Source organism: Chanodichthys erythropterus, chromosome 7, assembly GCF_024489055.1.
Source record: "Chanodichthys erythropterus isolate Z2021 chromosome 7, ASM2448905v1, whole genome shotgun sequence".
NCBI lineage: Eukaryota > Metazoa > Chordata > Actinopteri > Cypriniformes > Xenocyprididae > Chanodichthys > Chanodichthys erythropterus.
This window is the reverse complement of record NC_090227.1, coordinates 36748203-36875004: the sequence shown is the minus strand read 5'-3', so window position 1 is coordinate 36875004 and position 126802 is coordinate 36748203. Positions and strand designations below refer to the sequence as shown.

General features: G+C 37.4%; 1 protein-coding gene across 15 annotated transcripts; it reads right to left on the bottom strand.

Moving 5' to 3' along the window:
- Positions 1-5162: 5162 nt before the first annotated feature.
- mef2aa (myocyte enhancer factor 2aa) lies at positions 5163-109176 on the bottom strand. 15 transcript variants are annotated; one of them, XM_067390431.1, is made up of 11 exons: positions 108913-109176; positions 100909-101051; positions 72218-72436; positions 57714-57917; positions 30212-30346; positions 27894-28119; positions 15418-15605; positions 12241-12267; positions 9621-9747; positions 9223-9346; positions 5163-7826 (listed from the first exon to the last, which is right to left on the bottom strand). In XM_067390431.1, exons 3-11 carry the CDS (start codon positions 72269-72271, stop codon positions 7496-7498), a joined length of 1416 nt encoding a protein of 471 aa, XP_067246532.1. In that variant the 5' UTR covers positions 72272-72436; positions 100909-101051; positions 108913-109176; the 3' UTR covers positions 5163-7495. The 15 variants fall into 15 exon arrangements, with proteins under 15 accessions (XP_067246532.1, XP_067246531.1, XP_067246538.1 ...); XM_067390430.1 differs by lacking the exon at positions 108913-109176 and adding an exon at positions 104828-105129; XM_067390437.1 differs by lacking the exon at positions 108913-109176 and adding an exon at positions 104828-105129 and having other exon boundaries at positions 12241-12264.
- Positions 109177-126802: the final 17626 nt, after the last annotated feature.

The following is a 126802-nucleotide window of genomic DNA, read 5'->3' as shown; positions in this document are numbered from 1 at the left end:
CTTAACGAGTTTATAATGGCACAAGGGTGAGTAAATGATGATAGAATAATCATTTTTGTGTGAACTGTTCCTTTCCTGAAACACAGTTGGCCTACTGATGACTTCTAAGGACAGAAAACCTGAAGGAATCTGGTTTATTCAGTTGGCTTGAAGTTCATTATAAAGACATTTTTAAAAGCTGAAGTGATTCCCTTGTTTTATTTATTAGTTAGAATATGCGTAACTCAATATTTTAATTAATTAATCAAAGCCTACTGATTAATCAGTGAAATAATCGATGAGTAGTCAATTAATCGATTATCAAAATCATCGTTTGTTGCAGCCCTACTGTAAATACAGTACATAATGTGCACAGCATTCCATCTAGATGTATATCACTTAATTGTTAGTTTTTATTTTAATTCCACTTATATAACACATAAATCATGTCCATGTTTTTTCTTACAGTTGTTAACACCAATGTTATTAGGCACTGGTTGCAGGCCACCCACAGTCCTGTCAGCTTGCATTTTTGGTTACTTTTCGGCAAAGAATAGGTAGTGAACTACTTCTGTTTGTAAATGATCACATGATGTTGGACTAAAGGAGAAGAACTTCATTTTTAGCTTTCTTTTTGCATCCTTTTGTATTGAGCAGCTCTGTTTCTGAGCATAGAACATTTCTATAGTACCGAAGATCCACTCTGAAGCGTTCAAGCAGATGTTGTGCAGTACGTTACGGGTGTCCAGTTTTGCTCCTGGAGGGCCAAAAACATCCTGCAGTTTGGCTCCAACTTGCCCCAACAAACCTGTCTGGAAGTTTCGAGTAATCCTGAAGACCTTGAATAGCTGGCTCAGGTTTGTTTTGAGTAGGATTGAAGCTAAACTCTGCAGGACAATGGCCCTCCAGGAGCAGGATTAGACACTGTGATGCTTTTCAGATGAATATCAAGGGTTCACACTTTACACACGGAACAGCGTGTATGTAGAGAACAATGGCACATGTGTCAACTGCAAAGTATGCAGAAAAAGTGTTGGTTACATTGTCAGATTACAGACCACGAGGCCGTCTTTGTGGTGGAACTGTGATGTTTCTCAAAAAATAGTCACACATCTGAAGACTTTGACATGACAATCAAACACAGAAGTGTAAAAAGTAGTGAGAATGTTTAATTTAGTCATAGTATGGGTACTGAAAAGTAAAAAAGTTTCATTTCTGTTCATTGAATTATATTTACATACAATACTTCAACTCATTTTTTAGCTATATTAGTCTTTAAAAATCCAGTTGAACTCGTACTTGAAATTGAAATGAGTTAAATTGTTTAGATGAGATAAATGGGGAAAAATTTGTACCATGACTTCCTCATCATTTCATTTTTACAGTGAACCATTTTCCTTAGGAATGTAATTAAGTAAAAGAACAAGGGTTTTAGTTTTGCAAGTACTTCAGTAAAGAACAAATTTCCAAAAATACACCACAGCATACCAGACTTAAGCAACATGCATGTCTATAAAGTTCTTTTCTCAGCAACATTTAAAATGAGAAATAAGAATAAAGTACATACAAGTGAATATTCTTGCTCTGTACAATAGTTCACAATTGTGAATTTGATTGCACCATATAATGCTACTACAAATGAATGTTCAAAAGGTGTGCATTGTTTAAAGAGGTGTGTTGGGCTTGTTTCTATTTCTGTTGATGTAATTGGCAGCCTAAATGATTAGGACAATTCGACAACTTACAGCAAAAGAAAGTTTGAGATTGTATCATTACTGCAAATAGCTAAATATTCAAGTTGACACACTGAGGTAGATCAATACAGCTGTAGATTAGTCATTTGTTATGGGTTTACGCCAGTAACAACATCTGTAGCAGATGTATTTTGACAGAAACTAGGTTATCATGTATTAAAAAAAGGATTTTTGACAACAAGCGAAGAGGCCAGCAAGTTCTTACCTCTTTCCAGATAAATTAGTGGACGTGTTTTCTTGTGGAGGACATGACTGACAACAGCAGTAACCTTACACATCCATCTGGAAGTGGCAGTAGTGATGTCTGCGGAGAGACCTTTTCTGCTTGGACCGGTTTGTCTCTCCCGGGCGGGGTTATGACCAGTTTTGCAACAGTAACCGGAGTTTCAGGTAGTTAGAGTGCACTGTAGAGTAAAAAGCTTTGTGTTTAAATACTTTAAAATGTCGGTGAATACCCCTAACTATTCATCTCACTTTAGTGGTGTTCAGTGACATTTTATGCTTTGAATGTATGTATAATTTGGTTGTTTTTTTGTTTTTGTTTTTTTCTTTTGTTTTTTACTTATCATATCTGAAAGAAATATTTCCTTTCCAATGCTTCTCGGGATTGAACCTGCAACGCTTATATCGTTCAGATATTGTCCTCTATTTTTTTTGGTCTGCAGGCAAATTCAGTGCCACCTGCTGGATCATTTTCTTATTGCATGTATATGGTTTAATGACGATGATAGTCATTAAATGCAAAACAAAAATCAATAAAGTAGCTACACATCTTATGTTCAGCATGTTTGCAGTTTATGAGTTACTGCAATAATCATATTTTTTGGGCTTAGTCTTTTATTTATATTCCGTATTTTTATTAATAGGTTATTTCTTAAAGATGAGCAGTGAAGCATTTTTGTTAAAATAGTAATAGTTGAAGATTTTGCAAACTGTGGTGAAATGTAACCAGCATGTATAAAGCAACATGTGAAGCTATTTTCATATATATATATATATATATATATATATATATATATATATATATATATATATATATATATATAAAAATACGGAATATAAATAAAAGACTAAGCCCAATATATATATATATATATATATATTTATTTATTTTTTGGGCAGAGTCTCTTATTTTTAATCCGTATTTTTATTATTATATATATATTAATAAAAATACGGAATATAAATAAGAGACTCTGCTCAAAAAAAAAAAAAATTATATATATATATATATATATAGTATATATATATAGTCATTGAAATTGTTTCAAGAAATTCCCATAAACTTGTAGAGCAACTTCATGATTTCATACAGTCTGTGTCATATTAACAAATACATTTAATTTTTCTGGTCTTTATGTTTAATAAAACCCTAAACTAGATCATGGGCAAAATATCACCATTTTCTACGCTCTGAAGTTCCATGTGCGCTGACTGTGTGTTTTTCAGAGATGCAGTATGAAGGCACATAGAGTGAGTATTTGAGGGTACAATGAGGTTTTTAATAAAGCGGACAGATTCTAATGTTTGGGACTTCACATGTGGACAAAGTCTACTCAAATTCAAAGAATTGTTCACTTCAGTTTGCACAGAATAAGCGAGAGAACCTATGTTACACAATAAAAGCCAATATCTTTACTTTAGTGAATGCAGAATACAAATTTGTACAACAATCTCTAGCATAATATCTTAGTCATTCAATAAAAAGTTCACTAGAATATTTATTGTATAATGAAGATAAAACAACACATTCAAGGGAAATATAATGCAGATTAACTTAAAGTTCTCTCTCATGTTTAACTTTTTTTGTTGTTGTCCTTTTTTTCCTTTTTTTTTTTTTTTCTTTTTTCCTTTTTGAAACATCTTGTTTCAGTTATGGCAACAAAGTCCAGCTTGTGCCGCCAAACGGTTTGAGCGTCCAAACCGCAAACAGCTTCTTGATGTGAACTAGTAACTACAAACAATTACCAAATACATAATTCTGATTTAGAAAAGCCATAAAGCAAAGCAGTGTACTCTTGCACAGCAAAGTGAAGAAAGTAAGCAACAAACAATTGTTTTCTCTTTATCCCTTCCTTTCACATTCAACAGTTTGTGACGCAGCACTCCGCACCAAAGGATCGGCCTCCTCCCTTCAGATCTCTCATGTATTTCTCATGTGCATTTATAGGGACCCCTGATGTGAGGGTGATTTTGTTTTCGATGAAGTCAGAATGCAATGAGTGATATCAGATTTGATTCCGAACACCAGCAACTCTTTGGAATAAGGCTCTAATTGTGCATGTAGCAGAGAAACTCCCTGATTCCTAATCAAGCACTAATGTTGAGTGTTTGTGTGTGCATTCACTGCAGTATGAAAATCCTGCATGTTTTTAATCCTCAGTGCTTTCACAACACTGGGCTGGCATTATTGCTTGTCTACCCTGAAAAGCTTTGATTGCGATCAACTTTAAATGATTTTGACAGACATCGTAAAACTTTCTAACAGTGTTGGGGATAACGCATTGCAAGAAACTTGAGTTACGTAATCAGATTACTTTTTCAAGTAACTAGTAAAGTAACGCATTACTTTTTCAATTTACAACAAAATATCTAAATTACTTTTTAAAATTTATTGACTGACAACTCTCCTGTCATGTTGAGAGAAATAAAGTGCAGAGGTGTTGTGTGAACATGATGGTTATTGTAGTTCAAGACTAAATGTGAACATGCATTTACTCATCTCACTTGCCCGAAAATATTTGGTATTCCTCAAAACAAATAAAAACTGTGAAATGCAATCCAGAATTGTATGCAAACCTGTAATAATCAAGCATTATTAATTACACAAATATACTTTATGCATTTAATCTCACTTTATTAAACAATGTCTTTGCTGCTGACCTTCAGTGATCTCTTTTAACCATACTAATTATTCATTTCACTATTGGTGTGAAAGGGCCTTAACATTTGCCAAAAATACAACTTTTTGTTGTCGTTACAAAAATCCCAGGTGAGAAAAAGTAACGCAAAAGTAATGTAACACTTTACTTTTCATTAAAAGTAACTAAGTTAGTTACTTTTTAGGGAGTAACGCAATATTGTAACGCATTACTTTGAAAAGTAAGTTTCCCCAACACTGCTTTCTAATGGGTTTCCAAGTGTGACAACAAAGCTCGTACATCTGAGATTAAATCTAAAGCTATACCTAAAGCATTTGCATGGCTCTTGTGGTTGTCATATTTAGTGGGTGTGCCTTTATACGCAATGTTAAAGGGATAGTTTACCCAAAAATGAGAATTCGGTCATCGACATCTTCGCTTTTATGTCTCATTTAATGAATATCAATGGATTCCAACATTGTTTTGAAAAAAAAAAAAAAAAAGTTTCTTTTGTGTTAAAAGTCATACAAATTTGGAATGACTTGAGAATGAGTAAAGGATGACAGAATTTTTAGGTGAACTATCTCTTTAATATGCAAGCACTTAAGGACAGAGGGTTAACAGTCATTTTCTCATTCATGAACTAGGCAACATTGTATGATTAATGGGCGTGTGATAGTATAATATGCATGGTTTTTAATTTTTTTCTTCTCTCAATTTATTTTCTTTTTCTTTTTTATTAAGAATTCCACTTTCGATGTGAATGCTTTGTGCTCCTGACTATGTGTGGGTTGGGGACTGCATAGATTAATATCAGCTTATTGCCAGTTGCTGTGGTGCTCAAGAGGGCAGGGAGGATGTGCACACTGACCGAATACATAACAAATCTGAAGAGGAAAGCCTCCGATGGCAAACTTGAACATACAAACTTTTTGTGCAATCCAGTAGAGATATCATGTCCAAGTTTGTTTGCATTGTCTAGTATTTCCAACTTTAGCTGCTGAATCCCCTGACGCTTTGCCACCTGAGGGGCAGTAAGGTGTGATGCAAGCCGGAGGCCACTGTTACCAGACGCTTGTGCCGCACAAACAAACAGCCACACGTGAAGAGCCCCGTGATGGGGAGATATGCACACATACAGCAAGAAACGCGACGCCAGAGAAAGCTACAGCACCCCCTCTTGTCCAGCAATACAGAACATTGCGACTGATGCCTCCTTAAGGTGTCTCCTTTACATTAGGGAATCTGTAGATGAGCCAATTCACAAAATAACTTGAAAGGTGTTCTGTACATAGTATGCATGTATGTATGAATGAATTAGGGTTACTTAAAGATATGGTATTTACAATTTCTGAGGAATTTGGTTGAAATGAATTGAATAGGGTTTCAACAAAATGAGCTGTGGGAACGTCTGCAAAGAGAAATGTGTCTTGTACTGGATATCAATGAATAGTGCATCTAAGCCGTGATGGGTTAAAGTAGGCAGTGTATTCAGCAGCTTCAGGCTAATCCCTCACACAACAGTTGTAAGAAATGCAATCATATTTTTTTTTTTTTTTAGCATGACGAGTATCGCTTTACAAAACAAAATAGACAGTTGAGCCTGAATCATACAGCTCTGTTGTTACAATTTCTTATGGACAGACATTCACCACCATTAAAGGGTAAACGACCCAAAAATGACCTTCTTGGAAAAAAACAAAACAAAAAAAAAACACTTTGATTATTACCAGTAATAGTCAGATTTGAAGAAAGTACAGTATAGTTAACAAAATAGTAAATATTAACCAGTGAATACTCTACTTAATAAGGATCTCGCCTTGTAAACTTGGCAGTAATCCACAAAAATATACTTTTTCTTGAATCTGGTGAAGGTACAATACATACGTACTTACACCAAAAGTGATATATATTAAAGTTGCTATGTACATAACAAAGGAAAAAAAAAAAAAAAAAAAAAAAAAAGGTTTGGCTCAAATCTTTAATTTACAAACAGAACAGCAAGTGTTCATGGCTTTAGATATCGTTTCAAGATCTGCTTTGCATGTTAATCGTTTTCCAAGGTTTGTAACAACGCACACTATGACAGAACTAATATGAAACAAACATCGAGAGAGAAATGCTGAAAATTCCCAACCTACAGTACGACAAAATTACATAGAGGCTTTGGCTTGCGTTACCATTGAGCTGTTGGAGCTGCATGAATGTACAATGACCAATGACGGCTACCTTTTCTCTTCCTATTTGTTAAAAACGGCAATAAAAGAATTTAAAATTGAATTTAGAGACATTTTCATTTCTTTAACTTAATGTCTTAACTGAGGTGAAATGTGATCTCTTTTTAGATACAAGCCTTCCCTCGTAAAACCGATCCGAATCTATCATCAAATACCTTTAAATAAATTAATAAGTGACATACTTCATATGAGGGCGAGTGCAGATACAGATTGTTTAATACATGAGCCCAGCAGGCAGGAGCCTTCGGGCAGAAAGCCGCCCCTAAACTTTCTTTGATTGTATGCAAATTCAACAGCGAAAACAGCTACAAGTGTCAAACTGCACCAGTGACGACAATTATCGAAAATGTTTTCTTCATTCATTGGACTCTCGCACAATGCAATTTGCATCAAGTACCTGATAACACCTGTTTTTTGAGTACACCATTCATTCTGACTGCTCGACTTGAGAATTTCTCTCTCTCGCTCTCTCCACTCATCTGTTTAATTTCGATATGTCAGGACATTTTCGATTACTTTCCCCGTCTTACAAAAAAAGTGAAATGACATTAAATTATAACAATAGAATAATAACAATAATGACCCTCCCTGCTGTCACTCCTCTCTCCCTTTCCCCCTGCCCAGCCCTGCGTGTGACCGACTGGCTGTCGAGCTCCGGACAGCTTTATGTCACCCAGGTGTCCATGCGCATGCGCTTGACCGTGGGGCTCTCCCTCTCTTCGGCACCAGAGGCCGGGGGTCGACCCAGGCCGAGCGGAGAGTGGAAATCGGGCCGGTGATCCTCTCGGTCGCTTCCATCGTAGGAGGAGCAGGAGGAGCTGAGGCTGTCGACGGGCGAGCGACCCATGTCTGGACGGCCAGAGGGAGGCTGCTGCTGCTGCGGGAAGCCGGACGGGGTGACGCGCTCACGTGGAGGAGAGATGGGCTCGGATTTAATGTTGACATTCTGGCTGGTGTTGATGGAGAGATTTGAGCCCTGAGGTAAGTGGCCACCTCTGAACAAAGAGTGGAAATTACAAAAAGACAAGTTAGTGTCAAAAATGACAAAAAGTTAGTGTCAAAAATGACAAAAAGTGCATAAAACTACATATATATATAGTATATATATATATTGAGTAATTTTTGCAGTATATATATATATATATATATATATATATATATATATATATATATATATATATATATATATATATATATATATATATATATATACTGCAAAAATTCCCAAACTCAACAGCAACTATGTGACGCTAAAAGAGAGACCCAGATAGCCCAATAATGATATCCCACCCTCCATCTGTTTACTCAATGGCGCAAACAGCACCTGAATCATTTTAGAGGGTGGTATCTAATTAGAGCATGCCAGGCAGAATGTGTCAAAAACAGTCCACTAATGTTTTGATGGCACGACCACTGCGTTTAAATGAAAGCTTTCATTCACAGGTCCTGGAAACATTTTAGATTTTTTTTTAGATATTTTTTTTTTCTGTCTCTGAGTCATGCACTCTGCTGTTACAGTGAAAGTATACAGACATTTAATTATATAAATGTATAGCACTCTATAACTCAGTTTGTTTGTCTATCTATCTATCTAAAAAAATAAAAAAAAGAAATTGCATTTTGCACAAAGAAAAATAAAGCCTATGTTAGGACCATTAAGATTTATTAGATGGTGACGACATTACTTTCATAACAATTTTCATAATTCAAAAGCATATTGTCCCTGTCATTATGTGTGTTGATGTCTTACATTTTTTAAATGTAATTACCATTTTTATTATTATTATCTAAATTAGCATAAATACCATCATCACATAAGTATTTATTAAATTTGTTTTAAATCATTAAAAAAAAAATCAAAGTCTGAAAAATTTATTTAATTTTCTCTAAAAGTAAAGTGTGTAATTTGTGGGCCTTTATTCTGCAAAAATAACAAAATAAAATAAAAATGAAATAAAATAAAATTTGGGCTCAGTATTTTCCATTAAAAATCTGAACATCTTTAAAACAAGATAAATTAGAGAAGCACAATGACACAAGATATGACCTTTTTTTTTTTTTTAGGAAAACATAACAAAAATCTAACCTCTTGCCACTGGTTAGTCTCCAGTATTATAACATAAAAATACATAAAAGATAAAAATACTTCAGTTTTAAAAAAATATATATATGTTATTTTATTTTATTTTATTTTTTATATTTATGTTTATTTTTTAGAGTGAAATATGACCTAGACATCTATCCATCCTTCCATTCTGCTTTCTACAAAATAAAAAACGAAACAGTATGGCAACAAAGAATGCATTTGACCTCATGCCCTGGCACATTAGTTATTGTTCTGCTAACCTGTGTATGTGTGTGCTTGTGTGTGACTGCACATGTGTTACTCACACCAGCGAGCTGAGAGCTGCCTGGCCCAGTTGATGTTGTTGCCATGCCGACATTGAGCCTATAGAGAGCCCTGGAGAGCCAAAGCCTTGCAGAGAGGAGAGCTCAGCACTGCTCAGGGAGTATTCTAGAGCAAAATAACACAACAACAATCAACAACAGAGTTTATGAGTCACTCAAACACCTCTGCACTCACACAGTAGAGCGTTTCAAGTATTTGTGTTATGTTTATTATTTAGCTCAGAGCTGGATGGTGTCATGAAATGTAGGGTCTCCCTCTTTTTTATCAAACCACTCATAGAAGAATTAAAATTAAATCAAACCATGAATGAATGCACACATTACAAAGCAAAGAATTATTGTGTGTGTGTGTGTGTGTGTGTGTGTGTGTGTGTACTCACCAGAGTTGTAGGCAGTGGGCATGCCTGAGTAGACCAGGCCTTGTGGTGGCAGACTCGGGGTGGTGACGGAGACCACCGGTGTGGCCAGAGGCTGGGTCGACTGGGAACTACTTATCCTCTGAGTGTTCTGCACACAGGACCAAATACACAAAGTTAATGAGATAGAAATCCCATTACAGACATGCATGCATACTCTATCCAATCATGTGAATCAATGTTGTTAGAACAGTGTGATTTGGTGGAAATTATGTAGTAATACCATTTTGCACCAATAAGAGGCGCTGCAGATTCATTCTAGAAAGAAATCAGATTGTTTTGCAGGATGCTGTCAGTTAAACAACTTTAATTAAGAAGCCCCTGGACAATATAAGAAAATATCATAGAAAATATCATAGTAAGACACTTCAGAATGCCTTCTAAACATGTGGCATATCTGTATACAAATTCACTGCTAAGTTTTGCTAAGGAATATACAGTGACCTGTGCTGATTTAAAGGGATATTTCTCCCAAAAAAATTAACTTTGGTTATCATTTACTCACTTTGCATTGTTCCAAACCTATATGAGTTTCCTTCTTCTAGAAGATATTTTAAAGATAATGTTGGTAACCAGGCAGTTGATGGTAGCCATTGACTTCATGACGTTTATTTTTATTTATTTTATTATTATTATTAATATTATTATTTTTATTTCTTACTATGGAACTACAGTCAACTGTTTGATCAACATTCTTTAAAATATCTTCTTCTGTGTTCAACAGAACAAAGAAACTCATACAGGTTTGGGACAACTTAAGGGTGAGTAAGTGATGACAAAATTTTCATTTTGGTTGAACTATCACTTTAAGCACAAGAATATATAGAAAATCCACACATCAACAAGAAAAAACAAACACCTATGTAACTCTCTTAGAGCCTCAAAAACATTCAGATCAGTAACTTTCTTCTGTGTAAACAGTTTTGAGATGAAAAAAAAAAATGCTTAGAGGGTGCTCATTTAAAGCTCTGGAGACTTACTGGAAATGTCAGTTTAGAAATCAAGTTTGTCTAAGGCGTTTCTACTAAAATACTTTAAAACTAAAAACAATTGTTGACAGTAAGAGTATAATTCTAAAATTATGTGGAAATGGTAGAATTTGCTGAGCAATATTTGAGTTCATTATGAAAAGTCTGACTGAAGACGTTATCTTGATAAAGCAGTTTGAGACATTGTTGTGGTCTTTTCTGAAACTCTGGAGAGACGCATGAGATGAATGTGGTCTTTTTCTCAAGAGAAAGATGAGAGGCAGTAGACTTAAGGTCTTAAATTGCTCTCCATTTAATGTCTCTGCTGTCAAGGATACACAACTGATATTAATATTACTGATATTAAAGAGAGTTTATTTACTGGATCCGAAAATGTGATGCAATGAATAAGATCAATCTCTTATCTGAGCAGCATCCAGCATGCAGTGAAATTAAATAGTCACCCCAAGCCAAAAGTGTGGACATGCAGTGCGCAAACACACAAACACACCCATGCATACTGTATGGGGATATTTCCTAGACATAATGATTTTTATACTGTACAAACTGTATATTCTATCCTCTAACCCTACTCATCATCACAGAAAACTTTCTGCATTTTTAGATTTTCAAAAAACATCACTTTGTATGATTTAAGTTGTTTTCCTCGTGGGGACAAAACATGGTTGATTTTGGATATTGGCATCTTTGTGGGGACATTTTATCCCCATGACATTAGGGTATACCTGAACCACACACACGTACACACATAAATGTACACACTCAGAGAAAAATAATAACTTGAAAATGCATATTCAATTCCAAGCAATTATGCTCAGTTTTACATTAGCTGAGGCAGATGAATATTCAATCTACATACAGAGTCTGAGAGGGAAATTATGTACAGTCTCTCAACTAATGTGGAATATAGATGCTACAGAACAGTGCTCTTTCAACTGTAAAATGCATTCACATTAGTTCTTTTGCCAGTGAAAATATGTTCTCTGACAGCATTTGGCGTTCTCCTCTACTGATGTCATCATTTTGGACTCAACTCCATTTTAACAACATCATCATAAGTAAAACAATAACTGCCCAGGCCAAAAAAAAAAAACACCAGAGAATAAGAATTCGGGTAATACTTAAATATGTGGATTGGGTTTCTTAACATTGATTGATCCAAGCTTTTATGTTGCTTTAATAATAAAACTAATACCAGGCTCATTGGTGAGGTCTTAGGGGATTATTAAATAATTACTAATGATTACATCTTTGGGGTTTTTGTGAATTCATCATTTTCCTTTTCTTCTTCAAATACACCCACAACAATCTTCTTTTAGCACAAAAACACACACACACATTTCGGAACATACTGTGGATCTTTTAAACTTCCTTAAAAAGGCTCAGTACATGCAGTGTGAGTCACACACAAGGCAGACCAGACATCCACACAACACTCATGAGTTCATCCAGTTCATGTTGGGTTTAGTCGATCTTCATCGCAAGCAGTGGAATCATCTCACTAAGCTGAGTGTGGCTCTGCTAGTTAAAGCAGTGTGATTTTAAAACCAAACTGAAGCTGTATCAGTCTTCCCAAGGCATTCTATGAAACTCACCAACTCCATCTCTTCCTCCTCCGACTGCTTCCAACAGAAAAGAGCAGACGATGCTGTCAGTAAAGAGTCAGGTGGCACACCTAAGCTGAACAGGATCAACCCCCCGTTCTCACCAGGACATGCCTTTAAACTAACTTATTCAAATTCAGAGACTAATGCGTGAACCGAATGCTGCCTCGGGTTACTTGCAATAAAACTGGAAATTCAAATTCGGAGTCAAATTCAAATGAAAAGTCAAATTTGTTGGCACTAAATACACAACATTTTCATTCCTCCTGGCCATGTGGTTTGTACAACACAGCAATTAGGTGGAAAATGCTAAACAAATGGAGAGTATTAGTGGAGTAAGGGAGAAAAGTAGTGGGGTTTTTAAGTCCTAAGGGGGAAAACAAATCATTGAGAAGCTTGACCTCACAGCTAGGATGTGCTTAACCCTTCACCTCAGACGCTCATCCATACATGAGCTTGTGTGTCCAATAGCTCCATCAATCATTTTGCTTCCATTGGCACAGTCCTCCACTTGATTTAATTGATTATTTGCAAGAGTGGAATAGTAAACACTAGATTACATGAGAGGTAGAAAGTGTAGCTAAGAACTTGTGAGAATATAAGAACTAAGGAATATATATTTTACATCATATATATATAAGTTACATTTTAACCATGGGTGTACAGTAGCTTGTGGTGGGTGGGGGATTTATTTTGTGAATAAATTAATAAATTAAATCAAACTTCCTAAACAGCGACTTTTTTTTTTTTTTTTTTTCAGTGTGTATATATACACACTGCCCGGCCAAAAAAAGGTTGCTGTTTGGATTTTAATAGGCAAATACTTAAGAGCCTATGGATGGATCACTTTTACAGTGATTATTATTTTTCTAGCTTGTTATATGTTTGGCAACGGTTCTTTTAACCCTAAAAGATGTAGTGTGTAGCTTTTCATTTCTAAAACAACCATGTATTAAAGGGATAGTTCACAAAAAAGTGAAAATTTGACGTTTATCTGCTTACCCCCAGGGCATCCAAGATGTAAGTGACTTTGTTTCTTCAGTAGAACACAATAGATGATTTTTAACTCCAACAGTTACGATCTGTCAGTCGTATAATGCATGTCAATGGGAACTTTGTCTATAAGAGTCAAAAAAACATGTACAGACAAATCCAAATTAAACCCTGTGGCTCGTGACGACACATTGATGTTCTAAAACACAAACCGATCTGTTTGTGTGAGAAACCGAACAGTATTTATATCATTTTTTACCTCTAAAACACCACTATGTCCAACTATCCTCCACATCCGGTTGGTGAGGTCAAAAAAACATATTCTGATGACGAAAGTGATCTCTCGCGCTTTGCTTCAATGAGTGCGAGAGATCACTTCCGTTGTCAGAGCGCATTCTGACCTCACCAACCGGATGTGGAGGGCAGTTGGACAAAGTGGTGTTTTAGAGGTAAAAATAATACTGTTCCGTTTCTCGCACAAACATATTGTTTCATGTCTTAGGACAATAATGTGTCATCACGAGCCACAGGGTTTAATTTGGATTTGTCTGTGCATGTTTATTTTTACTCTTATAGATGAAGTTTCCATTGACACACATTATAAGACTGACAGACCGCAACGGTTGGAGTTAATCATCATTTGTGTTCTACTGAAGAAACAAAGTCACCTACATCTTGGATGCCCAGGGGGTAAGCAGATAAACATCAAATTTTCATTTTTGGGTGATCTACCTTTAAGATGTATCATGGCCATATTCCAGGATGACAATGTCAAAATTCATCAGGCTCAAATTGTGAAAGAATTGTTGGGAGGGAGCATGAAGAATCATTTTCACACATGAATTGGCACTGACCTTAACCTCAGTGTAAGTTTTTGGGATGTGCTGGAGGAGATTTTACAGAGTGCTCATCTCTTGCATTGTCAATACAAGATCTTGACCAAAAAATGATGCACCTCTCGATAAAATGTTGTGATGTTGTTTTGTTTTTTGGAACAAATATAACTTATTTCCAGCTACAACTTTTGGCCCAAATGTAACCCGATTCTTTTTTTCAAAGATTCCACTTTCAAAAGTAAAAGAAAAAAAAAAACTTTATGCAATTAGGGTGTCTCTATTTGCATAAGTATATGCATATATCCCTTTGTTTGAAGCCAGCTGACAGCATGGAGTTGTACAGTATTGAGGATGCTGAGCTTTCTTCTCAGTAGTACCAGGCCAGTGCTGTCTTAATACCAGCACTCAATCAATAACAGTGGGGAGACACGACAAGGGCGACAAGATATTATCTGGCTCACACTCTGGGCTTCTGATTAAGCCTTCATCCCCACTCTGTCACACTGCGATGTGATTAATTTAATACCATTATGTTCTAATGACAGCCTGTCTGCAGGCACATTCACAGGCTCTGCCTTAGTCTGTCTGTCTGAGGCAGTTCATTCACACACACACACACACACACACACACACAAAAGGACACTCAACATAAACGCAAATAGTATACACAAATGAATAATTCTCTGGGCTTCTTACTACTGATGACTTCAGATGCCACGAGCTTGGCATGTGGGATTTGTTTTGATTCATGGTGGGTAAGAAACTGTACCACTTCCAGATGCTGGCGTGGTATTCCATACACTCGCATTTGTATGTATATTTACACTGAGCTCCCTACGTAAACCCCCCCCCTCCCCCCCCTCTCCCCCACTCCCCTCTATTTACCAAACAAAACTCTGTACACTCGCAGTACTGTGGAAGAAACCCAAGCAGCTTCTACAGTTGAAACGAACAGATTATTGACCATATTTAAATATAATAATAATATTCTTTTTTTCTGCTTCCCATTTTATATTGTAGTGATTAATGAGGCTGACAGCCGGGTGTAGCCTCAGGTGCTGAATGTGGCCAGAGCTCTCTGCACCTTAATTATAATCATTTGAGAGGCCCTCTAATTTCTAGATGAATAATAGAAGGAGTGAGGGTACCTGGATCTCAGATATTTCACTCTGTTGCTCTGCTTGTTGTGTAGCTGACACTGTTTCAGTTTAATTTTACTGTCAGCGAACTGATCTAAAGACTATAATTTCACTCAATCGCTTGCTTGTGCTGATCAACACTGATTTGGAGCAACAATCTTGTGGATGTGTGAATGTAGAATCAATAATTTTATACTCACCAGGGGTGGCATCATGCCCTTGCTGGATGGGGGGATGACGACTCTCAAGTCTGGTTTGCGGCTACCGATGCCCATGTTGCCCCCCGGTGGCGGCGGTGACTTCGCAGGCATAACTTTACCCAGTCCGTTCCCGCTGGGTGTACCCAGAAGCCCCGGCGAGCCCCTCGGGTTAACAAAGCCGTTTCCTGCTGAGACACACATATGGGCGAAAAGCATCATGGGATTGTTCTCTAATCGACCAATCCCCAACAGCTAACAGCCGATCAGACGACATGCCATTTCCCAGCTGCAGTCGTAGAATCTCATAGCACGCAACGTTAAGTGTTCCCGACCCTCTGGGAAAGTTCTAGTAATTATCCCAGACATTAACAAAAATAAAACATAAATTTTGAAATTGATGAGCCTTTGGGTTTGTTGGTGTACAATGCCGTCAAAGCTGTCTTTGTGTGTCCCAGGATGAGGAAAGCAATTCAGTTTAACAAATGTAGTGTGACTTGAGCTCTTTAAGAAGGAATGGCTAAAGTCATTACAACTGAGTGCAGCCATTCACTGCTATCAAAGGCAATTAAAGTGCCATTTTGGAGAACAAATCTAAAAACTTTGGTGGAGTGTCAATGGTATGTTTACATCTGCTGTACTTTGCCATTCCTAGTTCGAAACTGAAGTACAGATACTTTTATTTGGAACTTTCTCCTGCTGAACTAGAGCAAATGGGATGCATTCAAAATGTGCATGCTAAATATTAGCACATGCTGCAATGACCCCAAAAAAGCACAATGAGAGGAACCCAGTGCAATTGAACCGCAAGTCTGTAGAACATCAACAACAAATACTGAAAAGTTTGTGTGTGAATGATGTCATCACATGAGAACGAACAGGCTAATCCATCAAGTCTGCACCTGACTGACCTCACACCCGTATACTATATATATTGTGGGTTTCTGGTTTCATGTGAACGTCAGAGCTTTACAAAGATGTCTTTCTACCATCTGCTGGCTCACATTGTTAGCAAGTTCCTTCACACAACCATCTGAAATATTCTCTAACAATCACGGGTCATTTACCCACACAATGTGTAACCTCCAAAGACAAACACAGGAATTACAATTGGCCGACATTCAAACCCAAAAACAATCGCCCCTAAGGTCTCTGTTTCAATGTTTTCTCTCGTCAGTATGAAAAATGCTGAGCAACTAAACAACAACCATCAGGCAAACAAGTGCAATGTCTTCTGGTTTCGAGAAATGTCCATTTTGTTTCCATTTGCTTTTCAGCAAAGTGCATTGTCATTTCCGTGTGTTTTCGCCATAACAGCAGCTTGATTAAATGTTAGTCATGGGGCTTTTTCTGCCCCCCACCCAATGCTCATTTCCTGTGGGGGCTTGCTGTGGGACAGCGAGAGAGAAGGCCATCATCAAAGAGACAGAGAGCAGAGACCTGCACTTACTCTGTCTGTTAAAACACGCCTCTGCTGAGAGGGACGCGTACACTTAATGCTCACATCTCATCTTTTAATATACACCTTTCATTTTTTGGCTATTTCTATGGACAGAAATACTCAAAAACAGACAGGAAACAATTGAGAGAAGTGTGTTTGGAAAATTATCTAAGCGAGATTTGAACCAGGGTCACCTGCACATAACATGTCGGTGCAAGTGCACTACTCACCAGGTCACGTCTCAGACAACTTACAAAATTTAAATCTCAGATAGTAAGAGAATCTCAGCTGAAATAAATCTAAATGTAAATCTACACTAACTTACAAAACTCAATGAATTTCACCCATCTAACTTGGATTAGCAAACAAAAGCAAACTTTTTGCAGGTTGTAATTAAAAACTTGAGCACGGCATCATCTGTTTCATCAATTGTGTTGGAACAATAAATACCTTTCATGAAACTTGGCAAGTAGCACATTAACATTTATTCATTTTGCAGATGCTCTTATCCAAAGTGACATAAAATGAGGAATAATTCAACACAAGTGGAAGCAGTAATACATAATGCATACAGGACAAACACAAATAATAATAACTTTCAATGCACTTACGTACATGTGTGTGTGCATATATTATATATATATATATATATATATATATATATATATATATATATATATATATATATATATATATATATATATATATATATATATATATATATATATATATCCTAGTGAAAAAAAAAAATACTAAAATATATTTGAAGTACATTTATTTTATGCTAAGTATACTACAAATACATTTACATATTTAAGTGCTCAATAAAACTACCCTTCAATTGAACTTTTGTATAATAAACTGGTATACTTAAAGTCTGGAACAACTAATTTTGTGCTTAATGCACTTTAATTGTGCGGAAGTAGTGCTGAGGTCCAACTAAAAATATACTTAAGTATATCTGATTGTGCTAAAGTGGACATATTGCAAGTACTGTATACTTTAGGTACACTTTAAATATCTTGCATTTAAAGACTGATATTATACAAAGATCATACAATCCTTATTAATAGTGATATTAAAACACATTTTAGGAATAATATTAAGAAATATGCATTGTGCAATAAAGAAATATTCCAAATAAAGTTTAATTATAATTTTATATCAGTAAGTCTTAAGTGATATGACAATAAATTTGTTAACGGTTTTCAAGAATACTTAATATGAAATAAATGTATTTTCAATTGATTTTGGTATAGTTTTTTGTACTAGGGATATATTATATATATACATTATATATATATATATATATATATATATATATATATATATATATATAAAATATTTGCATAAATATAATCTGTGCTATGTAATACTTTGATGACTTGTGCTTTTATTCTAAATGCGGAAAAAAGTACCAATAAAGAATGAGTAGGTCTCAACTTTTGGATAGTACTGTAAATGTTTATTCAATTGACAGGAAATATAAGATGAATGTGTGAAATTGAAGTGAGGGAGGAAAATATCTTGTAATTACTGTAAAAAAGCTCAGCGGCAGCGCATTACTCTGATAATGATCAAAAGGAGGGAGGATGATATCATTACATTGAAATGCTCCCAATTTCTGAAAAAGGCGCCTGTTCTCAAAAAGGCGGAATGTGTAACTGAGGCCCTACTGAGACATAAGCTGCTCTCATTCTGAGCTGTAAGCAGCGTCCCCACCCCTCTTGCTCTTGAAACACCATGTCTATGTAAGTCCTACATTGAATCCTCTCATACCCAACAGAGTGAACCCAGTGTCACAATTCCGAAATGAACACAGAATACAGAAGAGTAATGCCTTATTAAATCGCTGTCTTGAACAATGCTGCTTACCCTCATAAAATAAGTCTCTCGCTCAGTTCTGAGTAATGCATGATCCTATGGGAGCATGGTTACATAATGACCCGCTTTTACAAAACAAATAATTTGTTTCTTTTCAGAGCAAGGCTGTTTTGATAAAAAGCACCAGATAAATCCTAACCATTTATAAGTCATCATTACCTTGAGCAACATGGTGTCGTCAAAGGGGCAAAGTATGCATGAATGAGAAAAGACTAATGGATTTCAGAATCAAAGCTTCGTCTCCCTAATAGATTATGAGGAACAGAGTCCAAATTCTAATTATAGTCTTAATTAATGAGGCTGAACAGTACCTCTTTAACGGGTGCAGCCATATTGTTTTGGCACCGGAAATCATGCACAGGAACAATGTGAGCTGGGAAGAGAGTTCCAACTGCTGGTGCCAAAAAAAAAATCCAATTCATATTTTACTTGGAGAACCCTTTCGTACAAAAAATAAATATCATTTGTAATGCCTCCATGAGGAATCTAAAAAAAAAAAAAAAGACTGGAAGCTCTGGAACGGGATGGCGTGGACCTCAAAATATAGTGAAGTAACTGGCAAAAAAACACTCTTTCAAGAAACCAGCCTATAATTCTTCAGTATTAATGAAGGAAGCTGTGCAGCACATTGCATAACAGAGATACAACTCCAAACAAACCCTCACTTTTAACAGTGAATGTCCCGAACAGCCCAAAAGCACATCTGTATACGCTGCATTGTACTCGAAACTGAATTCAAGATCGCCTCAAAGATCAACTCATCAGATTACTAATTGGTGCTCATCAAAACACAAATTATGTATTTCTGGAACCATTACGTTTGCATCACTTCCTCTTTGTGCACGATCACGCATTGTGAACTTTGGCGTAATCTGCAAAGCTGAGAGTTTGCTCTTGACAGCTTGAACAAGGTGTCTTTAACACATCAACTTGTAGTGCCAAATTTTTTGCAATGCACTAATTGAATGTGTGGGATCTGCTCTTCTAATGTATCAGCCACACTTCTGTAATCCCATGACGAAAGCACATCTATCTTTACAAGACTTCATATACCGTTTCACTTTTAATTAAATTAAGGTAGTTGCCAAACCAGCAACTTCGCTGCTTGAACACAGTGAATATATGGCAATTTAGCACTTTAATACTTAACACTCTACTATTATTAGAAAACACAAAGTCTTAACATGTTTGGTACTCGCAGTTATCCAATTCTGAAACACAAACTCTTTGACAAACCTAAAAAGTGGTGCTATTAAGATGGAGATGATCGAAAGATATCGCGGATCAAAGGAGACTGAGCACAAGGCATCAAGGACTTGTTCACCTTCTGGAGTTGTGGGTTCTTCAGCAATAAGTGGTTTGTGTCTGGGCTGTCTCCATTCTTCCTTTACATACACACAAATAAACACTCTGAACATGTGCCTAAGGACAAGACAGATGCTGAAATATGCTGGGAAAACTGACAAAAAAATTTAAATCTTGAGGGTACTGCCTGTAGGACTGACAATGCCAAGCTAGAGCCGTCAGTTGCTTCGTTCAGGCTAAACTTCATGTACTAAACATGATCTTTTGCATTCAGATTTCTGTCATCCAACTGTACAGCAAATAAACAGAATTAATGATTAATTTATAATGATACTTACCATTATTATTAAACAATAATAAATAATATATAATAAATAAAAGTAAATAACAAATATATACAGATATATGCAATTAAATGTAATAAAATAAAATAAAATAATCAATCAACAAAATTTTGTTATACTTTGTATAAGGACTGCTAAAGCCCGCGTCTGGTTCGACTTGAAAAATTCACCATGTGGGAAGAGATATTTTTCTATTGCATCAATAGAAAAACAGTGCCAATGATTTGTTAGTCAACACTGAGATCTGGGTGATTTGACAGAAACTAGGCCTTCTGTTCCCCGCACAAGTCAACAACAAAATAAAATCTGAAACGAAGATGATCCGAAACCAAATATTATGCTGGAAGCGTGCTGAGCTTCCATATCAGAGAACTCTGTGAGGAAACTAAGCCATTTTGTTTCACAGTGCTGATGATTCATCCTGACCTCCAGCAACTGTACATAGTTAGGTAACACCGAATTGCTTCAAAAGAGAAAGATTCGTGCTACGACACGAGCCTGATATTTCACGAACAAAAAGATTCATTTGCACCCCAGCTGGGCATGTCAACATGATGAAAAAGATTTTTTCCCTTAAGAGGAGAGCCGATGTATGTGCTTGGATTAACGTTTAGATCCTCTTCACCATTCCTTTGGCTTAACTGGTGATCAGAGCATTTCGCTGAACTCATTCAGGCAATATGAGGTCGCTCTACACAGGGGAAAGAGCAGAGGAAGTGTGCTGTGAGCTGCATTCCTGCAGGCTCTGCCTCTAAGATGTCCCTGCTCTCCCTGTGCCTTCTGCTTGTGAAAAATCAGAAGTATGCAAGGAATGGCCATCTGACAGGAGCACTAAAGTGGTTCTTCTCCAAAGCAGCCACGCTGATCGAGGCTGTTTGGAACAAACAACAGCTGCGCTATGTGATCAGAGAGCCAAAGGCTGCGCTATGTGACCACAGAGCCAAAGGCCTGAGACCTCTGGGCACACGCTCCTTGCCACACCCCATAATGCCACTGTCAACTAAGCACTGTACGTCCAGTACCATAAATACACCCCAGATACTTTGGGCTGGGCTGTCACTAAACCTGTAGCCTCCAAATCTTTTAGCCCTGGATGCTTTAGAAGTGCACTAATAAAGAAAGTAATTTAATTTAATTGCATTATTAATGGGTAATTAATAAACAAACTATACAATACATACGTATATTAATTAATAACAGGCCTAAACATAATATTTCTCATAGCATTTCTCTCACAAAGTCCAAACTATTGGCGGAGTCTGGCATTAGAGATGACGGCAAAGAAGACAGTATTCTCATGGGCGGGACAGGGCGCCGTCCCTGCACAAATTCACACACTCCATTTCTCTATCGCTCATCTGTGACAGTTTCACGGGACTGCACCCGCTCTCTCTGAGCTATACTTCACTTCCCCCTCTAACTTCTTCTGTTATCTGTGTACCTATGGGAAAAGTCTTTGCACCCACTCCAAGTAAAAAATTGAGGTTATATTTGCACTGTAAAGTACAGGTCAATAAAATAATTGTCAATTAAAATAATAAAATATTTAAAATGTATTATATATTTAAACTGATTTATATTTAAACCTTTGTCACCTCATAATAAAATAATACATCTGTCCCAATGAGCCATGTGACAATTATATATATTAAATTTTTTATTATATATGCAAACTTTTTAATGCATATAATTGTATATTTTATAAGATTTGATAATAAAATCTTATTAATTTATTAATTACAATTATTCTCTCAGAATGTATAACATTATGCTTTAATATACTGAATTATTTAATAAATAATAATTAATTAAAATGTATACAAATATAATTTTATATAGATGCAAACATACAAACATATAATACATTTGTTTATATTTATAAAAAAAAGTTTTTGATTTATACATTTAAAATATATAATTTTCACAATTCTTTTAGAATTTATTACATGTTTAATTATTTCATAATATTTTTTATTAAAATGTTTATGAATATAATTATTTAAAACAAAGTGTAAATTTTTTGTTCAAGTCGTTTTCTACCATACCTTGATGACAACATTAAAAGCCATGTTAAAATTCATTTTAAAAATATATAATTTAAAAAGGTCTAGGTATTTTTGCATCATGATATAACACTAATAGGGTATGCTCTGGGTGTCATTTATATGTATGGACATCCTTGTTTCAGATCTGTAAATATTGATTCTAAAGAGATACTCTGCACTACTGTCGCAAAGGGACTATGCTAGTGGGGACTGGCTCAGTAATGTCTGACAATTATTCAAAGACTGATGAGAGGCATCGGGTGTGTAATAGCAATGAATTCTGCTCCATGTTACTGAAAAAGTACTCTGAGGTATTCATTACCAAAAGGATCCAAGTGTTATACTGTACATGATCTCATAGGAGACTTAAAAGCCAATATTATCTCCCACTGTGTACATTCAATCAAGAGAGTCTGTGACACTTAGCACTCAGTAAGCGCATATCTATGTGTATGTGTGTGTGTATTTGGCAAAAAAGATGGTTAAATACCACCTGTCTCTGCCTCTCACTGCCACAGAATGCTTATGACAGGTTGCCTGGTCATTGTGCACAACAGTCTTAGAGGGATGTCATGGTCCGAATGCTTGCAGGGTTCTGCTGGGTCAGGCATTTAGCAGGCTTACGCCTGCCGTATAAGGACTGCCACAGTACCAGGAAAACAGATGCACCTGTCAATAGGGGGAAGGAAACTCAAGGGGGCCGGGAGGGATGGAGGCAGGGGGTCGAGGACTTAAAGGAAATGCTGAGTTTATTTACCTGCCTGTCTGAATCAGCTGCTGGGAACAGTTAACCCTTTCATACACACAGACACAAAGACAAAAAGGAACTTCGTACTGAGATGCACCTACACTACATCTAATGCTTCTGGTTGACTTTTAAAGCCCAAAGTATACTTCATTTTTTTTTTTTTTTTTTTTTTTAAGCGTATGTGAGTCGAATGTACATCCTTGCAAAGTACGTGTACACAGGCGTTCATCGCGATGCACAGTTTTGAGCAATCTCTTGCCAGATTTACAACCCATTAGGGTACTTTCTAACCTTTTTGCACAATCTCTTGTTTATGTAGGCCTCCATTGTCGTTGTAACTTGCATGCGTTCTGGTGTGTTGAGAAATCGAGTCCCCCCAGAAATTGGGTCTCCTTTAGGACCCCGAGTGATTCCATTGGTTCAATGGGCTTTTAATGGGTAGTATTTTTAGCGCCTGGTTATAATTCCTGCAAAATTACATTAAAATTTATAGAATTTAAAATGCATTATAATGACCATTAATGTCTTTTCAATTACATGGTTGATTTACTAGTATATAACTGAATCTATAAGTTGTGAAATCAAGCATTTTTTAGTTCTTACTGTTTTTTAAATTAGCTTATGTACTAATATAGCATACATCTACCTGATTAGCCTGCTAGCTTAGCGTATACTATATTAGGTATTTTTTGCTTCCAATATCTGTTTTCAGTTTGTTTTATTATGCAATACATTGGCATTAACTTTATATTTCAAGCATATTGTTTGTGTACTTAATGTAATAAACATCATACAATATAGTGAAATAGGTTATAATTAGTCAAGACATCACGATAACAACTTAGGATCAGGCATTACCGCCTGGGTCCTTAAGGAGACCCAATTCCTGAGGAGGATTCGATTTCTCGTGACATCGGTCTGTTCTGTTTATGCATTTTTTCTTTGACTTCCTTGTGAATCAACACCCCCAGGGCACAACTGCCACCTTGTGGATAAACTAATTACTGCCAAAAACATTAAATGAGCATGTGCAACCTGTAACCCGGTTACAAAAATCTGGTGGTACACATACAGTACATGCATACTCTTCTGATGATGAAATTCGTGTCACACGCACTATACACGGTCCCTCGTGTACACGTAAAAAAGTGAAGTATACTTTTGGCTTAAGTCCCTGATAGACTCACAACTAAATTCCTTTTTGGTCTTCGATTAGGGGTCAAAAGAAGTTTGAAATACTTGAGCATCGTTATGAGGTATACAGTTAGCAAACATACCAACTGCTAGAAAGCGGTGTATCTCCTCGCAATAACAAAATAAACGCAACCAAAAATGCCTGGTGAGAAAACGGCAGTTAAGAAAGCATCTGATCATAGCAATGTGGATATGTTTGTAAGTTAAGTCACGTTTGTTTATATAGCATTTTATAAAATAGATTGCTATAAAACAAGCAAACCTCTATGGACTGAACAGAAGAAATAACCCAGAGAAGATTTCTATGTCTAAGAAGGCAGCGCCCCATAACACACTTATCGATTCAATCGCCACTGCTGTTTAGCAATCTGTTTCGGACTCCCAACACAAACTCCAAATGAACTTCGTTTTGGCCTGATTTTGTTTTAAATGACGTCACACCAATTCATTCTTTGATTTTTCTTGAAGTATTTCAGTGCCTTTAGTTTTCCCAGAAAAAAACCCCAGCAAATTAGGGCAGGAGGAATCTTCAAGATCATGTGAGAGAGCATGAATCTTACAGCTTGTTGTTCCAGCAGTCATGCTCTTGTGCTCGGATGCTTTGTAATGTTGAAAAAGTAGCCCTGGTCTACAGCTGACATAGACAGAGCGGCCCACTAGAGAACGGAGGCAACCCTTGTATTTGTAACTGTCAGGGAGAAACAGTTGGACACATGACCTTGTGTGCGTCCTTGGTGACTTGACACTGTGTGTATACACAAGCAGCAGGGCAGAGACTCTCGCAGCTGCCGCCATTTTCCATCATCACATGACTGTTTACACCCGCTTTATCAAACGCCCGAACCCACAAGTCCGCACTGGCACAACTTAATGCTCTTCCATCTGGATGTGAAAATGCAGCTCAGAGGCCTTTGACACAACCTCTGAGGTTTTCTGTGAATGATAATTGTTATATTCTTTTTTTTTTTTTTTTTTTTTTAATGAGAAGCCATACAAAAAAAACCCTTGATAATATCCTTCTGATGTCCTCATAAAGGGCAGAGTCACTTCAACATCCATCACTGGCTCATAACGGTTTGGCCTAGATTTCCAAATATCAAGAGAGAGAAAAGGGGGTGGTGTGCTACTGTAACATGCCAGTTATACTCTAAGCAGAGGAGAAGCGAATGAAGAAGAACCGCTTATCTGATCACAGGGGTAAAGATGGTGCTACTCCGTTAGGACGAAGAAAGAGGGCGACATGCTTCCTGAAAAAAGATATCCTCCCTTACAGATCAACCATATCAATCATAAAAACAGAAACCGGATTCAGAAACCCCTGCAAAGCGAAACATCTATTGACACAGGAGCTGGTGCAGTCACCCCAGAGGACTAACCCGCAGGGCTGGAGCCGACACCGCTTGGCACTGTGAGCTCTGTGAGGGTACCCAGCATGTCACCTAATGAGATGCACAAAATGAGATGATTAACCATCTGCATCTTTTATCTCCAAGTGTGTGGGTACATGTGTGTGACAGGCCAGCCTTCACACACAGCGTTCTGCTCCCTTTAGTGTGTCAAACACATTTCAATGCTGCAGAATTTTAAGGATTGAAACTGCCTGCTAAAGCAAGAATAACTATTGCTCATACTTTGGGATTTGAACAAACCCTGAATACAATAAAGTATAAAACTTTGGTGTATATCATACCCTGTTTGTGGTATCAGACATGAATGTTCTCTAAAATTGTGGCTTGTTGAGCAGAAGTGCAATATTACTTATTCAAGTCAGCTGACAACTTTTGCCAGGCAGAAAATAAAATTTACTAGTTATTCTTAGCACCTAACATTTTCTAAACTGTATACATAAGTTACATTACAGACAATACTGTTCAAAAGTTTGGGGTCAGTAAGGTTTGTTTTTTGAAAGAAATTAACAGCTTTATTTAGCAAAGATGCATTAAATTGATCAAAAGTGACAGTAAAGACTTTTATACTGCTACAAAAAAAAAAAAAAAAAGTTGTTCTTTTGAACTTTCTATTCATCAAATAATCCTGAAAAAAAATTATCACAATTTCCACAAAAATATTAAGCAGCAGAACGGTTTTTAACATTGATGATAATAAGAAATGTTTCTTGTGCAGCAAATCTGTATATTAGAATGACTTAAAATAATGGCCATTGAATATTTAGCTTTGCCATAACAAAAAATAATTACTTTTTAAAGTGTAATATAATATAAAGCACTCATTTTAAACTGTACTATTATTTCAAAATATTTCCACTAAGAAATAAGTAAATGCAGCCTTGGTGAGCATAAAAGACTTCTTTCAAAAGCATTTAAAAAATTTTGCCGACCCCCAATGATAGTATGTATGTTTTGGTAGTGCGTATTTTAGGTTTAATTGCCTTTGATACTTGTTAATTAACTAAGAGCATTTTTCATTTTCGAACAGATTATACACACACACTTCTCAGCACACAGCATTCACAGAAATGTACAAACTATAATCCAAGTATAAAAATATGAACAATATATATAAATATATATATACAATATATAGAAATATATATATAAATATATATATATATATAAAAAAAATATATATATACAAATCTGAATTACGGAATCTCCCCTAAGTCAGTTACGCAAGATAATCTCAATCAAACCTTGCCATCACGATTTCAAGCAGCATTTGCACTGTTGAGTACAACCTCCACCAGAGAGCGAGTGCTGGCCTGTGGAGGGCGAGTGTCGTTTGGGTATTGTTGAGGTCAGTAATGGGTGTTGTTGGAACATCAAACATTATTTTGCAGCGATGCAGCGCAGCAGTGTTTTTGCACTCTACTATGATCATGCCTCCCTCCTACATAGCAACAGAGATAAAAGGATGACTAATGTGTCCAGTGCAGAAAAACATGCATTTAACACTTGTGTTACAGCTTGAAGATGTATAAGGCGCACAAGGGCCAAATGCAAAACAGCTATTTATGGATTTCCAGGTTGCAAGGTTCCTCATAAAGGTTCAGTATAAATCTTAAAAAAAAGCTTTCTACTGCACTTTCATCTATTGTCACAGGAAAATGTTTATGAAACACATTTAAATGTATTCACTATTTGTATATCTGTCTGTCTGTCTCTCACACTAGGGTTGGTGTGGCCCAGTCACAGAGCCCACTGCTGTCAGACCAGCTTAAAGATCAGATGGTATTATTAAAGCCTGCTGTCGTCATGGAGACCACTTCCAGGAGACTACTAATTGATCTCACTTCCGTTCCACTCATGCTAGTGCTGAGAAGGTGTGAAACACAAAGCATCACAAGAAACATATAGATGTCTGTGCATAGCAGCTGGGAAACAACATTACCGCTCTATTATTACAGATCTCCCAATGTGAGACAGAAAAACAACATCTGTATTGAATTTTCAAAGCAGAGCAATAAGACAAAAAACACATCTCCTGATATATATGCCATTACAATACCAGAATCCCATGACGGAGCTATACCTGCCCCACTTTGAGGGAATAGCACTAACCTGCACTGCCTGTGCTGGGGGGCCTCTGTGGGGGCCCGGCAGACACTACGTTTCTGTGCAGGGAACCCTGAGGAGGAGACAGCATGGCACCGTCACTCAGAGAGGCAGTGGCGGCCGACAGGCTCTGGCTGCTCAGAGAGGCCCCGGGGTTGTAGGACATGGCGTTGGGGTTCGTCACTGGCACAGCCACATGCATGGAGAAATTCTGCGGGGGCAAGGCCGTCGGCTGGAAGAGAGACACACACATGGCTTTATGTGAGAGGCATTAAAGACTCTTACATATCTAAATATCCCAGTATCAAAATTGACATTCACACAGATAGTCATATCTCAACAAGTAACGATATAATCATTTAGCCTGGATATTCAGGTAGAATGGCCTTTAATGGTACGCTGCACATATCTTCAGGCCTCTACCAGGAGTGAAAGATGACCCCTGAGCTTTGGTGCTTTTATCATACAATGGAGAAAAACAGGAGATAGATTGCTGGGTGGAAAAATGTAATCTCAGGAGGGAGATCTCCGGATCACCTTGGGCTGTCCAAGAAGCCCGGGATAAGGTGAGAAATACTCCTGGAAAACAATTCTCCTATCGGGAGTCATTTTCACTGTGCTCGGAACACCAATTTTGACCCAGGCTCAATACATAAAACAACATCTTGAGATGAGATATATTACGAAGGCATGCAAATTTGGGAAATATCTTGAAATAGCTCTCCAGTCAAGTATGGCTATAGCCAGCACTGCACTTGGCTGTTTTGATGAAACAAAAACAAATAAAACACACAAAAACACAATATACTTGGATTTTAAAATCAATCTCCATACATTTTTTGAAAGGGAAAAAAAGAGGTAAAATTAGTACAATTAATCATATGACAGCAACAGTGGCATCTTAATCAAATCAACAGGCAGTGCATTGCTGACTATCCATAGAGTTATCCAGAGTGAGTGTGAGCAGGGACAGTGTGAGGCCACTCAATTCACTTAATAGTGCAGCGAGCCAGTTAGTGAGAATATTAGTATGTTAATGACACAAAAAAAAAAAAAAGAAACTCGAACTTTGTTCATGTCCATTCGGTGCAGTGAAAATAATCGTCTGACACCCTCTATCAGGTGCAGAATGTTATGTCATCACCCAATAAGATCACTATTGTCTCAATTTTAAACAAAAAAAATTGCCTTATGACTAAAAACCCCCACATTTATGTATTACTAGATTTAACTTAAAAAAAGGTTCAGCTATTTGATTGTGCTGGGATTCTGGGTTCTGGAAGGACTAAAGAAATTGTTCAGGGAGATGAACAAACAAACCCAGGTGTTGCCACCCACCGGAAAAGTGAGACAAAAAGAAATCAGTTCTAATGAGTGGAGGAGAAATGGTGAGATAGCTCCATCTTTATACAATGGCAAATCTTCTCCATCACATGACCTGGACAGAGCACAGCACTGAGAGAAAAGATTCAATTTCCAGATCTATTGGGGAGAGTGCTGGGAAGAACACATCAATTACCTCAACCAATGAATCTGTCAGTATTCTAGCCAGTAGGTGGACATCAAGGCAATCTCTCCGAAAAAAAATACCACAAATACATCACACTTGCAATGAACCTTGTTCGTTTGTTTGTTTTTTGCAGTATTTCAGGTTACTAATCAAATAAGCACATTTGTGGTGTTGGGTTTTTTTATTATTAAACTTTTCACTTAAAGGGATAGTTCACCCGAAAATGAAAAAATTGTCATCAATTTTGTCATCTCAAGTGGTTCCAAATCTATATGAGTTTCTTTCTTCTGTTGAACACAAAAGAAGATATTTTAAAAAATGTGGGTAACCTGACAGGTGATGGCACCCATTGACTTCCATGGTAAGAAAAAAAATACTAATGGGTGCCATCAAATGTCTGGTTACCAGCATTCTTTAAAATATCTTCTTTTGTGTTCAACAGAAGAAAGAAACTCATAAAGGTTTGGAACAACATGAGGGTGAGTAAATTTTTGGGTGAATTATCCTTTTAAATGTACTGTATGTATAGTATTTAAAAAGTGTTTCTTATTATTTTAGAAATGTATCAAAAAAGAGGGAAAAAGGTTTAATATCTCCAAACAATGTGATCTTATTAGGGTGAGAGAAAAAGCTGCAAAATTAATGAGAAAAAAGTGCACTTCCAATGGACAAAAAAAAAAAAAAAAAAGATTATGCTTTAAAAAAAAGGTCCTTAAGTGCTGACAGTGGTTGCAGGGTGAGGCAATGAAAAAAAGGGGGGAGGGGGAGTATCCTTTCTGCCACAAAGCCAAGCAAAAACGTTGCATTTACTTACGATTTTATGATTTCGCATCATATTATCAAACTCTTCATTAATTTTTTTATATTTTTCTTCTGTGTGAGGGGTGAGGACATATGAGGCGTCAGGATCCGGGCTATCACAGCCTCTGTGTTCTTTCTTGTTAAGCGCCTGTAGTAAACATCAACATAAAAAGAGGGATCAACACAAAAAGGCAGGGAGGAAGCAGTACTTACACCACAGCGCTTGTACATTAAATCACTCTCTTCGTTTAGTTTGCCGAAACGATCGTCCATGAGGGGACTGTGACCGAAACAGTCATCTGGATCAGGACTGGCACAGTCATTATGGCCTTTGTTTCTTAATTTCTGAAAATGAAATTAGAAAATTCACACATACATAGACATATGTAAACCCAAACAGCTGTTATCGTTGGGTTCATTTAAACAATTGATTGGTTAGTAATTATGATAATTAACTACTTAAATAATTTAAGGCAGAACATTTTGATAAAATCCATAATTCACAGAATTTATTAAAGAAATACAGTCATTGAACTTTGCGACAATTGCATGCTGCTTAGTGAACACAGAAGAGCTGTGCTCAGGATGTTGAAATTGCACTGGTAACAGTTCAATGGATAATTTGGCAAATACATTAAGAGCTAATACGCTGATGGTTGCACCATGCCTATTGCATTAGCCCTCGGGGAGGAAATTGAATTGTCACTCCTTATCCCTTCCCTTAAAAACATTAGGCTGGGGAAAAACCAAATCGTCTTTTCTTTCTTTGCGTTTCTCTCCCTCTCTCCTCTATGCTCTCTTTCTTGGGAACATACATTTCCCTCAGCATGTGTGTGTCGCGATGCATATTTCATTATCTTTCAGTTATCATAAGCCACCCAGCTGGAAGACACATACACATAAGAGGATCCCACAGTGCAGCGCTTTAGAAGCTCTCTCTCTGTAATTCAGCACACCTGTCACTCAAAGGAGCCTATCAGAGTGAATGCAATGTACAAATTGAACGGATTATCATATCCGGTCACTAACATTTATTTAGGTGTGGAGAGGACTGATTATTTTAAGAGAAAAGTGCAATGGGCACAGCACAGCACCTGATGTAACATTAGCCATTTTTACCTTGAAGGAGAGGAAGCTTTTTAGTAGTTTTTAATAAATACTCATCTGTATTTTCTATTGGTTCTATTGGTTACATGTTACTTAAGGACAGTATAATGCATTTTAATATCTATTCATAGCTGGTCCTTGAAATAGTGTAATGCATTAAAATGTATCATCTCTATAAAACTATATAATTAAATGTAATTTAATGAAATATAATTTATGGAAAAAGAAGATAATGCATTGCAATTACAGTATATGGAATTGCAGTACATTTTGATGAAATGCATAATTCACAGAATTTAATAAAGAAATACAGTTATTGAACTTTGCTACAATTGCATTAAAATGCGTCATCACAATACATAATTTAACATACCATCATGCATTACAGCCTTTAAATGTAAAAGCAATAATAGGTAAACATTGTATTGTAGCCTGTTATAAGTATGTATAAAGAATAACGATAATGACAATTTATAAAATATACACAATTTCATGCACCTTTCTGAATTATAGTTAGTTTGGAAAATATTATTGTAATATTGCATAGCGTATTTGTGTAAATAAAAAATATATAATTAAATGTAAATTAATAATTTAATGAAATATCATTTATGGAAAGAGATGATAATGCATTGCAATTGCAGTATATGGTATATTACGATTAACTTTATAATTCACAATACTCTGTATATCGTGTTTAAGAACACTTATTTTTCAAACTCTCCATAACCCATCAGACCAGCTGCATTAAGATGACAGCAAAGGTTGCTAAAAAGGGAAATCTTCATTTGATGCCCTGATGTGTTTCTTAGTTCCTAGATAAATCTCCTGCAATAAGACTACCTCAGGGTGGTTTGGTAGCAGAGGTCATATGTTCTTTCAGATGAAAAAGTCATGTTTTGAAGGAAGTGAAGCCCCTACACTAACAAGACCCTTAGTCTCTGTATCTATCACGATGTGTGTGAGAGTGTGGAGTAGGTACGTGTGTGGGTGTGTGTGAGAGTGCCTTTAGAGCGCAGCTGCTGTCCTCTGGTATTTCTGTGACTGTAGAGCGAGATCTTTGTTGATCCTTATCTGCTTTATCTAACAACACGTGCAACCGAGCTCAGCACTGTCTGAAGTCAAACATCACAACGCATTCATACACATGCACAGGAACAATCGATACATGTACATAATGTGCACTGCTCTGCGATGTCTAAGCAAAACACAAAACGCAAGTGGTATACTGCTTACAGCTACAGATATATGGCTTTTCTGGGACCATCTGTAACCATAAAGCCATTTAGTGTGGTGCCGAAGGTGGCTCTCGCTCTCTCTTCCCGGGTCATTTCCTGTTTACAGGGCCCTATGTGGCTCTCTGAAACACTGTGTTTACCAGTGAAACTATGCACTTTCTCCCCCAGAGTGCCACAGATTCCATCAGGACCTGCAAATTATAGTCCCAACCTGCTCATTATGTGGCAAGTGCTGTGGCTAGAGCTGGGCAGCGAGGTCTGTGTGAGCAGGGCAGGGCCGCTGACTTCCACAGTAACCCTAGGGACACACCCGTCCGCTGGGGCCTGAGTTTGCAGGGAGGGGCCCCTGTGGAAATCTTGGCCGCCAGGCCAGCCTCCTCATGGGCAAACAGTGCTGATGAGCACAACAACATTTCCAAACAAGGAATGTGATGGAACTACATTATATTAGTTCATTAAGTTCATATAGTAGACATTAATCAGGGTAGATGCCATATTAAATTTTATACGGATGAAAGACTTACAGTTTTTACAAAGGCATGCACTGTATGAAGGTCTTAGATCAAATATTTATTAAAAAAAAAAAAAAATTCAAAACTGTTTTATGGAGTTTTTGTCTACTAAAAGTCTTTTGGAAAAAAAAGTTTCATCAGCTGAACAACTGGCAAGTTGTTAAACAACCGTACAATCCATTGAACATGCAATACTTCTGTCCCTCACAGCCTCACAGTGGTGTAAAGTATTTGAGTAAATGTAATTAGTTACCATTCCTACGTTTCTTTTTGGCTACTTTGTAGTTTTACTGTATCAAAAATATTAGCAACTTTTACTGTCTATTTAACTACATTTTTGAATAAGTAAATATACTTTTTACACATTACATTTTTCATGGCACCTAACTTTTTCTGCAGCAGTTTCTGCTATAAAGAAGAGATATCGCCATCTAAGGGCATTGAAGATACAATATCTTGTACGTTTTGCCTTTACTCACCCAAACTTGTCAACAAGGCTACTTTACGTGAAAGTGAGTGCATTAGCAGGTAGTTGCTTAATCGCAGGTGTTTGATTTATGAGATGAGGACATGACTGCAGCCGTTAATGAGGCCAAAACCAACACATTTTACTTACTTTTACTAAAATTATTTTATTTATCTGCTAAACTGACGAGACCTTTTTGAAAGATATTGGTTTACTTATGGCCTTTTTGTGCACCTGAGCTTTTGAGACTTGAGAGTTTTTAGACTTTCAAGAGGCTGTCGTGTCGACCTTGATGTATTGCAATTTTGTGGTGTTCAGTTTTATTTTGATTTTAGAAAATGAACGTGATTGCTCTTCTCGCAAATCAAATGTCTCTCAGGTGTTGAAGACTAGTCCATCTTTGAGCCTAGATTTAGTATGAGTAAAATACTTAAGTACTGTTAAAATCAGATACTTTAAGACTTTTACTCAAGTTGGATTGGAATTGGTGACTTGAAACTTGTAATGGAGTCATTTTCGCTACAAGGAATCTGTACTTTTACTCAAGTATGGTTTTCAGGTACTCTTTACACCTCTGCAGCCTCTTTTTCATTTCTTGTCAAAAAGAACTGACTAAGGTCTATTGTACATCCAATCAAATAAAGCATATTAAATTAGTTGTTCATTTTAGTTCGGTACACACTGCATAGAATTTTTGTAAATGCAGTTGTCACTACCTCAAATTTTGGAGAGTTATTTCAGTTGTAGAATGTGGTGTCCCTCCCATAAACTGAACTCTGTGTGTACAGAATAGGATTAAGCACTAAACGGTAAACTGACATCCGAATTTAGCTGCAGTGTGTACGTGAGTCGCAATCATGCACAGTTTGACAAAAAGAAGCAACACAATTGTACTAGTACGGCCTTTGTCTTACAAAAGAGTTAACATTTGCACATTCCCAGACTGCACTATGCCCCCAAGTGCTTTAAAGTCTGAAGGACCGGGATGACACGCTGGTAAGCCCTTCTTAAATGGCTTGGCATGTTTTGGGTGTCCCACAGACACTGCCCGCAGCTCTAGTAAATGGATCACTAAATCAGCACATGTCCAAACAGGTGTCCCTCTCCCCCAACACCTGTCAGCCCCTTCACCTCACGATGCAGCCAATCAGCAGCCTCTGCACGTCAGCATGGCCATAGAAGGGCACATCATGCCTTGCGATCAAAATCTGTCAGTGCTGCATTACAGTAGATAAAAGACGCTGCCAATGAGCGATGCAAGTGAATCCATTACATACAAACACAGATGGGGGCATGAGGTTGATCACGAGTTTGATTGATCTGGATCATTTGCATTCTTAATTACACCTTTAAGTGTATGGCTGCCATGATCTCTCATCAACAGGCCAAAGTGGCGACTGCATGCACCATCCTTCCAACCTTCACAAAAAAAATTGTTTGTAAAGACAGCACCAGATGAGATGATGGCAGCCATCTAGTCAACATTTTTCTGGTTAATAAAGATTTGCTTTGTGCATCTGAACAAACATTTTCTTAATTTAATGTTCTAATATAGTCTAATATGGTAACTTTTGCCAGGGGAAAACAGTCATATTGTTATCAGAGTTTAGAGATGGCTGGCTCAGTCAGTGTGCATGTGTGTGAGACTGGATTGTGAGTGTGTGAAAGAGGGAGAGTGGGCAGTGCTGGCGTAAGCAGTTCTGGAGAGGGAGCTGAAAACTCATATTGTGTAATCTGTTCAGCATGTCCCGCATGGCTCAGAGACAGGACACTGGGACAGCTGCCAATATTTGTGCCAAAATTATTATTTCTTTAATAGAACTCTCGCTAGATCTGTATTGATAAAACTTTGGCAATCAGCACAAAAAAAACGAGACTGACGTAAAGCCAGCACGACATAACTACGTAGTGAGTATATTTGAGTGTTTGTGTGTATGTGTATGAGATAAAAGGATAACTGAATAACGAAAGAGAGGGAAAGAGAGACATACTTAGAAACCAAATATTTAGAAAAGCCTTCTTCTATAACACACAACTTCCCTCTCTCAAACACTCCCTCACAAGCCACTGGAAAGATTACTGGAAAGAGAAATGCTGTGAATCACATACAACAACTTGCATAAGAAAGCAGAATTGGAATTATGTTTAACAACAAAAAAAAAAGACATGATTTGCAAGAAATGTCAAACAGGAGAAGGTGTTTACCGCTAGGGATGCTCCAATATTAAAATTCATAAAGCCATAAAGGTTATGTAAACTCATTTTTATGGTTTAAAGCACATGCACTCTTAAAGAGAAAGTGCTCTCGTAGGGTTATATGTCTAGGCTGTAAACTAAGTTGACACATATAAGTTAGTATGAGATGATTGCAAAGTAATCTGAATCTAAAATAAGAGGAAACCAAATTTCTAACAAGAAAATATCCGATATATTGAAAAAAATAAAAATAAAAATACAAAAAAAAAAAAAAAACGAATTTTACTTGATGATCAACATGCACACACGTTTGTTGGGTGTTTTAAGGGGAATTTCCATAGACATTATGCTTTTTATACTCTACAAACTTTATAGTCTATCCTGTAATCCTACCGCTAAACAAAACCCTCACAGAAAACTTTTTGCATTTTTAAATTTTCAAAGAACATCATTTAATATAATTTATCATTTAAAAATGTCCCTACACAGTCAAAGATTTATGGTACTGCCATCATTGTGGGGACATTTTATCTTCATAACATATAACATATTCACACATACACATACTCATTCATTTTAATATATTTATTTCAAACACATTTCTTTTGAAGTTTGAATATTGTCTAAAAATCACAGAGCTGACTATAAAAATGTAAATAAATATCTTTGCATCTTTGAATAAGCTTCCTTCATTACTACTCTACATTAAATCGTTTACAATATACCTTGAAAAACCACTTCACTAATACACCCATTTTGTCAATGGTCTTTTGTATTTGACTTATTCATGTGCTGCACATGGATAAAAGGAAGTTTAAAATATAGACAGAAATTGTAGGCCTAGCATTCAAAATAAAGCAGAACCACAAGAAAAACTGAAGAAAGAAGAAGAAAGAATGGAGTATGATTATAGAGTGCGAGCTGTGTAATGGGTGGAGTGAGGGTGGAGAGCTTATCCTCCATTTCTGATTAAATCATACAGTATGGTGGTGACGCAGCTGTGTGGAGAAGAGACTGGAACAGAGGTTGCGTTAGACTTTCGTCAAAATGACAGACATGGTCGTAAAAATTCTGTCAATCTATTAATAAAGGTCATTTTAATTTTCATTGTTTAATGATAATAAGCTTTTGTTTTCATTCACATTTTCATTTTTAATAGCATATAGTATAGATTATGCATTTATTTATTTTACGAAGAGAACAGATGAACAGAGACTGTGCATCACTTTTCATGTTCAAAGCAGCTGAATGTCAGTTGTTTTTTCCCAGCAGAGACAGCGGAGGCCACTAAAATATGACCTTTTGTGCCTGAGCAGGCAAATATGAACAACACAATATATTACAAAATAATATTCTGATTAGAATATAAGCAAAACTTAAAAAATGAACTGAACTAAACTCAATCTACGCTCTGTATCTGCCTGAACTCAAGTCTTCTTCCTAGTCTGCATCGACTTAAAGGGTTCCCTTTTACAAGATGTAAAATAAGTTTCTGGTGTCCCCAGAATGTGTCTGTGAAGTTTCAGCTCAAAAATACCCCACAGATCATTTATTATATATCAAATTTGTCCCTATTGGGGGACAAAACATGCAGTTTTTTGTGTGTCTCTTTAAATGCAAATTAACTGCTGCTTCCGGCCTGCTTTCCAGAAGAGGTGGAAAATTAAAAACTTACATTTCGGTTGTTCAACAACAACAAAGCTGGAGATTGAGGATTGTCAGTAACGGTGTTCAGCTTTACATTGTTCAAACCGGAGTCGGACACTGATGGAGAGACTCAGGAAGAAGTTACAACTTTTAGAATGCAACTGGATGTTTCTGAATGGTTAGTGGAAACATTTATGTAGTTGCTGTGGAGTTGATTCAACTCATCGACTAGCATGTGCCGTTATGTTGATCTTTTGTGCAAATCCATCATTGAATTGACCCTCGTTTGTTAAGCAGTCTGGCGTAAAATGGTGGCATGGCAACAACACTCTACAACAACAACTCTTTCTCTTCTCTACAGCAGCCCAACATGGTCTCACTCCCTTTGTTGTGTGTTCCCGGGGACAGGGTTTATGTAAATTCTGGGGTTTGTGATGTCAAAAACCAGGGAAGAAGCTTGTTTTAGTCTCTACCAGCTGTTTAGCGATTAAAAAACGATTTCTGTAAAAGAAAATATCTCCCTTTGCATTGAACTTTGAGCGTCGTAACTTTGCAGATGTTGTTTATGCTCAAACAGCAACATTACACACTAACTAAAGTTAGAAAAGTGAAATCATAATCAGGGACCCCTTTAAACTGGATGTGTGCCTGAGCGTAATCAAACACATCAAGGGAGACTGATGCAGAGGCAATTGTCATTAGATTTTATGTCTTTGCCTCGCACAGACGACTTCTCAAGCCAATTTTAATTTTGTTCTGGAGGCTGAACCAGCGCTCTGCTGCTACACTGGAGAGCACTCGCCACCAACTGGACAGGGGTGGGGATTACAGTTACAAGTTACAATATAGATCACCCTCAGTGTAAACTGTCAAAATGATGGACGGCCTTCAGATTTTTCAGTCACTGCTAAAAAAAATTCAGTAAATGACAGAAAATATTTGGTTAACATAACTTCTGCAGTAGAGTGAATAAGAGAAAGATGTGGACAGATAAAGATAAAGATAAAGTACTTCTGCTTTAATGTCATGATTTGAGAGTAATCGTATATTGCTGCATTCAAAATGGAGGCACGGTTTCTCTGGGCGACTGGTGTAATCTGTCCTAACCTCATTTCCAGCAGGCATCTCCATATCTTTGGCCCTGCAGAGTCGTCCCTGTAGCAACACTGAGCAGCATGCTAATCCTCATGACATCACCACTGTGTCCAGTGCATTTTGTTTAGCATAATTATCAAAGTGGAGAGTGAGCAGTACCCCTAACAATTTGTGCAGAGAGGAAGTCAAAAGGAAAATCTAAAATATCTTATCTGTTGTGGAATGCTGCCATTATATGACACTGTACACTGCACACACACACAAAAAACTGAAGTTGTAAGTAAAACAAAGATTATTGTAGTATGTTTTACATGAAAATACTAGTTACATTTTTTCCACTTCAAAATTTCACATTTAATTCATGTGTGTTATGTTGTTTTTTTGTAACTGTTTGTGAAATACACTAGCAATTTGTGAGTGAAAATTGTTTCAAAGTAACTCCTACACCATTTTACAGTATAGTCAGCTTTCATCACAATGAACTTGCATTTCTACTTTCTTTGTCCCTCACATGCTCATTGAAGCCTATTCAATCAGAACAACATGATGTAGCAAACCAATAATACCAATAACAGCCCTTATAATTAATGTATATGGTTAGGAAAATAGCTATACTAAGAAATTTCTCAGTGTGCTGCACTTAAGATCTCATTCTATGGGCTATCGAGTCATAAACCAGGATGTGACCTCATGCATGTCCTTCCTGCCTCTGTGCTATTGTCTGAGCGCTCCTCTCAGAGGAAGCTGGACAGCAGGGGCTCATTTTCAGTAAGTGAGTCTGGTTGAACGTTAATAATAATTTCTGCGCAGCTGTTTAGTAAAAAACAATATACTGTGAAATGCAATCTGCCTCCCTGCTAACAAAATCTGCCTCACAATGAGTGCTGCATAAAAACGACTGTCGTTTTTGTGTCTGATGCATCTCTTTCGCCATGTACCATAGTTAATTACTGCTGGTTGACCGCTGAGATTGCTGTTTTTATATGAATACGCCATTTCATATTAGCTCGTAAGAGAGTGTTACACTTCCAGGAGCAATAGTTTCCCACAAAGACAAGCAGATGTTCGCAGACTGTACGCTGGCGGGTTTGATCAAGCTATTAGCAGCCACAGTGAGGGAAAGAACGCTTTCACAATCAAGGGTATTTTGAGACATGAGAGCAGATTGGGAATTGAAACCAAAATTGAGGTGAAGGCATATCAAAGTCATCGCTGAAGTTTCCTTGCAACGATGTTGCTCTCCAGTCCCACTGGCCTAAATAAATGATCTCATCTATTTAACAGTCAAATCTACAGTAAAACTATTATAGTTAATGATGAACAAAGGGAGGAAAGAAGTGGGAGATTTCGATGAGACAAATGATTCGTTTTCCTCATCCTTCCCCATACCCATTTCCTCCCGAAACCCGTTAGTCTTTCTCTTGCTCACTACCTGTCTTTCATTCCCACCCGTCTTGACCCACAGACTGGATCATTAGCCATCAGAGCCCTTGAAACAATAGCCCCCCCCCGAACCCCTCCATTCCTGCTCTCCTCTAAAATATTCATAAGGACAATTAGGAGTTCCGATAAGGCAGAGAGGCGAAAGCAGAGAGGGTAGGTCGTGCCAGCAGGACGTCTGTTCTGTAACACTCTATACCCCTGCCACAGAGTAGGCCTCATCAATCTATGAGAGCGCACCTCTGCTCACGTACCTCGCCTCCTGAAAACCGCCGGCCTTGACCGCGGCCTTGATACTCACATTGTGTGGTATGTTAGGTCAAAGGACGGGGCACAGAGGTGAGGAATTGGCTGGCAAACATATTTAACAAACAACCCTGTGGGCTTGTGGTGGACTGTTTCACATAGGCTTTTATATATGAGGTGGTTGGTGGTTTTGCCTTTTTCAGGTCATCAACTGAGAACAAAATCATTTTCTGGACTCACAAAACACGGTGGTTTCAGGTTGATAAGTCACGCGTAAAAACATCAAGTGTGCTTTGTTTGATTAAAAAGACACTGGATACAGATGCTATAAGCATACCTACAAATGTCTGTAATCCCGATAAGCCCTTAAGTGAAGCGCATAGACTCGTAATGATTGTTTAGGCTGATCTGCAGTACTGCAATGAAACTTTACTTTGACTACACTGTTGTCTTTCGTGGAAAGAAGAAGACAAGCCACCTACACATGACTCAGATAGAGAAAAACTCTGGTTTCCATGAAAAGGGAGGGCATTATGGGAGAGGTTATCACTTTAGTCTTCAGTAAATCGGGTGTTCTGTGCTGTGTTGCTGTCCTAACACTAATTCAAGTGGAAAGGAATAATCAGAGTAGGTGTGTATTTCTTCGTTTTGCCTGCATGCATATAACTTTCCAAATCATTTCTTGTTTTGCAATTGCAAATTAGTTTTGTAAAATTAGGTACATGCAACCTTAACACATTTGAGACTTTTGGGAATGTGTTATACATAAAACTTTCTTTGAAGCCAAATCCGTGGTGAGCCGCCAAGTTTTTATTATGAATCAAAGCATATGTAAAAACCAAACCATAAGCAGTGTCAACTGATTTAAAATCCTTCCTCAGGCAGTCCACATCACCACTGAGATCAATTCAACCCACTCCTGCAAAGAACAAACAATACATCGCTGAAAGTGAAAGAATTTTAATTGAAAGCATAACATCGCCGCATGTGCCAGTTCTTGAACGCTGAATAATAATTTCACCAAACTCTGCACCCTCTACATTAGATATCATGCTGGAGTAAGTAAACATGATCTTTCACATCAGTGCTGAAGTCATTACAGAGGCTATTTGGGCTTACGTCATCTGAGAATAATTCATGGCTGAAATCGGCAAACACGTGCCAGATCGCTGAGCTGGGAACAGTATCTGAGGTAGAGAGAGAAAGAGAGAGAAGGCCCCATTCTTGCTCTTATTGAATTACATTCAATCATGTTTGCCCGTGTCGGAGATGCTTTCCCCCCTCCCGCTGGAGAGTAATCAATAGTCAAAGAGGACACTTCCATTAGCTTTTGTGCCTGCTATCTAGGGACTGGTTCTGATGGTAACCAGGAAAAAGAAGGGAGGGAGGAGAGAGGTTTGTTAAGTTCAAGTAGACTGGGCACTTCATTGTTTCCATTTTTGTGTCCATTACACTTCTATATTCTGAATCTAAGTATTGAAAATGAATGAAAGCCTCTTATTTGAGACCATTGAGAGATTCTAGCACCAATACCATGTAGAGCAAAGTTCTGTTGATTCCAATATCAGACCCGGAAAATTGGTTGTCATGTCCATTTCTCTCAAAACATACAGTATGTTTATAAAATCTTGAGAAATATTATGAGAATCCACGGATGTATCACACAGAAATATATTCTGTTTGTCAGTCAATATGATTTTTTTCCTAGAGGACCTAAAGAACCCATAGAGGAGAGGGCAGGCATGGATATGTCATGGGCACACCTATCAGGACTTAACAGGGCTAAGATCACAAGGGTGAAGACAGCTGCCAGATGTGGCTGCTCTTGTACTCTTTTTCATTCAGCCGTCTGGCTTGTGAAGTTAAAACAAAGCCAGCAAAAGCAGTCAATGGACTACCCATTTATCAATTAAATGCCCATTTATAAAAAGAAAAAGAAAAAAAAAAAAACTAAGAAGAATATTTTACATTTAGTCAAAACGTTTTATGAATGGTTTACTATATATTGAAAAGGCATGGCCATACAACATATAGATCTATCAAAATAACAAGCAACAAATATGAGAATAATTTATTTATTTATTTATTTATAATGTATACATAATCTCATTGCTGGTAAGAAGAACTAATAACGTAATAATTAAATAATTTAATGTGAAGAAAGAATCCAACAGTTTACTGTCCAAATTTAAGTTTTGTTGTAAGTTAATTTTGTTTGACTGGAAGGATGGCTTTATTGATTTCTGTTCATTACACTAAGCTATTAGCAGATTAAACTCAATAATTAGTTCAGTTGATAAACTGGCTTTTAATAAATGGCAGGAGGTCTGATTCAAGGTTGAAATCGTTGAAATCCCAGAACAAGGTTGAGTTTCTCTTAAATTGAATATAACTGTTTCCATATCACGAGTCAAATACCGGTTACTATTGGGCAATCGATATGTGTTTATCAAAGTCGATAATCTCAAAATGGCCAAATATATCATTTGTCTCAGTACCCGTAAACACTTTTCAGTCAGTTCACAAGTTCAGTAGTCACTATATGTAGGCAACTGGTTGTAGGCCAGTACAAGGAAAATATTGTGGGCACCAATTTGCCTAATGTTCCTTGAAAAGCCTAAAAACAGTTTCAGCTATGTGTTTTGGAGGAACTACTGGATTGTAAATAATTACTCCAGCGAGGGGGACAACTACCATACAGATAAATATCAGTTACAGTGAATAAAAAAAATAATAATAGAAAGAATAGAATAGAAAGTCTACCAGTTACTTAAAACATTTATAAAACATGAAGTACAGATTTACTAAACAGTATCGATACGCAGCCGAGAAACAGCGTATTTATCTAGTGAGCTGAGAGTGAAAATGATAGTTCAGAATTAGTCATTCATTTGCGGCGTGCTTCATCCCCCTCTTGTTTCCTCTGTGAATGAGCACCAGGGTTATTTGCTCAGAGTCAGCGCGTCTATGTTCAAGCACTTGAGATTAGAGCCTGCCTCATTAGTCTCATTGGAGACTAATGTTTACCAAAGGCCCACCTCGCTCTGGGCCTTTTGTTGCTTTGTCTTCTTTTTATTTCAGCCTCTTGAAAAAGGCCTGGTTTTTAAATGAAAAATATCAGTTTTGCTAGAAAATGAGAAAGAGAGAAAGAAAAGAAGAAGGGGGGGTGAAAAAGTCGTTCTGACGTCAATGATGCACGACACGTGCTAAAAACAAGAATCTCTTGGCAGTAACCAGGTAACAAGCATCATGCTTAAAGGGAGAAGGGACATTTTCAAAGAGCACAGTGAGAGGGTAAAAGACAGATTCACTTCAGTGTTTTATGTTTATCAATACATACATGAACTCTACCAAAACCAGTCTTCTAAAATGCGCTCTCCTAACTGATGCGTCATAGATAATATGGCCATGTACAGTCCATTTTCCACTTATGTGGTTGCTTGGAAGCATAATGTTTGGCTTGATGTGGCACGCAGCCTTACTTTCAATCTTTTACCATTGTATGTTCCTTATATTCGCTTCCGGGAGAGATACTTTAAGTGAAAGAGGAATATTCTGCTGCCACTGATTCTTGCTGGTTTCTGTTGTGAGGTAAACACCAAACTGTGTTTCCACAGCAACCTGGTCACACTTTACATGGGGGAGAGAGAAAAGAACAACAATTACCACGAATTCAGACCTTGCATCTAGAGAGCTGTCAGAGAGACAGGGTCTTATAAAGTGGCTATCAGAAGAATGAACCAAATGTAGCTCTTTGTTTCAGAAGAGAGAAAATGGCATGTTCCAAAGAGGGGCTGTGCTCTTGTTCTAGACTGAAAGCCCAGAGGAAAGGGAGTCCTTGTCCTATAAAAAAGGGCACTTTGAAAAGCTGCAGGAGGCTTGATTCAACACCATTATTGTTACAGCTCTTAGTGTGGTATATTAAGACAGTGTTTTTTTAACCTGACATGTGTACTTCACTGCAGTAAGAATAGGCCAGTCATTTACAAAATGTGACTTCTTTTTTTACCATTAAAGAGTACCATTTATTTCCATGCATAATACTTTAAATGTATATCTCTCAATCTGAGAACTGTTAGTTGCACAAACTGCAGAAAACTATGCAGAACTAAAATTAAAAATGAAATGTGTTTGCAAGGAACTTTCACACCCACTCTCAATAGCATCCAAAATAAATGTTTTTTGCTCAGAAGTGTCTCTTTTAGAAGTATAATGGAATTCTCAGTTATGTTTCAGTCAAGTATGACCTTCTCAGATGTTTCTCTTAAAATTCTTCATGAGAAATATAAAATAGAAACACACAAAACTAGGTGAAATACAGTAAGAGTGTAGAGATATGAAATGGATGTACTAAGATTATGTGGTCTTGGAAGAATTTGTTGAGAAATTTTTGAGTTCACATTGAAATAACTGAATTCTGATTGCAGACGTTGCTATCTTCTCAGGAAAAAAATCTGAGAGGCAGGAGACTACCGCAATATTATCAATTTATTCTATGTCATGTGAGTGTTTTTTGGGAGAAACAATTTATATATTTGAGATCTTGTCTGTATAATTATCTTCATTTTTGTCTTAAATGTAAACGTTAACATTCTGGTATTTAACATTCCTGACTCTTCTTAATTAGCAGAAATGACAACACTTTCCATCAGAAAATACCACAAATACGTTTACTCAGAGAAGAGGAGTGTTTGTTTTTAGTGTGCAGATTGACAAAACAGGTTACTCAAGCAAGCATTGGTGGAGGTGAACTGTTGCCACAGTTTGGTCATTGATTTACCCTAGTGATAAGAAAACAATTCTACTTGAACTATTTATTAGGTAAACCGCCTGTTTAAGATGAGGTCGAACGTTCCTTATAAAATCTTCATGTACAAGGTCGAATGCAGAAGGCATTTCTTGTCACGAACAGACTGTTATTTTGAAACACTAAGTTACAAAAAATATCTGACAACCCTAAAATGTACCTCCATGTGACTCATAAATAGTGGATGATTTTCTTATGTAAAACTATAGGCTATAACATAATTGCTTCTTCCTGTGAATCATTAAAATAATCTAATCCGTCATTCAAAGAATTTTCCATCAGTTATGACACAATGCTTCCCAGCCATTAACAGAAATTTCTGGCAATCATTGTCACGCGGTAACTGTTAAAATGTAGCGGGCGCTATTACGCATCTTCTGAAAGAGTAAAGAAATTCCGGATCAAAAAACAGGTGAAGAAGAAGCAGAAACAAGTGAAAATAAATTTGCTTGTTTACATATGCACATTTAAAATAACACAACCACAACCAATGATCAAAAAATGCTGGAGATGATGGCTAGGAACTTAAAAAAATAAATAAATGCTGCTGTAAAAAGTGTTAAAGCTTCATTATTCAGGTTGCATGTCTAAAGGATAGGGAAAATAATGACTAAAGAGTCTGACTTTTCAATTATCAACAAGTAGAAAGTACATCAAACCATCCAGAACCTAGAAAACAAACACTCCCTAAATCTCTGCATGAACATGCCAAGGATTATTCTGAAGGATCTACAGCGTACAACTGAGAATGTGTGAAAGCACAAATATAATTTGCCAAAAAAAAGTGACCCAGTTGCAATGAGGGCAAAGATTCTGTGGTCAGATGAGACTGAGATAGAGCATATTAACCAAAATTCACAATGATGTGTGCTGCACCTTCACACCACAAAAAAACCAACAGCGAAGTTTGGTGGTGATACCGTCATGCTATGGAGCTTCTATATGAAAATGATAAGAAAATCAAACAAAAGGCAGACTAATAAAATAAGTCCTCTTTATTCTACACAAAAATTATAGTGTAGGTTTTCAGCTCATTATTAAGAATAATATTGAGAGATACAGCACATATATCAGAATATACTAAAGAAGACACCTTTCCTTTTATGTCAATACTGCTGACATTTTCGTTTGACTTAATAAGCACTTTAATATGAAATCTTCTCGATGTGAGAGTAAGCGGCATAACAGAAAAAATATAAAAATATAAAAAAGAGGGAGGGAAAGAAAGAGAGTGGCAGCAGATGAGACATTAAAGAGTGAGCAGTGGGAATTGAGAAGAGAGAAATGGAGATCACTGAAATGAAGTGATATGTTACAGATCATAAGGGAAATTAGACCAGATTTAATAAGTAGTTTATCAAAACAGTGTGAAAATCAGAAGAGAACTGACAGCTGCTAAAAAGGGACAATGAAGATAACGAAAAAGATTAACTAATAAAAAAAAAAAAGTGCAAATTTGATTTCACTGAATGAAAAGATAATGTCAAAACTTTTTTGGAAGACCTGAGAATTTAATATTTTATTTTATATTTTTATAAATGCTATGGAGCTGCTGATAAAAAAAAAAGTTAAATTAATGCAATCATTCATGAATGTCTTTCAGGAAAAACTGAGGACACTGTCTTTGTTGTTTAAAGAGGATCCCAGGATGAGTCAAGCAGTGTAACTGACCATGCATCCCCCTTCAGCCTTTTCAAATGTCAAACATGGCTTTAGCAGATCACACAGTCAATCTGGCCCCTGGCCAGCCCAAAGTCAAGCCACTAAGTTAAGCGCTTGCCAATTAAAATGCAATCTTTTCTTGCGTGTTGTCATCTGTGCATATCAAGCGCAAATTAAGCCCCTGACCCCTTTTACATTAATCCTCGCAGACTAGGTTAATAGTCCAGAACCGTAGGGGTCGTCTGCCCCGCTAGAGCGTGAGGTGAGTGGCGTCATTGTGCGAGTGAGTGATCCTTTAGTGCATTGCCTGCCAAAACCTCAAGGAAGGACTCAGATGCCCCTGCTTTCAGCAGGAACTCTCAAAGTAACTTCATTTACTTGACAGTGCTGAAACAATGACATAATCAAATTAAAAAGATGGACTAGGTCAAAACGAAATAAATTATGGTTGTCTTTCCAATAGTATCAAATGATAACATCCTGACAACAAGAGAGCAGGAAGAGCTCTGTTAAGTCTGGTGTCCCCACATATAGTAAGGCAGGGCAAATGTGATTGGAAGAACACTCAGGCCTGAATATGGTGCCTGTTAGCAGGGCTCTATTATCTGGATATGTCACCGTTAAAGATACCAGCACTCCAGCCCTGATCTGTCTCTGAAACAGCCCAGACATGCCCCTCTGAGGCACACTGCCACTAATGTTTGGAAAATGAGCTTAGCAGCTAAGTCTTAATCAACAGGGCCATATAAATAATACTTCCATTAGACTGCCACCTAAGCCTGCTAAGAGAGGGATGAATTTGTCATTTTCATGGTATTAACAACACATACTGAGAGACAACTGAGTCCTCTCTTCATTAGAGCAGGCTAAAATGGTGACCTTTTTTATTCATTTTAAATTGTAATAAGATTTCAAGCATTTCAATTAGGGATGCACTGATCAGATTTTTGGAGGCTGATAGTGTTACCAATTTAAACAAACAATTACTGGCCAATACCGATATTTGGCGCTTACTCTGTTATTTTTGTCATTAAAATAGACAGTGTTTTGATCATGATTTAAATCAGCAAAGTTAAAAAAAACAAAAAAAAAACACATGCATTAAGTTAAACTAGCTAGTTTATAGCTGCATCATCAAATCATTTCTAATGAACATGGATTACATTCAGCAGGCCAACATAAATATATAAATACAACAGAACAAAAATACATATGAAATAAGCAGTGCTTTTTAGGTAGGTACATAAATGTAAAATAACAGCATATTCTTCACTGTATTAATTAAATCCATGTATTATTACTACATTTAGATGTAGCTAAAATCTACTAAACAGTAATATATTTCTGTCACAATTACTTCAAGCTAAACTGAACTTTTATTTTGACAGGAAATCATAAGGCCCTATGCATATCAATCCTTATGAAAGTTATTTTGTCAAGAATAGTGAGCGATTTTTTTGTCTTTTGTTGTTTGATTAACATAAAAATGCACACAGCAGAAATTATAGATTATGGATTAATCTTGGATTATGCAACAAACTTTATACAATTTAGCGCCTTCACGCATTTAATTAATAAACCATCGGTTTGTTATATTGGCCATTTTCATGTTATAGCCGATATGCCTATGGTTGTGAATTGATCAAAAATCGTCCGATACATCAGTGCATCTCTAATTTTTAAATATTTTTTTGTATTTTTGATTAGATAAATGCAGCCTTGGTGAGCATAAGAGACCTCTTTCAAAAATCTTACCCACCACAAACCTCTGAATGGTAGTATAGCTGCTAATTTTTAAAATGAGACAAAGAGGCTGATTCACGGTATAAATGGCCAAATTCATTGTAATGAAATTACACATCTATGGCCATCAAGGGCAATGAATGGTGGATCCACAAACTATAGACAAGGGACTTTTCCCAACAGTCTAGTTTTCTTTGAAAATGCCATGATTTCAATTTCTCTTGTCAAAGTCAATTTTACATCTGTGTTGCTTAAAGCGTAAGCATGACTTAAATCATTCCATCACTATCAATTTAGTCTAATCAAATCTAAAGAGCATATTTTAATAGGCAGACTTAAGGGATTTAGACTGAAGCATTCATCGCCATCTCTCACTTCTCGCACTGTTGCTTTTCTTTCTTTCCGCAACTCTCCTTCCATCCTCACATCAGCAGGAGGAGGATAATTGATCAATCACGCTAATTGAACAGTCTGGCCAGCTAGCTCACAGAAGCAGATGTGCCAATTTGCATTCATTAAGGCAGAGTCGGGTCTTAATCACCGCACAAGCTTTGATTGACAGCACAAACAATTCAATGCAAACCTCCAAACAAAACAGTAAAATTCAGCTCAGCAGCTATAAAAATAAATGCAATTATCTTGTAAAGTTTGCATATTTACAGAAAAACTTCACAAGTCTTATAGGAGGCATTGTAGCACTCGTACCAAAGCGCTCTGATAAAATGACGATTGATTTAACAGCTTTGGCAACATTACTGATATAGCACAGAGTTGTGTGTTGTGGTGAATGTCCCAAAAATCCCCAGACCCAGTGACATCAGCCGTCCCCTCTTGCCCCCCTCCCTCCCTTCAACCAGAGTGATGAATAAAAGTCCCTTATCGAAAATATCTCCCTCCCCCAGTCCCACAGCATAGCCTCATTTCCTTCCTCTTTTCCCCAGACACCGGCTCCTTACTACATCCATATCCAGAGCCAATAGAAACTGTGAGCGAGCTCTTGTTACGAGCTCAAGTGCTTCTGTACTACATGAATATGCATAGCATAGCTAATACAGTTGCATGGCTGTTTGGAGGCGCTCACATGCCGTTCACAGCTTCAAAGGTTCAGATGAAAAGCAGAGTGACTGCTTTTTGTCCCGTGCTTGTGGTAAAACAATGGTGTTATTCACATGGAACAAAACAGAAATCTCATGCAGAAAAGACAGAAGAAGGGCTGACATTTGGGAATGGTCAAGATTTACATATCCTGCGATTCTCGATTATGCCTTTTCCAGGAAATAATTCTCAAAAGAATTTCTCGAGACTAACTAAGTTGGCAATTTTCAAAAATTCTGTTGTGAAAATCAAGTTTTTAATGTTGTTTATATATCTGTTTTTAATACACTTTAAGACAAACCATGTGCAAATTCATAAGTCAACACCATTTCTGAGTATTTTCTTCTTAAAACTCCAGTGAAAAAAAATCATCACAAACTACCTTGTAACCAATCACGTCAACGTGCTGGCGGGCTTTAGCATATCATTAACAGCGAACTAGCAGGGGAGTCTCAAGAAAAGCCAGGTTATCCCAGTATATTTTTCTGTTGATATGAATAGTGTAGATTTAGCAATATGGTGGGTGTATGATAACGATGTTATGATGAACTATATGGCTTTCTCCACTGACGTTCTGAGTTGTTAAAGCATTTGTAAGGATACTGATTGTTAGAAGGCAGCTGTCTGACTCTGACATGACACGACAGGAACATGGTTTGTGTAACATTAGCAACACGTTATTAGCTGTTTGATAACATAGTCAAGCAAAAGGCTGATCATACTAATTACTGTTATGTGTCTGATGTTGTAAAGAGCGATACCATTGTGCAGCGTTTACCTCAGTAAGTTGAGCGAGTTCATCTCTGAGCTGCCGTGAGTGGAGGCGGGGCTAATTTGCATATTCATTAATCTGCGTATATTAAATGAGGCAAGGGTTTAGAGTTACATTCAAGCTATTTTAAGGCATGCAGAATTTTTTTCACAGGAAAAAAAAAACAAAAAAACGTTTAAATATGCCATTTTGGTGATCAAAGATGAGTTTTAAGGGATAAAAATATTGACCACAGGGGGACTTTAAAGGGATAGTTCACCCAAAATTAAAAATTTTGTCATCATTTGCTCACCCTCAAGTTGTTCCAAACCTAAAAGAAATTACAGGTTTGGAACAACTTTAGCGTGAGTAAATGATGACAGAATGTTCATTTTTGGGTGAACTATCCCTTTAAAGTCCCCCTGTAGTCTTTGTTGATATGTTACAGTGGTATTGTCTACTGTACTGGTCGGCCTTTGAATATTTCTTCAGGAAAAAAAAAAAAAAAGCATTTGCTTTTTAAAACCACACACAACAATGCAAGCCTCTTACGGAGGCCTAAAACATTTGCCTGAATCATTCCCTGATTTGCTTACTATTTGAGCCAGGTAAATGACACCTCAGACAACAACCAGAGTATTGCAAAAGGTCAGCTGGCCGTTCACGGTTATTTGCAACATGGTGAGAGTGGTGGAAAAAAGTCTTACATGTAAATCTCAAAGCAAACATACAGCCTGCCATGTGAATGTAAGTCTGCAGCCTAAACACTTCTCCCAGCATTCAATAGAATGGCTGTTAGCAGAGATCACTAATGTGTTCAAACCATGATAATTTGGACTAATGAGAATGGACTGATATCAGCATGCCCGAGTAATGCTCTCGAGAGGATCTAACAGAGGCGAAGGGGTAAAAGGGACAAATGGACGCCACATATCTGCTGTGAAGTTGATATCTGATTTCAAGGAATCCTATGTGCACACTGAGAGGCCTGTATTCAGAATACCAGCATAGGGCTACTAAGATTTCATTACCTCCAGTTGGAGAGGAACAAGAGAAAGGATGATTTAATTATTTTAATTACCTGCAGCAGCTTTTTCATTTGGAGCACAAACAGAATTCAATTTAAAACACAACAGGAACTATAAGGACTTTCTTTAGACAGGACAACTGTAAAGTATTTTCACTCATTCATGCAGTCTTTGTCCACCTTTTTATTAATTGAAATTGACGTACAGTAAGAGGAAATCAAATTACAATCAAATTAAAAGAAATTAAAGGAATGTATTGATAATTGTTAAGCTCTGTTACCACAGAGAATTATTCCTCATTTGTTCCTCAGTTTGCCAAAACAAGCAAGAATCACGTGTAGAATAATATTAAACAATATTAAACTGTTGAGCATGTTAACCTGAGACCAGTGTGACAGAAAAGTTTTTAAAACTTTTTTTTAACTCTTCATGTTCATGTAAAGTCACTAATAAATGGTACATTTCGCATTAAAAGTGCATGGATACCAGAAAAAGACCAATTATTATTTAAATGTCATTGATGATAACTGAATGGACAATATCAAAATTCAATTATTATAATTCTACTACTTAATAAATAAAAAATAAAACACTAAAAACTAAAGACATTTTAAATGTTGCAAGTGAATTTAGGCATCACAATATAATGTGCAGGAAAATGATTTGCTAAAGATAACATTTTACATATTACATTAGTATTACAACATATAACATATTACATTAGTATTATTAATTTTAAGTGTTGTAATTAATAATTTTATGTGATATTATTATATAGAGGAATAATCCTAAATAGAGGAAATAGTCATACACATAAATATTGACAATACCAGTAATTAAAAAAAATTCCCTAGTTTCACCCACAAGAATTAGTTCAGTAACTCATAATCCAACAAGCAATATAAATTTAACAGCTCAAATAATACATGTAAGATGTACAGTATGGAAGAACTAATATAAGCATTTTAACAAAATATGAGCCCAACAGAAACTTTTTTCCAAATTATTGTTTGTGCTAACAGCATGACATATTCTGAACCCAGAACTGTTTCTAATAGAAACACAAACAGTGAATATGCCTCAAAAATCATCAATAATCTAACTTACTTCACAAAAGGTCAGAGAACTTCCACATTCTTATAAAAGTGAAATGTGTGGGGCTGTGCTATTATACACAATCTCTAGACTGAGGTCCATCATACATGAAAAGTCCTTTCAACTCCACTTCCTTTCATATTCTCTGAGCAATTCAAAAGGTGAGAACAAGGACAAAGTGTGTTAGTGGAGACCCAATACAGTGGAACACCAGTGGTCCTTAAAGACCCCTGTGAGACGTTGAATGGACATGCTGTAACCTCTGAGGAAACGCTCCATCAATCCTGCGCTGCTACTCAGTAAATAAAAGGGCTTGCTTCAGACCCACAGCTTTTGAAAAGGGAGACACAGATGGGATCGCGGCCACTTTTAATCAGACAGAGAAGTGGACAGGATCCACAAAGGGAGATTTCACGCAACGCTTCACCTGTCGCCTGGAGTGTTATTGAAGTTGAACCACGGTGCAGCAAGCACACAGTCGCACACACACACCAAAAACACACATTGCTCAGGCATGGTGATCTTGGTCTAGCGCTCCGGTACTGACTGCGGGCCAGACTTGAGACAAAGTCCATAGCCCTGAGCCTGGTCGTCACACTGTGCCCCACTCACACATCCATCTGTGGAAAGCAATACATCTGTTCCCCTGACTATGCAAGGCCAGGCCTTTTGCTACAGATGGTGGTGGCAAGTAGGAATGTGACTTTTGATTTGGCTTCTCACATGGAACAGGAATTTAAGCTAGTCAATGAAAAAGCAGCAAAGAATACATTTGTTCTAGAGGACGGAAGAAGAACAAATGAGGAAAAAAATGTGTGATTGTTTGTGCTGCATTTATCACTTTAACACAATTTATTTATTTAGATAAGTGTAAGTGCCTCCATGTGAAACACATTTCACCAGGAGAAAAGGCAGAAAAAAAATGCAAATGGGAGGTTTAGAGAGTGGGGTATTGATTTGTTATATAAATGTTTAACTCTTCACCTCTTTTATGACAAGGTAGCTGCTTAACAAAAACAGAAAATAAAGATTCAAATAAACCTGGAACTATGAGAAAAGCAGTTTCTATATAGCTAAAGTTACTTCAGAAACAGTACAAAGATGAGGAAACTCCCACCATTTAGTCAAAACAGCCGTATTTCATTTTAAAAATCTCTAGAACCAAACTTTTGTGGCCTGTGAGAATTAGGGATGCACTAAAATTCAGGCTGATACTATGTTGGGTGATTATTACTAATAAATAGCTAATATTAAAAATGGTGAAGTATTTTGTGTAAAATAAATGATACACTAAAAACTAAAATCAGTTGTTTTCAATGTTAAGCATCAGAACATTATGTACAGTATGAAAAAAATATTTGTTGTAAATTTTTTTATAAAAATTACATTTAACAGTGTTATTAAATTTAGTGTTCTTAAAAGGTTAATTTTAAGTCATTCATATGTTAAAAAGGAAATAATTGCACAATTAAAATATCTAATATCAGCCAATACAATACATGATAACAAAAAATCATAAATTTCATCCAATGACCAAAGCGGTACCAATATATCGTGCATCACTAGTAAAAATACAGTTTTCAGCTTTCAGTGTAGCAACCTTTACAATAGTATTATTTTATTTTTTTATTTTTTATTTTTTTGTCAAATTTGGTTTAAAATAAAAACTGAACACTTTTGGAGATTACAATTTGCCACCATTTAGCTAAACACCTACTGTATACTGTACAGGGTGTTACCAAGATGGCCGAAGAGTGGACTGACATATCTTAAAAGGGCTTTGGGTTACTTCCTCCTTGAACATGCCATTTGATTAATAATATAACTATATGGTATCCTCTTTCAGAATGGCACACTGTACAATATGAGAACACATGCCTGTATTTTTATGGATAAAATCAATATTGCTGAGTACTGATATCCTTTGGTTATATCGGTATACTGTATAACTCCTGCACAGATCTTTACATGTGTCTCCATGGAGTCATACTGCCTTCAACCAAAATCAAAGTCAGCAGCACTTCTGATGGAAGTCCAGGGCTGATATCACTGCTCCTGGTTTCTCCAGCATGTAGCCGGGCAGGAAAAGAGAGTGGAGGCTTCAATAGCTTATTTCTGCTCTGCTTCTTTACAGCTGAATCATGGCCTCAGAAAGAGAGCTGGCTGTGGGCGATCTCTGCAGCTATGAGTAGATGCGGACCCACTGAGCAGGGACAAGGCTGCTTTGTTGGGGCCCTTCATGCATTGGGTCAGGTTCCTCCACAGCGGCCTGAGGGCCGACGTGGGAAAAGCGGCAGCTTGCCACCAGCTTGCGTTCCACATCAGTAAGCGTCAGAAAGAAATCTGCTGACGCTTGATTGTGCGGCTGTACATGTCCTGCATGTGTTTGTTGGTGTCCTACAAGACACTTACAGGACAGAGCTAACATTTTTTTTTTCAGTTAAAAAAGACGTGGAATGGCAATTTACAACAGTAAAGAGCCTCTTTAGTCATGCAAGAGGACGTTTTGTAACACACAGAACACAGTGATTTCCCGTTCTTTAAAATCACAGAGGGAAAGGCACAAAGCCATTGAGAGGGGGCACAGCATCCTCTTTAAAAGCTGTTGTAAAAAGGTAAAGCTGACATGGGGTGGCTGTTACATAAGGGGTGAGTGTGTCCATTCATTTTTAATGCAGGTGAGGGCCCTCTTGGTGCAGGGAAGAGAGCAGATGGGCCACTGATGGAGAGCTCAGGCTTTGTGGATGGCTCTGTGCATTCTTCTGCAGTTCTGCCATGCAGGTAATTCACCAGCAGTGTCATCAGCATGAATAAAAGATAACTCGGCCCAGCTGACTCCTTTTATGCAGTTTTAGACTTTTTTTTAAGTAAAAGACTTTAAAGGGATACTTTACCCAAAAATGAAAAGTCTGTCATAAATTCTGTTACTCACCCTCATGTTGTTCCAAACCTGTATAAATTGCAACCTTTTGCAGAACACAAAAGAATAACTTTTTGACCATAAAATGAAAGTCAATGGTCTAAACAACACTGGGCCACAATGACTTTTAATATATGTGACCTGTGCTGGCAAAGTGAGTCGCAATGAGCACATTTTCAAAAATACATTATTGTTATTTTCACATTAAAAAACCCATCAAAATTATGGAATCCAACAAAAAATGACTGAGCTACACCTGTTTGAAGTCAATAGAGTCAGAAAAGTTAATTATAGAGAAAAATCGAGTTAAAGTTTTCTGAAGGTTCCAAAAAAAAAAAAAAAAATCACCTAGTAACCAAACCTTTAAATCCCTGGTAATACCACCAAATTTGGCACAAACCAAGTGAAAACCTCTATCTATAGGACAAATCACGTGTTTTTCCCCAACAGTTAATCAAACATCCACTTAAGACATAACAGATAATTTTTTTGCGTAAATACTCGCCAAGACAGAATGTTTGAAATAGCCTACTGTAATTCTGTGTGTATGTGTATATTGGGATTGGGGTGTCTTGTGCGCGCTTCAGATCTGTCAGTCAGCATGAATAAGATCATTTTGTTTACATCAGCATGAGTTTGAACATAACATTTCATTGGTTCAGGTTCATGCCATCGAGAATTCACTATGAATATTCACAAAGTTGGAATGCTGCGCTTTACAAAGACACCAAACTTGTACTGAAAGGAAGCACCAGAAGTCCAGAAGCAAGCAGAGAAAACTGCATTTTTCATGGTCAAAAGAAAGGTACTCCTCTCAGAAAAAAAAAGTACAAATACAGATACTTTTAGATGATTAGTTGCTATTTGGAGCATTGGGATCGCTAGACGAGGGCTTAATAAACTCATTTTTGTGAAAACCTCAAACCAAACCAAAATTGATATTTTTCACTTGTTTTGCCTGTAGCTCGAATTTAGCCCATACACATTCTGACTCACTTTGCCAGCATGGGTCACATACAGTATGGACAAAAAAAGACCATTTTCAAAGTATCTTCTTTTGTGTTCCACAGAAGAAAGAAAGTCATATATATATTTTGTAACAACATGAGAATGGGCAAAATGATGACAGTTTTTCATTTTTGGGTGAACTACCCCTTTATTTTACTTAAAAAAAATGTCTAAAACTTCATAGGATTTTGTGAATTCCATTCAAATCTTTCTTTATAATAGAAATCTCTAGTGAATGAGAATGAAAAGGATTTCACAAATACCATACAGACAAATGACAATATTTGAAACACTAAAAATATTATTTATGCATATTAAGCCCATTTGTATTCACTTTCAATAAAATCTTTTAAAACATTTTTTTCTGCATTACACATGCTACACTGACATTTTTTATTTCTATTTAGTAAGCAACTGAGTACTGAACGATTAAAAAAAATCTAGAATGACGTCAAAGAGACGTTTTGAATGCATGTATTGTTATTATAGCTCACTGATGGTCTCGACCTATAAAACTGGAATGTTGTTTTGACAAATGAGGACAGTACATGCCTGGCAAATCCTGCTTTCTGTGTACTGAACATTACAGTAGTATGGTTTTGGTTTGCACAGCACTCATATGGCCAGCTGGGAAGGCTTTATAATGAGCACACAAGTTTTACGAACTGTATAAATGTTAAATTTTTACACACTTATTAATTGAGGCAAACATGAATGGTGGACAAAAAAATAAAAAACTTAGATGCCCTGTTCCATGTGCCCAGTTCAGTTAGGGGGCTGTTACATGATCTATGCCCCTTTGTCAGTTGCAGTACTCAAATACGTCTGGACTTATCAGTGGCTGCAGACGTCCTGAACCCTATCTAAGCACGAATGAGAAGGAAACAGTTACATGCTGTCCAGGCATCAGTTTGTCCCCCATGGCACTATGAAACACAGATGCTGTACATTTATGCATAGATAATTTCTGAACTTCAACCTAAAACGTACTGCTGTACTAGACATTAACATACAGCTACATAATTTGTGAGACTTGATATCTACGTAAAATGAATACAGTGACTCCAAAAAGTATTTGAACACTTAAGTCACACTTAAAAATGTATTAATGTCTTTGCATCATGCTGTACAACAAAATATCAAAGCAAGTGGCAGTTAAAATTGAGGGGAACTCACTTCATACATTCACAAAAATATCTTGGGCCAGTTGGATAAAAGTAAAAGTAAGGCAAAAATAGCTACAAGAAGTGAAGATGTTTCAGAGAAAATCTTCAGCATAATTTATTTGCAATTAGTTTGAAATGGTCTTTTCTAATTCGATGAGATTCAAATGTGATGTCAATGTCCAAGAGTCCATTTACTTTTTGGACCTTAGTACATTAGAAATGACATTACACTAAATGTAAAAAACTCTTCAATCATCAAAGACTGGTCATTACATGAAGTAGGCCACACTCACCTCTACAATGTCAGAGTTGGTTCTGCTCTCATGGGGTTCATTGTATTCTGTGTACTTAAGTAGGACTTTGTCCATGTCAGTGCTGGCATACTGAAAGAGTTTGTTCGAGCTGTTGAATATAATCAGAGCGATCTCACAGTCACACAACACGCTCAGCTCATAAGCTTTCTTCATCAAACCAAACTTCCGCTTTGTGAAGGTAACCTGTGAGGAAAAAGAGAAAATAAGACATGCTCAGTAAAATGTTATTTTATACACAGATATACTACAATATTTGCCTTCATATTAGCATTTAGAAAGTCAATCAAGATGATCACAGAGAAAAAAAAGGGGGAAAAATTATATAATATATATAATGTGATCACAAATAAACGGAAGCAGGTGCAACCGAATAGGTATGTTTTCTCTTTTTATGTGCATAAATATCAGTTCGATTCAACATGAGTGACGTGCACTCCTGACATAAATTAATAAACTACTGTCACTGTAACATTTTTTTTATTGTAAAACATTGGTCAAATATCAATGCTGGAGTCTTAAGTCTTTAAGTAAAGACCAAACGTTTGCTTCTGTCATGCTCATTTTGCAATCTAGTTAGTTTTCAGTCAGCTGGTGATATGGGGAGGTTGTGTGACATCGTTCTATGTTAAGGGTGGGATTTAGGGTAGCACTCCAGGGCTACCAGCATTTTGGCCTCGGTGCTCAAGGTCCGAGGCTATTGGCCCCGCCCAGCACGTTGTTAGTCCTGGCTCGCACTGGCCTGACAGTGAAAAAGCAGCTAGTGTTAATGGCTTCAAACAGTTCATGAGTAGTTGAAAAATGTCTCCTAGTTTGTTTGAGTTTAATATGAGACCAAATATTCTCGCGAGGGTTCAAATCTGGACTCTGACCAGGCCAAAACATGAGCCTGATGGACTTCTCAAGCCACTTCTTGATTGTCTTTGTAATTTGAGCTGGAGCATTGTCTTGTCGAAAAATAATATCTGATCATTCCTCTTTAGATAACAACTTTTCATTTGTGAGAAGCAAGAAATTCTGCAACATTCTCCTGTACTCCAAAGCAGTAAATGACTTTTCACAGAGAAGTAGCTCACACAATACCAATATTCATTACTCCACACATAACTTCCCATATTCTGCCAAAAACTTATGATTTTAAAGTTTTTATGAGACACCAGTGGCTTTTTAAGTTTTTTTTAAGTGTATTTACTTATATTTTGCTAATTTCCTGACCAATAATTTGTGGTTAAAGACAATTGTTTAGCCATTTTGGGCTTGGCCAATTTTTTTGCACAGGAGTGTATGTTTTCACACATGAATTGGCAAGTCTTTGGGATGTGCTTCGGGATATTTCCACCTCTTGATGGAAATAAATGTTGTGATGTTATTTCCATCAAGAGGTGCATCAATTTTTGGTCAAGTTTATTATATATATATATATATATATATATATATATATATATATATATATATATATATATATATATATATATATATATATATATATATATATATATATATATATATATATATATATATATATATATATATATATATATATATATAAGTTAGTTGTATTGAATTCAGGACATCCCTTTAATAGATAGCTAATAAATAAACATAACTTTAAATCATAAATCACAATAATTATCTCACTGTTGTGGTGGGTATCCTTACAATGGTTTCATACTGTCTATCGAGATCTGATAAAAGTCTAATTGTTTTAGCGGTCTTCATCTATCCTGGGCCATGTTACTGCGAGATAATGAGTCGAGCAGACAGCAGAGCTGCCACACTGATGTCATGGCAGGTCAGACAGAAGGTCATAGTGAGGAACGCAACAGAGGCTCCACAGCCTGTGCAATCAGCCCATTAGGGAGACAGCAGGCTCCATCACTCCTGCCTGCATCCTCTGACAGCCTCTTCCTGCAGGGCCATCGCCGTAACACGAGCCGGCATGTACGCTTCTGCAGGTCACACGTACACGCCCATAACTATCTGACTTTTCTAGAGATGACCGGCCATTATGCGCCAAGCTATACGCTTTGCTTTTGATCCGGCTATACAGTGAGCCAAGCCAAGCATGTGTCCTATTATCATTGAGAAGCTCATTCAGGAGCCTTCAAAAACCTGAAAATGAATTATGCATTTGTTCAGCTCTCATGTTTAACAAGTGTTGTACAGTGAAAATAGCAGCAGATTTACTTTCATAATATGAGAGTGTCAGAACGACATCATGGATGAGCATATGAACACTCAAGATGAACAGGATGTGTCGTGCACATGGCAAAACTTACAGAGATGCCATGGAAAGCTGTGCCTAGAGCGAAAAGAAGTTGGAGAGCGTGTGTATGCGAGGGAGAGAGGGAGAGAGAGAGAGCTGTATGATTACTTCCGCCAATTTCACTGACCTACAAAGCAGAGCTGAGCAGATGAGCTGGCTTTGTTCAACTTTAATTGGTCACAGCTTGCAGAAACCCTCATTTCAAACGGTACAATGCAATATAATCCAATGAGCAGCACAGTATCTCTAAATCTATACTGATTTCTGTCCAACTGTGGAGAGTCACATGTTCTGCATTACAGGTGATTATAATGCTTAATTATGTTTTCAGTTGAACATAATACATCTGGTCAATCGATTTATGCATATAAATACAGATATATATATATATATATATATATATATATATATATCTCACTATGAGGTAATTAAAGCAAGAGAAAAAAAAAAATTATTTATTCCTGTGATGGCAAAGCTGAATTTTCAGCACCTATTACTACAGTCCTCAGTGCCAAATGATCCTTCAGAAATCATTCTATTATACTTATACATATATATGTATAAAAATGAATTAACAAAATACTTCAGATAATTATACAAGCATGCCAGACTTCACAAGACTGCTGTAGCTGCTTAAAATTCCTCGTCAGCTACCCAAGTAACTGTTGAACCAAATCAAATCTGTACAGGGCATACATAACACATTAATCTAAATCCATTCAACCTCCAATGACATGAGGCAATGACACACAGCAGCTTTCATTATCAATAAACAGGAAGCGAATGGAGTGTGCTGGTGAAGCAGGACTGTATACTTGAGCAGTCTAGAGAGAGTAGTAAGTTGAGCTCAGGCAGACAGCAGTGTGAATTCCCAGAGCCACACAGAGCAGCTCCCTCCCAGCTGTCATTAGACTCATCTTGCCTCTCTTACAGAGCAAACACAGGCAAAGCAGCCTCCAAAATCTCCCTGGACAAGCCTTTTCCAAGTATATCATTATTAAATGCTCCCTCCTACTGTAAATGGCAGATTTAATTGTGCATATAAAAGTGGAAAAAGGGATGGGAACCAAGTAGGTGGCATAGTTCAGGTTGGAGTTGACCTCTGAGGCAGCAGAAGAAAATGTCACCTTTAGTATGGGACGGGCCCTGCTGTACTGTGTGTGCGGTGACATTGTTTCACTCCATTGCTGTTAAGGGCACTCAGAGTAGTTTCTTGCTGACCCAGAGTAACGATTTATTCCAGCTGCAGTGCAGGTCACCATCACACACACTCGCATAGACATACGTAAAACCATCTGTGTGCAACCAAGAGATTTTAACTCATGTTTAACTTCATATCATAACATATCACAAAAAGACCATTTAGACTCTCCTCAGCTTTGGGCAGCAGAATGCACGCCTGTGACGGCAGTGATGACAAACGCGGTTGTCATCTGTGCGATAAGTACAGTCTACCAGCCACAGTATCAGAACGGCACAAATAAGCTCTCTAACTGCAATGAGGGCTTTTGGGTGGGTCCCCAAACAACAACCCCAGTCTCCCGGGTCACTGCTGAGACAGTGGAAAGCCATAGAGAAATTTGAGGTCACGTGGGAGGTCATTGGTGGTTTTTTTCCCACTAGCTCACAGAGAAACACACTCACAAAGCAGTGTGACTGATTTCAGACTTTTCTTGTTCCAGGTCTACGTTACTGTAATTTACTGATCTAGTTACTGTTATACAAGTTAGAGCTGTACAATTAATCGAAATAAAACAGAAATCTATATGGCTTAGTGTGATTATCAAAGTCTGCGATTTAATTAAATAAATATATGCACTACATGTTTCAGAGTGAAGTGTGACACTGTGTTTTTTTATACGTGGGCAGCTCATGATCCAGTGTTTTCAATGTCTCAGAGTGACCCGGTTCACATCAAATGCTGCTCCACATCTATGCATCTGCTCTGAGTTTGTGTCGTTTATAACGCATTTGGGAACGCAACATGTGCCAACATCTTCCCATTGTTGTAATGAGAAGTGCTTATAAACCAGCTGTGGTCAACAACAGAGAAGCTTTTCGCCAAAAGAAAAACTCAATGGTTTAAAATTTAAGAAATGAATACAGCCATACATATTAGTATTGTAATTTTACAACAAATATTTTTAATAATAATTCATTAACAATAGTATTTTTTATTATTATTATAATTATGTATTTTTTAAATACTCAATTTTTGTTTTACAGAAAATATATATATTTTTTTTTTTGTTTGCTTAATATGTGTAATTAGTAGGGATGTAACGTTATATGTATTCGCCTCGTACAGACGTCACAGTTCGGTTCGCGCAGTTAGAAGACAAATACAGTCAGTCACAGGCGATCCACACTCCAATCCAATCCAGACTCCAATGTCAACACAAAAACATATTGGTGAGAATATCAGTCCCATAAACAGATATTTTGAGCACTTCAATACAGCACTCAAAGTAACTTAAGTTTGAAGAAGTAATGTTATGAGTCATGTTTTGTGCTCCAAACTTCCCTTTGTTCCCTCCAACTTGTGGCAGTCTTTGATAAGGTCATTCTATCCCAGCCATCCAGTAATTATATTAGCATTTCTCATCTAATTGTACAGCAGGAATAAGAACGCTGACCTTTTCACAACTTTTTCAGCATATCAGGTAGTAGCTGGGGTACTAATTCTGCTCTGCCATCATCTCTTCCATGCTGTATCTCTTACTTTTCTCAGTCTGTCCTCTTTTTGCTGGCAGCGCACTGGGCTGACTTGTATACCATTGGGTATTGTGGCTTCTTAGAATTTCAAGATACCAGTGAATCAGAGCAAATGAGGATGTGTGTAAGTAAAAATAAATCCTTGCGCCCATAAAGAGGAAATGGGCAATATGTGTAGGTGAAAAGTGTTGAGTAATGCATTTACGTGACCAGAATCTTGAGGAATTCCTTGTTGTGGATCGTGGTGAGATGAAATAGATCATGAGGAAGTGTACCCACGTATTTTAAGGGTATGAGAATGTGTAAATCTGTATGTGTGCGTTTCACCTCAGAGAAATGACAAGGTCTGGCTTGTCAGTCAAAGGCTCCTTAGGGAGGGGAGTCAACAGGAAAAACAAGCCATGTGGGCTTGTAATGTTCTCTGGCATTGGAGGTGATGCCTCTGATATCGAATAGAGAGCATAGTAAGGGACCATGGGTGACATATCATTGAAAGCAGCATGTCAGCTTCAATGATCTCGATAACAAATAGCAGGGGGTTTGTGTGGTCCAGAGAGAGTGTCTGCCATAGCACCAGCTGGCAGAGTGACCCAAGCCCCCTGGCTCTTGTGCTCCTGCTTCCCAGCAAAGAGCACTCAGGCCTGGGAGACAGGCAGAGGTCCCTCCCTCCTGTCCGGCTGGATCAGCTTTCACAGGACACAGAGGAAGCCCCGGGTCCACAGTTCACTGTTGGGTTCTGAGCGTTCGAGTACCCAGAGGGCAGAGTCAGCCAGCTGGGGCTGAGCCGGTGTGACCTTGTAATTAGACTTATCTCTATGCATTTATCTCTCACACTCGTTCACAACATGAACTTCACCTGTGATAATTGGTCTCTTATACTCTGTTCAAAGACAGCTATCAAAGCAATTAAGACAAAACAAGCTAGAAAAAACTGTTTATACTTTTAAAGGAAATATTTGATACAACGTGATTCAGTAACCAAGTGAGATGCCCATGGAGACAGAATTTAAAGGTATCTAAGGCACTCATGACACGAAAGCTAAGCACGTAAGCAACTTAATTATGTATTATATATATACATTTTTCAATTGTAGTCTTATAAAAAGGCATCTAAAATAATAATCTAAGTGCAATGTAGTGTTGTAAAAAATAAAGATTTTTCGATACAAATCGATACAGAAATACCTGAAACACTTTCATTACCGCAGAATAGATAATGATACCAGCTTCAAGAGAGCACTTTCTCGCTCTCTCATCTCTCCGACAGCGAGTTGACACACAAACCCGCCTCCTCTCACTCACTTGTTTCATTTGCTCCGGATGAATATTGTTGGTGTTACAGGGCTTGAATTTCGGTGGGGGATTGCACGTATTGTGCATAACTTTACTTGCACATAGATTTTGACCCAAAGTGTGCGCACATAAAGCGCCTCTGAGCAGGGGCGTAAATTTCATCAGTTCATTTCTGACAGTTGGGGGGGACAATAAACATAAAATTTCTCTAGAGCAATTTTTGAAGGGGACACAAATAATACAGCCAAAATCTTACTTATTAAGGATATATGCAATGTTACACAGAAGAAAACCTTACTACTACTATTATTACTGTAGCATGGAGACTGTGTCATTATGCTCAATGTTTCTATTTGGTTCAATTAAAAAACTGACTAAATAGACCAAAATATTCTTCTTCAAAACCATTTATTTATTGGAATATTTTTGAAGTTTTTTACAACCAAGTCACCAAAATACGATGAATACACATTGAGCAAAACCCAACTCTTAATAGTAAATCTATTAACCTTATTACAGTTCACACATATGCTTATCACAATGTTAGTTGTAGTTGGTGTGGGTGATTTATTATCCAACAAGCTATCGTAAACAAGCTACCAAACAAGCTAGGTAACATTATAATCGCTCACATAGCTGACTCATGGAGAAAAAAATCATCAGTTATCATCTTTTTTTTTTTTTTCATCATGACTAATTACTCAGCATCGTCTGTATTAAAGAGAAAATAATCACTTCATCCGATGTTTTTGAATAAAATAGCCTTGACAGCCTACTTACTGGAACTCCTCTCAACTACTGTCTGAAAAACTGTTCTCTCCCGCCGGCACCGCCGGACTTGTACACACACAAGTGTGACTTGCGCAGTGGACCAAACCACTGTGAGGCAAGGGAGGGGTGACTCAAAATGTTTCTAAACTTAAAACGCCTGTTTGCGTTTGTATTGCTTTACTACTTACAGAATTATTTTAAGTATATATCATTTATTTACAATACTTAGCATGGTTTTTAATTATATTTTTTTGAGGGGACAGCACTCAGATGGGAGGGGCCTAACTAAAACTAAAAGTTCTTTTTCTCTGCTTGGCGAGTATTCACGTAAACACAGCCAGTTATGTTTTGAGTGAACCTAAACAGCTGAGAAAGAAAATGCATGTGTAACAATATAAGGGATCGGTGCGTCAGGTCTTAAAGTGACAGCAGCCTAATATACCTGCTGCCAAATCATAAGATAATATTAAAAATATCTATATGGCAGATTTTCCTAATGGTATATGTATCAAAATTGTGGCCAGTGAAAATGCTGAGTGGCTAGTAACTTTCGAAAACCACTAGCCACAGCGGCTGGTGAGCAAAAAAGTTAATGCCAAGCACTGCATATAAAGTATTTATTAAATTAAATGATAATGAAGATAATAAATGTAACAATTAATATATTTCTTAAATTATAATATACTTATTTACTTTATTATAAATTAATATATTTATTAAAAAACATATATAATAAATATATTTATAATAAGCAAATATATTTATTTATATAAATAAATGATTACCACATAGGCAATATGCAGCTTACTATGTGTTAGAACAGAGCTCTTGTTTGGTTTCTTGGATGAATAATCAGGCCAACAGGCTTGACATGAAAAGAAATCAATGAACAGATTCTTTTAGATATAAAGATCATGCGCATTTCTAAGATTTTTCATTCTGTGTTGTTGATGTTCTGCCACCATGATAAATAACTGAAGGGAGGTAGGTGGAGTTTTCATTGTTCTGAGCATTTGATTGTTGTTGTCATCAAACATGAATTACAGACAGAAAACCACCCACACTATTTCCCCTTACAAACCTAGAGCTATACTCTATTGCAGTTAAACCAAAAACAAAACTCCTTTTGCTTTAAATAATCCACTTCAGCTGCAATTCTAATCATTTAAGGACTGTCCAATATCAGAGAGGGCACTTCGAGTGAATGTCATTTTTTTGTTGTTGTTGTTATTTATTTATTTTTTTTTACTGAAACCTTTTTTTTTTTTCACTCCCTGGTTTCTAAACCATGTTTTCATCATTAAAGAGTAATGGTGTTCTCTCATAACCTTTTAGGAGAGAGAAGAAGAGGAGTCTGATAAATGGAAGGATGCATGCCACTTTTTTCCTGCCTTAAAAACAAATTTAAAACAGAGAGCGAGAGGCTCGGCACTCCTGAACATGCGGAAGCAAAAGTAAGCCAAAGCAAGGGCGGGTGACACTCCACCCAGCAGTGAAATCATCAAACTTTTAATGACTTGGGTAATTACCCCTAGTGTGCCTGCTTAATGGCGTACAGCGGACGTCGTTAGGCACAGAGGACCAAACGCACACACTCGCAGCTGTGAGAGAGCATGTCGACTGTATGGAAACAAAGCCAAAAGATACCTGATGAAATTGCGTGCGACAATTTTTCTCTCTCTGCTTAACAAGGAGTTTTTCTTTGCGTGCTTTTGCAGAACTCTTCCCTTGAGTCTTTACTCTAGTGTCTACGATAATACTTTCCATCCTCTCCAAATCAAAGAGCTGTCACAACACAATCTAAGCTACAATAGAGTAATGCTGTTTTCACAATGACAGGCAGCTCTCATTAGGGTCCTTTGAGACCATCACCGTAATTATAAGTTTTCTACTAGGAGAGTAATTCAAAAGCATATTACTACCACTATTACATGCACTGCAAATGAGACAGGTGTACGACATTATCAGGACATATAATTACAGGCTTGAAGAGCAGTAAAGGAAATCAGAGCTTGTACTGAGTGGACGATGGACAGGTGGAGAGCGAAAGGGAGGGGGGGTTCAGGATCATTCTGTCCTCCTGCGCTATTATGGCAGTCGTCCCCCTTACACAGCTTTGCAATTAGCATGTCAGCCTGAGCTGTTCAGTGAGGCTCACCAAATCCTCTCCTCTTCTTCTCCTTTCGCTGTCATTCCTTCCTCCTCCTACAGGCCGCACTTAAGGGGCTTTTGGTGGAAAGCTCCAGAAGGACAGGGATGCATGCATGACAGGACCTCCAGCTCCTTCATATTTCATAGAGTGTGAGTGTGCTGCCGAGTAAGAACAGAGATGCTCTGCCTTCATTCTCATAAAATAATGCATTCATACCTCTTTCTTCCACTGAAGGGACTCAATCAATGCTTGAATCGACTTCCGTTATGCCTTCGGCCTTTTTCCTGGCGAATTTCATGGCGAATCGATTGAAGAGCAGGATCTGAAGCTCACCAAGATCTTACAAATCTCTTGGGGGTGAATAATATTGTAAGATACGTGCAGGAACGGCACAATGGATGTCCCGCGGCTTGCCTCTGAACCCATTGTTTTGACAGATACCGCAAATGTGGACATTGCGACCCCCGCTAAGCTCTCCTAAATAAATCCTGATAGGTCAACAGGCTTTCCAGAGCCCTTCTCATAATGATACGAGACGCCCCTGCTGAAGCCTGTGCTGCGTGCAGTACCGCCACTGTATTTAATTAGGCCACTTAAGGCATTCTCTCATTCTAATGCAATGAATAAAGATAGCTCCCGGCACAGCCGCGCAGATAAGGATTTTAATTGTCTTCTTTCAACGGGCCCAGTATGCTAATGGCCATCTCCCCAGGGTGAGGAGAGCACCCTAGAGCGAGCAGGAGACTGGGTTCATGCTAGCGGGGGGGAAGAACTGTGTTCGAATGCACGCAAAAGCTCTAATAAAGGGCTTTACGTCTTACATCTTTCTCCATTTGTCTCCAATAACTCTCTGCTGAGCAAGTCGACCACACTCACGGCTGAGCCTGTGTGCCACTGATAACCACTCTCTCCGATGAGCACCGTGAAATTCGGATTCTGACGGACAAGAGCGCTATTAATTACTGTGTGGTGTATTGTCTCTCAAGCTTGCTGGTGTACGGTAATAACAACAGAGAGAAGAAAAAGCTGTATTGTGATACGTTTAAAGTTGTAAGTCCATGCGAGTGAATGAATTCTTGAAGGGATCACCCAGAAATGATTTACTAACCCTTACTGTATGTCCTTCCAAAATTGTTGACTTTTTTTTTTCTTTTGTGGAAGACATAAGAAGAAATTCTAAAGAATGTGTCAACTATTTTTGTCCTTAAAATGAAAGTCAATGGGGTACAAAACAACATTAGATACAAGTGACTTTCATTGTATGGACAAAACAACACTGAGACATTTGTCAAAATACCTTTTGTTTTTGGACATGAGAGTGAGTAAATGAAGACAATTTTCATTTTTGGTCAGAGATGATAGCTTTAGAGTCCTTGCTCATAGTCCTTTTCAGATCCTGTTCCCTGTTGTCCCAATAGGGTTAAACGGATCGTTGCTGATCTGTGATCCATTCGGACAAGGCCCCACGGTTCGGCACGCATGTGATTCGCAGATTAATTTCAAGTTTGACCACCATAGACTAAGGGCCCTATTTTAACGATCTAAACGCAAAGTGTAAAGCGCACGGCGCAGGTGCACTCAGGGCGTGTCCAAATCCACTTTTGCCATTTTAACGACGGAAAAACGGTCCGTGCGCCGGGGCGCATTTTTGAAATGGGTTGCCCTGTTCTCTTAATGAGTAATGGGCGTAACGTTCAATAAACCAATCAGAGTGTCATCTTCCATTCCCTTTAAGAGCGAGATGCGCTCGCGCCATGGCGGAATTTGTTGGCGGAAAAGCTGAACGCTTTTAAGTGAAGAAACCGATCTGCTCGTGCGCAAAGTTAAAGCGGGCTTGCAAATGCAGGCTTTCAAATAGCTCCGCGCAATGAGTCAGTTAATATATATGTGTGTGTATTGGCACGATTGTTCAATTAATTAGCCAATTTCGTTCATCATTATAAGTAGTAATAGGCTAAATTGAAAATAGGTAGCCTAATTCTAATACACGCAATGACTATTCATCATTACATTTTTATATTTATGTAGCCTACACAATAATATTCTTTTACACTGTAATCCTTTTGTTTTTAATATTTGGCTTGTTTGTGTGATGCGGATCCCTGTGTGTAATAAGCAAAGTCAACGCGCACAACGCGCACAGTTTCTACCAACGCGCTCTAACAAAAAAATATTGCGCCATTGACTTTAGACTTTAGACCAGGTTTGAGTTGGTCTATGGCGCAGTCTATTTTCAGCTCCTTAAAATAGCAATGTGCCGGCAATGCGCCTGAATACACCTCTTTTTTAGACCAGCACGCCCATGGGCGCACTAACTGGCGCAAATGCATTTACTAATTTAAGGACGTGGCGCTGAACGGGAAAGCGCGAGCGGCGCCGGACGCAAACTAGCAAACACACTTGCGCTGCGCCTTTTGTCGCATTGCGCCGGGAGTATTATAGGACCCTAAGAGTTTATAATTTGCATGTGTTTTGTCTTTCTAGTTCACATTCAATAGATTTTAAACCATTCCAGCGCTAGAAGAGGCAAAAGAGAATTTACACACCTGAGGCGCATTTCAGATAGCATGCAAACTCAAAATCTACTTGCACTTGGATGGACACATATAAACAAAATTAGGTCAAAATACCAGTCTCGGCAAGTGTTCTCGTGAACACAGTCGGTTATATCTCAAAAGAAAGACAACAAGAGAAGGATCATTATTTTGGATCCGTGCATTCGGTCTTAAAGTGAAAGCAGCTTATAAATACTTGCTGTTGTCTATATGTCATTAATTAATCAAACTATAAAACACAGCTTTTACACAGCTTTTACCTTATTTGTAACTTTGTTAGGCTATACTGTAATTATCTATGCTTGTAATTTCATGTATGTGTTCTTATTTTTTACTGACTTTTCACTTGCTTTTAATAATGTTTTTACTTTATTAGTTAGGCTAGTAGTTTTTGCTGTGGTATCGGAGTACTTAAAGTGTGCTTTAAGTAATAAATGGAAAGCAAAGTTACCCTCACCCCCCAAAATATTAATTTTTTCTTGCTGATCCGAAAAATGATCTGATCCATGACTCAAAAACCATAATATGATCCAAACCATGCGTTTTGTGATCCGTTGAACCACTATAATAAAGACAAAAATAAACAAAAAAAAAAAAAAAAATTTGGAGTGAACTATCCCATTAAGATGGGACGAATTAAATAGACTGAATTACATTAACTTCCTCTTTTTTTCATGAGTCTCTGCCCCCTCTTTTACTTTTTCTTTTTTCTTTTCTTTTTGCTGATGTTGTAGGCTGGGGCAGATAGTGCAGATGCTGATGTTTCTAGTAGACATCTTCTCTTTGCCTGCCTTCCTATTTGGATCCCACCCAGGACCTGGTGTTATGCTGATAATTGGCCTGTCCTGTAAATTCGAGTTTCTCACTTGGCTGAACTGCTACCTCCACAGTAACTGTCAGAGAGGTGGGAGGAGAGCTGGGGGCAAGGAGGGAGGAGGGCACGGGCTGTTATGTTATCACCCTCAGGAGAGTGAGCAAAACCTCAATTAGCTTTCCGTGAGCATGGCAAGAAAGTTATTTCACCGACGAGACAGTGCAAATGATATTTTGAGCGGGTGTGAATGGGTGCATCAAGTCTAGCTGGAGAGACATAGACTGATGCATACTTTTTTCTTTATCAAATCTATAAACATGACAAATGAAGTGACTTCCCCTTTCAAATGGATATTAGACATGCTATGTATGTTTGAACGGAACTGTATGTGCCCCGCATCTGTTTTGTATGTGTATTTTCCCTTCTCTAAAATGACCGCGTCAGAGAAAGCGACCAGACGGGGCTGAGTTATGTTATTTATATTTAGCGTGAGTAGACAAGGGTGAATTCCAGTCTGTCTCTGTTGCTGGCCAGATCATTGGCACTTTTCTGGGGAAAGGACAGGAATATAGAGAGAGAGACAGAAGCAGAAATAGGGAAACGGAGAGAGAAATGGGCACAGCGTATCCCACTGTCCCTCCTTGTAATGAGAGGGTGCCGAGGTGCAGTGGCTGCTCCTAATTACTACCAAGCAGCTGCAACCGCAAGGAGCAACGGGCCCTGTCGGGCCGCAGCAGAAGCCCACCAGTATGAAGAGAGAGAGAGAGAGAGAGAGAGAGAGAGAGGAAAAAGGGAGAGGCCACAGTCGCCCCAATTCACCCCGGTCACCCCTTGCTCCGTGCCGCTGCCACACCAATTGGATTGCACCAGCTCTGTCTGCCTCATCAACTTCTCCGGACCGAAATTGCAGGGTGGTGTGTGGGAGCTGCGTCTGTAAATATGGCTGGAAATGTGTCCCAGTACCTTTTTATGGCTGTGTGTCTATCCAGGAATGCTGGGACAACATGTTTAGCCAATGAACAGATGGCCCAAACTAAGCAATAATCAAATGGGTCTTTCATGCCTGTTGTGTTTGCTGTGTACAAAATCATGAAGGGATTCAAAAGTTTATTCCATAACATGAACTACCATTCAAAAGTTTGGGGCGGGTGAGATTTTTTTGCTTATCAATGCTTCATAACAGTAACAGTGTGAAATATTATTACAATTCAAATAACTTTCAAAATAAAAAAATACAATTCAAAATATTCTTTGATGAATATACATCGAGAACAGCATTCATTTGAAATAGAAATCTTTTGTAACATTATAAATATCTTTACTGTCAATTTTGAGCAATTTATTGCATACTTGCTGAATAAAAGCATTAATTTCTTTGTAAAATGTAAAAACTCATTAAAGTCATTATAATGTAAGATTAAACTCGAAAAAAAATTCAAAATACAAAGTCAAGAATAAAATCATTAAATTTCATAATTTTTTTCCAAATTCATTGATTTTTTTCAATGAGTTTATTCTCAACATTTTATTTATATATTATTTTTTCCTCGAAATTTAACAAGTTTTTTCTTGGAACACAACAACTTTATTCTTAAAATTTAATGATTTTATTCTAAAAATCATTTAATCTCAAATTTAAGATTAATCTCACATTATAATGACTTTAATCTCGAGATTATTATTTTTATTTTTTTTAAGAAATGGAGCATGCACGATAAAATATCCAATATCAAATTATCCAATAAATTAAAAGTCTGTAATACCGATCACTAACTGATTTGTTGCTAACATATCATGCATCACTCATTTCAAACAAATGATGTCCAAAACTGCTGTTGAGCTAGCATCTCAATAGGTTTCAAGACACACATGGCTATTATGAGCATTTAAAGAAGAATGATGTGCATAACAACTACTGACCTGCCGGTTCCTCTCATCCATGATCCGCGTGATCTGTATCTTCTTCCGTCCCATCTTGGCGTCCTGCTTGGTCTCTCTGACACCCCGAGAATATCAGAAAAACACGAGTTTGTCTGCCTTCACTCCCCTAGCACATTGTACTCCACTCTTTCTTCTCGAGTCTTTCTCTCTCACTCTCTTTCTGTCTGTATCTTTTACCTGAGGTGTCCACACCACGATCTGTGAAACAGAATGAAAGAAGGAAAAAGAAAAAGAAAGAAGGAAGATAAGAACGGGAAACAAAAAAAGAGAGAAAACACGTTATAATAAATGTGAAAACTCAAAAGTGGAGGTCTGATGCAGATGAGAACGGATGAATGCACCGTGTTCCGCTGCCTGATACATGCAGGAAGGATATAAGACAGAGACCCACAATGATTTCTTATCTTCACACCTGCCTTTCTTCAACAGCTGGAGATCGACCCACTCACATGACATTTATTATTAGTTTAAAAAACTAAATCTATATCTAACACTGACCTAATCTTTAACTATCCTAAAAATATAATATAAGATAAGATAATATAAGATAATATAAAATTATTATTATATTATTATTATCATTATATAAAATTATATAATGAATACAATGTAATCCTAATACATTATAATGTTGTGATGACTAAATTCACATGTAGCATTTAAAACATTTTTTTTGTTTAGTGTTTTTTGTGTTTATTCAGACCAAATATTATAGAATTATAATCTACTTTTATCTGTTATCAACCATAAACCCCAGCCATAAATCACACTGTAAACCCCAATGCTCAAAATAATTAATTGGTTTGAATAGGACAAACTTAAATTAAACAAATTAGTTCAGTCAAATTAACTTCTCTGAGTATTTAGCAGCTATTGTTTCTTTCAGGTTCACAGAAGTGATATATTTTAAGCAAACTGAACTGTTTCATTGTTTTGAGTTTAATGAACTTAGTTCTTTTTAATTTAGACAAACTTAAGTTTAACTGAAACTGTGCAGGGATTTCTATTTCCCAGCATGCTTTGCCCATGGCACTCGAAAGGGAGAGTGAATGCTAAAGTTAAGCGTCATATAATGTTTGTTTGTTTGTTTGTTTGTTTTGTGCAAGAATAATGTTAAGTGGGAGATTTATTAGTGATTAATGTTTTGTTATGCTAATTTAGAAGAGTTTCTGTTAATGTGGGTTTTTGGAGAGTTGCCATTATGGTGACAAGTGGTGCATGTGGCTTTGTTTGAGAGCAAGTATGTTATACGCTTTAAATATAAATGTATGAATTAGTGTACTCAAACATTTAAGTCAAGAACAATTAAAATGTATGAGTACAAAATAAAAAAACTGCCAGTTCTGCTCACTTCTGCAACTAATTGACTCTGATTTTTTTAGATTTTGCAAAATTATTTGGGTTTACAGTGAAGAATATAACTGATTATTGGTACTGGCTAGAATTTTAATATTGCTGCATTCTTAACTCGAACGTTTTGCATACCCTCCGTAAAACAACTATGCAATCCTATCTGTCACATGCTCCATCAGAGCTTTCTCTAGTGTGAACGCCCTAAAACAAGCTTTACTAAGTATCATAATGGCATCCCTGCAGTTACATAGCTGTTTAACAATGATTGACAACTATGTGACAGACAGTTAACATAATGAAAGTAAGCAGACTAATAAGTATAGACGAAAACCATGCGGATGCTTCCTGCTGACTTCAGGCTTAAAGAGAAGCAAGCCTTAGCAGATTAGCCAATATAACACCAATAAGCAGGTCATAAAGTCATCTGTCTGGTTTCAGAATGCACACGGTGCATAATGTCTCTTCGGTCATCTCGTCCTGTTTTCTTTACTCATTTCCCTCCTTCCCACGTATATCTCTCTGTCTGCATCTCTCTCTGACACAACCTAGGACACAAGCACACACACCCTGCCTCTGCACAGCGTCTCGGGAGACAGCAAGCAGGCCTCATTCTCCCTCTCATAACCCCGGCTGCTGCCAGCTCTCACTTCTAAGATGATTAAGAGTGCACCCAGTCTCAGGCTGACATTAGTTTAAATCCTCTGGGCCAGATGAGGCAATTCACACGTGAGAGAGAGCGTGGAATCCAAGTCAAGAAGGTTCAGAGCACAGTTTGCCCCCGGGGAGCTCACGAGTCGCCCCCGCTCCGTCTTCTGTCCCTGTCTCCCCTTGCTAACCTGCCCACAAAGAGCCAGCTACCTCTCAGAGGAAGCATTCATCATCTCTGTCCAGCATAGACACAGATGAACACGTAAATAGAAAATGCCTATGTAACCACATCTCACATCTGAGAGACGCTGAGGGAGGGCAGAAACTCTCTCCTCCAGAGAGGCAGAAAGACCACGGCGTGCTTTGTAGCCACACGATGCCAGCAAAAAGATGTGGAAGTTGATGACCAGGAGGCTGCGAGTGACCCACAGGAAATAAACACTATAATTACAGGCTGAACAGAAACGGGTGTTTAGGTGTCTGCAGGTCTCTATTAGGAGTGAGATCACGCTGTCTGTCCACAGAAGGAAACTCTGACAACAGGCAGGCAAAAATCAGACATTTCCCTATACCGCATCACGCCAGAGCTGAGAGACCGACACTGTTCTTTCTCAGTCACCATGTCCCCCAGCAGGAAGGAAAAGTGGTCGGCTCTTCCTTCGACGCTCGCCCTCACGACATGTGCGTATTGTCTGTTTTGAGTGCCATATTCAAACCCTCATTATGGAAATGCGTTTAGAAAAGCTACAACAATGGGAGTTTTGCGGAGTGATCTGCGTTGGGCTGCTCAAAAATCTGGATCGACAAAGGGATTATTAATTTACAATGCACCCGGCAAATGCATGTGCTCTAAAATCATGTTCTATTCACTGCCGACGAACAATTTCAAACTCGAGAGATTAAAACCAAATGGTTTCTTATTTGTTAGCTTTTTAATCAGTCAAACTGAAATGAAAACATTTGGATTAACCATTCGAAGCTTAAAAGCTTCTTGATTGAAAATTTGCATGGTTGAAGTTGAGGGCTTTATCTGTGTTTGTGTGCACATAACAATGCTGTTCTGCTTATCCAAACACAGCAAAACATAATTACATGTATCCAGGCTTGTTGCTCTAAATCGTATTTGTGAGCTGTCATGCCCGTCTCGGAGACTGTGGGTCCAGAAGCGTAATGCATTGTGTCATGACATTTCTGTCAACTTAACAGACAGAGACAAGCTACGGTCCTGCAGCGTAGACAGGCTGGGTGAAGCTCTGAATGACTTGTATCGCGCAAGCCAGAATGGGACTCTTATTACAGCACGAGTGTTGTTTTGTTGAGCGCGTGTCTCTGTTTGTTTCCCTGAGACGGTCTGGCACACTGGTGGAGTGGTAGTGTCTTGTTCAGAGATACAGGAGAAAGGATGTCATTTTGGCCCTGTTTCACAAGGCCTGGATTAACTCAGGTTGTCCATGAGCCTAGAGATTTGTTCAGAAAAATCACACTTACAATTACAGAATTCATTACAATTTATAGACAGATTTACAAAAAAAAGTTCAAGTCAGCATGAAATGAAAGTTGTGATTGCCTTTTCTTCCTTATATTGACGTATTGATATCCATGTGAAAAAGCTTCTCCAACTAGAAAAAATTTAGGGTGGGACTTGATTTTATCAATCTGGAATTAATTGGATCGCCATGCAAAAATAATGTTGTGCATGGTAGTGTTTTCAAAAACTGTCAATACTGAAATAAATATCTGAAACATTCCAATGCTCCTTTTCTGCAGTATAGATACGCCAATACCATCTGCACATATTCCTCTCTTTTTTCTCCGACTGTGAGTTAACAGTGTGACACAGTTGAATAGTGCTTGTATTGTGCATAATTTTACTCATTCCCACAGGTTTCGTGCTCACATCAAAAGCACGCGCAACACTGATCTTTATAAGTGGCGGGCACATAAAGCTGCATTTTAAAGAGCTCATAAGTACCAAATTGAGTCTCATGACGTATGGTGCTTAAACATTCAAATACACACAACATTATGTCATAATGCCCATCTTGGCCAGTATTTAGGTAAACACAGTCAGTTTGGAAATGTGATAGTTGAAAAAGACAGCGCATGTTGAGCAACAGTATAATGGATCAGTGCATAAGCTCCTAAAGTGACAGCAGCCTAATAAACCTGCTGCTGTCTGTCATGTTAATCAAAGAACAAAAGAGAGAAAAGCACTTGCTGCTCTTGTAACGTTAATTGTAAGCATTAATCTGGATTTAATTTTTACAATGAAGACTATCCAGTGTTTTTTGTTGTTGTTGTTGTTGTTGTTGTTTTACATTTAATTACTTTTACATTTAAATATTTAATTTCTGTAGAGTTTTACCTGAACACTAGCCTACTGTTAGACCCACCTGAAAAACGTAAAGCCATGTTTATTTAATATGTTCCTTTATTATAGATCTCTAATCTGTTATTTGTGCTATCGTTTGCAATTACTGACTGTTTACTTGTCCTTTTTTTGGTAAATTTAGTTCAGTTTCAAACAAAGCCTCCCTGTGCTGTGTGAAGGCTATTGCAGGAAAATTACCCAAATTATCAAAAAAATGATGATAATGTGATAATAATAAAAATATCTGTAAGGCAATCTATATGGCAGTTTTCCACGTAATATCGAAAATTAGAAATTCCAGTATTGTGAAATGTGCACTATTACACTATGTAATATTATGTAATATTCCATAATAAAACAAGATGGATGGTGACTTTATAGATATTACCATGCAAAAATGTGGGGTCATGAAATATTACTATAATTTAAAATATCTTTTATATTTCAACATTCTTTTAAATTAAGTAATTTGTTCCTGTGAATTTTCAGTGCTCAAGAAACAATATTTTCAATGCTGAAAAATATTTTTGTGGAAACCATGTTACTTCTTATCAGTATTCTTTGATGAATAGAAAGAAATAAAAACATTAAATGCATTCTGTTAATTTATTTATTTATTTATTTTTTAAATCTTCCTGACGACAGTTTTTTTGAATGGTATATTTCTAATATATATATTTAAAAAAAATAATAAATAACATCTCAATGCATACTGTTAATGTGATATAAAAATACTCTATACAGTACAGGCAAATTCAAAATAGCGTTGATTCAGTGCAGTATGCGCCACATATAGAATTCTTTTTTATAGTCAAGGTCAGAATGGTTAAGATGTTTAATGTTAAAAAGAGAATAGGAAAATAACTGACGGAAATTGCAAGGATGCTGAAAAATGCAAACAGTGATGAATGTCTGGTGGACTATAGCTCATTATAAACACTTGTTCTCCAATTATCTCGCTGTACTGTACTGTGTTGATGATATATTGTACATAGCTTATCTGCTACAGTCATATTTAACCGATAGGAGCTCTGTGAATGTATCTGATATAAACAATGTTTGTTTTACACATTTACAGTGAACTGGCATAATGTGCATGTGTGAGTAATATCACCTCCAAGCAGCTAATCATGACAAAAAGGGAGTTTCTTAATGGTCTTTATGAAGTGCCAAGAGCATGATGATTTAATGCTGTCAATCACAATGCTAATGACATATAAATGGCTGCTTAAACCTCATTCCAATGACAACGCTTCTGGCATCCCTTCTACTCCCTTACTTCACCTTTATTCCCTATAATTAATCAGGTACAGGAGAGTGTATTACAGCTCAAGTCGAGTCTTATGTTCAAACCCCTTCCTTCCCGACAACCAGAAAAACAAGTTTACCTCTCAAATCACTAAGGGCTAGTTTACCTGAAAATTAAAATGATTTTATCATTTACTCACTCTCATTCTTTATGACTTACTTTCTTTTGCAGAACACACACACAAAAAAAAAAAAAAAAAAAATAGATATATATATATATATATATATATATATATATATATATATATATTATATTATATTATATTATATTATATTATATTATATTATATATATATATATATATATATATATATATATATATATATATATATATATATATTATATATATATATAATTAATAATGGGGTTCAAACAACACTGGACGCCACTGTAAGGACAACAGACATGTTTTGTTTAAATATCATTTGTGTTCCACAGAAAACACACAAATAATTTATTAAAGTTCAATGCATGCTAATTTTTAGCAATTTTTTCCACACTGTACATTAAAATTTTGTGACGCCTGAATAAATCCACTTGCAGAGCACACATATATAGACGATATAGTGTATTAAAATATCAACCCTATTAAAGATTACATGACAGAAGGTTGTATTATAGACCCTTTTCTTCTAAAGGTGTAAAATTATGAGCAAATTTACCTCAGAACAAGAGATAAGATACCGTACATACTGCCCTCACAGGTGAATTCAAAAGCAAAAGTCACAGCAAAATCGCAGTAAGAAAAAAAATGTCTTTGAGCTGGGTTTATAGGAAAGTAGGGTGGATGCAGTGGGGCTTTCTGGCTGTGGGTGGGATCCACTAAGAGTCTGTTGGATCACTCCAGCGCTCCAGGACATGGGCAGCAGAGCCAGCAGTACGAAACCACTGTCGATTACATCAGTTCTCCTGAATATTACACACTCTTTCACTGCACGCTATCAAGCCAAAAATGAACGGCAGAGAATGTAAAACTAAGTGAACATTAAGATAACTGAAGTGTGATGTCATTTGTGGCAACAATACAGTTCTTGAGTAAAACATGAAATAATGTATTCGCAAAAAATGCATTACAAATGCGCTCCCTTGATGTAGTGCACCTGGTCAAAAGTTTATCTTTGATTTAAACCAGTCCAGCACTTTTGAAAGCTGCTTACTAAACATTTGCAGCCAGTATGATCGATAAGCAGAGAATATGTCTCTATAGGAGCAACTGCCGGGGCCTGACATGAAAATCAATAGGAGTACATGACCCACAGAATGTGCACAGCAAAGCCTATCTCTAGTGAGACATGTCCATGTGCTCGCTGCGCTGACCCTGACACCGCTGCACACAGGTCGTTCACTCACACACGGTCGAACACAGGTGCATATACGGGGGGCAAACACACTCACACACAGACAGAAAGAGAGAGAGAGAAAAAAAAGACTTCTCTTGTGTAATGTAACATATATTTGGATTTCATTTGAGATATGAAACATGCATTTATCTAACACACCTCAAGATGTGAACAGGAGAGGCCCCACCTGACATGCTGACACTCCCTTGTCTTATAAACAAGTTAACTCCCATGTCCTTCACACTGCCTGGGAGGATTGTGTATTGTAACTGAGATGATCCCATGATGAGAGGGTCTATATAAATGTAAATGATTGCGCTGTGCGTGCATGTGCGAGTGGGCGTGAGCGTGTGTGAGAAAAACAAGCCGTGTGTTAGTGATAGGCCTCTCGCTCTCTCTCCCTTCGAAATGTGCCAATGTGAGAGTGGGAGGGCTGGTACTGGGGTCAGGCCTTTTCACACTCAATAAAACATGCCCTACTCCCACTGTAATTACCGCACACATACACACACTCGCACACTGCGTTCCCTCATCTGCCCGCCAAACCTTTACTACCTCGCTTTAACACAAACCTGTCATTTTGGAGAGTGTTCCTCTAATCCCTTAACTGTATAAACTGGGGTTTCCTCAACTGTACTGAAAACATATTAAGAATATAAGCGATTACGTGGACTACAAAGAAACTTCTACATGCTGTATATTTACAGCACTCAAGCTGCTCAACAAGTGTGAAAGTGTTTTGCTTAAAAAAAAAAAAAAAAAAAAAAAACAAGTTTGTTTGCTTTATACATTCATTTAAACATATTTTTCTGACATAAAAAATCATGCTAAAAATCATTATTTTGATGTAAAAAAATAAATAAATTATCAATTATTGAAATTAAAATCATAGCAAGATCTGCAGTAGATTAGAAATTGACTATTTCATAATGGCTTTTAAAAGTTTCAATTCTTGTTTTATCTTAAAGGGGACCTATAATGCCCCTTTTCACAAAATGCAATACAAGTCTCTGGTGTCCCCAGAATATGTCTGTGTAGTTTCAGCTCAAAATACCCCACAGATTATTTATTATTGGTTGTCAAATTTGCCCCTTTTGGGGGCGAGCAAAAACAGTTTTTGTGTGTGTCCTTTTAAATGCAAATTAACTGCTGCTCCCAGTCCCCTTTCCAGAAGAGCTTTAACAGCTTTCGGATATTTAACAACAACAACGAAGGAGAATCTCACACAGCCAAAGTGACGATTGTCAGTAACAGTGATGTCACCAACCCGGGAGCCGTTTGTTGTAGCCCTTCTGCATTTCTGTAAAAGAAAATATCTCCCGTTGCACTGAACTTTGAGCATCGTAACTTTGCAGATGTTGTTTATGCTCAAACAGCAACATTACACACTAACTAAAGTATTGCATAATCAAGGAACCAAAATAAAAGTCACTAGATCGCCAAGAAAAGACACACACTATATAGTAATCTAATTGCTCATATAAATACTATTACATTTCTTTTGAGTTAGTGGTGCACTGAATTAACACACACCATCTGTCAATATAAATTAAATATCAATATATATTTAAAAAACAATCCTCCATACCTTACTTCAAAGTACAATGTTGTTGATGGTATAAAGTGAAACCTAGTGACAGCACCTGGAAAAATCAAGAGGGTCACTACTTTTCAGACTTCAGGCAGTGTCCAGAATCTCGGGCACCACCATGACAGCACTGTTTCCTGTGCACAGCCGCCTGAAAGCTCAACGTCCCAGAACAAGCTGTGGGCAGAGCGCACTCTCTACATCCTGCTACTCAATTTCCTGTTTTTCAAACCCCTTCAGATGACCAATAGCAGTCAGCCAGAGACATTAGAGAAAGAGCTAGACAGGGTGGGAAAGAGAAAGCCCGAGACAGAGAAAGAGAGAGAGAGAAGAAAGGGGAAAAAGGGAGCCATTGGGACAAGCATCTGCTCTGATCCTTCCCCTTGTTATCTTCCTGTCTGTTGGAGACTAAACAACTACACAAGTCCATCTCCTGTGTATTCTCCCACCATGTTTATTATGTTTACAACCAGAGCCATTTCGCAGGCGACTCCAGCACGCTCTACCAAGCTCTCGCTCACTTTCTATTCTTTCCATTTGTAGTGTTTTTTTTTTTTAACAAGCAGCACCAGGCTTCCCTTTTTTTGGCCTCCGCTGATAAGAAGCTCAAACCTTCCCAGCTTACATAACTATGAATCACCATTCGATAACACACCAAAGAAGGATGAAGGCATAAAACAGGACAAATCAGCAGCAGACCGTGTAGAACTCTGAAATACAAATGACCAGACTGTCGACCACAAACGCTCAGCGTATTACAAACAGGAAGGGACTGATTTGCCTCCATTTAGTGTGGTGTTGCAGTTGCGGGTCTGGTGGGAAAACTTTAAGGTTCATTTGTAGCAATGCATTGACATAACAATACAAGGGGAGGGTGGAGAGCCTGGGCTTTTGTTCTCTGGCTTCTAAGCGGTGGATGTGTACCTGCAGATGTGGTGGCCCTGGCCTGGATGGGGAGGAGGCGTGCTGGTGTCTGCCTTTGTGAGTGTGTGCTTATCTTCCTCTCCAGCAGCCCAGGGTAAAGAGTCCGGTCCCTACAGCTTCGTCGTTGTTAATGTCTTCCGATGCTAATCTGACACTGCCATTTTCCTCTCTTCCACCTCACACTTTTTTTCCTGCTGTCTTGCTTCCTTTCTGCTTTTTGCTTCCTTTCTCTTTGGCTCTCATCCTCTCATTCTTTCCCTTGTTAAAGTCTCTCAGTTTCCTCTCTCCACATTCCCTCACCTCTGTTTCCAAGGCAACTAATGAGATATAATTAATAAGATCCAGCAAAGGGGTGTGCGTGAAGAAATGAGTGAAAATGAGGCTCGGAGAAGGATCGTGTTTGAGCGCAGATGGAATAATGCTGCAACCGCTCACTCATAACAAACTTTTCACACCATGTTAACTTCCTTTTTTTAAAACATGGCTTAAGGTGATGTTACGCGGCAGGACAAATGAGTTCGAAATACATTCTTCACAAGTTGAGATCAGGATATGAGCGCTGTTTCAGGAAAATGGTACATATGTACATGTCAACAAAAAAAAGAGCCCTGGAGGGGAGACTGAAATATGGGCAATCTCACACAGGCGTGAACTAGAGATTTTCTACATTTATATTTCAGCACTTCATTATGCAAAATATATTAAAAGAACCAGAATAAAAGAATTGGGCAGAGTGTGTAGATAATGCTTGAGGAGTAAAACTAAATAATTCTATAGAAAATCTCACACACCCTCAGAGAAACAGAACTAATTTTCACTATGGGATCAATCTGACATACACTATATTGCCAAAAGTTTTGGGATGCCTGCCTTTACATGCATTTGAACTTTAATGACATCCCATTCTTAATCCACAGGGTTTAATATGGAGTTGACCCACCCTTTGCAGCTATTACAGCCTCAACTCTTCTGGGAAGGCTTTCCACAAGGTTTAGGAGTGTGTTTATGAGAATTATTGACCATTCTTGTAGAAGTGCATTTGTGAGGTCAGGCACCGATGATGGACAAGAAGGCCTGGCTCGCAGTCTCCGCTCTAATTCATCACAAAGGTGTTCTATCGGGTTGAGGTCAGGACTCTGTGCAGGCCAATCAAGTTCCTCCACACCAAATGTCTTTATGGACCTTGCTTTGTGCACTGGTGCGCAGTCATGTTGGAACAGGAAGGGGCCATCCCCAAACTGTTCCCACAAAGTTGGGAGCATGAAATTGTCCAAAATGTCTTGGTATGCTGAAGCATTAAGAGTTCATTTCACTGGAACAAAGGGGGCCAAGCCCAACCCCTGAAAAACAACCCCACACCATAATCCCCCTCCACCAAACTTTACACTTGGCACAATGCAGTCAGGCAAGTATCGTTCTCCTGGCAACCACCAAACCCAGACTCGTCCATCGGATTGCCAGACAGAGAAGCGTGATTCGTCACTCCAGAGAACACATCTCCACTGCTCTAGAGTCCAGTGGCGGCATGCTTTACACCACTGCATCCGGCGCTTTGCATTGTACTTGGTGATGTAAGGCTTGGATGCAGCTGCTCGGCCATGGAAACCCATTCCATGAAGCTCTCTACGTCTTTAGCATATTGACTCTGCAGAAAGTTGTCGACTTCTGCGACCCGCTCTGTGATTTTACGTGGCCTACCACTTTGTGGCTGGGTTGCTGTTGTTCCTAATTGCTTCTCCTTTGTTATGATACCACTAACAGTTGACCGTGGAATATTTAGTAGTGAAGACATTTCACGAATTGACTTATTGCACAGGTGGCATCCTATCACAGTACCACGCTTGAATTCACTGAGCTCCTGAGAGTGACCCATTCTCTCACAAATGTTTGTAGAAGCAGTTTGCATGCCTAGGTGCTTGATTTTATACACTTGTGGTCATGGATTTATATTGGCACAATAACAACTAGAAGGCCACATTGCATGCTCAACCTTGGTGTTCTTAAACATGTGACTAATTCTAAACTAGTCTTGTCATTCAAAGCTGATGTCAGGCTTAAATCTGGAGGTTTGCCACTTAGATCACAAAAAAGGAAGGAAGTGATTAAAAATAAATAAGTTTCATTTCACACATAAAGGATAGACTAACGGAACATTTCCTTAAAGGGGTCTTTATACTATACTATTTGTGAAATATGATCTTAAGACATGTCCCTAGAGCTCACAGTTACTGCATATGTGACTGGAGACTGTGCCTATCCTTGGCTGACCCATACAAAAGCTTTATTTGGACACTGTCAAGCACAGTTCTGAAGAACCAAAAAAAAAAAAAAAGACATTCCCAAGAAACTGACACATTTAACCTTATGTAATGGATATCAAAGCCCTCATTTGAACCCTCTGCCAATGTTTACCTAATCTAAATGTGCTTTGGTTCTCATCAATCTGATCTCTCTCATTATCTATGTACCTGTATTGTACTCTGAGATACCAAGAGGTTTGATTTAAGTGTGCGCGTGATATAGATGTTTATATACTGTTTGTTTGATGGGTAGCTCTCTGACACTGCTGAGCAGGCAGCCATTGGGTGGTTAATCTCTGCTAATGACTGCATACAGTACTTCATTCAACGACTCTCCTCTGATCGTGCTATATTTCCCTGTCCGGATCAATGCCAGCTGAGACCATCTTCCGTACTGCTCGTGTATAACTATAACAGGCGAGAGCCTGGTGTCAGAGGCGGGGAGGTGAGGAAAAGAAAGCCACTTCTCACCTCCAAAATGCCATCACCACATCCAAACTCTCCCAGGCTTGAACGGAAGTAATAACAGCAGGTACAATCCCATGAGAGAAAACGTCCCAAAATGCATGATTAATCTGTTTGTTTGTTTTTTTTACATATATATTCTTAAGAATTTTCCCCAAATGTAAAGAGAAATTCACATTTATACAAGTGTACATTATACATTTATATAAGTGCATATATGGTCACCGTTATCCATGTAATCTCAAAGGGCCAATTATCATTAAATTGAATGATTACTTTCTGTGATATAGAAGAGACAATTGTACATCTTTTTTTGTGAATGTGTTTGTGTTAAAGTTTTTTGGAACGAGTTATGCACCTACAGTATCTCTCAGAAAAAAACAAATATATCAGAATATGCATTAACACCTTCGATAGTTTCTTTTTCCATAACTCTAACTCTTGTATTCAATACATTGTTAATCTTTTCTAAACTAGTTTTTCTGGTTGATTATAATTCTAACGTTTTGTGAGCATAAAAACTAAAAATCGTTCAATGTTTAACCTTATATAATTTCCCCCTTCTGGCTCATATTATGTTTTTTTTCTGTTTTTTTTTTTTCCCCCTTTATTATTTATGTGTTTTATGTCTTATCCTCTTGTTGTTGATGTATACTTATGTACTTGTTGTAAAGTATTTTGGGATTAATAAAAAAAAAAAAAAAAAAAAGATTTCTGTTCACTTTGCTTGCTTTAAAACTTTCTTAATCTGTTCCAGTCCAATTTTGTGGCTTTAATACATCAATATGTACTACACAATTTGCAATTAAAGCAGAAAAATATAAATAAATTAATAGCATAACCACTGGGGTTATACCATTGGGGTTCTTTCATTAAATGTAATCAATTACTTAATTTATAGTTCATAAAAATAATAAATGAATCAATGAAACAATTAATTAATACATTAATTAAAAAAAAAAAAAAAACTTCAACCTGGACTTGACGGACGGACGGACGGACGGACGGACGGATGGATGGATGGAAAATTAAACATTTATCAATCTCCATTAAGTTTGTATATGCATTTTGGGAATGTCATTCACGTCCTAGTGTTTCCAACATGATTATTTTCCATCCCACTGATATTCCAAAATATAAAATAATACACTATATTAAGTCTAAAATTACACTAGAAACAATGCTATTGTCACAAATAGGATATCTATTATTTCAAATTATAAAAGCAATAAAGATATGCTACATTCACAATGAAAGAATGGCAAGCGCACACTAGACGTGCCCACAATCAATCAAGGATTTTAGCAAGGTCGAGAGCTGGGAGAGGGGCGGACTACACAAGGTGACTTTGACTGAGAAGATGCCTTAGGGGCCGTGCTGAAAAAGCCATGGAGAAAACTTCAATATGGCTCTTGTTCCCACCACTGTCCCCTCCTTGATCATCCATTACATCATTTTCTTTCAGCTTTTGCTAAATGTTTTTTTTTTTAAATGACAAAGACATCTGAAAAAGTAGAAAGTCATGAGCAGAAAAGAGCAACTAGCCTCACTTAAAACTACCCTTTGATTGCACAGCCGTTAGGTGTGACGTGCTACTGTGAAGTTCACTCTTCAGCACATGGTAAATGTCATGACTGATTTAAAACAGGCACTCGTTGTGCACTGTCTATGTGTGTGTGAATATGACAGGCAATAAGAAAAGGACAAAAGAGGGGGGAAAAAAACTTGTAGTGAAACAAGAGAAGTATCACTATTCTCTTCACCAGCACCCCCCCCCCCCATCCCACCCCACCCCCCTTACCCTCTGGTCGTGTGCGGTAGCAGCGTTGTAACATAATTACTGCTGGGACACTCATATTCCCAGTGATCCATTTGCGTCAGTCAGGTTTCCAAGCCGAGCCGATGAATGGATTCTCAGTTTCTCAAGGATAAAGTGATGACCCTCTCTGAACAGTTAGATCCATTTCATGTGGGAAGACCACTGTGCTGGGTTGGTGAACGTTTGCGACTAATTGTGACTGGAATCTGGGATTTTGGAGCCTATAATAAAAGTGATGGAACTCCTAGCCAGTCCAGATGTCTTTTATCAACTAAACAACTGAATACTTGAATCACATTATCATTGAAAATGTTCAACATTTATCTACTTTGGTCATCTTCCAGCACAAAAGTGTTATGATAGTTTAACACGATACAATAAACACAACACAAAATTACACTTACTAGACATTTAGCTTCCATTATGTGACATTATATAAAATCATCATGGGTTTTTTTTGTTTTTCACCCAATTTTTGTTATATTAGCAGAAAAAAAAGTAATTTCAAAGTTGGAGAAAGTTCTTACATTTTGACATGTTTTTGTTCACATGTTTTTACAATATTATTTTAGGATTAAAAAGTGACAGCAAACTCAGTTCCAAAAAGCCCACTTTTCACTTTTTCCGATGCATAAAATGAAGCCTCATTCTTATTTTTTTTCCTCACTGAATGTTATGTTTCACGCAGAAAAGTGTCACATCACAGGAGTAAAATGTGCTGCGAATGCAGTTTCATGTTGTCTTTAGGTATGTAACTTGAAGCACAGCTTACCACCAAAATGTCAGGGTCTTTGACTGATGTGTGATCGTCTCTGACATCATATCTACACCAGCTCACTCAACATCTCCATCAAAAGTGAAATCAAAAAGAAAGAACTGTAAGCTTGTCTTTAAAATAATTTCATCACCAAAATTCATTATGACAGTATGTCAATGCGCTGAGAGAATGTCTTGACACAAAAGTAAGCGTACAGTAGGATTTTTCCCCCACTTGGGTAAGTTCCTCAAGAGTAGTTATTATTAAACTTTACAAATGGCTTTTTGACTTGTTTTTGAAAATGGTCATAGGTTGTGAAATGGCAACAATTGACAGGGTGAACTTTGGCACAAAAACATTTCACGTATCTTTCATGTTTATTTTTAATGAATCTGTTGATAAATGAAACATGCTTAGTGTGATTCATTTCAACTGTATGATTTACACAAAGATTTATTCTGACTTTCTTCTCTTTCTCTCAACCGCTCTCTCACACACACTAACGGCGCTATATACACACGCACACACATCTCTAGATGAGATGTTTGCATGAAAGCATTCTTCCGGACTTGTTGTATGAAGTGATGGCATGTGTTCCTGGCTCTCTTTGCATGACTGTCCATCAGCACAGAGAGAAAGAGTCATCACCAGATAACTAATCCCCCTCTGATGTACATAGAAGTGTCTGCCCACCCTCAGAACTACCCCCCATTTTGCCCACAGCCACCCTGCGAGCTGTGTTAACTGGCATGGCGGTCTTTTGATGTTGCGCGGATCTCAGCTCAGAAATGATAAACAGTGGAGATGAACTGAGATTTTCCTCCTCAGGGAACAGTGGCTCATGAGTATTAAAGATGCCGTGCATTAATGCATAACATGAGCACACAACTCACAGTAACATCCTCTAGACAGATAAATCATTGAAAATTCACAATACTGTGACTGTGTTTCAAAAACTTGTGAGCCGTCTACCTAGACGATATTTTTGAGCATCACAGCCACATTTAAATTGTTACTTCTCACATCAGAAATCCTCTCTATTGCAGATCTGCAAAACTACATATATTCAAAATCTACTATTTGGCGGACTGCCACAACAACCAGCCCTAAGAAAATCATATAATTAGACTGGTCCGCATCAGATGCGTTTCTTAGGAGCCATTAACAGAAGATAAATTCTCAAATTCAAAAACAGCTGAATGGGGCACAAAGGAATGAAACAGAATGTAGGAGTCTCTATTTAACTTGACAAACTGCAGCACTGTTTTACTTGGTCAATACAATCATACTAAAAATACATATGAGTGTATTTGAGCTCTCTCTGGTTATGCTGTTAGCCACAATATAGTGTTGTCTCTGAGACATGATGCTCGTGGTCAATCAAGAAAACAAGAGATTCAAACAAAAAGACTAACCGCGTTGAGCTATACAATGATGCATATTCTGTCGATAAAGGTATCCAAACAGTTGCTCATCTGTCTAATAAAACACATTATATATTAAAGCGTCTTTGGTTTTTCCATGGTTTCTACAGAAGTAAAACCGGAAATTGAGGGTAATGTGGTTAAAATGGCTGATTTCTCTGAATTTATACCTTGTTAGAAACATTTGGGATAATGCAAGTACACAAGTCAACAAAATATATAACTTTGTTCTATTGGTTTTTGGATATTTTAATCCAAAAATGTTACATATTGTGCCTTTAAAGGGGATGGATTTAAAGACACTACTTTTCCAAAAGGTTTTTACCAACTTAAACAACTAAGACATAGCATGCTGTCAGCATGCTTATTAAAGCACCAGAACTAAAAATATCAAATCTAAAAATATATTTTAAAACATCTACAACTCAGTAATTGACTAACCATCTACGATGACTTAGGTAATCTCTGCACCCAAATACAACAAAAAATCCTCTCTTTAGCACTCCAGCTGTCACGGCAGACACCGAATGCCTTCCTCTGCCTGACCTGTGAGATAGTTCAGCTTTTTACAGGAAAACTTTAGAACGGCTTACAATAAATATTTGATACTATGCTCTTTCCCTATGACATTTCAATCCTCTTCAGTCCCACTGTTCTACAATACTCCATTATGTAAAAGGTTTATGCAATCCGGGTAGCATGGATGCCAATGACTCATAAAATGGGAAAGGTTGTGAACTGATGAGATATCTATATAATATATATATATATATATATATATATATATATATATATATATATATATATATATATATATATATATATATATATATATATATATATATACACACACATATATATATAGAAAGAGACTGATGCACAATAATCTCTAAACAGACAAACACAGACAGCGTAGCAGATTAAAAAAAAAAGGATGAAAGATTTCCCATGAAAGAAAGAAGGCAGCACCAACAAAGCTACATGTCATTTGTTTGAAATCTAAAGCACAAAACTGTTCAGGATAAAAATGCTCCTCATTGTATGATTTTTCAAAATGACATGATGGCAACCCGACCCATAAGCTGCATCTCTCTCTGGGGCCCTTGAAGAAAAATGCAATTGCAGAGTACCCTACAATTTTGAGAGCCTGTCACCAAAAAAAAAAAAAGGCAAGTCAAACTATTCTTAATTTCATTATGGGCTGAATCAGTAGAATCCACTTAGTATTATTTAGCTGAAGTCTGTTGTTAAGTTTTGCAGAAGGTTCAAACCACTGACTCTTTGTTTTGCAGTACAAGACCGCCTGATGAGAAACGGTTTGAGAAAATAAAGATGAAAAGGGAGAAAAGAATGTTGCTGTAGCATACATGCTCCAGAGAGGCTGCCGTGATCATTTTTACTTCCTCCATTCAGCACAAAAACAATTTTAAAATATAGATATGCTCTTACATAAATGTCTGCTTGCAGCTGCACTGGTGTTTATGCAATGTACTGTACAATGGAGGCACTTCTTTAGAAAACGCTGCTCTTTAACTAATGGACTCTAAATGCAGTCTCTCTTAACTCTACACAATGAACTAATGTTTGAAGTGTACAGATATGCAGTCTGCATATGTTTGCTTTTTGGTTAGTGGGTCTGTATGGCATTACAAATAATGATTTCTTTTGGTATGGCAAATCTTTCAGTTGCCCTATTCTAATGAGTTTGCAAATATGCAGAGAAACAAAGTGCAAATATTGGGTTAGTGAGATGATACCGTTATTCCTGAGAATGGCTGATAAATGAATTCATCAATGAAATGGATATGATTTACATACTGCTGACGTCATGTGCCACTCCATATGTTACAGTGAAAGAAGGGGCCAGACATGTGGCATATCGGTTGATGGGAAATGCAGGTTCAAATATGGCATGCGACATGTCCAGTTTCCATCATCAATGTCAACAAAACTAACTTAAATGAATAGTTCACTTCAGAACTAAAATTCTATCATCCAAGATGTTTATTTTTTTCTTTCTTCAGTCGAAAAGAAATTAAGGATTTTGAGGAAAACATTCCACGATTTTTCAGTTTTTAACAGTTACCAACAGGTTGAAGGTCAAATTGCAGTTTCAGTGCAGCTTCAAAGGGTTCTACACAATCCCAGCCAAGGAATAAGGGTCTTATCTAGTGAAACAATCTGTCATTTTCTAAAAAAAAAAAAAAAAAAAAAAAAAATTATATTCCTTTTAACCACAAATGCTCGTCTTGCAAAAAAGGTAAAAGAGCCCATTGAAGCTGCACTGAAAGTCCACTATATGGAGAAAAATCCTGGAATGTTTTCCTCAAAAATTCATTTTCGACTGAAGAAAGAAAGACATAAACATCTTGGATGACATGGGGGTGAGTAAATTATCAGGAAATTTTAATGCTGAAGTGAACTAATCCTTTAAACACAAAGAGAGGGTTCTAAAAATAAAATACAGAGACAAAGGGGTCTAGTGTGACATTGTGCCAGTGAGAGTGAAGCCCTGCTGTTTGCCTTCCCAGGAATCTTTTCAGCCCAACTGTTCTCTGATAGCCTGTGGCCTGACTGGGTGGTTAGTGACGGCCTAGCTCTCTTCCCATGTGTGCACTGAAGCAGGCTAGCAGCTAAGCCAATGACAGACAGACGATCAGCAAAGAGGGGAGGGGGGTGGCCGAGCGAGAGATAAGACCCCGGGTGTCAGAGATGCTGGCCAAGTATGGCCACAGAGCAGCTGAGATACCAGGCCCCGAGTACTATTTCACCTGGATCAGCAGAGAGAGAGAAAGCTGGCAACGAGCAGAACTTTATGCACTTACGGGTGTAGTACAACCAAAGAGTTTGAGAACACAGTGACATGACATAGTACACATGGCGAAATCAATCAATGTATAGTGTGACCTCTCTGACTTAAATACTCCACTAAAATTAACATAAAAACTTACAACATACAATCAATTCCAACATTAGCCAGAGACCGTATTTCTGGACCCATATCACTACATTCATAAAACACTTTACTGTCACATGAACATCTTATTTTCCCGTGTACTTCGCTGCGTTTTAACTGCTCAGACTTTTACTAAGGGAGTGGCGTCATGTTTTCCTTCACCGTAAAGTGCCAGCACCAGAGGGAGGGTGATGTCATGCCTGTAAAACTGATACCTCCCTATCCTGGCTTCTACTTCTTTCTCCTTACATGGCAGAGGTCAACTACTTCATATCAGCTCCCAAACGAATGAGCCTTTCAGCCCGTACCTATCTCACCATGCTTTACTACGATATCGGGGTATCGGCATGGCAAGCCAATTGATAAATAGACAGACGCTGCTGACCTGTGAACGTTAATCTAATCAATGTGAAAAATCAATGAAAGGGGAAACCTAATAAAACATGCACAAGCTACAAAGATTTACTATGGTTAACTATTCACAATATTCAGTTACGCCTCAGAATGGGATACAAGACTATGGAGAGAAAATTTAAACTACAACCAAAGCACTTGAAGCTATCAGATACCGTTGTAAGTCGAGTCATGTCATACTGGTTTTAAATCATTAGGATCTGCAATGAAAAGTGTTGAATTCAACATAAAGGGTTAGTTCACAAAAATTGACATTTCTGTCCTTAAGTACTCACTCTCATGTCGTTCCAAACCCATAAGACCTTCGTTCATTTTAGGAAAACAAAAGAAAACAAATGAAGATATTTTTGATTAAAACCAGGAGCTTTTTTTATCCACCATAGAAAGCAACTTAATTACCATCATTCAAGGTCCAGAAAAGTAGTAAAGACATTGTTAATATAGTCAACGTGACTACAGTGTTTCAACTTTAATGTTATGAAGTGTCTGGCATAGAACCTGGAAGTGATTTGACAGGGGAAAGACGAATTTGTTGAATGAAGTCATTATTTTTGTTGTGTTTTTGTGAAGAAAAAGTATTCTCGTCACTTCATAACATTAAGGTTGAACCACTGTAGTCACATTGACTATTTTAATGGTCTTTACTACTTTTCTGGACCTTGAATGACGGTAATTATGTTGCTTTCTATGGGGGATAAAAAAAACTCTCAAATGTCATCAAAAATATCTTAATTTGTGTTCCGAAGATGAGCAAAGGTCTTACGGGTTTGGAACGACTTGAGGGTGAGTACTTAATGACAGAAATTTCATTTTTGGGTAAACTAACCCTTTAACTTAATGGTCCTTATAGAGAGAAAGCAGGCTGATGTTTCTCTGAAGCTTGAGACTGTTTCCATCCGGCAACAGAATAAAAATCAAGATGGAAGAGGACCCTGCTGTAGTCGAATTCTTCAGCTGAACACCAGTAAAATAAAAGACCCATTGAAATAGCATCGTGTTGAATATGGATCTAAAAGCATGGGCAATTTCCCTCTCAGCACAGTTAAGACAAAGAGCTCCATTTACATCCAGGATGGAGCTTTTTACATGGACATCCTGCTATCAGTGTGCTACAGACAGTGGAAAGATGGAAAATATTCCAGGTGGCCTTGACAAATCACTGGAGTCATATATTACTAGACTAACGTCTTCACAAATTTAGGGGATTAGGGTAATTTAAAACCCCCTCACAGTCAGATATGACAGTGTGCCAAAAGTATATCGGCAGGGTTCACAGCCAGATCGGACATGTGTTTAGGGTTAGAGAGGAATCGCGGCGTACAAAAGACAGCAATGTAGAATTTTATATTCTGAACAGATCTGCCTGTCATTACAATGATGCAAATGCCTAATCACCAGCATTGGTTCTTCAATGTTTTGCTTGTGGTCAGAATATGTCAGTGCTAAAACTTAAAAAAATAAAATAAATAAATAAATAAAAAAAAGAGGGGGAAGTCAATAATTACATGTCCACCAATAACAGTATACAGTATGGCCCTCTGGTTTCATGTATCATCTTTTACAACCTTTTGCAGCCACAAACTCACCACATCTCTCCAACAACTAGGAAAAACACAAATGAGGGCCTCTTTTCTTCCTGTTTGTGAAGGACAGCTGCAATATTTCCTACTGTGCCACAGGTTCTGACTTGACTTGCACCGCAACAATGCGCATTCATGATTAACTGATACAGTGTGACAAATTATAACAACATTCTTTTGGGATGATCTTTTTCCATCAGTAATTAATCATAGTTTTATTTCCTTCACGAGTCAATGAATTACTCTATCTAGCATTTTCATTCTATCATTCTGTAAGGTTCAAGTGAGTTTAAAGAGAGAACTGTGCTTCTGGCAATAGGGAAAGTCTTGACTCTTGTTAAACAAAAAAGACACACCCAGGACAAGTAGATGGTTTTGCTATTATGATTTACATGCCAAACATGCTTTCAGTTGACTGTGACATAGGCCTAGGCAATTTATCGAATTTTCCACAATTTGTTCACAATTCGTATCCCGGCACTATAAAATTAAGCAACATTGTGGTGATTTTAATGCACCTTTTATTTAGCCTCGGATGTCAAATGCATTTGAGTCAGTAATTTCTGTTAATTAAATGCTCCATTTCTGTTAACTGATTCAAAATTATGATTATGATTCATTTGCCAATCAAATTAATATTAATCAGTAATTATAAGTATACTGTAACAAGGGCTCCTTAATAAAAAAAAAAAAGTGTGACCCAAATTATTAATCTGCCAAATATTTTTATATAGTTTTAGCAAAAACCTAAAATATTGTTGTTTATGATTATGTACTGTTATATTGCTGAAAAAAAATCTATATTTTTTTATTTGTATATTATTTCACAATTAGTGAACATTTCTGCCTTGTTTAATTTTATCTAAATTGTACTTGTAATTGATTGTAACTAAGTGAATTTAATTTTACTTTACATTAAACATTTCAAATCTGATACAATGGTTGCTCAGTTCATCTTATTGAAAGATAGATTTATAAATGGATAAATAAATAAATAAATAATATTGAGTTATTTATTGAATGTCATCAAGAGTCCCCCCACGAAGAGAAATTATTAAATCTGTTATTAAAAATGATAAAAAATTGTGTGATCCAATGATCCAATGCGTGACTGCAATACAAACACATACAGTACTATACACTATACCAGTGGTCACCAACCTTTTTAAGCCCAAGATCACTGACCTCAACCTTTATGAAAGACAAGATCTACTTATTGAAGAATTGATAGGAAAAAGACAGCCCAGATTGTATTTAAGATTTTTTCATGTCCAATTCAGATTCTAATTTGTTTTTATTTTTACGAGCAAATTGGTCGATTCCGATACTGGTTGCACGGTCTGACTTTATCTTTGTGAAATTATATGCTACATACAAAAAATGCATGAAACAAAAACAGCAAACAGGCTGAATGAGACTGACAGCAGGTGGCGCCTATGGAAGAGCAGTGATACAGCGTTTCCTTGGTTACTGCTGTTAACAAAGCAGCACTGCGCTTATAAATTGCTACTTTATTCGGAGTGAGCTGCTCTGCCTGCTACAGAATTTTCTCCTCTTCGCGTCTGTCTTCAACGTCTTTGGCCTCTTGTTAACGGCCGTTTACAGACTCAGACATGATGTGGGCTTTTTACCTTTATCTCAGACATGATGTGGGCTATTTACCTTTACCCAAAAATAACATAAAAATAGATTCAGTACAAAGACTGGAAAAATGTAATGTGTTTTTGCACTCATGTTTCTGTTATTTTCGAGAGCTACTGGGACAGTGATAAAGATCTACCAGTCGATCGCGATCGGCGGGTTGGTGACCACTGCACTATACTATACTATAGTGATTTTGTGTTTGTTTTTTTGTTGTTTTTTTGCCATCACTGATTGTGAAAGAAGTAAAAAAAAAAATGCTGGTATTGTATTTTGCGCTTCAGAAGCGCTTGTCTTTGAGCTGAAAGCATTACAGACACTCATGTCATTCAACACTCATAAATGACAGATGATGTGTCATTATTCGATAACAGTTCCTTAAAACTACAAACACGATTATGACAGAAAGCAATAACGAGGCATGAAAACAACATCACATTCAAAAACCACCTACTATGATATAAAAGAAAAACAACACGCCAGAAGGGATGCCGATTCAAAACAATACAAGCGCGGCATTATGGTTCCACTGAGACATGTTTCTCTCTTAAGGTGTGTCCACAATAACATCCAATGCTGATATCCTGAGCATGCAGTTTGAAGCACATATCAGTGCCCACAGAGCAGAGGTAATGAGAGACAGTGGGGGGGTCGGCGGAACACAGGTGCAGACTGCGTCACTCCTCCGAGCCATCAGCCGTGCCTGTCTCTACCACACATTCACACGAGCCCACCTCAGAAGCCACACTTGCTTACATGTACCCTCTGTGACATCACGTGATGCATGGAGGCCTGACAGAGAGGACTTTCACAAGCTTTTAAAAGTTCTTCTTTCCCATATGCTCTGTCTCACTTTAAGAAAGTAATTCAAACACTTTTACTATATTAATCATGCAAAAGTGTATAAAGTATTAAAATAATAATTAAAATTGTGCAATTGAAAATTATCTATTCAGAGACAACTGAAACAAGGGTGGAATTTAACTTTCTGGCCCATGCAGCAAAGAAGGAAAAAAAAATTGTTGAAATTTGACAATTTGAACTTCCACTAAACATTTAAAATTGAAAAACAGGTAGTTTCTGATATACGTATACACACAAACACACGCATATATATATATATTTACATACTTTAGGGACAGCTTGTACTACAAAGAATATTGTAATCATAAAAGAGTATTAACAAAGCATAAACAATTTATATTCACCATTCAACAGTTTGGGGTTGGTAAGTATTTTTTTGTTTGTTTGTTTTTTGTTTTTGTTATGTTTAAAAATGAATGTGTTTTATGCTCACTAAGGCTGCATTTATTTGATCAAAATACAGAAAAACAGTAATATTGTGAAATATTATTCAGAAATCATTGAAATATGCTGATTTGATGCTCAAGAAGCATTTCTTATTATCACAGCTGAGAACAGAATAGAATAGAAAGTGAAAAAGTAGAATCTTTTGTAAACTTAAAAACGTGTTTGTTGTTACTTTTGATCAATTTAATGCACCCTTGCTGAATAAAAATATCAATTTCTTAAAGTTATATATATTACTGACCTCAAACTTTTTAAAAGCAGTGAACAAGAAATAAATAAAATACAACTGATATTAAATAAACAAATTATTATTAATTATTATTATTATTACTATTACTATTACTATTACTATTATTACTATTATTATTATCATTATCATTATTATAACCTATTTTTCCTCTTCTTATAAAATATTTTGAATTGTTATGTTATATCAGGGAAAAGTCTTTGTCATTGCCAAAACCTCAAACATTTGGTTTCTCTGAAAATCTCAGGATATCATCTTTATGACACACCACACATTTGGAATGTAGGTTCTCAGCGAATTTATAAAAACATAAACAAATGTCCCCAACAGAGGACAAAAATGATTTGCTGGCTCCCAGGAGGATAAAGAGGCACTCTGATGACAAGTGCAACAACAGATAAAAGACATAATCCTGATCACAGTGGCACTTCAAGATAAACCGGCACTCATAGGAGTTCATAATGACGCTTGTGTCAAGGCTAATCGCTGACCCACAAAATGAGATAATCTACGGTAAGTTACCCTCCATGGACTACACGGATTAGTGTTCAGCACTTGAAGGTTTTTGTTTTGTTTTGGTCTGGTGTTGAGTAACATGGGACTCCTGCCTATGCTGCCCTTTTAACCCTGAGAGGGCGGCATGGTGGCAGGGTGAGGAGGCAGAGAGGAAGCGGATCAGTAGGGAAAGAGGATTAGCAGCTTTGGGCTGCTGCTCTGGCTCCAGGCTCACACCCGTGATGCCGAGGATCCAGCCACGGCCTAGATCGAAGGGGACACCTGAAGCCAGGTCCTCACACATGACCGCATCTTCAGGAAGGGCAAAGGAGACAGGAAAGAGGTTGTCGATCCTTAAGCCGCTCTGCACTGTTCAGCAGCACATGTGCTGAGTGGACCGTATGGGGTGGCTTAATACCAGAGGTCACAGCCAAGGGCAGGGCAGTCGAAAGGTCAACATTAGCCATTTCTTTAGACAACGCAGACGTAGCTTTCCTGTCGTGAAGCACTAAAGAAGTAGATTATTCACAGCAGATGGTATTTGCTATTAAAAATGCTGATACATCAAACATGTGTGGTCAGAAACTATTGGGTTTCATGGGTAAAGTTGTGTCTTTATGCAGGGAAGGACCAAATTGTAAATTAAAATTTCAACCAAACAATACAATGTTCTCTGGAAACTTTGACCACTCTTTTAAAAGATTAGTTCACTTCAGATTTCAAATTTCCTGATAATTTACTCACCCTCATGCCATCCAAGATGTTTATGTCTTTCTTTCTTCAGTCAAAAATAAATTAAGGTTTTTGAGGAAAACATTTCAGGATCTCCATATAGTGGACTTAACTGGGGTACAGCGGGTTTAAGGTCCAAATTGCAGTTTCGGTGCAGTTTCAAAGGGCTCTACATGATCCCAGCTGAGGAATAAGGGTCTTATGTAGCGAAACGATCAGTCATTTTCTAAAAAAATAAAATAAAATAAAAATAGCTCTGCGATGCACCACGCATTATGTAATCACATTGGAAAGGTCACGCGTGACATAGGAGCAATTGGGCAAAGACAAAGTCAAACGGCCTTTACAAAAAAAGATAAAATAATGATGTTGGACGATTTTATACTTATATACTTATATTATATTATATTCACTCTACCGTGGTACTTCCGCCTTCGTCATGCGTGACCTTTCCAATGTGATTATGTAATGCGTGGCGCTTTGGAGAGCAGTGCAAGACGAGCATTTGCAGTTAAAAAGTATACCTTTTTTTTTTTTGTTTTTTTTTTAGAAAATAACCGATCGTTTCACTAGACAAGACCCTTATTCCTCAGCTGGGATCATGTAGAGCCCTTTGACATTGCACTGAAACTGCAATTTGGACCTTAAACCCGTTGTACCCCAAAACAATGTTTTCCTCAAAAACCTTAATTTATTTTTGACTGAAGAAAGAAAGACATGAACATCTTAGATGGCATGAGGGTGAGTAAATTATCAGGAAATTTTCATTCCGAAGTGAACTAATCCTTTAAATGCTTATATTGTTTATTGTTATATTGTTTAAATAGAAATTTGATACAGTGTAGCTATGGCACTCTCAGACTACAGAGTCTCCATTAAACTTCAGATGGTCATTAATGTTTAATACCCTTTAATGAATGTCAGAAGTTAAATGGAGATTATTGACAACTGAATAAAGTTCTTGCACATTTATACAAAGATGGAAGTACAAAGTTTGTATTTACAAACATTTTGGTTGGGTAACACTGACTACTTGTCCCAGCATTCTTGCCTAAATTCTGTTCTTGATGACCCAGGCAGACCCGAAGGCTTTTCTAGGGAGTGACAAATAGAGAAACAGGAATACATTCAGCTGACGCGCGTCTAGCCAGATAATTCTCAGTTGTAAGTCCCTCTCACATGCTCTTATTTAATTATAATTTTGTGTATGCTTTTTTGCCCCAGCCATTCTGCAACACTGGCTATACACTTTAAATACGATTTATCCAATACTAACTCTGAAATCTTATCCACATGTCAGAAAGTGAGCTGTATTTTCATGTGGTGAGGATGCCTGTGCCAACTTGGATGCTAATCCCCAGGCCAATGGTTTGGAAATCATCATCACTACATATTAAGAAGCTGCCTAATAAAGCTAAAACTGAGGAGCCTAAGAACCTGATAGATGGTTTTATTTGGCAAGCGAAATGGAAACCTATTTACAGCTTGCAACAGACGCAGTTGTGTGTGCATGCGAGTTAAATGAGGAGCTAATATTTTGATACACGTCTTATATGATGGCTTTTCTGTTTGCCTAACATGTTCCCCATATCCTCTGGTAACTTATTTAGAATCAAAAGTGTGGCAATGTGGAGTGGTGGTGGGACAGGAGGCAGCCAGAGGTTTCTGGTTTTGGAGCTGCTACTTATGGGGTGACCCCGCTGGGACATCGTACATTCCACTGGGTTAGAGAGCCGATCCAAAAACCACAGATAATAGAGAGGCAAGTCAGCGCAGACTAAAATCAACTGAATATATGCATGCGGATGCATATTCATAACTCTGCCCTTTATGGTGATAAAAGCAGCCCATTTATACGCCTTTTATTGAACAAAAAAATCCTCAGAGATGTTCCCAGAGGAGGGAAAAAGGTCTACATTGCCCACACAAGCAAACTATGGCTCAAACATTATCTGCTGGGCTCAAGATTCTGCATCCTGCCTCCAGGTCTCACGGGAGAATGCTGGAATCTCCAGCTCAATGATAGGGTTCCAATAAACAATGAATCACGCTGCTCTGAGCAAGCGTGAAAGAGAGCCTTTGCACAAAAAGAAAACCGAGCGTGATTTAATGGACATGGTGCAGAAGTATGGCACATTCCATAGGGCTGATCTGAAAAATATTTAGAACAGAACTGCTAAAGAGTCTTCACACTCTGGGAAAAAGAATGGGCCTGCGACAGGAGCGTTCGAACAAGTAATGAGCATGACGCGTCAAATGCAATGACGTCCCCTGAAGCCGGCCTATTTCCAGTAAGTATTGCACAAATGTGTCATTAAATATGTCATTGAGTGGTTTTGTTGTGACTTGTTTTGGTTTATGTTGAGAATATATGACAGCAAACACTGAACATTTCGCTTAAGATCCTCAATAACACAGCAGTATTTTTTATTTTACAAGGCATACAGATTTTACAGAATTCCACATTCTTGGTCTCTCAATAATAGACTGCATTACATTTTCAGCAGCAATTAATAAATAAATAAATCTCTTTTTAAAAACAAAAATGTACAGACTAACAAAATTACATACCGGTGCCCTTGTTTTGAAAATGTCCAGCCTCCACTTGTTAAATAACATTTGTGGCTAACTTTGAGACTGAACAATGCATCCTTTGCCAGCTGCAGCTGACTCAAATAAGACACTTAAGAACAGGGTGTTTCACTTTAAATTCAGCTAACGTGAAATTAACTGTCAAATTAAACACTACAGCTTCTGCAATGCCACTGTAACTCCTATTTGAAACAAGACCAACAACTTGTTTTCAACCGAGTTTCACCATATAAATCCTATTGTTCATGTAGAGTATGGCAGGCACTCAACATTAGATGTCAACTGACCATATGGCACTGTATCATGTTTACTTCATTAGATTTAATACCAAAAAAAAGTGAGACTCTGTATAATTAAAACAGATGCAGCATTGTTTGACAGGAACAGAAGAAGAGCTGGGCTTACCCTAACAAACGAAGCAGCACAATCCTCAGTCCTGGACCCAAAATATCCAGCTCAAGTCTTATTTACGTTCTTTCTTCCTTTGCTTTCAGTGCTTCTCTCTACTTGGAGCTTCCTGGTGCTTTCTCCTCCTCGGGTAAAATGCCCTGTTCGAGGGGGAAGGGAAAAGAGGAAAAGTGTTTCGCTCAGTGATTCAGAAGCATGGTGTAAACGCCAGCCTTCTCTTTCTGACAACCAGCGTTAATTGCAGATCAGACTCGCCCACACACTCCAGACTCTCTCTATTCACTCTCTCCTGGAAGAAGCTGAGAGCAGGCTGTGAGATTGGAGTGCTATGAACAGCACAGTGGGAGATGCTCTAACCCCCACCCTGTGCAACACCAATCACCACCTCTGGAGCTCGACTTCACCACGGCTGACTTTATTTCACAAGAACGACATAGGCATGGGCTGACGCCCATGGGACAATGCATACTGACAGAAGGCACTGTATAGCATACGCTGTAAGTCTGATGCGTTAAACCAGATGAAGAGTAAACTACAGTCTACAGCAAGCCTAAAGGAGAAATATTAAGAAGTGGCCCTGAGAAAACTTCTACAGCCCAAGTGTGCTCTGATCTCAAGCTGTAAGACACAAGAAGTCACATGTCAGAATGACGATTTAGTCATCAGTCTAAACTGAAAATCATATTAGATACTGATTGACTTTATTCAACTACATTAGCAGTGACTGGGGTCGAAAAGAGGAGCGATTTAAATGCAATTAATGTACAGAAGAAAAAGAAGCTTCATATACAAAAAATACCACTGGTGTAGTCAGGATCTAGTTATAAAGAAAAATCATAAACAAAAGATGCTTTATTAACAGAGCACAGCAGGACACCAATTTCAAGTGTGATGTTGTGCTCTATCGGATTTGTAGCGGGGCATGTCGGGTGAACTGCATTCAGAATATTAAAAGAATTCCTTCGCTGACTAATTCATTGTCAAGTGTGTAAACAGAAAGCTATTGAATTTCAGTGTGATGTTTTCAGTGCTGACTTTGCACCCATGTTTAGTCTGGACTTATTAAACTATAATGAAGTCACACAGAAGGCCAGATGGAAAACGTGTGATGGTATATTATACACTTGACTAGGATATTAAATCTTTACAATGTACCTCAGATAAAAACGAGGGCAGCAAAACACATTTATTTAATCTCTATCATGGTTTGCAACAAAACGTGTGTTATAGCTAATGTTAACAGGCTAATCAAACAATAATACAGAACCAATTCTGACGCCACGGCTGAATAAATCTCTGTCCTTCACAACTACATACTTCATATACACTTATAAAGCTTCTGTACGACTTTGTATTAGGTGTTTTTATCTAATATACTTACATTATTTATAAATATATATATAAAAAAAAAAAAAAATATATATATATATATAAACTTATATATACACACAATACTTTTTGCAAAATGCTGTAATTATAGATGTAATAAAAATTAATTACAGATGTGCATGCAGTATAATATGCGTGTACAATATAAACACACAATAAATATACACACAAAAAATACACAATACATACATTTAAATGTTAGTACATAGTAGTTAAAGTGAGTCCAAAGCTTGATTTTTATTAAATAACACTACTTATTATTTACTTATGTCATGCCTGGACACATCAAATAAATGTGCTCCAGGCCAAATCCAAAACATGCACTCATGCACAAGGCACAAGACCCATGTTTTTTTGTTGTTTTTTGGGGGGGTACAAAACACTTCATTCTATATTAGGCTATACCATCTCTCTGAGCAGCTTGAAATATTGAACTAATCAATGAATCTATAGTGTGATGGGCCCTGACCACTGGCTGTAAGCCTCTTAAAAACCAAACAATCAGAGGGACAAGACAAACATTCTTCCTGAGGTCATTTTCATGATGATGTACCATAACCTGATTGCCTGCCTTGTGCGTCTCATAATTACAACGCTTGTCAGACACAAGCAATGAACAACCCTAGGAACACAGCCTCATTTAGCCTTTGACATTCAGACAAAAGGTCAAGACAATATGGTATACTTTTGTATTAGTTAGTTTTATCAATCTTTATCAATGTGAAATATTTATAATTGATACACCTAAAACATTTGTGAAGGTCAAAATGGCATATCATCTTGTAATGTTGCATTTAAGGCAAGTCACTTTACTGATAACTAAATGGCGGGCTTCAGGGCCATTAACAGAGGCATGTGCAATCTTACAAGCACAAGTACTACACTCTCTGCCTGTGGATGATTAGGCTGTTCCCTCACTGTGCATGTCAAAGTCAGCAGCTCTTACAGAAAAGACATGCAGCACAATAAAAAAAAAAAAGGATTTACAATGAAATGCTTATTGCACATAAAGGTAATGCATTTAAAGCACTAGCTTTATCTGATCATGTTTTTATGCTATCATTTGTCTTATTCCATAAGTAAAGTAAATACTAAAGGTAGTATTTTTAAACAAGCATTTATGAAGGTGCTGAGACAAACACCAAATTAGCCTATTTCTTCAAACTGAACAGTTTTATTGTATTAGCTTAGATTTTTTTTTTTTCAATTTTTCTGAGAGGCCAAAACAGAGGCCATATTTTAGGGAATGACCCCATTGTCGATTAGTGACAATACAAACTCAAAAGAAATTAAATTGAAATTATATGTAATTTAATAACTTTCCTGCAGTATGACCTTGCAGATGAGTCACAATCATGTACCACACAATAGCTAGACCTCTCACTAATTTGTAACAAGACCTTGTGACCTCATGAATCACATTAAATCACAAGTGAAATTAATATGCTATTATAAAATAATTGATAGCATCAATTTATTCACTAACATACATTATGAGAGATTCCAATAACCTGCGACGCTTCAGAAATGTAACACTTCGTGCTGTTCCTAGTTTCAACTATCCAAAGCTCTGCAGGAGACCAGCACCATCTAGATTTCAGACAGAATAGGTAATTGTTACGACTTCCAATTTTTCATTCTCAAAGTTGGGCATAACAAATGATCTCTAACTTTCTCTAATGTTCATAAAGTGGTCGGGCGTGCTTTGGATGGCTATCCGGAGGTAATGTCCTACATTTTAACCCTGTTGATTGTGCGTGGTAGACTGTGTCTAAACATATAAAACATTTACTAATCACAAATTATATTGTCTAAAGTACGATGAATTAGTATATCTACTTGTCTGTGCTTTTAACAACTGTTCCTTTCAAAGAGAATTGAATAAATTAGCTAGGCTATCTAACGAGCAACTTTAACCACAGTTGCAGACACGTTAGGAGACAAAACAAAGTCAAGAAACATTATATTGCACTGGTTCTAAGGTTGAACTTGCCCTGTTCTGAAGTTCTGAACCTCTGCAGGTGACCCTCTTCAACCAGTGATATTCAGAAGTGAAAGCTTAACGGTCTTAAAGTACAATATCCACGCAAACTGTACACTTAGTGTACAAATCTTACTATCTGCTGACTTTCATGACTAATATAATTCATGTTTAGTCGCCCTGAAGAAATATTCAACACCGCCCGGAAAATGATGCGAGACTACAGCGTAACTATGCCAAGTGTCAAAGTGGACTGAACCCAAAACCACGCACGAGCTCTTCTTCACAGAGAATTACGAGCACGAAAAACATTGTTGTCTTTCAGTCAGGTGCTCGCGAGTTAACCCCAAACACTTCCAGACGTGTTGCCGACCACTAGACACACACATGACAAACATGTTTAGCTTCCCAAACGATTTGTAACGCATTTAATTTGCGCTCATCCATTCTCACTCCACGACTCCCTCCGCGCGCTCTCTCTCTCTCTCTCTCTCTCTCTCTCTGACTCCGCTGCTGTGTAACATTGTTGCTATTTTTGCGACTCACCTTTTTTTCTTCGCGGTCCCCCTCGCTGTATATAGATACTGTGTATCAGTGACTCCCGTGGATACACTGTGACATAAATGTATTTTCAGTCACATTGACACACGGCTTCTATTTTCGGGAGCTGGGCTGACAAACTCAGAAGAAGCAGCAGTCGCTCTTGTCACAACACAAGCTCCTCCCCCAATATGACGAACACTAGACGGAGTCAACCTCCTACGGCAAGCCGTTTAAACATTTAGCCTATTCCATAAAGTCCCCCTGAAATCAAAATTTATTTTTTTTAGCTTTTAGCATAAATATGTTAGCTTTAATGTTATGGATAAGCTGGTGTGCTCCAAAACAATGACAAAATTCGCATTTAGGAGATATAAGCATATTACAGTCTCTCACTTCCACAGGTGGATGCTGCACATTGTTGGTGGTTGAGGAGATTCCCCCTTCAATTGTAAAAGCGCTTTATAAAGCACTATATAAATGTAAGGAATTATTATTATTATTATTCATCTAAAATGGATCCCGGATTTCCATGACATCACATCGCGCTTCAGCGTCTCATAAAATCTTCTGTCCAATCAAATGCTCTCTAGAATCTGAAGTCCCGCCCCCTCCTACACTATCAAGAGACACTGAAGCTGGCTGAAATCGATTATTTATTCATTTATATAGAGAATAGGGAACGATTCAGACAGTGTAAATATGCTTTCCAAAGACGCAAATGAAGTCAGTTTTGACGTTAGCATAACTGCAAAAGGTATCGGACCCGTTTGAATTCTGCACAGAATGCTATATTTTAAAGTGATATAAAGGGGATTAGGAGGATAAACAGTTAGATATTAAAAGGAAACAGAAGTTTTACTGAGTTTAACGGCTCTGGCCGTGCTGTGATATAAACGAAACACTATTGGCTATTTTTAAAAAGGGGCGGGGCTGTTCAATATATCGCCCTGTCTACCTGTTTCAGTTTAAATTACGTCAACAGACTGAATAATGCTGCGCGTTCCAAGACACTTCTGCGGGCCTTTAAAACTAACTAGGTTCAATCGCCATATTACTTTCTACTTTATAGTTTGATTAAAGTCTTAAAACTGTTTATTTCAAGTCATTATCAGAAATAAATAGTAGGCAACTAATGTCTATTTAACTGCTACTGTAAAACATTTTCAGCTGGTTAAACTTAGAAATGAAAGTTCACCTGCTGCCTTAAAAATGTGAATTAATTCGACTTGAAAATAACCTTTGTTTCAACTCATGAACAGTCAAGGCAATGCATTATTTTAAGTTAAAAATTAAACTTAAAATAATGCATTGTCTTGACTATTTGTGAGTTGAAACAAAGATTATCTTCAAGTGGAGTTAACTTATGTTGTGTTGAGTTAACTCACATTTTTAAGGCAGCAGGTGAACTTTCATTTCTAAGTTTAACCAGCTGAAAATGTTTTACATATACTAAGGCCTAACTTTGGAATAACTAAAATATAAGTGTTCCTAAAGAAGTTGAAAACTGGAAAAAACTACCACCAATAACTTGAATACACAGGCAGTAAATCTTAATTAAGTCAACATATAGATCAATGAGACAAAAATATTATCATTTGGATCAATTTAGGATAATTGCTAGTAGCAAAGAATAATTACTAGTGAAACTAGTCACCATTGGACTATTTTCTTAGTAATTAAAAATAAAAATAAAATAGACTTAAAGAATAATTGTTTCATTGGCTTGCCATAAAACGCCGCCTCCTCATCCTCCACCTCCTACTCTACTCGTGTCTCATCTCTAGTTTAAAAACAATACGAAAAACTCAAGAACTGCGATAAGCAAGATGAAAACAACACGAAAGAAGTCCTACAATGTGTTTCTGTCAAAAGTAAAAGCGACAAACAAGTGAGCGCGACAGTTTAGGAGAGAAGGAAAGGAAACGCCAGATCATGACATCACCGTGTTTAACAGTTTGAGAAAGCAAGGAAACAACCTGAATAGTAGGCTATATGTTCATGTCATCGAATCGAGGAAGTGATAGTTAAAGGACTGACGCGCAAAAAGAAAAAAAGTTAATAGGCTACGTAAAAAAGACGTCAGTATTGGGTAAAATTCTCCTCTGCAAAGATTGCTGGGTGCTTGCTAAAAGCCCGTTACGTGCAAAGCAATTTAATATTTATTATGGTCGTTAGACAGGCACTACCTTAGATACGATTGACGTAAGTTCTATAAAACAACAGTAACAATAGGGTCAGTGCCTTTGAAGTGACATGTTTCTCATCCAATCCGATCCCACAGCGGCTTGTCTTTGACCAATCAGATAAAAGAGGCTGGCTGCGTTTTACGTTGCATGTGTCAGAGTCACGTGTAGTTGTAGGATCTGTGCAAGAGGTGTGGTACTGAACAGGAGTTGTTTTTGCTGGGACTTAAAGGGAATTTGTATTACCACCGTTTTACCACATGTGAAATGGGACACGCAGGAATTACAACATGTTAAAACAAAGCAGTAAAAAGACCAGTTTAGAGTTAGTTTGGGACTTTCATAAATGATACACATTTATACAATTCAGATTGTTTTACATTGGAATCAGTATTGTTATATTATTACTTAACTAAAGTGAGACTTCCTAATGCGCAGTACAGTTTGACTTCAAATTGCACCTGGACACAAATTTTGGATAGTAATAATAAGCAATTATCATGGATTCAGATAACAATCAAAATATAATAAATATGTAAATATATAAAAAGTAAATATAAATATGTATTTACTTTTTTGCAGCTACTTTGAGTAAACAGACGTATGCAGCATGAAAATAATTTGACATTCTAGCAGAATTTTTATGGCAAAAATGTCTTTTCCTCGCTGATCCTTCTTTGGATTTTTATGCATGGATTATTTTTAAACTGGTTATTATGTCACCATTGCCACAAGTTAACCTAAATTATGTAAATTGTTAATTTTTATCAAATTAATTAAACTAAATACTATTTTAAAAAATAATGTGTAATTTGACTTTTGCTTTAATATAGTCATCAATTACATGCAGAGTGGCACAAAAAGCACAACCAGCATGAAAAGTTCAACAGTCTCAAGCCAGACAAACTGTACAGATGTCCATGTAAAAGTATTTCATTATATCAGTTTCCTGAGACATGTACTTTTTCCTATGCCAGTGCCATCTGAGATAAGTAATCTTAATCTTATACAATACAAGATATAGCAACACAGCAAACTCGCACTGCAGTAAGTAATCCCCTAAAAATGGCTATAGATATTGATGAAATCCCTGATTATGTGGCCTCTGTGACTTCACATTTTTTCACATTCTATTTGAAGCCTTGTAAAGCTGGAGCTGTGCATAAAAATAGTCCCATCAGGGCTAGGCGCATACTCCGGATCCCCTGTGCAAACACCCATTGGCACCAGAACCCTAACAAACCACAATGATCACCAGCCACCTGTGATCTAGAGATTAGCTAAGAAAGAAACACATTTTGTTCTTCTTACACCTAATTTATTGTTTAATCAGCTGTAAATGAGCCTTTTGTACAATAACCGGTAAGTAATGAAAAGATATGAAATGCAAAAATATTTTTTTTGTTTAAAGCAATTTAAAAAAATCAGTGTGTTGCAGGGAAAGCAGTAGACAGCTAAATATTACTACCCATACTTCAAAACTGAACCAAAATAAGCTGGAAACCTAATTGAAAACCTGCCTTTCTTCTATTAACAATTTCAACCCTCTAAATCTGAATGAAAATGTTATTCAAATAAAATAAAAATTGGTGCAATCCTGCAAAAAAAAAAAAAAAAAAAAAGTTACTAGTTAAAAAGATTTTGTAATTACTTTGAGTGTAATTATTATGAAGAAAATTCATAAGACTGAGAAAAAACAACAGAAAAAAATATATACATTAAAATACTTTTCTAAATACTTTTCTTTTTATATCTATCATGCATTTAATGTTACGTTGTTAAGCCTGATTTCTCTACTTGCATTACCCCGTTACTTACCAATCACAAGCAGTCAGTCAGGTCATGTGTTAATATTTTGAATACAATACATCTGCCCGGTTGCCCCTCCCCCTCTGTGTATCTCACCTGTGTCTTGAGATGATCGATTACCTTCACAGAACCTGCTGCCAAGGCCTTCCTCAGGTACCTTTCTCAGGTGTGCCACTCTTACTTTCTTATTTTCCCTTTTATTACTTGAATTTTCTCTTTCTCTGTCTCTTTCTGTCTGTCTTCCTCTCTCACGTTCTATCTTTCTCTCTTGTGCTTTCTATCTCTCTTGCTTTCCTCAAAGCCAGACCAGCTGGCTTTGGACGGCTTTCTTCTTGCCCCTGTGAGGCCTGACTTCACACTCTTGTCCCTGGGTCTTTCTGCCGGAAGGGAGCTGGGCGACAGAAGTTTGAAGGGTAGGATCCCAGATGGACGCTGACATGCTGGGCATGCGTGTATGTGACAGGGCTTGGCTCAGGGGAGTGGTGGACCAGCCGCAGCTGTCACTCACTAATACTGAGGGTGTTAGATGTGTTTTGTGCTGTTATTATTCTTAATAAAAGTGATGGGAGAACAACAATGCCTGACTGTTCGCAAGAAAGAAGGAAGGAAAGACGCAGAACTCCCTGTCGGTTCGCTTTCTCATAATAAAGCCTCGCCAGTACCGCCACCGATATTTCCAAGCATCATTTTAACTGCCAATGGAAGTCATCTAAATACCAAATAGCAAAATTTCAAATTGTATATTGCCTTGGGTTCAACAGAATGATGACAAAATAAGCCAGCTGAAGCACTTCATATATGTGCTTGCCAGCTGAAGTTAAAGTTTTGTATTGATAGCTCATAAAGAAACAGAGAATTGCACTAGGGTTTATGAAACACTCAAATAGAAGACAGCTGACATTTTCAGCATTGTACCAGACCACAAATAGCTTGAGACTGCTTAGATACTATGCCACCAATTAAATAAAGGATCTTATAATATCGCTCTTATAACAGACTATTAGAGCACCATAGTCAAGTTAGAGCTGTCTGAACTTTCTTAGAGTCTTGTTGAACAACAGGCTCAATTGGACTCAGAAATACACTGAAGGTCATTGTTTTGACAGCAGATTCTTGATTAACACATCATTACAATTAGAACTAGACAGAACTAGCCAAACTGCTTCAAATATCTCCCTCATTGTCCACAGTTCCCAACTTGTGCACAGAAATGGTTCCTCAAAGGTAGATTCTGGTGTAATCTGACTTTCCAAAAATACACTGTAAAAATTAGTGTAATTTTAACTGTAAAATATTGTAAAAATGCTGCAGACAAAAACTGTTAACTGTAACCGTACAGGGAAAAACTGTAAAAGATCTAACCAGACATGTCATGTCATTTTTATAGCAAAATACTGTTAAAGGTGTGGTTGATTTTGATTTTACTTTTTTTTTACTTTAATGTTGCTGTTTGAGTATAAACAACATCTGCAAAGTTAGAATGCTCAAAGTTCAATGCAAAGAGAGATATTTTCTTTTAAAGAATTCTCTGTTTAAGGACTACAACAAATGGCTGGTAGGGACTACAACAAGCTTCTTCCCAGATTAGTGACATCACTAACCCTAAAATTTACATAAACCCTGCCCCCGAGAACACACAACAAAGGGGGTGAGACCATGTTGGGCTGCTTTAGAGAAAGGAAGAGTTGTTGTTGTAGAGTGTTGTTACCATGCCGTCGTTTTACGCCAGACTGCTTCACAAACGAGGGTCAATTCAACACTGGATTTGCACAAAAGATTAACATGACGGCACATGCTAGTCGATGAGTTGAATCCACACAACTGCATAAATTCATCCACTAACCGTTCAGAAACGTCTAGTTTCATTCTAAAAGTTGTAACTTCTTCCTGAGTCTCTCCATCAGTGTCGACTCCGGTTTGAACAATGTAAGGCTGAACACCGTTACTGACAATCCTCATTTTGGCTGCGCGAGATTCTCCAGCTTTGTTGTTGTTGAGCAACTGAAGTGCGAGCTGTTAAAGCTCCGCCCTCTTTTGGAAAACGGACGGGAGCAGCAGTTCATTTGCATTTAAAGGGACACACACAAAAACAGTGTGTTTTTGCTTTCACCAAAATATGGGCAAATTTGACAAGCTATAATAAATGATCTGTGTGGTATTTTGAGCTGAAACTCCACATACACATTCTGGGGACACCAGAGACTTACATTACATCTTGTGAAAGGGGAACCCTTTATATGCAATTTTTAGAAGTAAAAAAGGCAAGTCAAATTATAACTTTAAATTTTACATTTGAAAGTATTTAGTTTAAATTATTATGTTTTTTAATACTTTTTGTTATCAGTTATGCACATTTGGGTTTATATTACATCTTCTGTTGTTTTACGAATGTTTATTGCATTATTTTAGTGTCATGTGTGTTACCATGATGGTATTTTGTGTTTGTGTGAATGACCCTGCACCCTCTGTATACCAGTACAATTCAGCTTGTGGAAAAGCAACTTGAGATGAACTTCTTAATGATGATGTGGCTTCCTCTTTTACCACCTGCATTATTATGGTGGTTGTCAGTATATGTTAAAGGTACAAATATATTTTATAGCAGTGTGCATTGTTGAATTTACTGGTTTAAATTGCATTTTCTTTTTTTTTCTTTTTTTTTTGTAAATTACAGTCTTATACTGTAAAATTTACAGGTTTTTTTACAGAATTATTCTGGCAATCACAGCTTCTAGGATTAGTTAATGCATTAACTGATGGTAATGAACTGAACCATATTGTAAAGTGTTACTTGTAATGCTACACTGTTGCTTCAACTTAAAAAAAAAAGTAAGTTACCTGGTTGTCTTAAAATTTTGAGTTCAATGAAATAAAAAAAATTAGTTAATACAATGAAGGAGAGTGGTTAAATAAATAGAAACTCAAAATATTATGCTATCTGAACCACATTACTTATCTAAGTTGATCTGACAAAAGAAAACAAAGTTGCCGTAACAAATCAAGAAAATATTTTTTTATATAGTGCATTCTTTAATAAAATGTAAGCTTTTTTGTCCAAATTTGAGCATCCATAGATATAAATTATCTTTATCACAGCATACAGAGCCTAAAGGTTGAATGGCAAAATAAAGAGAGAAACTTGAATAGCGCAAAAGTATGGTACAGATTGAGTCTGTGCATTGGATAACTTTGCAGAGGCTCTAAAAATACCCTGTGTCTCACAGTCTGGCTCTGTTCTCTCATTACCGCACGTAATTAACACTGAGCATGCCCTGCCAGTACCGAGTAGCGCAGCACCGCACACAACTGTCACATGCTCATGCTTCTATGTACCATATCTAATCAAAACCTCTGAAGTTTTACTTTTTCATCAGAACTTGTTTTTCTCCTTTTGTTCTTTCTAATGTAACTAATATCTGAGTTTGTAATTATACAGCTGACACTCTCACAACTTTTTTATTTTCCATGTTTTCCCCCACACCTGATAAATTAAGCAGGTTATTGTATCATTGTCTCGTTTTCAACGACTTACAGACAGCTGCTTCCAGAGACAATAAAAGCTCTTTAATTTGCCCACCATTTGTTGAAGTTACTGTACAGCACCATTTATAAGACAAAGCCATTTTGTACGAGCCGTAGCGAGTTCATTAAAAATTGAGCAAGGTCAGAAATGAAACCGTTCCTCCCATTTTTCATTCAGACCTTAATATCAAGAATCATTTAATTAATCTCGCAAAATGGCCTCAAATTAATTCACTTTGACACATAGCTGTCGGGTAACGTGACTAGAGATCTACTTGATAAACAAGATTGAAACTTAAGTCACATCAACAGTACTTATCTCTTGTTAAACTAGTAAGGTTCCAGACATTTTTTCCACACAGTGATCTAAAGCTCTGAAGCAAAGAACAGAAATGAGTTTAACAATGCTAAACTGTTCACTTAGTTAAATGCAATAAAACTGACAGAAAAGACCTAATAATTATATTTCTACATAAACACCATGCTTTCATGTGGTCAAAACTGCTTGTTTGTTATTTTCAGATCCTATCTAATCTCCAATGTACAACACATAATAAATCATTCATGTGTGCCTTGACATAACCTTCTTGATAATGTTTTGGTCAGATGGCCTTTGCTTGTATTCAAGTGCCCTCTATCTAATCCAGGCTGTTATCAACCAAAATATTGAACACTATAGCATTAAAAAGAAAAACAAAAAGGGTAATAGGAACAATCAATATCCTTGTGCACTTTACAGTACCTTAAGTTAGGACGGTAAGGTAGACGCCATAAAAAGCATTTGATCAATAAGGCCAAACACAGAACTAAAACACAGAAGCTTTTATCACTTCACAAAGACCTTGTACTAAAATCATTAACACAAGACCAAAGTGTTTATAGAGGAGATTTTCATTGAACACCTGACACAAGTACTGTACTTCCCTTACTGCTCAAACTCACTGCAAAAGTGCTATGGCACTAAGAATAGGAGTGTTTAACCAATTAGAAATTATTGGTAGGTGAAATCACAATCATACATGACCAACACCCTGCTGAGGCAACCAATAGAAGTCTTATATATATATATATATATATACACACACACCAAGGCTGGATTTATTTGATCAAATATACAGCAGAACCGTAATATTGTAAAATAATATTACAATTTAATATAGCTGCTTTCTTTTTTTAAAATGTCATTTATTTCTGCCATGTCAAAGCTGAATTTTTAGCATCATTACTCCAGTCTTCAGTGTCACATGATCCTTCAGAAATTATTCTAATATTCTGATTTTCAGTTGAAAATCACTGTGCTGCTTAAAGGGATTCCAAAAATGAAAATTATCCCATGATTTACTCACCCTCACGCTATCCCAGGGTAACTGTGATTTTTCCAAGTAAGACATGTTCCTGAATCAACATATTTTGTTGATCCTGGAACAACATTCCAATCTGAAAATTTAGTCTTAACCCTATTCCTACCCCTAAACCCAATCCTGCCCATAACTTATCCGTAAAATCAGAGGAGAAAGATAGGTGAATAACATTGATGCAAGCCTAAACTTGATATAAATGGTAAACTTGTCCCTCAAATCTGATTGGTTGATTGGAATGTTGTTCCAGGATCAACAAAGATGTTGATCCAGGAACATGTCTTACTTGGCAAAATCACAGTGACCCTATCCTAGGTGTGTATGACTTTCGTCTTTCAGCCAAACACAATCAGAGTTATATTACAAATATCCTGGCTCTTCTAAGCGAGTGATTGGAGGATGATATTTTGAAGCATTTGAAGCTGATGCATTTGAAATGCATCCATCGATCATTAAATGTACTCCACGCTGCTCCGGGGGTTTAATAAAGGCCTTCTGAATTTAATCGATGTGTTTGTGTGAGACAAATATCTTTATTTAAAACTTTATAAAATGAAATAATAAGCTTCCAGCACGACAGCCATATACGCATTTGACTTACGTCTAAAAACTGTTAACTTCCGCAAAGTAGTGAACAATGCCATGAAATTGTATGCTACGCCATGACATACTATGCTATGTCCTACATTATAATGCGTAGTACGTCATGTCATTGTGTACTACGTCATGGAAGTTAATGCATTTTGGACGTAGGTTGTATGCAGATGGCTGTCGTGCCAGAAGCTCGTTATTTTACTTTATAAAGTTTTTGATAAGGATATTTGTCTTACACAGATGCATTGATATATAGTGATGGGGAAAGTTTAAAAGTAATGTGTTACAATGTTGCATTATTCCCTAATATAGTAACTAACAGCATTACATAGTTAATTTTTATGGAAAGTAAAGTGTTACTTACGTTTCCTTACCTGCTTGACTTGGTTGTTTATTTTTTAATAAAAAAATAAATAAAAAAATAAAAATAAAAAGTTATATTTTTGGTAAATGTAAAGGCCATTTCACACCAAAAGAGAAGGGGAAGAAAGTTCAAAAGAAAAAGAGATCAATTTGGTTTAACTAAAGTCATTTTTGCTTATTAGTATGGTTGAATTGGATCCCCCAAGGTCAACTGCAAAGTCAATGGTTAATAAAGTGAGATTAAATACATAAATTATGTATCATTTAACATTTTAATTATTATAGGTTTGCTTAATAGTTTGCATTTTGATGTTTATATTCACACTGAGGAATACTGAATATGTTTTTGTGCAAGTGAGATGAGTAAATGCATGTTCACATTTAGTCTTGAACTACAATAACCATCATGTTCACACAACACCTCTGCACTTACTCATGATTTCTCATGAAAACAGGCCAGGTGTCAGTCAATATATGGGAAATTTGAAAAAGTAACTCAGGTATTCTGTTGTAAAAGTAAAAGTAATACATTACTTTACTTGTCACTTGAAAAAAGTAATCTGATTTTGTAACTCACATTACTTGTAATGTTACCCCAAACACTGTTACTTGTACTGTATGTATTTTCTAAACTAGAGACACATAGCACACAAAAACAGTTACAATGTGTTACAATGCTCCTCATTCTCCCTAACTATTAAACTCTGAGGGCAAACAAAACCAAAGTTTCTGTTTTTTCACTCCTGAAGCATCACAACATGCTTATGCTGATTCACGTCTCAAAGTTGTGTAAAATGCTGAGGGCCAGATCCTCAGGGGAAACTCCCATGTGATTTTCACTTGCTCTTATAACCTGACTGTAATCACTGTGGCTTTGTCTGCAGATGGAAAGATCTGTGGAATCGCTTGTCTACTCTCCAAATGTTAAACCCAGAAGTAATACATCAAATAATCACGCTGAAATCATAGTGGTCCGGTAACATTTTTCCAAAGACAATACGTCAGCAGATATAACACATAAAACACACTGTGGTATCATATTTATGATGATGTAAAACTGATCATTCTTGTGAATGATCTTTTTTACATGTCACAGTGTCTTAATTTTTTTTTTTTTATATATATATATATATATATATATCTAGACCGATGCTTTCCTGCCCATTTTTTCTACTCCTTGCTGCTGAACATGCATAATGCTGCAGAATATGAATTATGATAAGCTCATAAAGCAAGTTTACATTTGTTTCTTCCCTTGTTGTGGGATTAGAGAGGTAAGCTTTTGTTTCATTAACCTCCTACATTTAAACCAGCCAGTTGCAAGCAATCAGGCAATTTGACTCATACCACAGACCATTCATCTCATTGCCAACCTAATCCATGAAAAGGACTTATGTATTCATGTCTTACAAATGTGCTTGGGTAAAATCCTTTGGCAAGAGCGAGGCGGCAGAAGAAAGCGCTCTCTGTGCTGTAATAAGCCCTTGAAATTAACCAGCCTCGTAAATTCTTTGTCTCTCATACTCAACGAACAGAAGCAAGCATCTCAACACCAAGTGTGAAGTTTTTAACTAGCAATTGCCCTCCCTCCCCATTCCCATCCGTATTATTTTTTCTTCTCCCAGACAGACAGAAGGTGCTAGAGACATGTTGTTGTGCATCTCACACAGGTAATAAATTTGTGTGTCAGGCCTGCGTGTCACAGATTAAGCGTGTTTTGTTTGGGAATGATTTATGAGTGTGATGCCGGTGATGCACTTGGCAGTGAGGAGCTGAGTTTCTGATGATGGTGCTGCAGGAGCAGGTGGGGTGGGGTGGAGAAAGGGGAGGGGAGCGAATGTCGGATTTGTATTACAGGAAGACTGATCTGTAGGTTCTCGGAGGATGCCTGCTGTAGCGCATACCTGTGCCATTAATCACGCCAAAGCCTCCGGGCCCTGTGTGCATGTGAGCCGCCTCGGCCCGTGGTGCACCTCCTCCACCTTTTCTCCACAGGCTCATTCTATGTGTTGCCTGGAAACTGCATCGAAGTCTTCAGTCTGGTCTCGCCTTCTTTGGGTGTTTGGGAGCCCTGTACTGCTCCCTCAGGACAGGGAGGCTCACTTCGGTTAGTATATTCTCTTCGCAAACCAGGTTTGAAAGAATAACAGACTTAAGGTAAGGACGCTCTCCCTCTGGGTTTTCCCAGACTCACGGACAACCAGCGGCGTTCTGAAGATCTGCCAGTATTCGTCACCCTGCGCAAATGAATGGGAGAGTAAATTAGGCCTGAAAAGTTAATCAGCCATGATTCGATCCAATCACTGCAGCCTCTTAAATTCATTTTTCAAGCTGGTCGAAGACAGAGCACGTCTATCTCCAACCTCACCGTGAAAGCAGTGTGTTTTCAACTGGATATGTCATACTGTGAATTCAATAAGCCTGCCTAGTTGGTTGGTATCTGGCACGCTTGTATTTCTAGAGTGTTTCGAGATGCCCTCTTGTATTTCTGAGATTGCAAAGCAGGAAGGGTGTCCTTGAGGCTGACATTGTTCATGGAACCACAAAAGAGGTCAGCGTCATATGACTATAATATGAGCTTGCTTTTAATATAATGAATGCCGTGCATTTTAAAACACCCAACACTTCTCACTCTGTCTTGCATATAACTTTAAATTATTCATGTGTAAAATCTAAAATCTAAGCATTCAAACACCCGAGACTTAATGTTATGTCATTCTGAGGTAAAGTTAACTCTTTTTTTTTTTTTTTTTTTTTATCATAAGTTGTGCTGTATATGTTGTGCTGACAGTTGTTTATTTTGATTTCTGTTATGCAGGATTCAGTTTCTGCTATTATTTGGCATAAAACAAGAAATAATAATAATTAAAAAAAACTATTTTGACAAACCACGTTTAATGCCAAATTTCCTCAAAAGATTTTAGCTTTTATGGACATTAGGACATTATGGACATTAGACATTAGGTGGGTTGCCAAATTTCTTGGCAACCCACTGTAGCAAGAATTTCTTTGTATTTCTCGCAACAATGAAAGGTTTCTGAATCATACAATGCAATAGGAGGAATGCTGTGAAGAGAAGATGACTGTCACATGATTTTGAAGGTGAAAATGTTTTCACATGATTTGGAAATGCTGTTGGTTGCTGTACTGCTATGCATGTATCATGGCTTAAAGGTACTTTTGGTAAATCTTTAAATTATATTATATTAAATTATTTACCAGGAGTACAGTTATTGTGTTTCACCTTTAAGCCATTCCAAAAGTAATGATCTAATAGGGCTTTATCACAAATATATATATATATATATATATATATATATATATATATATATATATATATATATAGATTTGGCAGACCATGCCTAAAGATGAAGGCAGGGCCGGAGCCTACCGCCAGTGGATGGACAGGGCCAACCTGGTATAGTGTTGGGGAGGATGGAGGGTAACGTCAGCATCATCAACTGCGAACATGAAACAGTGAATTCAGTGCTTATTTATACCAGGTGTCAAGCAGTGATTGGCCAGACCTGTTATTATGAAAGAATGACGTGGCATTAAAGTCTTTCTGGTAGAACTTACGTTGGCGGTTTCATATATATATATATATATATATATATATGATATACATATATATATATATATATACAGACATACACAAAATTTTAAATTTTCTCCGGTGAAGTTAGATGGAAAAAGACCTAATGATCCATCCAACATCTTACCAAAAACAGCTGTTTGATTATAAACTGCTGTGTCAGTTCACATTTCATGCCCCTCTTGCATTTCAAAAGATCCATGTAATATATTCAGATGAAACGTGTCAGCTTGTGGCTTAACTGAGCACAATGGTTAAAATGTTTGTAAATGGCATTTCTGGATTCTGCAGATCTCAAAGCCTGACAGAATTCTTGTTTATATTCATCCAGACTTCACACACATTCCTACATAAAAATCGACATATTATCCTTTCTTTAAAATTAGAAAGAACATTATTTGATTGCAGTTCTGATGTGAAAGAGTACCATACTAATACAGCACAAAATACTCACAACAGCAATTCAAAAATCAGCAGAATCTTGAAATTTCTAAGGTTACCAAGGTCTAAATGAATTGTACCTCCTTGCTCTTGTTCTTTTGTCCTCCAGTGAGGACAGAAACTTCATGGGCACTCTGATAGCAGACCTGTGAGCAGGAAATAAATGAATATAGATAGGTAAAGATGAATATGAGCAGGAAGGAAGTCTTTGACAATAGTAGGAAACTAATTTTCTACCTAGGTGAAAGCTTGAAAGCCTGCTAAAATGTGTTTCTTTTGCACACCAGACGCCACGGCAGTAGCTCAAAGTCGTCAAAACATTTCTGACAAATGTTTTAGCACGACGCCATGTAAATAATTCATTTAAGGCATCTAATGCAAGAAAAATTATCATAACATCAAGACTGGAAGAATAACCATCTGTCCAAACAAGATCCGAGAACACAAAGACACTCTTTCACTGAGGAGGGTCAGATATATGTTGTGCATAATCGCATACACTGTTGAACATTTACTTCATTTAATATACCATTGCGGTTTGTTTGTTGAAACATCCCGAGCAAACAGATTTAATGTGTGCACAGGCAAATATTTGCAGCGCTATATCAAACTCGGAAGCTAAATTAGGACTATCACAGAGGGCAAGTGGGGTCTTGAGTTTGCCACCAGGGTTGTTTGGCTGACCGCGTTTCTGCATTAAGACAGCCCTATTAGTGAGACTTGCACACACAATTACAGCCTTATGAGTTGTTTTTTTAATTTCAGCAACATCTCTGTAACTTTCGCCTGTGGTTTAAAGCTGCATGTGAGTCTTTGTAAATTGTACGCCCCATCCTGCGCGCCTCTTCCTGATTTTGAAACTGTGCAAATGTGCTGTGGTAGATGAAAACAGGCTTAAATTTCTGATCAGAAGTAAAATGTTGAGTGTAAAGCTCAATAAGCTTATGACACAAGTGTTGAGAACAGATGCGCTCCCTCTGTCTCAGTCTCTTGCTCTCTGTAATGAGGAGAGCAGAAGTCTACACAGATAAGGCAAACAGGATTGCACAGAGACAGTACTGAGAAACAGGGGCCAGGGTCTCCACGGCAATAACTACAATAACCTACGGTATCAAAGAATGTCATGGCTTGATGCGATTCACTTCTGCAATATAAAAGGCCTGATACGCAACTAAATATCCATAGTTATTTTTAACAAAGAAGAAATTTCTAATCTCTCCATGGAAAATATGTTCTTACTTTTCCTTTCAGACCCCCCAGGTCACAACAGTAATAAAGTCTGTTGTTGCTAAATAATCAAATGAACTGTGAATGTTAATCATGAGGAATATGAATAAGGCAAAGGAGAGAACTGTCAACAAAACACCATCATACGTACATGTGAACCACTTCAAACTGCTGCAGACTTCAGGTTATTCCTGTAAGCTGGGAATTCCCGTCACAGCTCCTGCTCTTGACCTCAAATCTATTGTATATTTGTAAGCGTGTGACGTTTTGTGGAGGTCTGATGGGCTGGCCTGCCATTGTTTTGTAAGAACAAACTCAATGAGGTCACACTGTTATGTATCATTGACATCTGTGATTACAAAAGCGAGGAAATATTTGAGTCTTTGTATGTGTGGGTGCATGATACAAAATGCTTTGTCAGGCAGAAGTGTCACGGTGCACATAGGATTTTTAGTAAATTCTGAATATATATTAAAAAAGTATCCCTGGTAATTATGCCACATGATTATGGTAGTTAAAAAATGTTTGTCTAAAATACAGTGGAAGATATTACGCATGTCTAAATTTGTGAATTCAAATTGAGTAGAATCTTCTGCAGACATTAACTTTAAACTCATTACCAAATTTGTCACTTTTTCCTTTGGAACATGGAGTTATTATCAAAATGATAAAGCTGTTTTTGCATACAACATACATACAGGGTAATCAAGGGATGTCAATTTTAAATGCAATGTTACTTGGTCTATTTTAAACAAATGATCTATTAGGTCAAGATTTTAACCTGGATATCCTTGCATGCTAAACATCAACTAACAACAATTTTTCTATAAATTTGTTATTTATTTAAAATATGTATCATGTGTCATCTTAAGCCACTTTTGCACTGTTGGGCCTAATGGTTCTAAGAATGGCAAGGAATGGTTCAGTTATAATTCCACTTGAGAATGAGTGTAGTGACATCGCAACTCAGGATTGTTTACTTGTCTGTTGCCTGACTACCAGTTTCTCTGTACAGTAGCTGGCTAAGTGCTATTTCAGTGTCATAAACACAAATTAATAATAAATCATCACCATAACGCTACTATTTACATCTCATATTGTTTGTAAACTCTTTACCAAGGCAACGACTGATGCATTTTTACTATTAGGCCTATATTCCAAAAAGCTCTGTTATCAGCCCCACAATGCAAATTGAAACCATATCCATACTAGCTGGTCCAGATCGGAACAGAATTAAATGGTTAGGCAAAGAGAACCTTTTTTTCCTGACAGTGGAAGGTTACAAATGCAACCCTGGTTCCCTGAGAAAGGGAATGAGACACTGTGTCTGAACAAGACGTTATGGGGAAACGCCTCAGCGTGACCAGTGTCTGAAGCATGTGTTAAAACAGGACAATAACATTAGCTGGCGACAGCCTGTGACGTCACTACTGGTGCTACCAGAGTTTAAAAGGGTATCTGTAGTACACGTCATCCACTTCTTTGTCTGAAGGAGACGTATAGCAGGCATACCATAAGCATAGTAATGAGACACAGTGTCTCATTCCCCTTCTTAGGGAACCAGAGTTACATTTGTAATCTACACATTCCCTTTCGAATGGGAACACGCGCTGTGTCTGAACAAGATGCTAAGGGGAACAAATACCTCTGCCATGCTGAGGGGATGTTTGCTTAGCAGCTTAGATTCTACTTGGAAATGGAGTCACCACATCCTCACCAGTGACTGTGGGTGACATTATTCCCTACGGCCATAGCCCAAGCTACCTTAGCATACGGCAGGAGTATTCAGGGCCGAGAAGTTTCTCGGCCCAAGAGCAGCTCAAGGTCTCATTATTGTATATCATCAATACTTTAAAGGGAATGCAGCCATGGATTAGGGTGGCTCACAGTGAGCCAACACAATAGTACCACATACAGAACACAGAGAGCTCTGGAGAGCAGCCGCCTCAGCAGAAAGACTCTCTAGAACGATAGGAGGCTAGACCATACTCTACTCTTAAAAGCAGCTTCACCAGGGAAGCTCATAAGAGCCAGATGCCTCTCTAGACGGAGCTGAAGAGCAGGTGGATTCTACACTACTGATGGGTCTTCAAGGAGGCTCAGAGAGAGCCATACAACTCAAGACCGTTATCCAGGCAGGGTCCTGGGAGCGGAGGCCTCAGTAGAACGACTCTCTGGACAGACAGGAGGCCTAGCAAGACTCTACTCTGTCTAGATCAAGCTCTAAAAAGCGAAGGCCTCAGCATGATGACACTCTAAAGACAAGCTAAAGACAGCCCTATCCAAGGGGCTCACAGAGAGCCATAGACCCCGATATTGCCATCAAGGCGGAGCTCTGGGGAGCGGAGGACACAGCAGGACGACTCTCTAGAACGAGAGGAAGACTCTACTCTAAAATAGTTTCATCAATGCAGCTCAAAGAGAGCCGCACATATCTGATGACACCATCTAGACTTAACTCTAAAGAGCAGAGGCCTCAGCATGAACATCCTCTAAAATGAAGTATGACAAGGAGGCTTGAAAAGAGCCAACTTGACATGCCACAACACTCACATTCAAGCTCCTGAGCCAAACCTATCAGAAAGATGGAACTAATAAAAAATTAGACACAACCAAAAACATCATCAGTCCAGCCCCAAATAACCTAAAAAAAGTAGTAGTAACTATATAAATATATAAAAACAAAATGAAAAAATAAAATATAAATATATAATTAATGGGTTTTATTCAAGTCAGTTCTACAGAAAACAAACTAATTACACCCACAGAAGTATGTTTCTTTTAGGCAACAGTTGCACAATTCACTTTTTAAAGTGTGTGTTGGCGTGTTTGGTTGGACAGAAAGCCATATGAACACAATTAAAAGACAGTTTCTAGGTCAGCTGTGCTATACCTTTTCCAATCCAAGGTGATATGAGGGTGAACTGGAAAGGGTGCCATGGTATCCAGTATCTGGGCAGAGGAGTTCAACAATTGCTGCCAGCTGTCCTTCTGCAGAAGCGCTGCCAATATCTATCTGTGGATAAATGACTGGAGAAAAGCAGTACAGAGCTTTTGCTGTACAGAGCACGAAGGAAAACTACAAGCCCACACAAGACCACCACTCACCTTTGGGAACACACCATTCTCAGCTGCAATTGTGTCACGTCTCAATTTGCAGATGTTGAATCCAGAGGAAGCAAAAAATATGTAGTTCAACTAGTCTGCACACTTCAAAGAAAAAAGCCAAAGTGGGGATGGCTGAACTTGAATTTTAAAGAGCAATATTCCCTCTTTTATCTCCCTCAAACACAGATGATTAAAGATTCAATACAGCAAGGAGACTAATGACTCCATAGGGTGTGAGGCAAACTTGGGAGGAAAGACGGGAGAAGGGGCCTCTGGAGAATTCTTTACCACAGAGGAATACGCTTTAAAATATACAAATTTATTCATCTGAAAGTCTGCCGAGGCTCTGTGGCTTCAGGTAGCACGTGGGAGAGAGAGGAAGCGCAAGAGGGGGAGAACTAACAAGCTCTTCTCACACCTCTTGAGTCAATCATGCTTATAATGATTTGTTTCCTGGTATGACACACAGTCTGAGGTAAATTGAATGATCGAAATGCACACAAATGACTCAGCACAGGTATACAACTAGTGCAAAGGCAAATGACAACTACTCACCGTAACAAATGGATAAGCTGAAGCGTGCAATTTTTTTCAATGATAAAGTATTTTCTCCTACCTTGTAGGCAGAGACATCTAAGCCATTCGTAGGCCAATTTCCCTGAAAAGTAACCTATAAAGACTTTGGCTCTGTGGCACTATCAAAGCATTGCTGTTCACATCGCACCAATGATGTAACCAATGTGTCATTGTGATGTATTTTTGTAGGCCAACCTGTAAGTTAAAAGTGGACTAGTTAGTGGAAGAGTTTTATTGAGTTTACTGTTCCCGACAACCTCTGGCAGTGCCATTTAGCCACTTGTTAGCAATCGCCTTTTCCAAGACAATGTTTTTATTTTTTTTTTAAATTACAAAGGGCTTTTACTGATGTATTTTTAGTCATAGAATAAAGCGTGAAAATACCCTGAGCTTTTGTTAACTGCAGACCTTATTTCAGATATTTAATCAAGAACCCTTTCAAAAAAATCCATTGACTTCAGAACGATGGGACTGGAAGTGCTAAAATGCCACGTAGTTTCTGGGTTTTGGCCCACAAAAATATGTCATCCCCACAGCACTCTATTGATATAGTTGTCAAAGAGGTCCCACCCACTCACAGGGGAAAAAAACAAACTCATTAATTAATGCTATTCTGATAGTGGAACGAAACTTGCTTCACCTTGAATATGCTGTATCAGACAAAAATACATTGACGACTGACATTATTTTTAATGACATGATTTTAAAGACTTAGTTCCCTCAGTGCCAAAAAAAGAGGAATCAAGCTTTTATCTTTGGTCCATATCACTGTACAATCCTAAGGAAGATTTTTTTTTTTTTTTTTTTAATTTGCCGGCCCTGCAGTTTCTGCAGCACATTCCATAGATAAATGGTCCTTGTCCTCTCCCATGTGAGAGCCATTGGGTGACAGAGTGACAAATGGAGCTGGTTCCCCTGCCCAGTGAACAGAGATTATTGTCACTCAGTGTAGGAGACGGGATTAATGACCTGGACCCAGTGGCAAAGGCTAATCATGGGAGATTAGGCGACGGAAATCCTGCAGGTATTCAAGGAAGAGAAGGGGGCTCCATCAGCAGGTCTACAAGGATGTGGTATTACCTGTGGTAATGGGAGGGAGCAAAAGTTCAACATGGCTTCCTTACTTAATTTATTATCCTTTCTGGTAACTAGATTAGTAAAATCTTCAAATAGCAGTAATTTTGCTTTATGCTGTTGATCACATGACCTGATTTCCACTGTGGTGTATAAAAGGGGACATTAATGTTTTTTTTTTTTTAATCGTACAAGCTTAATGCAATCCATTGTGTGCACAAAAAGGGAGGGAGGGTGATATTGCCCCAAGCCACCAGAGAGTTTCACCATAAAGAGGGATTTGTACATGGACCATCTCTCATCCCTTGCCAGCACCTTGGGAATAGCCCTTATGAATGACCCAATTACTTGCCATTTGTTTTCGTGAAAACTTTGCAGGGCACCAATACTCTGAGCATGATAAAGAACTGTGCTGAAACTGCTTTGTGGCTGTACATATTGGATGTGCTGGAATTTAGTTTACTTTGTCATTCAGACCCACCTTGACCGTATTTGTGATGATAACTGTACTTTGAGGAAAACAAAACAAAACAAGAGGCTCCAATAATACATTCATACAGCTAATTTTAGCAAACAAACATGCAAACACTACTTATAGTTGGTTGTAATGGCAATTACTTTTCTTTTTTCACTCAAACCCCAACCCTCCACAATTGACTGCAAACCTGAACTTTGATTTGCTTCTATCCAATAAACAACCAAAACATAGAACCATGTCCCCCCACCCTAGTTTTTTTTTTTCTTTTTTTTTTTCCAATAATCTGTTTCGCTTGGATGTATGTAACAATATGAAAACCAGATGTTGCTACTTCCATTTCATTTTGACTTTAAGTTTGAGATTTTATGGTTACTACAATGAGTGACCCACAAGACTGCAGCTGATTCTGAAGTATGTTGCATCTACATACTACAATTCTACAAATTAATTAATTTATTTATTTATTTATTCACATATGATTTTGGTAAACACAGCGCAACACCATGCATATGCTAAATTCAGTCTGTGATGGAGGACAGGAACAATGAGGCATGTGATCTCCTGGATGTAATAGAGAGAAGAGAAGTTTAGCGAATATTGAAAAAGAGCCATTTCTTCTTTCTTCTAATGATGTGCCTGATACTATCAGAAAGGCATGAATAATGACTTAAAAATGATAAATATAAAATATATTTTACTTTTTTTAAAATGTGAAAAAATGTGTTATTCTACAAGCACATTAAAAAATATTTTAAAATTATCAATTACATAAAAAATAAACTTCATAAAATATTAAATTATTTGTATTTCTTTTAATAAAAAAATACTCTAACATTCAAAAGTTTGGTTGAAAATTTGGGGTTGTTGAGATTTTTTTTCTTTTAATTTTCATGGAAACTATGATACAATAGTTTCAGGATTATATAATGAATAGAAAGTTCAAATAAGTAAAAAAAAAAAAAAAATTATATATATATATATATATATATATATATATATATATATATATATATTAAACAAAATAAAAGGCAGTGGCTATTTGCACTAGGTGACAATAGCAGCATTTAGCGATAGATTCTATCTAGCGATAGATTCTTATCAGTTCTTTGCAATAAGAGTAAATAGTAATTAGATGCAATCTATACTTTATATTGGCAGATACTATTTGTACTTCAGTATTTTTGTACATTAACATGATGCAATGATATAATACAGTGTACATAATTATATTAAATTATTAAATTGATGCTGCCTTATTGGGAGAACAAAAACCCTCCTTACACTTCCCCAACTCTACCTAATAAACACTTTTAATATTATTAAAGACTAGTTCACAGTTTATTTCCACTTTTAGAACATTATTTTCATTTTTATTGAATATAAATGTGAGCTTGGCAAAAGGCGGATTCGAACCCACATCGACTGCGTTAAAAGCCAGGTCTGTGAGCCTTACTCACTACTGCTAGACCACTGGAGACACTGAATTCTGTACATCTTTTTTTTTAAAACCAACCAGACATTGGTGGGCGGAGCTAGTGTAAACAGTGTTTGCCAACAAGGGACACTATTTGCACCTAGTGTAAACAGACTCTCTGCAATAGGCAAGTCTTTAATCTCACTTTTGATCATGTATCCTTGCTAAATAAAATA

What these genes read in the sequence shown, in the direction of transcription:
- mef2aa (XM_067390445.1), bottom strand. Translation starts at nt 72,271, where the DNA reads ATGGGACGGAAGAAGATACAGATCACGCGGATCATGGATGAGAGGAAC. An exon ending in TGATGCGAAATCATAAAATC is followed by an intron (nt 28,120 to 30,211) that starts GTAAGTAAATGC and finishes TCTCTCTTCCAG; the next exon opens with CCGACGGCCTTGCCCCCGCA. An exon ending in GCCCACTGCCTACAACTCTG is followed by an intron (nt 9,347 to 9,620) that starts GTGAGTACACAC and finishes ATTTTGCTCTAG; the next exon opens with AATACTCCCTGAGCAGTGCT.